Source organism: Python bivittatus, unplaced genomic scaffold (assembly GCF_059951505.1).
Source record: "Python bivittatus isolate LINGU-HERP-01145 unplaced genomic scaffold, Pbiv_v1 ctg000700_np1212, whole genome shotgun sequence".
Taxonomy (NCBI): Eukaryota; Metazoa; Chordata; class Lepidosauria; order Squamata; family Pythonidae; genus Python; species Python bivittatus.
In genome coordinates, this window is record NW_028277098.1 from 45,699,384 (window position 1) to 45,843,562 (window position 144,179).

The following is a 144,179-nucleotide window of genomic DNA, read 5'->3' on the forward strand; positions in this document are numbered from 1 at the left end:
TCTTCCTTAGAACTAGGAAAGGTGACATATGATGATGCTTTTTAAAACAGAAAAGTTTCATGGGCAAGTAACGCATCTAGATTGCAGCTACTGATGATGTAGAATTCAGTTTTTTTCTGTTTTGCATTCATAGTATAATAAATAAGACTTTAGCTGCCACCAAAGAGCTGTGCCAGCTACTACAGAAATTCAATTTATAGTTGCATATTTTTAAACAGGGGGCTTTTGAATTCATTTGATTAAATTCTGCTTTCTCATGGACTTAATGAGAATTTTAATTCTCAAGGGATTTTCAGTAGGCCCAATGGTAAAATGAGACTATTAACTCTCATCAGTGCAAGAAGCCAACTCCTTTGGACTTAAATAAAGCCCGTAAGTGTAGCTGCATATATTTAATATTGTTGTAATACATATTGGCAGAACAATAAATTGCACTAGGATTTACAATCTATCCAATCCTGCTTTCCACTATAAAACAACTTTATTTTCTAGAGAGACAACATGGTCACCACCCCCTATCCATTATTAACTAACGAGATTAGATAATTTAGGATACTGTATTAACCAAAGACAAACTTAAAAGAATAACTAAAATAAAACTAAAGCAAATAAATAATAAATGATGGTTTATCAAACTAGCTACGTTAGGCTGCAATCCTCTACCAATTTAATGCAGTTCGAGATAATTTAATTGGGATTAGAAAAATACAATTTAAATATTTTACTCACCCCTTGGGAACAGAATCTTAGCAATTAATATATGCCACTTCAATCATTTTCAATTTTTTAAATAACTGGCAGTCATGGACATTTATCAATATGGTCCTGAATTTGGAATTCAGTAATTGATTGAGGTACATATTCTGGCTCATTCCAAAGCCCCTCATTCAAAGGATCTGCATAGTCCTAATTTGTATCAATGGAAATAATGATCTACAGCAGCCTTATTTATTTATTTTTATTTATATCCTGCCTTTCTACTGAAACATAAAATATAGAATTGAAATTAATAATAACATACAGAATAAAAAAAATATAAATGAAAATCAGTGCTAAAGTTTATTAACAATCGAAAGCCCTACTTTCTGAGTGTAAAGAGAACAGTTGGCAAAGAGGGAAGAAGAGCCTCTTCCACATTGAGCATGATAAAATTGCTTTTTTGAAGATGGGTGGTAAGGAGCAGTCAAGTTCAGTGTTATTAAGCATTGTGATGGCACTTTACTCTAAAGTTCTGAACAAACTCCCTCAGTGATTTCATATAAATGCTGAACAGCATGGAGGACAAAAGGAACCCCTTGGAACGCTATAGGTTAATGGCCTCTGGATTGATGGGCAGTTCTCTAAGGCTACTGTGGCCCAGCAGGCAGGATGGAACTACTATAAAACCCCCAAGGGCTAAATCCCACTGGACACTCCAGAAGGACACCAAGGACTATGACATCAAAAGCTAATGAGAAATCTCAGAGAACTAGCAACTCAGCACTGAACCATCCAGGTTCTAGCATAGGTCATCCATCAAGGAAGCCTGATTAAAATGGATCTAGGAATCATTATCTTCCAGGAGGGTTTAGAATTGCAAGGCTATCAGTTATTTGGTCACCTTTCTCAGTAATGGCATGTTTGAGAGTAGGCCTATAACTGCATAGACCTCTAGGTCAAGGAAGAGCTTCAGTGGAGGTCTTATCAATGCCTCTTTAAGGTAGGGAGAAACAAATCTCCACCCTACCCCCCTCATCTCCAGGAGATATTGATCACTTTTTAACCATGAGGCCAGGAGAAGTCAAATCTGAATAAATAGGTAGTACATCTTATCTTTCTGCATACCCCATCTTTTTCTGGCTTAATGCTTCCCATATGAGTTCTGCCTGTTATTTCTGGAATTCCCAGCTATCCTGTCTACTGGAAGGGCTGAGTTATAGGGTAACGGAGGGCTTTCTAGGATTGCCCAATCATCAAGCAACTCAAGGTGGTATACAGAGGGGATTAAAAACACACCATCACAATAAACAAAAGAACCACAATAAAACATGGTACCAAGGAAGACAGAAGCTTAGATAACACTCCAGTGGAGTTCACTGGCCCAGAGCCTACTGGAAGACCCAGATTTTTAAGGCCTTCCTAAAGGATAGTAGGGGTGGAGCTATACAGGCTTTAAGAAGAATGATGTTCTAAAACTGTTTTTCAAACTTGGCAACGTTAGGATGTGTGGGCTTCAACTCTCAGAACTCCCCATCCGGCATCCTGGGTGTTGAAGTCCACACATCTTAAAGTTGCCCGGTTCAAAACAAAACAAAACAAAACAAAACAAAACAAAACAAAACAAAACAAAACAAAACAAAACAAAACAAAACAAAACAAAACACTGTTCTAAATGACAGCCATGGCTTCTGAGGAACACTGACATAGTTGAATATTTTGCCCTATTTTGTGTTTTTGACAGCCTTAGAGTGTGTTTGTTGTGTGAACATGGCCAACGACTGCTGTTTCTGACTTAGAGCTTCATTTTTGCTTGGAAACATATCAGAAACGTGTGGCCTTATTTTAAGCACTGGATTAGCATGCTTATTACTTCTCCTTCTGAACTGTAACTGTGTGTGTGTGTGTGTGTGTGTGTGTGTGTGTGTTTGAACTTGTCACTCTGTCTCAGTTTTAGACTGGGAAGTTGAAAACCATCTATCTACCAAATAGCACCAGACCAGCATGGTGGATCATGGTACATAACATTAAATGAAGAGGCCTTCATCTTGGAGTGGATTGGTCTCTCTCTCTCTCTCTCACACACACACATGAATTATAGGGCCAATAGCTTGCTGGAAGTGCAAAAACATGATACTGTCTTACACGTGAACTTGTGATTCAATGAATTAGTAATCCTCGTATGGAGAACTCAAGTGATGTTTTTTATAGGCTGGTTGTTATAGGCTGGATGTGGCTATTGTTGTTGATCTGGGATGCTTATCTAACTTTTGGCCCTTTCCAAATCTAAGATTCTATGAAAACATTGCTGTATTTAGTGTCTAATTCTTCCTGTGAAAGAACTTCTATGGCTTATGATGAAGCAATTTCAGCATAATCAATCTTAATGGGCCTGAGCTATGTTCAGAAATATATTATAATTGGGAAGTATCATTTCTTTTTATAAGTTATAAAACTTGCTTGTGGAATTTCAATTACTCAAGATCCTGCTCTGCTCATACTTAGTTAAAAGTGACACTAATAATAGCACTATAAATTAATCCAGTTGGGAAATCTGAATTTTAATTACAGCAGCATTAAATATAGCAGATATTTCTCTCTCTCTTGCCATTGTATTCAAAGTTCTGTGCAATTGGGTGAAAGGTTGAGGTTTGGGACACAGCTGCAGACACCGTCTTCCAGGTAACTGTAGGTACTTTCGTATGATTTGAAAATACTTATCATGACTATCTAAGGAAAGATAGACAAAACATGACTCTTCAAATTCTAATTCAGCCCCATGTATGGGATGCTACGTACTGGGACAGTAAAACAATTGCTCTGTCAAACACCTAGAACATCAGACTAAGTGGCTAATCTGCGTTAACTGTTACAAGGTGTGCAGCTTCAGCTGGGGAATCTGCATTAGAAACAAAATAGCATTATTATTCATTTTTTCCATAATTGAAAATCTTTTTATTTAATACATTATCATACAGTATCTCAGGAAGCTGCACAAGTTCATGATAACTCTGGGACAGTTTGCCAAGAGATGACTGGGTTCAACACCACACTGACACTCTGGATACCTGCGATGCCATAAAAGGTGCAGAATGGCAATTTGTTAAATCCTGTAGAATTTAAATGCATTAATATATTAAATTCCACCCCACCTCCCTCCAGTGCAGGACAACGTATAGGAATAAATTGAAGGGAAGTGATGTTCTTTGCATAAGTGGCCATTCCATCACTTATATAAATATGAAAATCATGAGTATCTACTTTCTGTTATATTAATACCCTACCTATCAGGGTCAATGTGTAATGGTATGTGGGAATGACCCTGGGAGACAGCGGGAAGAGCCACAGCCAGGGGAATGGTTGGATAAGAGGCAGCTTAGCCTGCACAGGGAAAGTGGGCATGACAAACATCTCAGAAGGGACCTTCCCTAGTTTCTTGGGCTGTAAAGGCAACAGGTGAGAAATGTACTTTCAGACTTGCAAGATTCTGTTAATATAACCTTAAAATAATGTAGAATTAGTTCATCTGAGTGTGCTTCCTGTCTGGACTATCTCACAAGGCTGACACAATGAAAGCCAGAGCATCTTACATTCTAATAGGAATCAAGAGGTTGATGCCTTTAAGCTTTTAATCTATAGGGACATGGGACAATGGCATGAGATCTTAATATTTTGTCATTCCCCTAAGAGCCAGTTTTGAAGGAAACAGGATCTCCAGTGGCATTATTACATCCAGAGCAGATGGCCCTCTTGCTCTGCCTCCTAAGACATTGGTCCTGAGGCCTCAATGAAGAGAGAGGAAGGATCTAGTCCAGCTGGAAACAGCAATGGTGAGAGGAAATGCCAGATCCTTATTGCCTGCTATGTTCTCAAAGGACACTTGAGGATGATGCAGCAGTAGGAAATAGGGAGGATTGCAAACGAGAGTCTGGTTTCTCAAACTGTGTAGAACCAACCAGTCCCTTACAAAACACACACCATTAAATGGGGATTCAGTAATAGTAGCTTTCGATTGAAGCATCTTATTCTGAGACCGCAGCCAGGGTTCAGCAAATTGTACAACTAGGTCCGAAAGTGCTTTGGACTGAGATCTTGGGATATGGAATCATATGGTACAGGTTATTGCTGAAAGTGAGATTTTTCATAAGAAATGAATTATACTGTGTGCATGCATGTGCGCTTTCATGTGTATTTGCAATCCAAGGAAACAAATTAGAAATTCAAGTGTGAATCTGAAATGCCAACAGCTAAAATGTCTGAAAATGTGAAAAAAAAAATTAGAAACAGGTTTATAGAAGCCCCATTCTACATGCATTTTAAGAACAAAGAGTTCCCTGAAAATATATGTATTCGATAAATGAGACATCTGAAGGACGTAGTTTGTGCTCACTTGCTCCCACTCTAGAGTGCTTGGCATTTTCAGAAAACGCTGGCTCAGTCTTTGCCTTTGAATAATGAAACAAAAAACCGATGGTCAGCAAAGTGAAGTCATTAAGAATAAATCAGCTCTGTTTCCATCCAGAAACAGCTTAATGTTACACTTTGCAGTACACCATTGTAGCTGTACTTGGCTCTCATATTGATTTTTCCTCCTCTCCACAGCAGCAAACATACAGAATCAGCAGGTTCCCTCTTGCACTCAGTCACATTAAAACAAAATAATAAAAAAAGAGACAGTAACTTCAGAAGCCTGGTATGTGGAAGCACAACTGTGACACCTGGTCCTGACCAATGCATAAATATGCATAAGCAAGAGATGAGCTTGCTGATTCTGCATGTTCATGGTGGGGGATGTACAATCAGCGGGGAGCAATGACCTGCATTCTTTTTGCAATGCAGAGTTGAATAGAATCCCAGTAGAGATTAAATCCTGATATATGCCAAATACAGGGAAGTCTGAATCTGTCTCTGAAATTCAAAACCACCACTTCACATTCTAAAATTAGCTGAAGTAAGAGAAAAGCATCTGTTTCCATGCAAAATCCTGTTTTAGCTTTTTAGACTTGATATATTTTGTGGTTTCTCTGAGAAAATGTCTATGTAAATTCTCTGTTGCTTAATTTTCATTCAGTCTGATTTTATTGGCTGTGAATGAAGACTGGTAGTAATTCCATTTACATTTGAGATTTCTGATAGACAGAATCCATTACAGTTTCAAAGGTATGAAAGGAACTTTTACTTTGCACCTTTCAACTAGCAATGCTTTAACAGCGAACAGCAATTCCTCGATCACTCTTTTAATTAGACACTCCAAAAAGTGAGAAACAGAGTAATGCATGTGAAAGTCCCACTATAAATAACTCAGCAACTTGCTATATATTTAGACACTTTGAAATCCTATTCAGTTCAAGATCTGTAACAAGTAGTTTTTATGGCCATAGGTTTATTCAAATTTAAATGATTGTACTCCAAGTTTCAAAATATTCACAATCCTATAATTATAGTGTAATAGATGCAATATACACGGGTTTTGAATATTTTGAATATAATATATATTATAATATATGCTAGAAATCTAAAGTGCAATACTTTGGTGGAAACTGTTATTCAAAGAAACATAAAAAGCAGGAACAGCCATGTTGGCTAGGAGAACAATGATATCCATAACCTACAGAAATAATCAATGTATTAGCCCATCTAATTTTTATAAAATAGTTACAAGCTTTGGTTTTCCAAGAACTCTTTATTAGGCAAGATGGCTAGAAGAGATGGACCACCGTGCAAATTGTGTCTTCTTGGGTACAGAGTGGTGTTAGTTTGTAGTAGGAGTCTTCCAAAGCTTGCTGAGAAGATAACCACATTTCATATTTCTGGAAATTTAAATTCGAAGTGTTAATCAAAATTGTTTGAAACTTACATAAAATACATAGTTCTTTGGCCAATGGAAAACAGAAGAGAAATCAGACAGCTTTTATATTAACTTAGCTGAAGCTTATTTAAGACTTGGATAACTCTCAGTATCTGCTAGTCTCTTGTCTCCTCTAATTTTGAAAAATAAAATTTGAAATATTTTAAAATAAAAACTGAAGGCATACTGGACAGTTATTTTAATTTATCTGTGGTCAAACTGAATGACTAAAATGTGTTCTGCTTCCCCTGTTGCTTGATACTACCTGCTCTTTGGATTCAGGTCCAGAGAACTATCTGAATCCTGCAAGCTATGTGAAATCTCTTCTATTCCAGATAGATGGTGAACATTTAAAAGCAGACTGTTGGAATTTAAGAAAAGCATTGGACATGTGCTTGCTGATGCTTATTTCTAAGCATGTCATATGAACATGGCTTTTACGCTGAAGTTTCAGAATTAATTAAGGAATTAATTAAGAGGAGGTAAGTTAATTGTCTTATTTATGGCTGGTGTATAGGAAGTAGGCCTGGATGGAGGGCACATCCTTCCCTATATATGTGTTCCATTTTAGTACTTGAGGTTGGGCAAATCCACTTCAACGGAGGGTCCAACTTTGAGAAAAGGTGACTTACATCAGGTTTTGTTCCTTTTTTTCAGAGATTTTGTTTTACAAGGATCTTAGAACATAAAGGAACTTTGTATAAGGAACACATTTTGGCTTAATGCCAGAATCTATGCTTTTTATTTTGAAGGCAGATAGGTTTCCCAGCCTTGTCCATTCTGCATGCTGGAATATAGCACCCACAATTTCTTGTAGTCGAATACATCAAGGATGCCAGCCTGAGAAAGGTAGCCTTCTTTCAAATTAAGGCATGTTCCAGGAGGTGTTTAAATATACAGACATCTTATATACTATTGCCTCCTTTCTTCAAAAATTTCAGCAGCCAAAATATGCATATCATCTAAATAACCTGAGGAAGGTACTTTTGTATGCCAGTCAGTCTTATAATACTTCACTTCCAAAGGCAAACTTCTACATGCAGTTTCTGTTATCACAAAGTACTCTTTTCCAATATCCACTCCTAAAATTGTATGCATTGCAGGTGGAAGTAAAATTTGCATTATTTTTATCCATTTCAGATTTCAGAGAATATTATCCTCTTGCATTGATTCTCCAGACTGAATACGTTTTTTAATGATCTACACCTCATTCCTGAAAAGTCTTTTATTCTATTTTTAAATTCTCTCCAGTTTGCAAATTTGTAACTTTTAGAGCCTTTAGGGAAAAAAAGGTAGCAGAAGCAGAAACTATGTTAGGAAGGATTCCTCCCCCACATAACAACAAGAACCCCCCTTAACAACTATGGGACTGCCTGCCTGCCATGTAGGACAACTAGAGAGGATGTATTGAAAGTCCCATCCTAACAGAAGGAAAGAGGGATACGGATCAGAATTCCATCTCGGTTATTGTCCCCACATTGTGGAATACGCTGCCACCAGAGGCATACGTGGCCCCCTCACTTCAGGCATTCAAGAATGCCTCTTTGATATGGACAACATGGAATCTTTAGATTGGGTGGTAAGAAAATTATTGAAATAAAGGAACGAACCCAAAAAAGGCAGGATAAGTGAAAAAACTGTAGTAGTAATTAAAAAATGTAACAGGGACACTATTCCAAGAGCTGGCAGTGTTCCCTAACCAGTAGTCCAGTGGGTCTTTCCTGGCACTCAGTAACCCAGATCTTATAACACATTATAATACAATGTGTTCTAGAATGACATAGCATTAGTATTTGTTACCAGGAAAATCTAAAATGTATAAAAGTACTTCGAATGTATGCTGGAAATGTGAACAACATGAAGGGATATTTTATCATCTTTGGCGGACTTGTAAAAATGCAAAAAAAAGAAGAAGAAGAGAGGAATGAGATACATATTTGTATACAGAAGATTTTTAAGATTAACATACAATCAAAATCAGAGACTTTTCTTTTAGGTTTGATGGACAAACAGTTGGAAAAAAACCTATGGAACTTTGTTTTTACATAAGATAACAGCAGCACGATTTTTATATCACAAAGGCGGAAGGACAAGACATTACCTACATGGTGAAAGAATGGATGATGATGGAGTTAGCTTAGGTGGCAAAACTGACAGCTTTGACTTAAGATAAGATATTGTGTAATTTTAATACTACTTGGAAACCTTTTTTGGACTTTTTGCGAGATATGGGAAAAAATGAAATTTAGTTGTATGTATTTGATGATTAGAAATAATATGGATTAATAGAAATAATGGAAGTTACGTTTTAACCTTAGAGTAAGAGTTGGATGTATATTGTTACTTATATCTGTTGTGAGGAAGGTCAGAGGTCAATTTTTTTCCTTTGATTTTCCTCTTCTTTTTCTTGTTTTTCACACTTTTAAATTTTGTATATCTTTCGTTTCTAATCTTTCTTTCTTTCTATAGCCTTTCTCAATATTAGCGTTTGTTAGTTTTTTATAGTTCTTTTTTAAGAACTAAAGTTACTATATAAAAAAAGATAAGCCAGACCTCTTCCACCAGTCTTAATACTAATGTACAAAGAGATAGACTACATATTCACAGATCAGTAATTCTCTTAATGCATTTCATGTTTTTTTAGTGGTTACATGCTTCTTTTAAGGGAAAGAGAATTTGAAAGAACCGTGGTCAATACATAGTATCAAATGCTTATTCATTAATACTTCAGAACATGGCTATACAACATGAGGCCTGCCAAACAGCCTTGTGCGACATCAGTATTTTAAAAAGAGTAATAGATTCACTGCTGCCCTGGAAGACATGCTGCTGAGCACCTCCAAGCCTCACTGCTATGGCTAGCACCAGGGCTGCCTCTGCTCTGCAAGCCATCAAACAACTGACTGGCACACCAGGTACTCCTTTGCGGCCCATGAGGATTTTTAATTTATCAAAGTGGCCCTTTCCCCTTTACAAATTTTGCAGGCCTACTTTAGATCTTTATTCAAATGTTTAAAGTTTAAAATATAACAACCTGTGCCCCTGTGCTTTCTGTTGCTATGACTATACATTCATAATGTAGGGAAGGGCCAAAGGAACTTATGCAAGAGGGCTGTGGAGACAATTCAATGCACTCATCAGATAAAATTGCTTGGATTGACTCTGAGTTGGACTTCAGCTGTGCAGGTCCTTTGAAGTTGAGTTAGGCATGGTCTGTCATGGTTGGTCCTGAAGAAGTAGACAGGGTCCTTGGGGCTGTTAAATGAAGCCACCTGTGTATTAGATCCATGTCTTTCCTGGTGGGTCAGGGCTTTCTGAGAGACAAGGTGTGGTTTGATTTAGCTGGTGATGAATGTGATGAGGTGGTCCTGTTGACTTTTAAAGAGGTGGTGTTCTATTACCTCCCCAAGAAACCATACCTGGATCCAGTAGTGGTGGACAATTTTTATCTTATCTCCTTCCATTCTTAAGGAAGGCTGCTGAGAAGGTGGTTAGTTTGCAGCTTCAGAAGGTCCTGGAGGAAATGGATTATCTGGACCTTTTCACTTGTGTTTTGGGATATATATTGTAATAAGCAGTAAGTATATCCTTGAGGACCAGGAGGAAGAGCTGCAACGAAGGCAATGATCAGATAAAAGAAATCTGACTCTGGGACAGAAATGTAATTGGAGAAAGCATCTCAGAAATGACCCTCCCTAGTTCTCACATATATAAAGGAAGGGAGGGGGGAAGCACGTTCAAATTTGCAAGATTCTGTTACTGTAACCTTATAATAAAAGTAGTACTAGTATTCATAACTCTGATTTCCTAGTGTGGTCTACTTTGAAGGGCTGGCACTGATAGCACTTGATGATGACCTCTGGCAAGACCCAGATGGAAGTGATGCATCCATGCTGGCCCTCCTCAATCTCACAGTGGCTCTGGACCAGCCTAGGGAGTTTGGAATGGGAGACAGCATTGTAGTGACTCTTCTCCTCCCTCTGGGTTTGGTTTCAGTCAGAGTTGGTGGGAGGAAGAGTTCTAGCCCTAGACCCTTGCTTTGTGGGTTCCTCAGGGCTCTCCACTCGCTCCACTCCTTTTTAACATCTATGTGAAACTGCTGGGTTTTGTAATGGTTGTGATTATGGCAGTGATCAGCCTTGGTTGTATTATGTTTTCTGTTGTTTTTTATTTTTTGTTGCTTACTTTTTTATTTTTCTATTTTACTCCTATGTAAGCTGCGCAGAGTCACAATTGGTGAGTTAGGCAGTCATAGATATTGATTGATTGATTAGTCATGTCTCTCTATATATACATTGCAAGTCTGTAACCTACAGACCAAAGACACTCTCCGTTCAGACCAGAACCAGCCAGGAGAAGGAAGATATTAGGTTTTGATGCTTACATTAAGTATAGTTACTGTTAGTAAACTTATTCAAGTACATGCATTCTTATATATCTGTTGAGGTAAGCAACATTCTGCAAAATGCAGAAAGGGAGAAAGAAATATTAAGTCAAAGAAATTGATGGCATGAAATAAGGAGTTTAATGTATTTTATACCAATACAATTTACTATATATATCTCCATACCTTTCTCTCCTCACAAACCATCCTTGCTTCCATGACATCTATACACCGTTTCATACATTGCTTTTTCTTCTCACCTTATCTTCCTCTTGCTCAGTGTGAAATCATTTATCTCATTGCATTTATTCTCATGTATGCCTTCCTTCCATCATTTACTGCTCTTATTGAATAAAGTATCCAACCTTCAATGCCATATTCATATAAAACATGCCAAAGTTCTAAAAAATTCACTTTACCATGTTTTTCTCATTTCTCAATAACTTACTGATGAGCAAAATACTGGTCTGCACAACCTTTGCCTGGCATAAAGCTGCACTGTACTTCCCAAATGTTGCTCATTGTCATCTTCTATACAGTAATTTGATAGAATTTCAATTCAATTTCAGTCAAAATTCTCCACTTTCCCAGGCACTTGGACCATCTCACATCTACCTATAATTTCTCATAGGTTGCTTCTGCAGCTATTGGCCTCACTTGTGGTCTGCATGGCAAGAGTGTACAGTGTGTGTGTGTGAGAGAGAGATCCTTGTTTCTGTATGCAAAGGCTGCTCATCTTACCTGTGAAGAGATGAGGGAAACATTGTAGCAGTGATGCATAATGGATAGTGCCAGTGGACCTCATTTGAGTCTTTTAAAACTGTCCCTAATGGCTTAATTTGTTTTACTCATGCTGACTTTGGTTTTTTTACCTGATGCTTACTTTCATATTATTTCCTGTGCTGTTTTACACTATTTTACCTATGATGGTCCCAAAAGGTGAGCTAAAAAGGTGAATAAAAAGGCAAACAAACAAAACACCATGGTCATTATATCACTTTTTGAAAGGGTGATAATTATGGCAGAGACTTTGTGTAAATTCCTTAAAATGTTTGCAAAAGTCTAAGGTTCCCATTTCAGATTAAGGCAGAGCAAAAATACAGTTTTTCCAAGGAAATAGAAGAAACACCTAGAATAGTTTAAATGAACGGAGTGATCATCCTATAATATTTAGGCACTGGAATGCATTCAATATTATTTATGGTGGTTTATGCTCACACAGTGCTATACTGAGACACAGAGCAATCATAGTGGAAAATGCTTTTGTAAACATATGAATTCCTTTGGAACAGTGGTACTGTTGCAACTTCCACTGCAGATTGGATGTCTCAGAAGAACAGCTGGTTTTGAAAGTTGGCTCTATATCTGGAAATGCTTTAAGCTCTCATATTAAGACAAAAGTACCACATGCCTCAGAGAAGATGAAGATTAAATTTTCTGAAGATGTACTTAGCTGAAAAATGCCCTCTTTACCAACAGTAGTACTCTGGAATAGGCCTGCAGAATTTTTAGATGACCTGGATTGGTCACAACTAGGACTTACCTACACCTTAAGAGCTCTGTTTCCCCAATTTTCCAACAAACAGTACCAACACTAGGTTTAAACTAGCTCCTAGCCAACATAGCTGCTACCCTACATCCCTGATGTTTGATATCTAGTCTTTTTGTGGAATTTGCTTTGACTTTGTGCTGCTTTGTCTTATCTATATTTGCACTTTTGTTACTCAGCTGGTGTCACCATTTGTTCCTGCATTCTCATGTTAGCAATTTCTCTAGCAAGTTTGCTGGCCATGGTAATGAAGAGAGTAGCAGTGGGGTTGTAGGGGCGGACAGCAGAGATAAGAGGAGGTAAATGATGAAATGATCATTATGATGTCACAATCCAAGCTCTGCCACTTTAGCATCTACATCATGATGTATGTTGAAAAAATAAGAGTCTGCAGATGCCTCTGGAAGCAGCCAATGACAAAGGGATTAAAGTGGCAGTACCAGTGAAAAGGAAGTTCCACTGTGTCTTGCAGAAGAGTTCCCCAACCTAAAGAATGAACACAATACCTGAAATCAAAATGTTGGATGAGTTTTTTTAGTGAGATGGCATTTGGTTTCAAAGTCCTAATATGTTCACAGGATTCTCAAAATAGAGGAACAGAAATACTGTATTTTTCCATCAATAAGGCGCCCCCATGTACAAGACGACCCCCACTTTTCCAACCCAAAATTAAGAAATCAATATTTTAAGGTAGTGCAGAACACATTTTTATTTAGTAATTAGGTAACATTTATCTGATACACTCGGTGGGAGGATGTCCAAACCGTCTCTCTGCAGCTCTTTTTCCATGCTCTTTTGCATAACTGATTACATTCTATCACTAGTGAAACTGCCGATAGCTTGTCTCTGCAAACAGACTTCCTCCAATTGGTTTGTTCAGCATCAGCTGACGTCAGTTACATAAGGCTCGTGATTGGAGGATGTCTGTTTGCAGAGACAGTATGGGCAGTTTCACTCATGATTGGAGGCTCGTGATTGGAGGAAGTCTGTTTGCAGAGTCAAGCTATTTCACTCGTGATTGGAGGCTAGCAATAGGAGGAAGCCTGTTTGCAGAGACAAAGTATGGGCAGTTTTGCAACCGCGCGGTTCTCTCCTCGGCTTACTTCCTTGCATAAGACGCCCTTCAATTTTTAGTGTAAGGATTTTAGAAAAAAGTATCATCTTATAGTCGGAAAAATACGGTAGATTATAAAAGGGGATGTTTCCCCTTCCACATGTAGGTTGAATCCAAATGGCTTCTCACATTAGAGCAGATGGGTGTGTGTTTTCTGTCAATTTTCTCCATCCATGGTTTTTCCTCCCGTATTTTCTCCCCAGGAAAACCCTATTCCATGAAAATATCTGTCAAATCGTTCACAGGAACAAAGCTAGTATCCATGCCTAAATTCTTCCCACAGATTTCTAATGATCTGGGAGTAGCTAGAACTTCCAGGATTTTTTCCCTTATATTTATTCTTTTTTAAACATTTATGATAGAATTTGAAAAATTTCAGTAAATTCTTTTTAAGAAATGAAAAAAAAAAAAAGCCCACACCCATTTGCAAATAGAAATTCATTAATTCCAGCTATTTCTTTGGAGGGAAAGATCCACATTTTATCTGCCTGCCGTCTCATATCTGAAAAATGCAGGAACACAGCTATAGTGGAATACACAGAAATTCAAACCTAGAGCTTGTAGAGCTACAGCATAGGGTCTGTTTATATTATCTGCATTCCTGTTCTTCCATTCAGGTAAATTCTCCAAGTTCTCCAGCCACTAACTGAACCTTGGCTGCCTCCATGCTATCAGTTGAATGTCAAGCTTCTAATAGAGATGTTTCATGGCTTTGTACTGTGATACCTAAGGGAGTGCTTCTCCCAATATGTATCTGCTCTAATGTTAAGATCTGCAATGGGGACTTCAACGTCACATAGCTGAGAGAAGTGCTTTATGTGAGAATATTGGAGAAAGCTTTCTCTGTTGTGAGAGTTCTTAAACTTGATGTGGCAAAACCTACTGCCAAATGACTGCTTTTTGGCACTAGATTTTCATTTTGCGTTTGGACTTAGCGATCACAGTTGAAGTGTGCCTCTTGTCCCTGAAGTGTCACTCTGTTAGTGCTACTTGTTTATTGTTTAGTGATTTATTATTTATTTTATTTGGTTTTATTGCTCTGCCTTGTTCTTATGGGTTGTAACTGGTTACAAAATCATCTGAATAATGGGTTGGCTATAAATATTGTTAACAAATAAATACAAATCTTATGAAATATTGTATGTACACATTACAAACCTATTAATATCTCAGACATATATTATTTGATATCCTGGCCCAGAGGGTTGAAACAGGCTCTAAGTCCCTGTCAAGTGTATACTCAGTAACAGGTATTGACTTTCACTGTGTAATATATATAGCTGGGCATGCCTAGTTTCTAAAATAGTGATTTTAGCACAGAAGAACTGGGCAATTGCTTCACTATATCAAATCAAAGGCCTGCGCAGCATTTGGTTTCTAACAGTTCTTATCCAAATGCCTTTGGAAAACTTTCACTTAGAGTAATGCTATGTGGAAATGACCTGGGGTAAAGGAATTGAGAGCAAGAAAAAGGAGGTACAATCATTACCATCGTACCATAATTTGGTGGAAATTTGAGAGGCCTGTGGATGGTAATGTCCCCCCTCCCTGCTTTTCGATAGGATTCAGCAACAACAATAGTATTGCTTGCTAAGAACACGGAAAATATGTACAACAATAATATCAGCATATATGTAGGTTCTATTTGAAGTTGAAGAAAGTTAAAAAACGAAAAGCTTAAATGATATGGCAGCTTTTTCCATAAAATTATAGAGTGAAAAGGGACCATTAGGCCAGCAAATGGAACTTCTGCTTAGTGCAGAAATACAAATTAAAGCATCTCTGACAGATGGCAGTCTAGGCTCTGCTTGAACATATCCAATCAAGGAGAGTCCATCACTTCTCTGGGTAATTAGTTCCCCTGTCAAATTCTTTTTTCTATATTATATTGTTTATATCATGATCTATAAAATGATTATTGGCATATTCAACAAACTTTAATAGCCTTCTTCGCTTAAGCAGCACAGCATATAATGGGAGATAATATGAAGTGACATTATTATTATTTTCATACAATTAGAATCTCAGATAGACTCTCATCTTGATTAGATTAAAACTAACCTTAATGTCTATTTAACCTTCATTTTATAGGAATAACACAGCTAAGCAAAATCAAGTTATTTGTTGTGAATTACAGGAAAGTTTGAAGAATAGTCAATTAAAAGAAGTGCTTTTCACCTCTTGCAAGATAATACTAGTTGGCTTTAGTTAGATTGTATTCCCAAGTTAAATCCCAATTGTCATATATGTTTTTCCCTCTCGCTGAAATAATTGTATGTGCCTCTTCCATTCCACACAGCTTTGTCTGATCTCATTGGAGGGATGGGCAGCACTAATATCCAACTGCATGATCAAGAGGCCCTTCCACCAAGGTTGTGGAAGAACCACCAGTATCGAGCCAGCTGCTGCAAGGAAAACACATCCGGTATCCCAATTAGACTGACTCAGCAAGATCTACCACAACTGGATGAGGAAGAGCAAATACTGACACATCGTGCAGATGCTTAACCCTTAAAAAAAACATAATTTAGCCCGTTTGCTCCTGCACATTCATAAAGTAACAAAAATAAGGGCATTAACCTTTATGTATATGTCAAGATCTATATTCTATTTATCAATTGCTGATATGTGAAACTATAGATAAAGAGTACCACCTGTATTTGAGGAATACCCCAAGTAAGTGAGAATTTTCATTATTTTAATGCTAAAATCACAAGTTTTAGATTACCTTCTTAATCTTAATACTTTTTAACAGCTTAAAGCTTTGGGAAAAATTGTATTTATATACTGTTACAAGTCTGTTGCACATCAAAAATCAGTATCAAATAGAAGTGCTGCAGCAGATCTGGTACAGAAAAAAAATCATTGTTAGAATGACCCACAGATGAATACATTTGTTGTTGTTTTTATGATATTTTGCAATGTGTTTGCTGATTTCCACAACCTTGTTTAAATTCAAACAAAGAATTTAAACATTTTTTACATCAACGCTGTAGGACTTCATTTGTTAGTTTAATTTAATTCTCCACAGCAGATGGTGATGAGTGGGTGAAACACTGTATATTTGTGATAGAACCCTTATCCTACAAAATTAAAAAGTCTCATACTGAGACTTAAAACTCAAACACACACACACATGTATATATCCTGATTTTAAATGCAAAATTTGGTCTTTTAGTATTTATTTTAATGAGTAAATAAATTTAGTCATGCCTTCAGGACTCAAAGCTACTGTTGTAAATCTGAAATTCACTTGTAAATAAGTGTCATATTTTCAGCTTGAGCATTAACTTTTTCAGATGTTGCTATGAAGAAGGTTGCTAAGAAAATTAATTACTCTTTAATAATGCATAGTATAATGGAAGTCTAAAACTCTTCATGTTTTCCACAAATTTTCATTTCCAAGAGATCTTTCAAAACCTAAATAAAAAGATAGATTGTTTGCTTTCTGTAAACAATATAAAAAAAAAAAATTCCCCTCTCACCCCTATGGGTGGTACGTGTCTTCCTCAATCTCGGGTCCTCTACCAGTGGCCTGGGAGTTTGAGGGTTCTGCGCAGTATCTTAACTGTTCCTAGCACTGCACTCTTCTGGACAGAGAGCTCTGATGTTGTTCCTGGCATCTGTTGGAGCCATTCTCCCAGCTTAGGAGTCACGGCCCCGAGTGCTCCTACCACCACTGGGACCATTTTGGCCTTTACTTTCCACATCCTCTCTAGTTCCTCCTTCAGGCCCTGGTACTTCTCCAGCTTCTCATGCTCCTTCTTCCTGATGTTGCTGTCACTTGGCACTGCTACATCTATTGCTACCGTTGTCTTCTGGTCTTTGTCTACTACCATAATGTCTGGTTGATTGGCCAGTACCTGCCTGTCTGTCTGGATCTGGAAGTCCCACAGGATCTTAGCCCTGTTATTCTCCATGACCTTCTGTGGAATCTCCCATCTGGACTTGGGGGGCATCTAGCCCATACACTGTGCAGATGTTCCTGTACACAATGCCAGCTATTTGGTTGTGCCGTTCAGTACATGCTGTTCCTGCCTGCATCTTACACCCTGCCACTATGTATTGGACTGTCTCTGAGGCCTCTTTGCACAAGCTGCACTTTGTGTCCTGTCTAGTGCGGTAGACCCTTGCTTTTATGGATCTGGTGCTTAGTGCCTATTCTTGTGCTGCTATGATCAGTGCCTTAGTGCTGTCTTTTAGTCCAGCCCTTTCCAGCCACTGATAGGATTTCCCAAAGTCAGCCACCTCAGCTATCTGTCAATGGTGCATCCCATGCAGGGGCTTATCTTGCCATGGTACTTCCTCCACTTGAACTTCCTCCCCTGTCTGCTGCTGCCTGAGGCATTCTCTCAGCAGCTCATCTTTGGGTGCCATCTTACTGATGGACTCCTGGATGCTCTGGGTTTCATCCAGGACAGTGGCTTTGACACTCATCAGACCCTGCCTGCCTTCTTTGCAGGTGGTGTACAATCTCTGGGTGTTGGACTTGGGGTGGAAACCACCGTACATTGTGAGGAGCCTCCATGTCTTCCTTTGGCCAGCTCACTATACTGGCAGGATATCTGATGACTGGCAGGGTATACATATTGATGGCATGAATCTTGTTCTTCCCATTGAGCTGACTCTTCAGGACCTGTCTTATTCTTTGGTGGTACTTGGATGTTGCTGTCTTCCTTGCCGCCTCATCATGGTTCCCATGTGACTGTGGGATACAAAGGTATTTATAGCTGGTCTCTATGTCTGCTATGTGGCCCACTGGTAGTTCTACTCCATCGGTCTTTACTACGTTCCCTCTCTTTACTATCATCCTGCCAACTTCTCCAGTCCAAATGATATCCCAGTGTCCTCACTGTAGATCCATGTCAGGTGGATCAGTGAGTTGATGTCTCGTTCACTCTTAGCATACAGCTTGATATCATCCATGTAGAGGAGGTGACTGATGGTGATTCCACTCTTGAACTTGTACCCGTATCCAGTCCTTGTGATTATCTGGATGAGGGGGTTTAAGCCTTGCAGAACAGTAGCAGGGACAGTGCATCACCTTGGTATATGCCGCACTTGATGGCCACTTGTGCGAGCTGTCTTGAGTTGACTTCCAGAGTTGTCTTCCACATTCCCATTGAGTTCTTGAGGAAGGTCCTTAGTGTCCTGTTGACTTTGTATAGTGCCAGGCATTCACAGATCCATGCGTGTGGCATTGAATCGTAGGCTTGGTCTGCCTAGACCTTGAGTCTAGGATGAATGCTCTATCTATGAGCAACTGGTGTTTTGAGCCTCTGGTGTTGTTCTCAATGCCCTTCTGAGCTGTGCTCATGTACTGGCCCATATGGTCTTGTAGCTTGGCGGCTAGGATGCCTGATAGAGCTTTCCATGTTGTGAGGAGGCAGGTTATTGCCCAGAAGTAGTGAGGGACCTTCATGATCAGCACTGTCCTTCCTTGTGTTAGCCAATCTGGGTGGGAACCTGCTGCTAGCAGCTGGTTCATCTGTGCTGATAGGCGTTCATGCACTGCTGTTAGTTTCTTTAGCCAGTAGGTGTGGATCATGTCCGGGCCAGGTGCTGTCCAGCTTTTCATGTTCTTGACCTGCTGTTGGATGTCTGCTACTGTGATGGTGACTGGTTCCTGTTCTGTGAGATTGCTGTGGTCTGCTTTCAGGTCCTGCAGCTACTTTGCACTGGCCTTATGTATCTTTTCTTTCTCCCATATGTTCTTCCAGTACTGTTCAGTTTCCACTGCTAGTGACTCTGCTGTTACTGTGTGGTTGCACTGTGGTTGGGAGTACACCTTGGATGGTTCTTTGGAGAGCAGGGCATTTATCTTCTTCTTGGCCTCTGCTTCTCTAGTGTATCTCCTTAGCCTGGCAGCCAGTGTTGTGAGGCTTTGTTTAGCAGTCTCTAGGGCTTCAGATGGAGTCAGGCCTGTGTATTTTTTCAGTAGCTGAGTCTTATCCTTAATCTCCACACCCTTCTGTAGTTCCACCAGCTGTCCGGCTTCTCTCCAAGTTCCCTTGATTTTAGCCTCCAATCTCATTTTCCGGGGGGTATGTACTGCTGTTCTTCTTGATCGTGTAGTCAAGCATTTCCAGGATTACAGCAGCTGTAGTGTATACCAGTTCATTGGTTTGAGTTATGGTGGTAGTAGGGATTGTCTGGAGGGCTCTATTGGCATCTTCTAGCATACTATCCGATGGTACTTCTCCACTGAGCCTTGGTAATCGGTCTCAAGGGTTGACTGTAGCTAGTTTATCCTTGATCTTCTGCCTCATATCAGCTGCTGTGTTATGTAATGGAGGGGATGACAATGATATTCCAGCTTCAGATGTTGGCTGCACATCCAGCTGTTCTTCCGGGTCTGCTTGAGTCTGGGTTGTAATGTGGAGTTTGTCTATCTCAAGTTGTGAGAGCAGCTTCCTCTTCACTATGTTGAAGTGCTGGGTAACTAGTTGTTTCTCAGTTAGTGTGGATGTAGGTCTTCTGTCTATCCATAGTTCCCTCATATGTTTCATATATCCCCTCTCATTAGGTCTGCTGTTGTAGTAGCATTCCATCAACTCCAAGTTCTCTTGTCTCGTCCATGTATGGTTTATTCCAGTAGCTCACTTATTGTCAGATTGTCCTGGTTCCCCAACATCTGACATGGACCTTGTTAATCCGGGCGATGTCTGAGCTGGCATGACTCTTTTAGTATGTGTCACTCTCATATTTGAGGTAGGCAGGTGAAGCATTAGGGGGTCTTTGCCCAAGGACTCCTACTGGTAAGGTAGGTAGCAGCTGGGATTTGAACCGCGGTCTCCTGCATCAAAGGCGGTGTTCTGACCACTATGCTATCCAGCTGCTCATATATATATATTCTTTCAAACTTTTTGAAGCCATTCTGCCACACTATCATGCCAAAAGCTTGTAATGGCTTTGTCTCTAGCAACAGCCTATACTGAATATATTATAGAAGGTTTAACAGTAAATTGCAGCTTTCATCTCAAATAATGTTACAAACACATCTTCAGGTTCAGAATATATTACTACATCATTCTACCTAATGGTAGTTTGCAAACTATTTTGTCATTTTAAAATATGCTATCCTATAGTAGATTTGCATATATTTTACACAATGCAATGTAGACAGATTGTAGTAACCCATGTTACCACACTGTTAATAATAGTTCAACACATTTAAGTAATTGAAAAATGATTAGAGAATAATACCTAAATATCTAATATATTATTAGATATAATAATATCTAAAAATATTAGATGAAAACAGTATGGAGGAAAAACCAAATGAAGGTAGGAAATTCCAGTGCAGAAGTGGGTCTTGACAATTAACTGTGAAAATGTCCACACTTGAAGAAAATCAAATACAGGTGAAAAGGTTGTACTTGCTGCTGTTTTAAAAATATCAGTAACCTGGTAGCATTCAACTAAGACATTTAAACATAAAATAACTGAATTATTAACATAATTATGTATCATTGCTAAAATCAGCCTTCTTACCCAAGAAAGATTTCAGCTGAAGACAGTATCAGGAACAAGATCAGTAGATATCTAGCAAAAATGAAAAACAGAGATAGACTTGTAGCAGCTTGTCAGTCAATTTGAACTGATAATTAATAGCTAGAACTGTTCAGGTGGAACAACTGGGAAGAAAGGAAATAGAGGAGCTGGTTGGATGACAATGCTGGAGATAAGAAAGAACAGTACAGATACCTTTTGCTTAGCAATCTTCTAAGACTAATTTAAAATTTAGTTGGAACTTTTAAAAATTTGTTTAAACATAGTGAACTGTGATGTCTCCTTAACCAGCAGTCTTCTCATAAAAATATACATTTTATATATGCATTTTAAGGCTGGTTGGTAGGCATTATAACACATCTTTTTAAAATACTCTACTTATAATTTATCATAGCTATAGGCTATAGTTGTTTAACATATAAAATAAATCCTGCTTACAAAGAATCAGCACTTTTGCAAAATGAAATTTTGCTTTACTGGCTTTACCTAAATGTTTGAAAAGATAAACTGGTTGAAGTAGAGATGAATATCACCACATATTTTTGAATGTTAACACCTTGGCAAACTGTTGGATGCAAAGTAGGGGTTGGCTATCCATGATCCACCCCCAAAATGTTTTGTGTCCTCCAAAATGGTACTTAAAGTACCATTTAAAATTCCACCTAACTTCTCTAGGGCTGAAACTTTGAGGAAATAATTTCATCACCAGCTATACCCTGTAGTCTCAGAGGTTGAAATGTAAAGGGCTCAGCTGCAAAACATTGCCACATCCCAGTGTAAAGATTTCCTTCCTCCACCAGAAGAAGTGAACTTTGGGATCTAACCTGAGATCTTCACTAAAAAGTTTATTTATTTATTTATCTATCATATTTATATAGCTGCCCATCTCACACAAGGTGACTCTGGGTTAGGGTTAGGGTTAGGGTTAGTGTAAATACCAAAATAGTGTAAAATTTTTTGGATTCTCCTGTAGTCTTAATGAGGTAAGATGATAAAGAAAGCAAGCAGAAGTGGTTAAAGGAAAAAGTGTTTGATTTGAAAATTTGAGCTGAAATGAGGAATATAGTATATAGTGTGTAACTGACCTGCTGATCTTTCTCCTCAGTGAGTGTGAGGTCCTGACCTGGACTGGAGCGCTGTGCATGTATTTCAAAATTAAAAAAAAACAAAACCAAAAAACTAGTATGCAGTTTGACCACAAGGATTGAAATCTGCAGACAGAGGATGGAAGAAATTCAGTTTTCAGTGACATCTATGGAATAAGGAAATCAAGTTAGCCGGGAACTACTGTTTAGAGTAAAACACTGACTATTATTAGGAGCATTTAGTCCAATCCTATTTTTATTTTATTTTTCTGTGTAAAAGAACATTAGCTACATTTATGGATTTAAACACAGCCTACCACTTTTGATGGTCTTATCACTACTGACAGGCACTCTATAAATGACATGTTTCTATTTTATAAAAAGGTTTAATTAGTTACATACAACATACAGGTAGTCCTCAACTTATGACCATTCGTTTAATTACTGTTCAAAGTTATGACAGTGCTGAAAAGAGTGACTTATGACCAATCCTCACACTTCTGACCATCACAGAGTCCTCATGGTCACGTGATCAAAATTTGGGCAGTTGGCAACCAGCATGTATTTATGACAGTTGCAGCGTCCCAGGGCCATGTAATTGCCATTTGTGACCTTCCCAGGGGGCTTCTGACAAGCAAAATAAATGGGGGAAGCTGGATTTGCTTAATGACTGTGGCAAATAAGGTCGTAAAATCAGGCGTGACTCACTTAACGACTGTATCGCTTAGCAATGGAAGTTCCCGTCCTGTTTGTGGTCATAAGGTAGAAGACTACCTGTATTTCTATTTTTTGTCTCTCTGTTTTTGCAATGCAACAAATATTATTTAATAAGTCTGTAAACTGTGGAAAGAAAAGTTTATTTCCCAACATCAAATTAATTATTCTCACAGTTATGGTAGGTATCTTGCAAAAAGATGCATATCATCTTTACCAAAAGTTCTGAATAACAATATACCATCATCTAACATACTGTTCCATTTTTTGAAGTTTGCCCATGAGGTAGTTTTATGAGGTGCATATATTCAATTAGAAAAAGACCTGAGAAAAACATGAACAGAACAATTTTTTAAATTTACCTTTTTATCAGAAGGAAAGGTTATCCTGGTTATAAACAAAGGGAGAAAAAATAAATTTATATAGCGAATACATTTCAAGATAGGGTTCTGCTTTTTGGAGATAGAAATGGCAAATGCAAAGAAAGTTAAAAAATAACATTGAACTATTAAATCACTGGTTTCTGAAAAAAAACCCCCAGCTTGCAGTACAGTTGAGTATCCTATGTTCTTCTTCATGGACTCTGTCAATCACACATATGGATTTGAACACTTCTACCAAGCCTTTAAAAAAAAAAAAAGTTCTAGGGCTAAAACCTTTAGGAGGGAAAAGCCAACCAATCCTTCCATGCTTAAGGCAGCAGATCTCTCTTGCTATGTTTTTTTCTAACCTTCATAAGTATCATTTAGAGTATTCTCTGGCAGTCTCATGGTGCAAGCTGAGAGTTGTTAAATCTACTTTCTTTTTTCTTTGTTAGCTAAGTGGTTGACTCTAGGAATGGCACCAAGTCTAATTTGCGGGCCTCCCAACATGGCTGCTTCCCCTCAGGGCACTCACATATTTTTCTTAATAGTCACCTATGCCTACCTGTTCTAGATTTCCTGAATTTCCGTGTCTAGGAAGTCCAACGTTGTTTCTATAGATTCCTTGTATTTTTGTTATTAAATGTTTATTTTATAACAACCTTTGCATGCCCCTCCCTCCCCATCTTTCCAAGTTCTAAAAAAGTCTTTTATGCATCACCAGTGTTACCAATTGGCTCGTAGGCTTACCAAACCCATGTTTAAAATCCTGTGAACTTTTGGTTATGTATTTTCCTAGGTTCTAGATTAGCAACATGATTTGACTCGTGGCTATCACTTCTGCCTATCATGCCTATATGTTACAATTGGATCATGTTTATCTAAATGTTACATTGAGATAAATCTATATTGACTTTAGTGATGTCATGCTTATATCTGAATAAGTATCTTATTTTGCAATTTTCTTATCTTTATGTCTGGGAATGTCACATATTAAGTATTTTACATTCAATGCACAGCTGTCTTCTGGAAAATTAACTAGTTTGCTGGTTTCTAGTTCTGTTTCAGTAACTGGAACTTTGTATTTATGATACAAAATACCTACATACCAGTTAACAAACTTACTTCACACTTCTGTGGTGAGAAGTCACACAACTAGGACTAAGGCGTTTTTTTCTCACAAACTACTTGGTGCAATCTTTAATATTCATATGTGGGCCAATTCTGATGCAGGCAATCTTGCCCCTGTTTTCAGAATGTATCTTCCTTTGGTGTGGCAAAATAGATTTTGATTCATCCATCTCAGTGATGCACAGAAACTCTGAAAAAAAGGAAGCTACTTACTTGATTCTTCGAGTTGTTTTTAGTGCATTCGCACAAATTACTCTTTTCCCTTCCCATGTTATATAGTTTGAGTAGCTGGAATACAAACACAGCCACAGTCAGGGAAGAGATAGTGTTGCCCTGTACAAGCACAATAAACTCTTTCCTGCACAAGTACAGTATCTCAGCTCTAGAACATTCCAAATTTGGTTATATGCAGGTACAGTCTCTAGTATTATGTGAATGCGCTGATGAATACTTGAAGAGCTACAGTCATGGACCAAGAATCTGCTACTGATTTCAGCAGGACTCTGAGGCAAAAAGGAAAATAACAGATTTTATACTGCTTGTATGATAGATTTCTACCCTGCAGAAGTAAACAGCTGATGTTGCAGAGGTGCTTAATAGAGGATGCCAGGGATTGCTTTCTCATGGGGTTCAGACTTTTTCAAAATATACAGTCAACAATTCAAAATCTGTTCACACGTTACTTAGCTTTATTTTGATTACAGGTAGTCTCCAGTTTAAGAACAAGTTCCATTCCCAAGGTCTGTCCTTAAGTCGAATTTGTATGTAAGCTGCTACAGTATTATTGTGTAATACTGTATGTATTGTGTAATTAACTCAGACCATTGTGTATTTAACTTGAATCATTGTGTACTTAACTCAAATTTTGCTATAGTAGGCTGCGTTCCTAACTATGGGATGTCCATAAACCAGGCGTTCTTAACCCAGGGACTACCTGTGTTACATTTATTAAGAATTATTATGAAGAATGTTAGGTCCTCAATGAATTATAACATTAAAGTTACCGCTTTCTCTTCCAAGAATTCCAAATGTATTCATTTGCTAACTCCTTTGGATTATTTTTCTAGAACACGCCTGCTTCTTTATGACAAATAATGCATCTAAATGCATTAGTTAAAAATATTTAGGTATCAGACCAATCCTTTAAATAAGTTTTAAACTTGGTTGAGCAATGTGACAAAAACCTGTTTTGTAGTCCATTACATATGCCCACTATTTTTTCCTTTATCATTAGCTTCAGTTACTCTGTTGTCATTAAAACGTGGCTTTTGACAGTAGCTGTCAAAGTCACTCTATTAAATGACTTAGTGGTTGGTTATAGTATCCTTGCACAAATCCTGCTGAAGTGGCTTGTAAACTGCTACTCCAGCCTTCAAGATGGTCCAAGAAGTTTTTATTATTAATTGTATCATGCTTTCAGATCAAATTCCAGTTCAGCTATCTTAATATATACAGTACATTTTAAAAATCAATGGAGCAGAAAAGTGGGTGAGAGAAGGAGGCAGATTCATGGTGAAAGATGGTGGTAGGGAGAGAATGCTGTTTTCTTGATGCTACCAGCACTGGGAAAAAGAAGTCTTGATTGAGGATTAATTTAATCCTATGCCAGCTGATCATAACAAAAGTTACCCATCCTACTTGAGAGATGCTTTATATTTTAGAATTTTAAATTCAGACTCTAAGGCCATTTAAATATTGTGATTCTAAAATGATTTATCATATTGAATTCTGCATTTATATCAATATTCAATAGTTATTAAACAATGCCACAGTCTCTTTGTAAGGAAGAGCCCTAAGGAATTTAAAAAACAAACCAAACCAAACCACTATATCTAGAAAGAGTTAAGTCAGGGAGGTCAGCTAGTTGAGAAATAAAACCTCATAACTGACCATAACAGCACATAATATTCTCCAAATCTAAGCATGTTTTATAGTTAAGATGCTTCACTTTTATATTTCCTTTTTTCTGTTTTGTTGACCATAGGATTTGACAAACCTGAAAGACTGTTTCCAATCTTAATGTCTATTTGTTTCCATTCAGTAGATTATACAACAGCAATGTCTATGAAGTAATTTCTTCCTGTTCCAAGGTCAGGTGTACTTCACCACAATATTTGAAGTGTGGTCAGGAAATAGATTTAGTTAAGAGTTATTTGTAAGTTCATTGTGTACATGGCAAAGGAGGGCTGATTTCGAACACTGCAACCAAACAAAATCTAACTGCAAAAAGCAGGTGCATGAAGATGCCTCTACAATGATAGGGAAGGATCTCAGGATGTTCAGGCCCCTTCTTAAGGTACACCAAAAACTTTTTTTTCAATTTAGTGAGTTTTGGCTTAGACCTCCCTTCCAGGACCATCTTTCCACCCTAATCTGAAATACATAAAAGTCATGAAATGAAGTTTTATGAAGGTTCTGAAAAGAAGCTCTCTTTCCCCTGTCAGTCAGCAGAGAGGAGCTGGGAAATTTAGAGGACAGGAGAATGCAAGAACCAACTGACAGAAGAGGATATGGAAGGGAGGGAATAAGGGAAATGATATAAGCGCCACACGTAGCTCTATTCTGCCCGTTCTCCTCTGTTATAATACAAACAATTGCAGATATGATGCAACATACTGAGAGCCCTGCTTAAATGCCTAGAAATTACTGGGCTAGGAACTAATATGATGCAGATATTGTTATTAAGATACCTGGTACACATTTAAAAATTTGGCAAGCCCATAGCCATTCTACACACTTTCATTTATTGTCTGGATAATTTAAATACAAATAATTCAAACACAACAAGATTATGAAAAAAACATTTACAATACTTTCCTCAAGAAATGATCTAACTGGAAAGTTAAACATGAAGTCTTACATTATAACTAAAAAATACAACTGCCTGGTCCTAGGAAAGATTTCTTTTTCTTTCAGATACTAAAAGATATTGTAGAGAAAAGATCTGGACATGCCTTCCCCACTAATGCTTAGAAATTGCATCAAAAGTTTCCCCGCAAACTGTGTTCATTCACAGCAGATGATGTAGAAAGGTTTTTCCCCACGTACTGAATCTTTTTGTTTGCTTGCGTGTTTAAAATTAAAATCATTTCAAATGTAAATGAACAATGAAACTTAGGGTGCAGCCTCTGCTTTGAAGTTGGTCTATCAAATATTTGACCCTTCTCTGTGGAACAAAACCAACATTGCTTAGTTTACATGCAGTTAGTGGGTATAAGCATGGGAAAAAAATACACAAAATAAGCACAGGTTATAAAGAACTGTAACATTTTATTACCATTAAGACTAAACTGGTATTGAAAAGTTTTTATATAACAAGACAAGAAAAGCAATAGCAAATTTAACTATCAACTAGATTATGCATAGCGAGTAACTGTTTCTAGTACTCAGGGAAGAGCATGACTCCTTTTGTTTTAAATATATTAACCATACAAAGCACAAACATACGAAAAGGATCAGTGCACTGGACATGGGAGAGCTCTCCCTCAGTCATTTTGTTCCCTTAGCTCTGTTTTCCCCAATCTGAATTACATTAAAATAAAGACTCAGGTTTTTTTTTTTCTATTGTGCAGTAAGAAAAAAAAAATATTCACAACAAACATGACAATATATCAAACAATATTTCTACACAAGTTACCTTGATACCTCTTGCCACTTAAGTATCATAAGAAAACATTTTAAGACATATACAAACAAAACTAGCAAAGTGTTACAACTTAGAATAAGTTAACAAAAGAAAAAAATAACTTTATATATATATATATTTATATTATATATACACATACACACACAACAAAATGACACAATAATATGCTTCTTCCCATAGTTTAAGTAAACAAATAAGTAGACTAGCCAAACTAGCAATATTTGATTTTGGCATATGCGTCACATCAGCAATTAAATAAATAAGTGTTTCAAGCAACATAAAGAGTGTTTCGAATGTGCCAACATAGCCCAATTTATATCAGCATGGGCTGGAAAGTGAATCTGAAAATTCTTAACAAATGTAAAGCAAATGTACTTTTTCCCTCTAAACACATTACATTTAACTATGATACTAAGATATGTAAATAATTTGTAGCACCTACTGCTTGAACAAAGGAAGTTTTTGATTAAAATTAATTTTTTTTCCAAAACTTTGTTCTGCTGATCTCCCATACTGATGACTTAAAGAAAAACCATCCTGCAACTCATCTCCTTGCTTTTGGGTTTTGACTGTGGGTAACTGTGTGCCTGGGAAGAACACTCTCCTGTTCTGTATTTAATATTTTATTACATGCTATGAAAAGATACGAAGATCATCTGTTTGTAGCCCATCCTTCAAAAAACAATCTACTTAATCCAGTTTAAAACACACATCTTGATCTCTAAAAAGTTACCAGTGCAGTATGAACATGACAAAGTTGTCAATTTCCCCTAAATTAGCCAGTCAAAATATTTTTTTTTCTCAAATCCAGGTTCTCTTGTAAAAATTCTTTATATTTTATAAAAATAGATTTTTCTTGAAACCCATTTTCAGCAAAGAGACCACCTCTTTGGCAACATTGTTAATGTTATTTAAACTGTTATGTCATCAGGTATCCCCCCTTTTACCCTATCCCTAACAGAAGACTGTTTATTTCACATGATATAAAAGAAAAAAGGAAAAATAAAAAGAGTTGCAAAATTATGCTTTGTTTTGTTTTGCAATTTTTATTATTCCTCTTTAATTTATGCTGGGGGTTTACCAATCTGATTGAATCAAACATTTTGGAAAAAAGAGCAAAATCTGCTAATTCCAGTGGTTTGTAAAAATGATTTTAGGTTTTTCATTTTTTATTTTCAAATGAGTGAATGGTCATCTTAAAAAGATCCACCTTCAAGGAAGGTAGTAAAACTAGCTGGCCGGGTAAAAATCCCTGCACATTGTTATTTATGTATATTATATTCAACAACAACAGCTATGAAAGAACATTCAATGCATCAAAGATTTTTGTTTTTTTTCTAAGCATTATAAAATCCTTTTCCTGTTCACAAGATATCCAATGTTTAATACTTAGGCAACACTGGCTTATAAAAGTCCATGGTTGAGTATAAGCCTTGAAGAGTTTTTTTGTTTGTATATATATTTATATATTTATATATATTTATAATAATTATTATTAAGGATATGAAATTCAGGATTTATGGGTTTTGTTGGTTTTAAAGGAAACTTGCAATACTCTGTCTCCTAAGCGGTATCCATTAAGGCTGGCAATTGCCATAGCAGCTTCATCGTAGTTGGTCATGGTGACAAAGCCAAAACCTTTGCATTTGTTGGTATTGAAGTCGCGGATCACCTTGACATTATTGACTGCTCCAAAGGGGCCAAACAGCTGCCACAGCACACTTTCATCTGAGTCGGGTGATAAATTGTAGACAAAAATACACCATCCAGTCCCAGTATGGCCAGGAATATTCATTCCCACAAGGCTTGTCATCCCATCAATTGTGATTGGAGAAAACCTACCAGATTAATGTTGAAGAAAGAAAAAAGAAGACAAAAAGGAATACTAACCTAAAGATCAATTTTCAAGTATGAATTTTCATGAAACTAAATTCCAGAACTTTCCCCAAAGCCTGTGAATAATACATATAATATATCACAACCAGATATCCAAGTATTATTAAATATACCCCATGGAGAATATGGTGAAACTAAGGACCTCTACTTAAAAGGATACAGTGTGTTAACAAATAATAATAATAAAAATTCACTAAATGTTTTTGTATTTGTGAAAATGGCACATTGAATGTGTATATGCATATCCGTGTGCACATAAATTTACCCAATAAATGTACTGAAAACAATGAATAGCCTAGAAAGAACTATGGCATTTTTCAATTGGTCTCCCACCAAATGTGGTGCAAATTTGTGTAACAGAAATTTTCCCACTCAGAATAGTACATGTGTGCATGTGTGTGTTCATACACTAAAACTGATACTTGCTTGTTTTCTACCGTATACTAGATGTATTATTTACTACACCATCAACATAATAAAATTTAGTATTTCAAGTATCTAGAATAGTTCTTAGATTAAGATGATGAAGAGCTGTTCATGGATACCTACATCATATATAATCTTTAGATAATTTTTTTTCCGGTCCAGGAGCTCTGTATTATCTACTTCAAAACTTACCACATAAGGATAAGGTAGCCTGTAGTATCTAATCATGCAAAAAAACATCTCCAGAGCTACCCAGAAATCAAGGAGTAAAAAAAATATCTAATTATAAAGCTTGACAATGTTCAGGATATTTAAACACAATTGTTGCCCACATAAATTCAAGCACCATGTGGTAAGCTTTGAATTGGTCATCATATAGTTTAGTCATCTGAATTTAGTTTTAAACATACACAGTCAATTCTGAAGTTCAACACAGTTATCTGTGGAAAATCTGCTGCATAATAATGGTGTGATTTTTCTTGAAAATGTTCCCAGTTATATTCAGAATTCATGTTACTTTATTTTGTGTATTTATATCCTGTCTTTCCTCCAGGAACTCATCTCTCCCATTTTAAGCTCACAATTATTGGTGAAATGCAGTAGGCTAAAAGACAGCAATTGGTCCAAAGACACTAACTTCAAAGTTGGATAAGATTCCATATGTAGGTTTCCTGAGGGCTAGGAAGAGTCATTCATAGTAACTACAGCGTTGTACAATAAACTGGCAATATCTTCCTAATTTGTGACTGAACAACAATAATTCATGATTCAAATTAACTATAAATTGTGCTATATAACCTTGTTTCACTTCAGATCAATAAGAACAGTTGCTGTGATGCTAAGGATAAAGAACTAGAAAACCCATTGGAATTTTTAAAAAAGTAGCACTTCAATAATGGCATGAATAACATTTAACTAGAAAAATAATTCCACAAATATGGCCCCCAGAGGAATTCTTTTTTTCTTGTGGCGTAACCATAAACATAAGCACTGAGACAGAGAACTGAGATTATTTTTCCTTAAATAGTTTACCATTAGTAGAGTTTACTATTTTAATGCAAAACCAGCTTCTTTTAGATATCTTTTAATACGTATGTATTTTAACAACAATTATATGTTGACCTAAGTGAAACATGTTGTGTTGGGGGAATAAAATGCTATAGATAACTGTGGGCCAGAAAATCTCTCAAGAGTAACTACACAGTGACAACAAAATTAAGTTTTTAGTTGAACTGTAAATCCTAATGTCAATGAATAAGATATAAATTAGCATTCAAAATCATATTTACACTGCAACCAATATATGGCTGAGTAAAGCCAAATAACATGGATACATGACACAAATAAAAAAATAAGAGTGCATGAAAAAGTGATGAGAATTGTTCCCATTGAAACCTACCTATACCTAGTGGTAGTATTAGCTGGTGCACAAGGAGACAAAAAATTCAGGTATGATTGTTATATGGCTGGGTTGTTGCAGTCTGGGAACTGGAGAAAATATATTAGTTCAGCAATCATCAGCTTGGATATTAAGGCACTTAAGCCTGAAATCTGAGAGACTCAACTCAACTTCATTCCGTGGATCAGCTGCAAGGCATCAGAAAGCCCATAGTAGATATTCTGATTTTGATTTTGCCTTTAAATAAAGACTGTGACTGTGGCGGTTAGTGATGGAGTTGCTGGTCCCAATTGTGGTCGCTAAGTGAGGACTGCCTGTATATTTAACAGGTGTCTGAGGTTATTAACCACCTTGTTAACTGGTCCTACAATCAAACTGCTTTTACTTTTAGAAAACTTTCCTTGACATTCAGTCAGAAACTTTTTGTAAACCAATGTCTAAGATGTATACTCTAGCACAACAGAAAACAGATTTTGTCTTTCTGTGACTTAATCTCTTTAGTTATTTAAAAAGTGCTATCAGATTATTCCACAGTCATCCATTCTCAAAGCTCAAAACTTCAATTCTCAGCTTTTCGGCTAGGAATATAGCCAAATATAGTATCTAATATTCCTCAGCTTTTCTTCATAAGGTTTAGTTCTCAGGAACCTGACTATCCTTGTCTCTGATCTGCTCCTTGTGATGCCAATATATGAATACACTATTTGATGTGGAGTCTGACCAATGCAGAATATAGCAGAAATATTATTTATTATTCACTGGGCTTATATCCTGCCTTTCCTCAAAAGAATGTACATTCAGTCAAACATTTTTTTCCTTACAGCAACAACCCTTGTTCCTTTGAAGTGCTTTGTGATTAAGCAGCCTATGAATGGAATAAATAAAAATAAGTAAACCCAAATAAGAAGGCTATATTGAGAGATATGGCTAGCCCAAAGTCATCCATGGCTGAATTTGGATATCCCCTCTTCTAAATTAACATCTTAATAATATACTACTTCATGTGATTATTAGATCATCTGATTTGGCTATTTCTATTGATGAAGCATAAAATTGCTTTCACCTTTTAGCTGCTATGTCATTACAACTATGTGATTTTTATTTTCTGATCTTCAATCTAAGATCCTTTTAATGTTCCTATCAAGTCAAATGTTCCCAGTGCACGTCTTTTTTTTTTTTTGTAAATTACATGTCTTGACTCAATTTCTCATTGTTATTTCTACTTCTCTAACTTACCAATTTTGAATTTTGTTTCTGTCTTCAAGTATATTAGCCATCCTACCCAGTTTTGTGTCAGAGGCAAATTTCACAAGCTTTCTTTCAATGAAAATGTTGAAGAGTGGTGCCCAAAAATGGAACCCTGTAGTACGTCCTCAGTTTCATGAGGAATAATCAATGAGCACTTTCTGAGCACAATTTTCTAAACATGTCAGTGTGTTCACACTGAGTAAACACGCTACTTCAAATGTAATTGAGAAGTTTGTCCAGTGCTTTGCTGACATACATATTTACCATGCTATTCCTTTTTGGGAAAAGTAATATTATGCAAAGCACAGAGAAAGAATAAAATAGAAGAGAATATATGTGGCTCAGGATTGAACTGTAGAATCCTTGCAGTTCTCTGAGCTTGGTTGTTTTCTTGTAGATGTTTCATTACCCAACTAGGTAACATCTTCAGTGCTAGAGGGACTGAAGTGTTACCTTCTAGCACCGAAGATGTTACATAGTTGGGTAATGAAACATCTGCAAGAAAGCAACCAAGCTCAGCGAACCCAAAGGACTCTAAAGAATAAAAAGGAAGAAGGATATAAGATAAATAAAATTTACACCAACAGCATTCACTGTACCTCTCCATACATTTCTGTCCTTGCAAACCATGCTTGCTTCCAATAAAAACACACACTAATTCATACGTTGCCATTTGTTCTTTAAACTTATTATCTCTCTTTTGAAGATCTCATCAACTCTTGGTCTTGCCTTCCTTTCAGCCTGTTGCATTGCTTCAACCATTCTCTTTCTCTGACCAAATAACATCAATATATTTCTCTGGTACTGATAACTCACTTTTGTATTCAATCCATATTCATTAATCACCCCTTCATTCTTAATCCCATCTCTTGTTTTACGACACACACTTTTAAAATGTGCACACCACCTAATATAACATTGTAGTATACTTTCCAATTTTTGCTCAATGTCACCTCTTGTACTGTTTCAGTCAGAATCTGCCAAAAAATTCCCTAGACACACTTAACTAACAAATGACTTGTAGCTTTTACATTCAATCTTGTTACTCTTCTGAAAGAATTATGCAGTTGTTCTTTGTGCAATCATGATTCAGACTTCACATATGTTAAACAAGTTGTGCAGCCACTCCATAAACAATACACCTCAGATTTTAACATTTGTCCAGTTACCCCATCTATGCCTGCAGCTCTGTAATTTTTCAACATTTTCAAGCATTTATGACAGGGATACTTGTCAGTGGGCTTATTTAATTTTGGCACATGTTTTGCTTTATCCCTAATCTTTGCTTCTGTGAGACAGTATATCTCTCAAACCAGAAGATCCAGCCACTACATTTTCTCTTCCAGCTTTTCTTGTTTTGCAGACAAGAAAACCTCTCTTTTGCTGTGGCTCCTCCTATGGGCTTTCAACTAGTTTCCCCCATGAAAGATTGATAGCAATTTCTGAGTTCCAATGGTGCCCAGTATCTTCTATGTCTTTTTTTAAGTGGGGCTAGGCGGGGGGGGGGAGGTTACTATCTTGGGTTTGTATAACCCAAGATTTGTATAACAAGACAGGGCAGGATGATGGAGTACAGATATGGCTCACTTACTCATAGTAGCCCATTTTGGAGTTTTATCAGCCCTGTAGGACATTCAGACCCAATGTCCATAGAATGGTACCTACACAGGCCATTCCAGATCCCTAGCAGTTCTTAGCACAATATGAAGAACTTCATTAAGGACCGTTAAGATACAGGACAAAAAAGAAAAAAAATCCAAATCCAAATAAGTAATCTTTTAAAGCATTAAACTAAAAACAAAATATGGCTTAAGATGCTGCCTGAACCAGATTAATATATTATTTATTGGTGGGAGCTGAATTGCATGCAATTAGCAACAAGGTATGAATCTAACCTAGTTTATTTATTTGTTTTTTGTGCTTGTATGTCACCCATTCCTGAATGATCTGGGCAGATAATAATGTCAACATAAAATAATGTCCTGAAATTGCAAATATACATTAAAAGATGTCAGAAAAGATAAGAACCTCTGAGTGCTCTTTTTTGGAGAATTGAACAAAATTTCATCTATAAAATGTATGCTTACATTTACAAATGTTAATTATTCATATATTACTGGGATACACACAAGCAAATAAAATAAATAAATAAATAAATAAATAAATAAATATTCAATGAAAGTATGTTGTTTATTATTGATTTCTGGTAGGACTCACTTCTATTGGAAATCAGCCATGATCCAAAGAGTAGTATGATTTAATTCATATTTGAGGTCTGAAGGCCACCTTGTCAAAAGATTAGTTCATAAGCTCCATGGAGATCAGCAAAACAACTTCTGCTCCTTCTCCTTCTCCAAATGGGGCCACAATAATGACCACAAACCCTGGAGTTTCGGGAAAAGCTTCAAGCACTACATTGTAACACATTTTTAAATACCTCCCCTCTGCCCTCCCCATGTTATTTTAGGCAAAAATAGGAGTGAGGAAAGGACAGCATAGGGACTTCCAAACTGTTCACCTGAGCCCATATAGAGAAATTGTGCTGAATAAATGAAGATAATGCCTACTCTAACTTCAAAGTTGGTTTCAAAAACTGCTGAAAAAGGTCTTACAAAAGATCAAAGAGTCCATCACCTTCCATCCACATGCTTTTCTGGGCTGGCAGGCTTGTTGGCATAGTTCCCTGGCATTCCACTCTTCTGGAATGACACATTAAATCCTCCTTGAGCAACCATTTTTTAGAGGCTGAGAAGTGTATCAGTTACCGCTACTGTGTACATAATACATGTCTACACACTGTGTGTTATATGCAGTAGTCTCATGCCAGTCACAACATCTCATATCCACTCACGCAATGAAGAAAACTTACTCATCAGGACAAGACAAGGAAAAAAGGGATGGAAGAAAGAAAATACATGATTTTTAAAAAATGGAATTGGGTAATAAACAGAAATAAAGGGTGACTAAAAGAGCTAAAAACCTGCAGACAGATGGGGCACAGACTGAAAGGAAGTATGCTATAAACCTATGATAGAAAGATAAGGAAAAAAGGGTATGGATGTAAGGAAAGGAAAGGCATGGGCTGTAGATGGCAGCACCATGCCAACCAACCCAAAAAGCAGGGTAGGACCTGGTTAGTACTTAGTTAGGAGACCATCAGGAAATACCAGGGCTATAGATTATACTGAGAAGTAAAAACAAAACAAAAATTCCAGAAGGAGCAATGGTGAACAACTGTCATCCTGCTGCCAAGAAAAAACGAGTTGAGCTTGATTCAGGGGAATCTTAAAGCTATCCTGATTTTAAAAAGGAGAAGAATAAGCTTCTCTTTCTCTGGATCATTGACCCTCTACAGAATCTGTCTAACCTAATTCTAGCACCAAAATGAAACCCAAACAACAAATCCCATGGTTTGGAAGTATGATTAAATTCACTGGCTGCTCCCTCAGCTTTATCCATATACAGAAGAAAAGTTGCAGCAACATTTGGAGATTTTACAAAGTGAGAAAGACAGTGAATTTTTGAACTGATACACCTGATACAACACATCAAAGCTCCTTTGAATCAAATCACCCCTCTGAAGATTAACCCAGCCCCTTCCCCTTCCAATGCCAGTTGGAAGCCCCTTTTGGACTTTTTGCAGGAAACAGAAAAAAATGAAATTATGATATATGGATTAATAGATTATACAAAATATGTATGTCAAGAAATAGTTTTAGAGTAAGAGGTTATTATATGATTCATTTATATCTGCTGTATAAGAAGCTGAAAGTTTGTCTTTTTGTATTTCTTTTCTTCTTTTCTTTTTATCTATTTTCCATTCCATTCTATTTTGTATTCTTTCTCTATTTCTAACTTTCTTGCTCTCTACTTTTCTTCCCAATTATTAGTTCTTGTATGCTTTTATCCTTATGCTTTTTATAACTCAATAAAGTTCTTATTAGAAAAAAAGATTAACACAGTGCTATTTTCTAGGCCATTGCCTATTTCCATTAAGTGCTATTTATAAAGATATTGTCATTCATTTTTTGGCACTTAGGAAACAACTGTTCTTACCAATCCAGCGAATATACATACATATCACACTATCTCTTTTAGGATAAGCAACATTATGTAAGGTGCAGAACTCAGTTCAAACCGAGACAGGTTATATATTATATAATTACAATTAATTTGAACTATGAAACCTTGTATAATCACCAATGAGAAAGATATTACTAATTTTCTGAATAAATTGTGCTCATCTGGGAGCATGGCTGTGGTAGCTAAAAATTGTACTTACCGGTTTTTGTTGTTCCCCAAACAACTTGGAATAATCTATCTGTGAGGATGTACATACAGTGTAACATGCAAGAAGACATCATACATATATTGTTTGTGTGCAATATTTCACATTTATGTAATACTTACACTTGTTTTTCAAGAGAGATAAAATGAACTGGCATTTTTGCACATAACCTTTGTACATACAATTTCATGCTATTGTAAGAAGTTTGGTAAGGCCCATTGTCACTAGATATATAGCATTTCTGAGCTGTAAATATGTGAAGTAATCCTTCTGTGATTTGTGTTCCTTTAACTTCTGTGCTGATATATATGGATTATTAACAAAAAGGTCATACTAATATCACCTTAAAAATTTGAATTAAAAGTAAAATCAAAATCAGAACAAGCAAACCATTAACCAAAAGTAGAAAAATCACAAGCTCCAAATTACTGGAAACACTGTTAAACCTGTAACAAAGAAAACTTGGATCTGATTAAGGTGCATACAGTTACAGTTTAAGAAAAATAAGTAGAAAAGTTATGGGCTCCCTGAAATATTTAGCCAATATTAATTTTAATCATATTTTCTATTATAAATGTATGCTGTTATACTAAATGCTTATTAATAAACTCCGATTCAGTGAAACATGACCTCCCCTCCGAAACATTAAACGGAACACTTTTGGAATCAGAATACTTGTATCTGTTGCACCTAAACCATCTCAAAAAACCTGTAACAACAGAAAACATGAAATAAAAGATTTACACATACTTTTTGTACGTGCTTGTGCATGTTGTTAAAGAAAACCAACTGAAGTCCAAATGAAAAGACAGAAAACATTTGGCATGCTGGTGGAAAAAAAGAAGGAATTAAAAACAAAATAAAGTTAGTGATTAAAAAAAAATTATAGCACCAATCTGTGCCAACATGGACATCTGGCAATCTGGAATTCTAATTACCTCTTTACGCCATAGGCCATATTAAGCAAATTGTCCAGCCTGAAAAGAGAAGGAGGGTCCCTGGGTTAATGTCTCACAGATGGCAAGATTGCTCAATGGAACTTTTATTAATAATGCTCCATTTTCAAAGAAGGAATTTCAACATCATCTAGTGGGTCTAATCAATCAGTAGCTATAAACTACAATCAATTAATGCCATTTTTAGATGTGCTTGTAGTGAAGAAAAGTAACATTCCACAATCTCAGAATCTGATCTTGCAAAGAAGAATTTTGTTGTGATTTTGTTTTCCCACACTGTATTAATACAAAATTTAACAATTATCATTTGTTCAACTATTTATATGTTATTGCTATTCAACAACTGAATACAATTATGCCAGAAAAACAAGAAAACATTCTATCTTTATCTGTTTAAGATTCCAGATTGTATCTGCACATTATGCAGACATATTTTTTTTTGGTTGGGAAGAAGTTTATTTTAAAAGCCTGTCAGATGTAAAAGAAAACTAAAAACATATTATCTTGATCAGTAAATAACGCTAATAAAGATTTTCCCTATTTCTGTATTAATTAGGTTAAGTATATATATATTTTTCTCAGTGAGTGATCTTTTAAGAAATAATATAAATATATTAAATGGTCCAAAATAAACTTTAAAACAAGTATTAACTATATCAAATAATTCTATAATTTTGCTGTAAATGTTTAAAATACTATGCAATATTTTAAATCTTCTAAAAAGAATGTTGCATAATGCAAATATTATTTTCAAACTATAGATATCTAAACACTGCCACCGATAGAATATATACCATGAAATTGTTCCACAGCCTACTTTTGAAAAATATTACAAATATATCTAAGATGCAATCCAATGGTCTTTTGGAAGGGCTCTCATCCTCAGGGTAAAACCACTTCTAATCTTGGAACCTGTTCTAATTGCTCCATAAACAACTGTGGTTGCAACATAAGAGAGGACGCAAAGAAAGGATAATGGATTTTATGACTAAACAGTGTATGAAATGCTCAGTCCCAGGATCTGTCCTCAGTTTGGCTAGAATATAATTCAGATATAATTCAGCTAGAAGTGTCATAATCAGTTCCAGCTCACTTAAAATATGTTCAGCTAGTCTTGGTACCAGTGGAATTTATACTGATGCTCATTGTTACAATTATCTGGAAAAGCAAGTCCAATTGTAGAAACAAGTATATACAAAAGGCAGCCAAGGAATAAAGAACATTTAAGAATTCATTACTTCTGTCCAACTCTAAGAACCCTAACAAAGATTTTCCCTTTTCTTTGTAAGACAAAAATATTTACATATTAATTAGGTAAAGTATATATTTTTATACCAAAATTATCTGTTAAATGGGGGGGGGAGGATTTAGTGCATGCTTACCAATCTCTGATAATCACATCCTTGTGGGAAGGTTTTTTTTTTTTTAAAATTTTAAATGAAGGATCTCACATAAAAGAATCTCACATCTGCACACTTTGCAACATTTGGTTGAATGTTATAGTCTGGCTACTGTTGAGAAATCATGCATTTCCATAGGAGTCTTTTTTAAAAAGTAAATTGTTTAACCTTAACCATAATAAATAGAATAGGATAATAATGCAAAGAGACAATTACCTGAATCTCTGAGCCTGATGGTGGAGTGGTCCAGGATAGCGTCTGTTGGGGGACTGGTACAGCTGAGAAAGGAGGGCTTGGCTTGTTTTTTGACTGGGGTTATTAGCAAACTTCACAGTAATCGGTTCTGTAGCACCACTTGGCTTCTGGCCATTAAGTCCCTTTATGGCTTCTTCTGCCTCTATTCTCTTATCAAAACGGATAAATCCCACACCACGAGAAACACCTGGAATAAGAAAATGGGATTTAAATAAGTGAAGGAGGGTAAAAGGAAAGTTCCAGGTACTCATCTACTATAAATAATACTACCGACTATGCAAATTGATTCTCAGAGAAATACAGTATAACATTTATTTAGTCATATAAGCTGAAATGTATGCAAAGTTTAAAAATAGAGGTGGTTATCTGGCTGCTTTCACTATCTAGAATATCAAATATTTCCATATCTTTTAGAAGTGTAATTCACATATTCATTCCAGCCTTTCCCTGAAAGCCAAACCTCCTTGTATTAATAAAACTGAAATATGTGATGACTTTTATATAGCTTGAGCAATAAAAATATGCACTTGATCGTTAACTTGCACTTCAGTATAAATAGTCCCTTCCAGAAGTTCAATAAAAGAATCAAAGAAATAAATGCAAATTTAGACATTTGTAAACCAAAAATCTTTTTCAACCTGTTACTTGATCAACCAGAATTCGTGAGGTGATGATGCGCCCATATTGCGAGAAAAGCTGCTCTAGCTCTTTTTGGGTCATCGTTTTTGGAAGGCCGCTGACATACAAATTAGCATCTCTGATTGATGCTGAACTTGGACGGGCATAGGAAACCTAGGAGTTAAGCAAGACACAGTTAAATAAAGTATTATATTTTGGAGAAAAACTTTAAACGACACACAGTTAAAGTCTATTTTCAAACTGCATTTTGACCATTTGTTTGAACAACCTCACATGATTCTACAGGCTCCTTCTACAATAACTTGAGAAGAAAAAAATCCTGAGAACAAAAGGAAAGTTGGAAATAATTTAAAAACATACATAGAGGCCTCTAAGGACCAAAATAAAGTACTGCAACTGTAGATTAGATTAAGATATACTTTCCTACAATGATGGAAATGTATAGTTTTGTAAATTTACCTTTATGTGCTAGGGATGTTTAAAAGATTTAACATATACAGCATAATCTGAATATACCTAGCATATGTTAGTTCAGAATTACCATTTTTCATAGTTGATTCTTTGCAGATAAATGTTTTCCCATATATTTGTATTAAGCTGGCATGCTCTATCTGGCAACTTTATATAATAACTAGCAAAGTAATACACTCAAGAAACTATACCCTCACTACTGCACTATTTATAATTTTGTTTAATCAGCCTCTTACATAAATCAGAAAAAGTTTAAATCCAGGCAATTGTTATGTATATGTGAGTGGATATGCCTGTGAATGGGCTGGGCAAATCATTCAAAGGGGTTCTCTAAAGAATAAGCTAAGTACCATTCTGAACCCACTGCTCAGAACACTGACGTGACTACGTTTAAGGCCCTTTCTTGATCTTCTGAACAGACAGGTGGTCCCTGTTTAACAACCACTCATTTAGCAACTGTTCAAACTTGCAACAGTGCTGAATGAGTGGTACTGATGACCAGTCTTCAGAGTTCTGACCATCACAGCATCCCTGGGGTCATGTGATTGTGATTTGGTGCTCAGTGACCGGCTTGCGATTATGACATCACAGTGTCCTGTGGTTGCAATCTGTGACCTTCTTTGCCAGCTTCTGACAAGCAAGGTCAATTGGGAAGTCAGCAGGAGGTTGCAAATGGCAACCATGTGACACCCTTCCTTAATGACCCATGGTGATTCACTTAACAACAGGAACTAGGAGTGCCAGAATTGCTGTTGCTAAGCAATGCAGTCACGTAATGTTGTGCTTTATGACCGCGTCGGTTAGCGAAGGCAATTCCAATCTCAATTGCCATTGTTAACCGATGACTACCTGTAGACAGAAGCCACTTTTAGCTGGAATTGTAACTGAAGGCAAGTGCCTGCCCCTCTGAATAGTCTGCACAATCCTAATGTATCTATACTTATGTATGTATCTATCTATGTACTGTGTCTCTCATATTTTTACTGACACACAGAAATAGAAATAAATTTTAGTGAAAGAGTTATTTCATTTTCATAATTGAAAAATTTAAAATATATGGTTGTTTACAGTGAAAAAGGCCTAGTATGCAATTTCTGAATATTACATAATATAAATCTTCAGCCAACTTAAAAAAGCTTTGTTCCAAAATACTTTCCCTACATTCCTAGCAATCATAGCATACTATAATACTGAGATATACAACCCAAGCAACTTTCTGAAGTGTTCATTTAATAATAAGTATCTCAATACAAGCTTATATATAAATTATTGTGTTACACTTATACAACAGTATGGGAGGAGAGGTTTTAGTCACACATATAACCAGCAACACCCTTCTCTCCAAAACAGAATTGATAGATTTATATATTTTCTTCACTTCTAAAAACAGATACTGAGTCAACCCAGAAAATGATAGAAAATGACTCATTTATCTCCACAGTCTTTATTAAAAAGATAAGCAATTTTCGGATTTACACTGCAAATAATTTGATACCATGTTTTCATATCTTTGAGGCAGAAGTAGTTCTTTTTAAAAAAAATAAAATTCCACACTGCATTATGAACAAGGAGAACAATGACAGGGATTTGCTATAGTCTATGACAAGTGATTTTCACTTTCTAGGATGTTCACACTCAAGGAGTAAGGATACAAACTGTTCAGAGATATAGAACAGTGAGGCTCATGAAAACATTATTTCAACCCTGACCCTGATAGACAGAAAATTCTTACTTGCTGATCCACATTGATCCAAACCTCATTAATGTGGATTACTATATATTTGCAATTTACTTATCCTAATATGATTTGAAAAGAAAGGATTTCAGACAGAGCTCTGGTTCTTTTCTTATGTTTCTCTACAAATGGCTTTATGTGATGGAATGCTTAACAGACCTTGGGAACACAGCAAGCAGCAAGACAGTTAAGAGATTCTTGACTTCAGGGGAGGGGGAAAGAGTGAGAAAGGACTTAGAGTAACTCTACCTTAATTACACTAGGTATAAGTTGCGCAGAACAATAACTCTGATAGGTTTTCAAGGTCTAACTAGCAATCAAGATTTTTCCAGAAATCTAATGGTTCTTGTTTCTTGAGATTGCCTGTCTTGCAGGACTTGATACTTTTAGACAAAAATAAACAATATATTCAGGGAAGGGAAATTTAGATACGAGGTCTTAAATTTGAATGTGCCATGCACGGTCTGATCCAAATTGCTTTCCTGTATGTTGCATTAGTTGAGAAAAAAATCAGTTGCATGCTGTGTAAATTAGTATAATATGTAGTTCAGGGATAAGCAATATATGACTTGCGGATATTTTTGATTTCCACTTCCATCAGGTACTCAGGCAAGTTACACAGAAAGTGTCGTATAAAATATTTGGAGAGCCGAAGATTTCTTAATAGATAAATTGATATAGTTTGACTTTTAGAATGTCACTTCATACATGGTTCTATACATGAAAACTTACTTGTATCATAATTAATCCATGGTGTCAAAAGGAAACACGCTTAAGTGCTGTAACTTAAGTGAATTCAGCCCTTCTGAAGTGACCTCAAATGCCCTCTGAATTATTTGGTAGCACAATTAAGATAGTGTTAACAATCTATTTAGACCACTGCTGTGAAGAAACTGACAGCCTTTCGAACTTTTTCACAGCAAACGAAGAGGGCATTTGAGAGGTAGAAGGCGAGCATCCCACCCATGTCCAGGGAGTGTAGAATCTGTTCCAGAGGCTTAGAAGGTTAAGAAAGGACACTGTAAAAATAATCTTATATAATAATCTATAATTATTATACAGTTAGATTAAAATAACTATAATCTAATTATAAGAATAATCTCCTGTGAGTCCAAAACGTTTGAATGAGAAAGAGGCGTCAGATATGATTTTTTAAAATGGATGTGTATATATGTATGTGCATGCTTGCCTATTTATATAGATTTAATTTAGTGTGCATATCTTTTAATTTTTAGTTTTGTTTAGCTGTTTTTAAAAAGGTGTTCCCCCAGGAGTATGGGGGAGACTGACTGACTGACTGACTGACTGACTGACTGACTGACTGACTGACTGACTGACTGTCTGTCTGTCTGTCTATCTATCTATCTATCTATCTATCTATCTATCTATCTATCTATCTATCCATCCATCCATCCATCCATCCATCCATCCATCCATCCATCCATGTACACACACACACACACACTTTTATATAAAGAAAAAAAATGGGCTAGACCCTCCCAGCTCCATATGGGAGATTCCACAGAAGGTTGTGGAGAATAACAGGGCTAAGAACCTGTGGGACTTCCAGATCCAGACAGACAGGCAGGTATTGGCCAATCAACCAGATGTTGTGGTAGTAGACAAGGACCAGAAGACAGCGGTGATGATAGATGTAGCAGTGCCAAATGACAGCAACATCAGGAAGAAGGAGCATGAGAAGCTGGAGAAGTACCAGGGCCTGAAGGAGGAACTAGAGAGGATGTGGAAAGTAAAGGCCAAAATGGTCCCAGTGGTGGTAGGAACACTCGGGGCCGTGACTCCTAAGCTGGGAGAGTGGCTCCAACAAATCCCAGGAACAACATCAGAGCTCTCTATCCAGAAGAGTGCAGTGCTGGGAGTAGCTAAGATACCGCACAGAATCCTCAAAGTCCCAGACCTCTGGTAGAGGACCCGAGATTGAGGAAGACACACACCACCCATAGGGGTGAGAGGGGATATTTAAACATCTTTTATATGATAGTAGTAGTAGTAGTTATTTAGCTATTTAATTTATGTGGACTATTACAGACTGATAAGTAAGGTTTTTAAATAAATATTAATTGCAATGTTTTGAAAGCTTAATAAAATTATATTCAAAATAAAAACAGTTTGGCTGTAAACAAATAGGGCCAACTGTCAATGATTCAAAGGGTTTTTTTTGGCAAGTATAGACAACACCAAAATAAGATTCCAAGCAGCAGCATTAGGTATCAAACATGTAACAAGTGTGGAATAAACTTTTAATTAAATGCTTAACTGTAGAATAAGACAATGTTGAAGAACTTTCCTTTGGTTCATGAAAGGCTGATAATGCTGCCAATGTCAGTTAAGGGAAGTTAAGGGAAAACCATAGTTTTAACCACAGTTTAACCATAGTTTTAACCACAGTTAAGGGAAAACCATAGCCATTGAAAGATATGAGGAAGGCAGAGACAGTTGATATTCTACTTGAGAAGTTATAAGTTTCAAAAGCCTCTTAGTACACGACTTGTGTGACCCAAGGAAAAAATCAGTAATGTAATGTAATGTAATGTAATGGCATCTTTACAACTGGATTTATCATGCTATGATAATAAGTGCAGAAAGATCAGGATGGTGAAACTGGGAAGTACTGGTGCCAGTGGTACTGGTAAAATAGGAGGAGGACAAACCTGGTTCACAAAAGTCACATGATATGTTGAGTATGCTATTGGTTCCTTCCCTAATAATCTGCACTACAGCCTGAAGCAGTAGCAGTATCAGAGGAAAAAGTAGAATAGTGTGTTCTTCCAAATAAAAAGAACTGAGTGTTACAAGGAGTTTTTGCCATAACCTCCTCTACTGCAGTACTGGTGATTTGACTAGGATGCAGACAGGCACACTGTGGGGTGTGTTCATTTAACTTATTTGTTTAAACAATTATATGGCCATCCAACTCATCAAAGTGACTCTGGATGGTGGATATGGGGATGCGGTGGTGTAGGGGCTTAATGACATTGAAGCTTGCTGGCAGAAATGGTCGGCACTCCAGTGGTTCGAGCCCAACTCCGTGTGATGGTGTGAGCTCCCATCATTCGTCCTGCCCACCTAGCAGTTCAAAAGCAGACCATCTGCGAGTAGATAAATAGGTACTCCCATTTCGGTGGGAGGAAACGCTGGTGGCACTTTGCACAGGAGAGCAGAAATTGGTGCTAGACCCGACTGGATGCTGGATGCAACTGAAGCGTTTGGCAGAAAAAGATCAATGGAGAAAGAAAGCCCGGAAGTGCTGACTCCCTTGCGACCGCTGCTGGCCATATAGAATAGGTTGTAAAATGTTAGATAAAGATAAATGTAAAATGTTAGAATGTTATACTATGTGAACTGCCCAGAGTCCCCCAGTAGGGGAGATGGGTAGAGATAAATCTAATGTAGTAGTGGTAGTAGTAGTAGCAATAATGATAATGATAATGATAATGATAATGATAATGATAATAATAATAATAATAATAATAGCCAACAACTTAACAAACCAACCATGATGCCTGAGGTCACAAACAGCAATCCCAACTCATAAAAAGACAGCAATATTTAATGGAAGGGACCTGGCTAGATCATGAAGGGTCAGCAGTTACATGGGAGAGAAGTGGTCCCACAATTAGCCTTGCCCTATGTCATATAGGGCTTTATAGGAGACAATGAGCACCTTGAATTGCACTTGGAAGCCCACTGGGAGCCACTACAGCTTGCAGAGCTGTAGTATTATATGAATACAATGAGAAATGCCCCAAACTGCCCACACTGCTGTATTCTGGATCAGCCGAAGCTTCCAAATGCTCTTCAAGAGCATCTCTATGTAGAGCACATTACAGTAATCCAGATGGGAGGTGACTAAGGCATTGTGAGCAGGTATGTAAAGCTAAGGGCTATCTTTTTTCTAGAAAATGTTAGTACTTGGTAAGACATGCTTAATTATTAGTGAGGACTAATTAGGGCGAGCACTCCTGAAAAAGTAAAACTCTCTGCCTATTATATAACTTGTGTCCCCTTCTTTATTAACCAGTGCAGAGCATGACTTTCCTTGGTACCAGGATTTGGATGAATCCACTATTTCAGAGTTTGGTGGAAGGTGACAAGGAATGCTTTTTTATATGTTTTACAAAAGGAAAACACATAGAAACTCACAACTTTTACCTTAACAAATTGTCATGTTTTAAACCACTAACAATTTTGCAAGTGGACTTCTGTTCTGATTTTACAACTGAAGTTCAAGACTAAAGGCTAACTAAATATTCATAAATGAGAACAATGTATCTATCATTAATTTATTTTGGAAAATGTACTATTTCAGAAGCAAAATGAAATTTTATTATGTTTATATGATATCATAATATGAACCCTAACACAGAGCATAATTAGAGGGGAAAATTAATGTACATATTTTCTAAATAACAGCAAAACACAGTGAAGTTTAAATAGCAAAATAACTTAAAATCAAAATGTTACCATCAAGCAAGAAGATATATAGGCTTGACTGAGCCAAAAGCATGAAAAAAAAGCTTCCTCTTTTTCATACATCTATCCAACCTATGTAGAAATTACTGAAATTATGAAATTACCTCAATAATTAAGACTAGTACTATTTTTTAAGGGGAGACCTTCATGAGGTCATGATTCATGTTACAAATCTATATATGGGCTTTCAACAGATTTATCATGTATCATTATTCAAAGGTAGGACTGTAACCTAAATTTCTGATACAGAAAATGTGTATCTGAATAGACACATTCAGCTGCCTATCTTCTACTACACAGGTATTTTTCAAGGTCTTCTTTTATTCTCCGAAAGAATATTCCTCTCCCCGTTATACTTAAGGTACATCAACTTTCTGTATCAAGTGACTGAAATTTCAGTTTGAACCTTTTCAGGTTCTCTTGTCTACTAATGATTTTAATAGGTCATGGAATAAAAAAGGACTAGAAGCACAGAAGCAGTTGTAGATTTCCAATTTAATATATCTATAATTTTAAAACATAACTGACAAAGGCTATCTTTTGTTTATAGTTTGGAGATTCCTGGAATAATAGTTGAAAGAGATACGCAGAGAAGTTAAAATGACAGCATACCAAATTGAATACCAGTAACATGAAATAAAATACTATTTGAATGACAATATCATGGTACACCACCTTTTTATTATTCATTTCTTTACACTATAACTTATAGGAATTTAAGTTGAGCAGTTGTGGATGGATTCAATATTATAGTTTTCATGCTTCTATTTAAAATGCCATTCACAACAAATGTTACACTTTGAATAGCCTTTCCAAAAGACACCAGCATTTCAGATGGTTACTGAAATGTTGGCATTTTGTTAATGATCATATTCTGTTCTATACTTGCAAATCTTTAAAATATCTGTTAGAAATAATAGAAAATCTTTAAGCTATCGGTGAGATATTGAGATATATGTTAAGCTCATTAGTTATCTGTTCTTGTTGCATTCCCAAAGGCCTAGCTCTGATGCACTGGATGGGACAGACTTTTGAAAATGGGGACAACAGGTTCCCTACTCTTGAAGCTTCAGATATGAAAGTAGTTGTGTCATATGCATGATGGGGGGAGAGGATTGCTAAGGGCATCTTAGTTTTCTTCATCACATAATGAAGAATGAATGCCTGAATACACCTAAAGTAGACTTCTCCAACGTGAACGTTCTTCTAGATGTTTGGACTTCCCCAGAATTTTCTGTCATGATCATGTTGACTGGGGAATTTCTGCAGGACATCTGAGTTGGGAAAGGCTGATATACAGAGTTCTAGACAATTAGATTTGTGAGGAAAACTCTTCTGAATATTAAATTAAGTGATTTATGTTCTGTGTCATGGACATCTATGGGGTGGGGTGGGGCAAATAATGAAGTGTGTTTGATGATGTCATCAAGCAAATACCATACTAGTGTCAAACATACTTGCATGAGAAATCAAATTACCAAGTATGTAAGGGATGCATTTGCATAGTAACATCACCATGTGTGTGCAATCACTTTAGCAGCATTGTTTTTTGCTGTGTATGTTGTTGTTCTGAACAAAGAAAAATTTAGATTTTTAACTCCATAAAACTACTTGTTCCTAGATATTGTAGCTGCTACTGGTACAAGGGAAAAAAAGGGTGTGTGGATCTTTTTTTGTGGGGGTATTCCCAGGACAGCTAAATGGCAATCACAATATATACTATGAAGGGGACAGACCTTCCCACCAGTAATTCTTTAATTATTAAATTAATTTTACTCAGTCATTCTTAAGTGGCATGATCTGGCAGTGATGGCTCTCCTTTCTCCAGGTTTGGTTCCAGTCCGTGTTGGTGGCTGGGAAGAGAGATTAGGATTCCTCAGGATTCAAAGTTATCAGCATTGCTATTCAATATCTACATAAAGCCACGGAGTGAAGTCACCTGACTGTACAGGATCAGGTAATATCAATACTCAATTGTTATATCTTAACCCCAGGCTGACCAAATAATGTTGCCATGGTTTTATCTGAGTGCCTAGAGGCTGTTGGGATCTGGATGGGCAGGAACATGCTAAGCTAAACTGTAGCAAGGCAGAATGGCTTTGAGTTTGTGAACCATTTCCAAGGATCTTCTCACTTCTGGATGGAACTGGTATGCAATTTCAGGGTCCTTCTGGACTCACAGCTCCTGCTTAAACAGCAGGTAGTAGCTGTGGCCAGGAGAGCCTTTGCACAGATTCATCTTGAGTGCCAGCTGTGCCCATTCCAGGATCAGAAGGCTCTTTTCATGATCATCCCAAGTCTTAATCATTTTAGGTCTTGATTAATGCAATGCACTCTACATGAGGCTATCCTGAACACCACTTGGAAGCAACAGTTGGTCCAGAGTGGAGTGGCATGAGTGGGTATGGGCAAATCTTACCATGTTTAAGTAACATCTCTACTTTATGAGCTCTCCTGGTTATGGGTGCAACTGAAAGTGCTGATGGCTATCTGTGAAGCCCTTCATGGCATAGGGTCTGTGTATTTGCAGGGCTGCCTTTCTTCAATTGTTTTTGCCCATCCTATAAGACTGAACAGAGTTTGCATGCTTTGAATCCATTAAAGCAATGTCATATTATGAGATCCAGGAGGCATGCCTTCTCTGTAGTTGTACCTGTTTTTTTGTACAGCATCCCCTAAAGTTTGTGTGGTCTCAACCCTGCTGAGTGAACCCACTAATTGTAGCATAGTGGAATTTCCCACTACTATCCCAACTCCCTTTTTGCAGTCCCTTTTTTCTCTCTGCATAGTACCATTTCAGAGGTGTAACTGTCAGAAATTAGTGTTAACCTCCTGCCATTTTGAAGTGGGAAATGTAACAAAACGTGTTAAGAAAAAAAATGTCCCTCCCCAAATGAGAAAAGGAAACATTTTAGCCCTGCACAGTATAACTCTCATCCCCTCAAAAAAATTCAGTTCAATCTCTGGCCACTACCTACTTACCTTTTATAACTAAGTTATGCAAGACCAATAGCAGAAATCTTAAAAAAAAAGTTTAAAAAGAGTAAAATTATGCAATTCAGATAAATGGAAGCCAAAGTATGCTATAAAAGAAATGGATAATTTTATTATCACTTCTTGCACTCATGTGTTTTTTTATTCATATAAGTATTTCTGAATAGCACTTCAGTCCAGAATGGTTCCCTCCTCTTACAAATTAAGACTTTAAAATAATTTTAAAACTTGGAACAAAAAAAGCATGGTGAATACATTTAAAAGTCCTTTAAAGACACAAGAAACAAAATTTAACAGCCTGTTGAAAACTGAGTTAAGAAGTGTCTGTTTCACTTTTTAAGAAACACTTCATACTCAGGATGCCTTCAGAGAGTAGGTCCTATCCACAATGTAACCTCTCCAGCTGATGGGATTTTAAGCTAGAACCTAGAGACTCTAAAGAAGATCTTAAATTATGTAATATTTGTATGGGAAGAAGTTTTCCAGATACATAAGAGCTGTATTTTCCAAACACTTGTTCATTCAGTATCTATAGTTTTTCCTTAAGCTACTGTGCAAATGGGTTTTGTGAAAGTCAGTTTTCACATTGATAAAAAGTCTAGTAGCAGTTATCAAAACAACAAACAGGTGTAGAGAGCCCCACCTTCAACAAAAGTAAAAGGCTTCCAGCCCCCTCCACCATAATAGTACATACACACAATCAAGAAAATAAATTTATATATTTGTGCCTTATTTGAAAAGAAAATGCAGGTAGTCCTCACTTACCAACCACAACTGGGACTGGGTTGTAAAGTGAAATGTCATGTGACTGTGCCTGACTTATGATGTCAGTTTGTCTGTTCTGGCTGCTGTCATTAAGAGAATCATTGTGCATCATTAAATGTGACATCACATGGCCCTGATTGCAACTTCCTGCTGGCTTCCCCATTGATTTTGTTTGTTGGAAGCCAGCTGAGAAGGTCGCAAATGACTATCACATGACTATGGGATGCTGCAACTATTGTAAATGTGCACGGGTTGCCAAGTGCCTGAATCATGATCATGCAACCATGGGGACACTGCAGTGGCTGCAACTTCAAGGACCGGTTGTAAGTCTCCTTATTCAGTGCTGTTGTAACTTCGAATGGTCACTGAACAAGTGGTTGCTAAGCGAGGACTACCTGTATTTACTTGAATTCTTGTACTATAACTTTTACCTTTTTTCTAATAAATATTACTAGTTAGAGCTCTGAAAGACTTGTTTTTTGGATTTATTATTTCTTGTCCAGATTACTAGGAGAAAGTCTGACAGGGTAGCCCGTCACCGTTGTGCCCTGCATAGCAACCCACTCAGAAATAGTAAGTGATCCAAAAGCATACAGGTGAGTTCTATACTGACTTGCACATTTTTTTCCAGTCCCAGTCCAACACCTTCATTGCTATACTATAATGGTTCTTTGAAAGGCAGTCTATATAGAGTGCATTACAGAAATTTAAATGGGAGAAAGATTATTAAGAAAAGAAACACTGACTAGAGTTTTCTTCTCCAGGAAAAGGTGCAAACTAGTACATCAGTTGAAGCTGAGCAAAGATGTTCCTAGCAACAGCAGCCCTTGATACTCCAAGAGGATGTTGGATTCTGCATTCTCACTCCTGTACTGTTCCATGAATCTGATACACAGAAAGAGCATAAACCCATCTAGAATAGATTGTACTCAATCTCAGATTTATTTACTGGTCAAAGTATGTCACATTTTTCTAGGAACTTGTTAACTTGCATATAGTCCATCACTTATCTCCAGAGAAGAATTCAGGATTTTCTGAGCACCAGATCTGACAAGGAGAAACAGACCACAATATCTTAGGCACAGCTTCAAGCCTTAATCCTAAAACTATTTTTCTTATCTGATATACAAACAGGGTCCACTGCTAGAGCTGGAATCTGGGCCCTCAGATAGGACATCTAATTTTACCTTTGTATGGAGGTTATTAAAAAAACAGAGGCCAAGAAAACATAATGTTAAAAAGGGTGTTAATTATTATAAAATAGTGTGTGCCAGAGGCATTATGTTATTATATACAGATGTGGTATAGTCATTTTTCAGGTAAATTGCATGTTAAGTAGTTCAGTAAGATGAAAGCGAAGGGAGATATCATGAAGGAGCAACAAAAAAGGAAAGGGAAAAAAGCATTACATAACTCAATAAGTAAAGTATGAGGCAAATCATGAAAGGATATGTTAGAGAAAAACCTATTAAGGAATTACTTTCTTATGTTATGCAACATGTTGGGATTAAAAATGCCTACATTTCAAATGCCTGAAAACTGTGCTATCAGTTTTGCCAATTTTATTTCTTGTACGTGATCTTCTCAGTCATCATTAATTCATAAACATTGAAAAAATAAAGAGCAACTCGAGCACTTTTAATTTGCACTTGCTTTTTGGTGACAATGTGATAGGACTAATGATGATAATTCAAATGAAAAGTACAGTAAGAACTTCTATCCTGGCTATTCCCTTTCTTTCTGCAGTTTTCTGAAAAGCTGCTGTGGAGGTCTTTGGGACTCTCTGAAGCAGCATGATGCAAAACACTGGAGGAAAAATCACAAAGATTTACTTCTCTGCCTTCAGCAGCAAGCCTTCTTGATTACAGTCCCTTCAAAGAATGGAATAAGCCCTTCTGCTCACCAAAATAGAGATATGGATCCAAGCCAAAACTATTAATTATTGAAGAACAACTCAATATCACCTGATATTTATAGTTATGATGAGCATTAACCATGAAATATCCACAATGATTAATATGATTAACCTTTATGTCATCTAGCAATAAATTTAAATGAAGATGTTATAGTTGGATACTGACTTTATGAACAAATCAGTCACTATCCTTTTAAAACAATAGTTGAACTGAGTGTAGTATCATATAAAATAAACTAAGCAGGTGTTAAGTCCTTATCCATTGCAGTGTTTAAATTGTTAATCTACAAAGAACTTTACCAGTTAAAGCAGTGTTGTCCAAACTTGGCCACTTTAAGATGAGTGGACTTCAACTCCCAGAATTCCCCAGCCAGCATGGCTGGCTCTGGAATTCTGGGAGTTGAAGTCCACTCATCTTAAAGTGGCCAAGTTTGGACAACACTGAGTTAAAGGAATCATGTTTCACTATAAAAACAAAACACTAGTGGCAGTATTAACTTTTATCAATATATAATAAAAACATCAAGAATAACTACTGAGTACATAATTTATTTACAAAATAATCAAATCCACAGTAATCTCCTGTTGGACAAACAATTAGCATTTTAAGAAGTTATAGCCTAGGTTCCTTCTACCTAATAATGTATTTTTCTGTGAGGAGAGCCTGTTTCTTTTTTAAACACCCAAAGACTGTGTATTTGATGCATTGTTAGGGGAGTATCTTAATGTATGAGTAAGTGTAAAGCAAAGTAGCAGTAATAACAAGTATAACACAAAATTAGCAAGTTCAAGTCACACCTGGAATTATTTTTAAATGGTTATATTTCAAGGTGATGGTAGCCCACTTAAGACTGAATATTAAGATAGACAGCCTGTTATTTCACAAACCAGATACTAAGATACTTAAATAGATGTGAGAACTGCAGATTAATTTAAGGCTAGAAATCAGAATACAAATTCAGAATATCTCATTGTGATTTAATTTCAAACCTGACCACAAACAAATCATTAGTATTTATCTTTGTTTCTGGTTAAAAAGAAGTTTCAAGAAAAGTCTTATAAATTTGAGAAAAAAGACAAGACCATAAATCCTAATAGATTTACACAGATCAGGCTTTACAGAAATATATAAGAACATAACACTGATATGTATGACCAAGCTGGGTGAAATGTTAAAACAGTGAATCTTTAATATACTACTTATCAGAGCAAATCAAACCAACCCAATATATCTGTCAATGCTACTTTCAAATTCATTTCAATCCTCGGACTTAAAGAGTACTATTAATTTTCTTGGATCTACATATACATGACCCAAAATTTCCAGTTTATAATTCATTTAAAATATGTATAGTCACAAAATGGAAGTATGCAAATACCTGAAACTAAATACAATTAGGATTTAAGAAAGAGTTGCTTCTTGCATACAAGGTTATGTATTACATTTTAAAACATGAAAAATAGAGCATGTCATAATTACACAATTTTGATCTCAGTGATCATTATCAGGACTAAAATTCATTCTATGGGCATCTATGAATTTCAATAAGAGTATTAGTATCCACTCCATTTCTTTGTCAATATATTCTAAAATTCTTGGATTCTGCCAACAATAACTTTCTGAAAATAAAAACAAAAAGTGTTTCAAATTCAGGAAAAGAATAACCAAGCATTCAAGAAAAACAATTCTGCACAAAATGAATGCAGCTCTAAAACCACTATCCTGATCTTCAAATTAAATATTAAGATGCATGCTAAAATATTGGTTTTATTTTCCATCTGTCCTTTTGTGGTTATCATTTATTCTTGTTGGTAGGCTTTCAAGCTAGGTGAATTCTGCAATTTCTACCTTTAATTTGGAAGCAGACAAGGAAGATTTCAGCTCATTGTTACATTTTGGTGCTCAGTTGATAAGAATATTTTGAGTTTTTTAATATATTAATTCATTCATGTAAAACTTATTGTAAATGCAGGGCACTGCATAGAAAGCAATTTCAAAAAATATAAAAGACACTGAGGTTAGTACACTATTACACTGAAACTGTACAGTAGAAATACTGTGTGTCTGCACACATAAAATTGATTACATTGTACTTAACAGCATAGATATACAAGTTTCTAATGAATCAGCTTGCATAAAGGATAAGTCTCTTAAATCAGGAGGACATTACAGTAAGTGACTGCTGTTTCTCCCACACAGATCCACAGTACAGAGAAGCTAATGGCATGCAGATAATGCTAACAACAAGAAAGATCTCCCTTTCTTTCTTTTTTGCTTTCTGGAAAAGAAATCCCATTCTGAAGAATATTTGGGCATAATCAGTGAACTATATGACTTATAGTTTTAAATTATAAAATTATAGTAGCTTACTGCCAATTCTCAGGTAGAGATAGATAAATAGATAGATAGACAGACAGACAGACAACAGGGTGCCTATTATTAATCAACACTAATTGGCATAGGCAACAAAACTCCATATAATGGCCATCTTATCAACATCCTTTCTATGTTTTATCTCCTGAGATTAATTTATAGATTGCTCTCTAATGCTTTGACAACCTACACTGAATCCTTTGGTAGTCATTTAAAGAGGTTTTGTTTTTCCTTTCCTTTTTTAAAGGAGAAAACAGCTGTGTTTTGAAAAGAATGAAAAAAAATCTGCTGTACGCTTTTTCTTTGTTTTAAAGTAAGAGATGTTTGCATCCTTTGAATGGTGAAGAATGCATCTTTGATGAGATAGCCAGGCGCTGTCTTAACTACACTCTTCCGTAATTTAGCAAAGCACTCTTGGTATTCTCTTACCTTTATGGTTTTGGTCTGGAGTCTGAGTCCATTTAAAGTGTTAATGGCTTTCTCTGCATCCTTTGGATCAATATAGTTAACAAATCCATACCCTAAACTCTGCCCTGTTGAAACATAAGAAACAAAAAAAAAGGACTCAGTATTCTTTGTAGAACATGTGTACGATTTCCAAATGGGGGATTAAAATTCTTTCCTCTGGTAACCATTCTTAACCTAAAAATTTCATCCCAATCCAGAAAGCATACCTGTACAATCTGAACTCCTAAAAAATAACATTTTTTAAAAAATTATGGGAGCTTTTGTTTTTGATAATGCTGATTCTTCTAGATTCCACAGGGCAGTTAAAACTGTGAAAACTGCATAAATTAAAAAAAAAAAATACTCAAGTGATCACTCTTACTAAATCTTTTTTCTATGAGAATCACATTAAAAGAACAGATGACAAGAAACAGGTAGCAACAGGATTACATGCATAAATTCATTAGCTGTGTGATATTTTAATTAGCAGACAGAATTAAAGAAATGGTTGTACAGCAATGCAAATTCAACTGAAAATGAAAAAAATGTTACGCTTAAGCCAAACAATCTTTAAAAGCCAAATCTTACTAATGAAAACCCATAAGAGATATGTTTTTTCTTAACCTCTACTAGCTTTTTAAAATTTAGAACATTCATATACTGCCCTTAACAAGAAAGCAGTTTACATAAACAAAGCAGAACATAATTTCCAAAAGTCAGAATGAAGATGAAAAACTAAAATGTAAAAGCCAACAAATTAACTGCTGCTTTGACAAGGACAACACAAATATTTAGATCAGAAACATCAGAATATTACGTGCCAGCGTAGCTTATTAGCTTGTACTCTCTGCACTGTGTTCAGGGGGTGAAGTAGAAATGAGCAAAACAGTAAAATTGTTTTTGTATTTGGATGGTAGAAACCGATTTTAGCAGCCAACACAATTTCAACAGCTTTTGTTTTATTGGTAGTGTCTGTGTTTACATTTTACCGGTCATTTTTTTCTAGAATCAACAGCTTAGTTTGGTAACATGATCTAATTATGGGATTCACACAAATATGGATTCACCTTGGCCCTGTAGTATAGTGAGAAAAATTATCTAAGAAAAACTGATCTCATTCACCATGATTTTCTTTTTGCTTGTTCTCTCACATGTGCTTACAAACACACATATTTCTTTTAGAGTATATACTGTATGTGCACACGCATAATTACACATTAATTTTTCCTTCTGTTATCTCAGTATACTGAGTTTTGAAAAACAACAATAGGTCTACATCCACATGTATTCCATCCTCCCTAAGAGAGACCCAATGTCCTTTTTATTCTATTTTTGTGTGTTACAATGTGGTTTGGTTCAGCAGTTTTTAATTATATTAATTATAAAATATGGGTGCATTGTCAAATCTGGCCAAGTCATGACTGAGCATTTTTTAATCTGAAAAGGCAGTACATTGCATAGAGATAGATTATATATTGTCTCCTTTTGTGCAATGTCATCTTTAAGATTGTCATTTTATTCCTTTATGAGTCTGTATGAGTCTTCTGAATGACATTCAGAATGAGATGCCAATACTATACTCTGTGTTTTCTGTCTGATTTTACAAAATGCCTGACTGCCATTGGGGATTAAATGTGGACAAGGCAATAGAAATTGCATCCAGACAAGATGAAAGGGTAAGTTTTCATGTTCAAACTGACAGCATAATTCATCATAAGAGAGCCAATGTAACACAGTGGCTGAAAGACAAAGCTACAGATAAAGAAGCTTGGCTTGAAACTTGTTGCTGAAGATTCTTTCTGAAGAAGTTCTGTACATATAGAAAATGTTGGATTTCAGTATGAAGCATAGATTCTAAGAAGTTATTTCCCTTATTGGACTCTGAAATACAATCAAAGGGTGAAAAAGTCACTTTGAGTCCTAGAAATCAGTTCCTATATGTGATAAACATACTTCCATGGAGAGACCTGGCTGCTTAGCTGTATTTGATCAGCCTCATTAATATTTCTAATCATGTGCTATCCAGTTATGAATGAGTTTCTCAGCTAGCGGGTTTATCAAGCTAAACTCAAGTATTTTTAGAATTATAAACTTCTTCTACTTCACCCATAATGTAATATAGGTATTCTAGGATCTCCCTTTTCTAAAGCCAATCAAGATGTGCTCCAGCCTTTGTTTCTAGTTCTTTAACTGCATTCTCCCAAAGCTAGCAATTTGTTATTCTTTCCTTATTCTGTTTTAGCAATCCCACATTCTTAGCTAAATAGAAGTAAATTTCCCAGAATCCCAAAATTCTGCCCTTCCCTCCCATAATCCCAGAGAAATGCACACAGACTGTAAGCATACAGAGAAACCCCAGCCCATTGCTTTTGAGGAATTATTTGTGGCTCCCTAGCAAGGTAAGGTTTGTGTAGACCTCACATAAATGTCTGTTTTCTCAGAGCCATAGCTGCCTTGTGCTTCAAAGGCCAAATTTTTATGTCACCTGCCTGAAGCAGGGCCACTGTCATGGAATTTCTCGGGGATAACAGTGTGAAATGCTGTTACAGCAGTGAGAGTCGAAATAAGGAAGGACACCAGAACTTTTAAATGTCCATTCTGATGCCTTTAATTTATTTCATGGCCAGGTTCTTTCAGCTTTCTAGACTAGTATAACAGGACCCTAGGAAAGCTAATCTTTTGAACCTGCAGGCATGTCTTCACAGAGACTTTCTGTGTGCAAGTTGGTGTTTCTCCACACTTTTACTCCAATTCCCCTAGTTTGGTGCCTGACTTCTTCTATTTTTGACTTCACATTTTACTCTTTATCTTATATTTCAAATCAATTTACTAGTTTTTTTCCAGATAATTAGAATTTGTTTAATAACACATACATATACCCCCACACTTAATACTTTGATTGTGTGCTTATATGTATTGATAAAGACTGTTCCAATTAAAAGAGATTGTTGCGTGTGTATGACAGTTGAGTTCAATTCACCAAATGCAATTCTGGCCACTGTTTGAAGTTATCTTGATGTATATGTAATCAGAAATTAAATGTTAGGAAATGTTATCTCAGCCTCTTCCTTAAATATGGGGATAATAATACTAATTTAACAACCACACAAAATAATTTCAATTATAAACTGAAAACTATGATCACCTTATGAAGAATACAAGGTACAAATTATGCTCCTAACGCCTCCTTAGGTCACAATGGCAAGGTAGGCCTGTCTACAGAATTTCTAAATGAAGTGAAATCACTTTGTACTTGTCTGTTTTTATGCAGCTATTACCTAACAAATGACTGTGTAAACAAGACAGAAGGTTTGAAAGATCAACTATATCAGAAATAGTCAGATGTGTACTTTACTTGCATATGTTTGTGACTCATCTGCTGAAATACTCTGAAATACTCAGAGAATGAACTGGCCCAAAACCAAAAAATTACTAATAATCTAACTGAAAGTAATGAGATATATTATTTAACTTTTAAAATCGACCTTAGGAAAATTTTCTTAAACTTTACTCTAAAAAAACCCAGAAAGCTGATATAGTCCCTTGGGCCTGACAATTTGCCATCCTGTCCAAAAAAAGCTTCAGAAGTTTAATATTATTTCTGAAAGTGTTTACAGCTATAGCCTCATTTTGGAACATGTAATTCAATTACATTTGCATAAATTATTTGTACATTTGCCTGAATTATTTGGTGATTGATGAAAAGCATACTCAATATTTTCTTATTATGTTGTTTTATTCCTTATCTAATAACTGAAGGGAAAAGGTCAGATCGAGATCTGCTTAATTCTTGATCATTTGTCACCGTTGTTCCCGAGCAACTGCTTCACATACTCATATATATTTATGTGTGTGTTTCTATAGCTCTGAGAGCAACATAAACACTGTTATATACTAACTGCAGTATATATCATATTCCAACTTAGTGATATATCAGCAATCTCATGCTTCGCATAAAACTGCTTCACTTTTGTGTCTTTGAGCTGGAAAACAAAAAATGTCTCAATTACTGCTTTACACTGCATGGCTTAAAATTGCCAGATTAAGATATAATGAAACTATATGGCAGTTACGAGAATGGAGAAGAAAGAGGTGTATTTAATTCTATCCTTTTTGGTCAATCTATAGTTCAGAAACTTTCCCACCTGCTTTTATTTTTTTTAACTTGGCAGCAGAATGACCCTTAGACCAGGATTTCCCCTTGCTGGCTAGGGAATTCTGGGAGTTGAAGTCCACCCGTCTTAAAGTTGCCAAGGTTGAGGAACCCTGCCTTAGACCATAACTCTTTCACTCTCTTTTTGTCTCCAGTTCACTCAAGTATCCAAACAAACAGTTTGGGAAAGATGATTAAGTAGGCTTGTATGGTACTCATCTTGCACCCTAGTCAAACTGATTTTGTTGCAGAGGAAGTAACTCTGAGAATTCAGAATCCATGTTTTTAACCTCTTGTCTAAGTATCATAAGCTACAAAGTCTCTTCTCCAGGTGAGTAAGAAAGTTTTCAGAAGATTGAGTGCTATTCACTTCCTCCAGCAGTCTGCAGAGTTTCTTTCCTGAGTGAGGAAATAAGAAATATCCTCCTGCATAGAAATTAAATGGGTTGTAATCAGATGCATTGTGTGCTTCATCTTGGAAGTTCCCTGGTAGTGTAAAAACAAAGAAGGCCAGCAGCAGAATGCGGAACTAAGGAAGAGTTGAGTCTCAAGGAGTTATCATTGGAAGCTAACAGTTTGGATGATACCTCAGTTGAATTAAGGATTATATGGGAGATAAATTTAGGCCCTAAGGTTTCTAAGTCACAGGCAATACTTAAATTTTAAGAAACATTAAAGAGAACCCAATGAAAGCTTTGTTTAGGTAGAATTTCTCTTCTTCTAAATTACTAAAAATCAAATCCACTCACCCTTCTAAAGATCTAGGGTTATTGACTCACAGCAAGCACAGGGCTATTTAGTTATGAAATTATGATCCTGGGATTTTACAAGTTATTTCATAAATTACAGGACAGAGGATTTGTGGAGATTTCCTTTACTCTCCATTTTTAAAGGGGAAAGCAAATGGTTACAGAATAAGAAAGTTACCATTCTGTTTATGAGGGTAACGAGACTACATGTAGCAAAGCACCGTACGTCAATATGCTTTCTTTTGAAACCTGGATGAACTGAGTGTGGACTATAGCTTTGACAGGAAAACTGATGTGCTGAGACTAAGAATTTGTCTAAATAAGGTACCTGAACAAATTCCCAGGACTCTTATTTTGTATGTGTAACTGTATATGACTCAAGCAGCATGTAAGCCCCCTTCCCCTCAAATTATAATTTGAAAAGTCTAATTTATTCAGGAACCATTCTGTTCCTTTGGACTGAAGGATATTTTTGTACAAATTATGTGATCAGTTATTTTAAAAAAATTTTTTAAAGAGAGGTGAAAGAGTATTCCATTTCTTGCACTGACAGCCTGATGTTACTCTGTGCTCGACATAAAGCAGGCAACCCTTCTGTATATACAACACAGAAATACTGTAGGCTAAAGATGAAAGTGTACAATGATATATACCTTTGCTGGCAGGCTGCCTGATTTTTATGATGCAGAGGAAAAGACCTTCATTCCCTATGTGCCAACCACAGCCTGCTTTTCAATTATAAGAAGACCTAAATAAAGTAAGGGGATCCTCCACCAGCCCTTGCTTTGAGTAAAGGCTATGTTAGTTTCTTATACTCTGTGTGCACAACTATTAGGCAAGTGAGTATTTTGACCATATCATCATTTTTATGCATATTTTCCACCTCCAAGCTGTATAAACGTAAATGCTTATTGGATATAAGCATATCAGGTGATGTGTATTTGTGTAATGAGGGAGGGTGTGGCCTAAGGAGATCAACATCCTATATCAAGGTGTGCATAATTATTAGGCAGCTTCTTTTCCGCAGGCAAAATGGGCCAAAATAGAGATTTAACTGACTCTGAAAAGTCAAAAATTGTAAAAAGTCTTTCAGAGGGATGCAGCACGCTTGAAATTGCTAAGATATTGGGGCGTGACCACAGAACCATCAAACGTTTTGTTGCAAATAGTCAACAGGGTCGCAAGAAACATGTTGAGAAAAAAAGATGCAAATTAACTGCCAAAGATTTGAGACGAATCAAACATGAAGCTACCAGGAACCCATTATCCTCCAGTGCTGTCGTATTCCAGAACTGCAACCTACCTGGAGTGCCCAGAAGCACAAGGTGTTCAGTGCTCAGAGACATGGCCAAGGTAAGGAAGGCTGAAACTCAACCACCACTGAACAAGACATATAAGTTGAAACGGCAAGACTGGGCCAAGAAATATCTGAAGACAGATTTTTCAAAGGTTTTATGGACTGATGAGATGAGAGTGACTCTTGACAGACCAGATGGATGGGCCCGTGGCTGGATCAGTAACGGGCACAGAGCTCCACTTCGACTCAGACACCAGCAAGGTGGACGTGGGGTACTGGTATGGGCTGGTATTATTATAGATGAGCTAGTTGGACCTTTTCGGGTTGAAGTTGGACTCAAAATCGACTCCCAAACCTACTGCCAGTTTTTAGAAGACACTTTCTTCAAGCAGTGGTACAGGAAAAAGTCTGCATCTTTCAAGAAGACCATGCTGTTTATGCAGGACAATGCTCCATCGCATGCATCAAAGTACTCCACTGCGTGGCTAGCCAGTAAAGGCCTCAAAGATGAAAGAATAATGACATGGCTCCCTTCCTCACCTGACCTAAACCCTATTGAGAACTTGTGGGCTCTTCTCAAATGGGAGATTTACGGTGAAGGAAAACAGTACACCTCTCTGAACAGTGTCTGGGAGGCTGTGGTTGCTGCTGCACAAAAAGTTGATCGTCAACAGATCAAGAAACTGACAGACTCCATGAATGGAAGGCTTATGACTGTTATTGCAAAGAAGGGTGGCTATATTAGTCACTGATTTTTTGTTTGAAATGTCAGAAATGTTTATTTGTAAATGTTGATTTGTTTGTTTATTATTCTCACTTTAACAGATGAAAATAAACAAGTGAGATGGGGAAATTTTAGTTTTTCATTTAGTTGCATAATAATTCTGCACACTAATAGTTGCCCAATAATTGTGCACACATAGATATGCTCCTAAGAAAGCCAAAACCTCACTTTTACTTTCTTAAATATTCAGGTTTGAGGTTTATTAACATTTTGGACTGACCAAGAGCACTGTAGTTGTTCAATAATGAAATTCATCCTCAAAAATACAACTTGCCTAATAATTGTGCACGCAGTATAATCTCTCATGAGTGGCTGCCTTTGTTTTACCAGATGTACAGGTAATCAGACATACTCTTAGACAACAAATAATTTAAATATGAGGTTGAAAAGATCCCAGACACTGTAGGCCACATACAGTATAATGGCAGATACATTTTTAAAAAGTTAAATAAACTTTGCGGGAGTGTATCCTCCACATTGACATTCAACTCAGTGGAGGTGGGGAAAAAGAACAATTGACCCTTTCTTAAGAAAGAAAAACACTTACTAAATATAAATATGGCTCTTTGAATTTAAGTTTGGTTCCCAAACCACAAGGCTTTAAGTAGAAAATATCAAGTTTTATATTCAGGTATGTCTGTCAATCAAAGGAAATATTTTGTCTATCAACTTTTGTTCTTTACTTTTTCCTTTCTTTCTTGTTATGTTATGTACTCACTAAATTCACCCATTCAGTCAGGATTATTTGTGTACAGGTAGTCCTTGCTTACTGACTGCCTTGTTCAGCATCTGTTCTAAGTTATGACAGTGCTGAAAAAATAACTTTACAACCAGTGCCCGCATTTAAGACCTTTACAGCGTTCCTCATTCACATGATTGCTATTACAGTCAGTACACGTCCTGTGCCTGACCTATTGTTTCCCGCCCCCCCCACTTGCAAAGCGGAGAGATTGAAGAGGAGGGGATTATAAGGGAGTAAGCAGGCACACAATGGGGAACATACATTGAAAGAACTGCAGTGGTGCTGGCAGCCCCAAGTGTGCTATGCAAACAGCCTGGTGTATTTCTCATTGTGTGCCTGCTTACTCTCTTGTAATCCCTTCCTCTCCAATGAATGTAAATAAAAACATTAATTCCCTTCTTGCTAATTATCCCAGAACCCCTGGAAGCATTCCAAAGGGCAGGGGAATGGTTAGGAGGAAAACAAAAGCCAAAGGGGTGAAACTGATTTGTCTTGTCAGTTTCAAGAAGCTATCCCAGTACCAAAAGGGCAGGGAGTGGGGAAAAGGGAAGCACAGTTGTGGTCACATGGTTTCCCACTTAATGACTACTTTGCTTAACAACAGAGCTGCCAACCCCAACTGTGGTCAATAAATGAGGACTACCTGTAATCTATGTTTCTTTTTGTTTCTTAGTCAACATTTCTACAAACTCTCATGACAGTTATGGCAATTATTTATTTATTTAATTTATACCCACTGTAATTGCTTGACTCTCAGCAGCTTACAGTAATTAAGAGCAAAACAAGCATTTAAAACTGTACATATTCACATGTCCTGGAATATGCAAATGAAAAAGCATCAATGTCTGGTAGTATTTACAGCATGCTCCCTGAGAATGCTGAAACCAATAAATTCAAATACTGAAAGATGAAATCTCAAAAGCAATAGGAATGTCCCAACCAGCCCCAGATTTCAGTTACAGTATGAAAGTGTAAAGGCATGTACTATGTGTAAGGTATCTAAGGATGTTGGAGTATCACACTATGGTTATGCTGACCATGAGAATAAAATAGGCAAAAGACACCTGAATGATATACAATATCTGAAGAAAGAATAGTGGTATTTCTAAGATCAAGTCATTTTCATTCAAGAGCAGTGTCTCTAAAATCAGACATTGCTTACCCTACAGAAGCAGTTTGACCATCATTATCATCATAACTGCTATCCCCAAAGATAATCTACTACAATTTAAGAGTTAAATCTAGTTGACTCCCTTCTTCAGGAGGCTGCCTTTAATTTTATCCCTTCATGAATGTTTGCAGTATAGTTTTTTAAGGGTAGAAAGAAGGAACTGAGATCAGGGTGATATACCTGCCTCTGATGGATGGAAAAATAAATTGGGATGGTTTGGAAGGTGGAGACAGTTCTAGTAAGTGAGATATAACAGAAGGACAAAAACAGCTGCTGATGCCATCATGCTTCATCCACCAGTATGCAGTTGGCTGAATCTGTGGGGACTTTACAAGACTCTGATCAGCAGCAGAACTGGTAGAAAGATATACAGATCTGTTCCATGAGAATTGGAGGTCTTCTCATGGTATCTATTGTGCCCCTATTGTCAAAGCTTAGGCAATGACAGTTATCTCAAGATGCAAAGAGATCAATGTCAAAGTTATCTTAGTGAGAGCTGATGGGAACTATTACTATGGGATGCAGTTTCTATTCATGGGTGTTCAACTGGGCAGAGCTGAGCTAATCAATCAGGACACCAGTGTTTTCCACTTACTGACTGGCAGGATAGATATGAAACATACAATTCACCAGTGGCTATTTGCAATATGAGATGTATAAGTGGAGAGGATTTTGTGCCACCTTGTTGATTATATACTAGACAACTGTGGCATAGTTTGATCTGATACATCGTTGTTTGATGTATCTTTGGCAGCTAGTACATGATCCTGGAAGTAGACCCATTTGGTTTAAAGTGCTCCCAGAAAGTACACACTCACATGCAAACCAAATCACATTTTCTTTTATAGTATATCTAATATACTATATTATAGTATATTATATACTATAATATAGTATATTATAGCACAACCCTATCTGATACAATTGGAGTACAATTTGGAGAGTTTGATCTTGGAGGAAGCCCTACATAGCATGGAATATCTTCCAAATCACTAACACTTCCAGCTTATTGATATGTTATGATGCCCCTGGAATAGATCAATACTTTGTATGAGGAAGGATAAAGGTACATTTCCCACCCAGAGAGGATACATACATATGTTTGAGATACAAAGGCTACGCTCTTCATGAGATTATTTGTAACTAACCAGCAGTGAAAGGAATTTTAATAAAAGCGAGATGGAAAGATAGAGTTCTCTGACATCTTTATTTAAGACTATGTTGTATAAGTACCATACCTGTAAGTGGGTGCATTAAAAGCCAGGAAAATGAACAAAGTTGCAGCTCCCATGTGGCCCAATAAAGGAGGACAATAGCAGCCCTCACTCCTTCGCAAAGACCTTGCATAAGAAAAACTGCCTCGTACAGAGCCATGACAGTGGGAGAAAGGCGACTCCCTTGATTGCATCAACTGTTGCCCCCGTGAACTAAATAACTCAACATAACATGGAAGGGTTTGTTACAGTTGACCTTATGTCCCAATCAGGTAGCAGAAAAAGCCACTGAGACTTGGGACAAGAGAACTCAGTGCTGGGCCAACTAAAAGTCTTTCATCCAGATAAGAAGAATAATATGATGCCTTGAAGGGAAAGGTATGCTGTAACTGGTGCCCAGCATTTACAAAAATTATATGGACTGCAGAGAAACCAAATAGTAAAATATGAAACTAGTACATGAGCTATCAAGTATAAAGTGAAGGAAAGGGCAAGGCTAGGACACTACAGATATATGAAAGTTAGGAATCCTACAATCAAATCTTTATTATGGTCATAGACCAGCATAAGGAGGGTCAGGTACAGTCAATTAAAAAGCATAAAAGATACATGTGAGTTTATAAAAAAAGTTTTGAAAGTTAAAAGATATAAAACAGAAAGTATATATAAAAAACAAGGATCTAAAAGGATCTAAAAGCGGGGGGTAGGAGCATTAGATGGGTGTGGGGAGCATAAAGGTTAGTATGTGGCAGATTATATGGCAGACTATAAATTACAGAGCACTCTACTATGACTAACTATATGCTCATTAAGTCTAGTTTATGGCACAGGGCATCATATGTCAAATTTTTGGCCTTTTGGCTAAGATCAAGTGTAGTATCTTATAAATCAATCAATAAAATGACATTCCTTGCTACAGAAGGAGAAGAGTATCAACCCTGAATTAAGATGGTGGAAAACCAGTATAGCTCTGAGTCCATTGTATTTCTTGGAAATGGTGAATATCTTGAACAGAGAGCAGGAGTGCAGATCTCCATAGTGACATGTGAGAAGAGGCAGATCTCTTGGCATAGTTTCAGAACCAAGTGGGTGATTTAGCATGGTGTCAGCCCAGAATTCAGTGTGATACATTTTGGAAATAACAGAAAACCTACAGGGCCCATGAACCTTAAAAGCAAGCCAAGCAGTCCTGAATGGGGGGTATAAATGAACACTGTAATCAAAAACATCACATTGAATCTTGTGCTTTGGCTATCGCTGCATTGCACCAAATGGAGAGGCAATACTGAGATCAATCAAGAACAGCATAGATACAGTACTGTATGAATGTTCCATTGGAAAAGCTGGTGGTCTTAGGTAAAGATGGGAGCAAGACCACAAATGAGTGTGGGAGGAGATAAAGTAAAACTGTTACAGGTTCCATTTGTGTATCATCATGCTCAAGTTTTGTTACTGAACAAGTCAACTTGTTCAATAACAAAGTCCTCTGTCATAGTCCAGACCTCTAATGTATGCCACATGGAACAGAACAAGTCATGGCAACAAGGAGAAATAGAGGAGATAACAAATACCCTTGTTTAAGGCCCAATCCCTCTTCAGTTATACATTCTGCTGCCAGCCTTCTTAGTTTTATATAAGCGCCTATTTAGCAAATTGTGCTGCCTCTGCCTGAAAAACATGGACAATTTGCTATCTGAGAAACGGGATAAGGATGGAAATATCTTCTCTCACAAAACATGACAGTGTATAGTACATGACTGATAGTTGGCTATGTGAAGAGAGAATGATCCAAAAGAATATATCTTGAGACTGAAAACTTTACAACTTCTTGCTCTCCTTGTCCATGGATGCAGAATGTTGTTGACTGAGGGAACCTAATTTAAACATTTCCACTATAATGTTGAAAAAAGAACTGGCAGCCTTCTTTCATGCTAAAGAGATTCACCATATAGTAAGATGTTGATAGCATTGTGACTAGTTTAGCCAAGGATTCTCTCCAAGAGATAGTACCATTCAACAAATCTGCTCACAAGAGGGACAGTGCCATTCAAAAGGAGAGCTGGAAGCCTAGTTCTCAACCTGAGCACTAGGTGAGGAAACAAATGGTTAAGCTGACTGAAAATGAGTCAGAGAAATAATTGTCCCATTCTGAGAGATCAACCTGACCCTTGTGAATGGTGAATGGGGTACATCTCAGAGTTGATGAAATTTGTAATGTTCTGGGGATAACAAGTATCAGAAGACAAAGTTATAATTTCTGACAGTGGATAATGCAGCAGGGCTGGAGTAGACTTCTGTACCAAAGGGCATCCTGAAGATCATAAGAGTCCCAGGGATGTGAGAGCAATGCTGTAGGAAGTTGCCAGCTATGGGATCATTCTCCTACCCCCCTCCCCACCAAACATGATTGGGATTAGGCAGAAAGCCATAATGCTTAGATGAAGGAAGATGAGAAGCAAATGTAGTAGAATGGCAACATGCACAGTGATCTGACTTAGATACTGGGAAATGTTCCAATAATTATGACAGCAGACTGAGACCCTGCTGAAGTTGATGCCATGAGGCTAATGGTCAATCCTAGGAGAGAGGGAAGGCTGGTGGAAAACATGGAACCAATAGAAATTGGGGAGAGGCATTTGACAAAGGCAGTGGGTCATAAGGCGATGGCTTTTATTTGGAGATGGAGACAGGGAAAGAGGTATGCTCTGGATCCCATCTGCTAAGGAGCTCCATCTGGCGGGACCTAGGAGATGCGCCTTTTCTGCTGTAGCCCCTCCCATCTGGAACATCATTCCCCCTGAGTTGAGGTTAGCCCCATCTCTGCTAGACTTCTGGAAAGTGGTTTTTCCATCAATCCTGGGGATCCCATGGTGAGCCTGCAAAGTGGTTGAATGAGGCTAAATGAGGGTTGTTCTTCCGCTATCTTGGGATTCTTTCATGTTTTTATTTTTCATTTTTGCTGTTCTTTATGTTTGATGTTTTTTACATTGTGATATGGTTTTAATTGTTATTATGCTTGTAAGCCACTCACAGTCACTTTTTGTGAGATGGGTGGCTATATAAATTTACTAAACAAATAAACAAACAAGATCCTTGTGCAGGCTGGGGAGAAATGGAGACTGAGGTCTTAGAGGGGGACAACCAGAAGTTTCTACCTCTTGGGTCTGAGGGAGACTCAAAGTCAATCCAACAACTGCAATATTGCTGTGGAAAGGTATCCATAGCTGGTATCAGGGAGACAACAAGAGCTTAATTTTCTTCTTTCTGCTCTGACTACGTATTTTTGGAGGTTTAGGCTGTCTACTGAGTAATTTAGCTAGAGCTAAATGAATATGTAGCAGAGACCTGAGGGTTTCTTATCTGAGATGGGGAACTCGAGAAGAGGTAAGAAAGTCACCAGGTGACTTCTATGACATTTTAGAGAAAACTGAAGGAGCTACTGAAGTTTTGGAGTGTACTATTCTAAGAACTTGCTTCCAAATGCTGGCTCACAAATGAGACAAGAACTGCAATGAATCTGTTTACTAGAAACATGGCTGTGACTATAGAAGAATACTGTGTGACCTTTTCCAAGGCAGGCAGGCAGGCAGGCAGGCAGGCAGGCAGGCAGGCAGGCAGGCAGGCAGGCAGGCAGGCAGGCAAATAAACAAACATGTGTAAATAAGACCATATAAGTTCTTTAAGTGACTATCTGAGGGGAAGTTTGCTTCTGCAATGATGGCGCTTGCAGAATGGCACCTTCAGTGCCATAAGACCAAGTCCAGAAGGCTAGCAGGGGTGAAACAAGCACAAAGAACAATATACAGTAAGAGCCAGTCTAATGTAGTGGCTAAACTGCTGGCCTAGAAACCAGGAGACTGAGTTTTAGGCCTCCCTTTGGCATGAAAGCTGGCTGGGTGATTTTGGACCAATCACTCCCTCTCAACCAAGCCACCTCACTGGGTTATTGTTGTGGGGAAAATAGGAGGCAAGAGTATTAGGTATGTTAGCAGCCTTAAGTTACACACACACACACACACACACACACACACACAAAGACAGGATAAGATGATGATGATGATGATGATGATGATGATGATGATGATGATGATGATGATGATGCAGAAAAATGTTATTTGTCTGAACTTAAAATGGAAAGAGATTAATCTTCCAGAGTAGTTTTTGTAACAGTTAGAAACTATTCTAGTGCTTATCATACTACAGCATAAAGAACTTGATCAGAGCAATTGTCCCTAATGTATTCAAGTGCCCCCTTCTTTCAGCAGAGTCAATTAGTTCACTGGTATACCCTGGAGTTTCAGTCAGGACAACAGCTAGTACAGCAGTGAAGATTTGTGCTGAATCCCATTAAACACACACATACACACAATTAGGGGTAATGGCTGGAAACAAACAATTTTACTAAAGACAATAAAATAAAACACACAAAATAACTTATTCTGTGGTACTGAGGGTAAAGAGAAGTTCTTCCCCTTCTCCACTGTGTCTTCAAAGTATGTTTCTGGTCATGCCTATGCAAATTTTTGGGGGTGGGGAGGGAGAGGGAGACAAAGAAATTCCCCTATCCCCAGGCATTTAAGGTTTTAACCATTCAGTTTTGAAATTTTAAATATTAACACTACATTGGGATAAATTATATATTTGATTTGTTTCTTCCCCTTGCCCCCAGTGTTGTTTATTGTTGTACTGACATGCATAGAGGAGAAAGAGAAAATGACTGAGAGAGCTTTGTAATCTCCCCAGAGAATGTTTCTGGATAGTTAAAACATATCATAAAGTTCATAAATAAATGAATGGTGTAAAAGGCCATCAGCTAATTAAGATTAAAACAAAAAACAAAACCTAATGTTCATAGTACTAATGTCTCTTCAGTTATACTTTGTATAGATGGCTGGTCACAATGCTTACTGGTGTATGGCAACACACTTATAATAGTATATGCTACCACACTGTGTAGGACTAATGACAGAAGTGGTCTTAAAGGTATTTTATTTGAACACAAGGAGATTGCAATGCTGCTGTAGATGGGAGGACTACTACTTTATTAAAAATCTAAGCAAAACTTGAAAGTGCAACAAACAGACAAACCTGATATTTAGATTTTGTTTCCAGAACATCATAAATGATGTGAGTACCCATCAAAATTGACCTAGCTTTACTGATACAGTAAGAAATGGTCTGTAAGTTTAAGAAAGTGCTAAGAACTCAGGTTGAATCAATTATGCACTCATATGCTTACTCATTTGTTGTTGTTCAGTTGTTAAGTTGTGTCTGACTCTTCGTGACCTCATGAACCATATCGTGCCAGGCCTTCCTGTCCTTCACTGCCTCCCTGAGTTTGCTCAGTTTCATGCTCATTGCTTCAGTGATGCTATCTAACCATCTCATCCTCTGCTGTCCTCTTCTCCTTTTGCCTTCAATCTTTCCCAGCATCAGGGTCTTTTCCAAAGAGTCCTCTCTTCACATTAGGTGACCAAAGTATCTGAGCTTGAGCTTCATTATCAATCCTTCCAATGAGCAGCCAGGGTTGATTTCCTTTAAGATTGACTGGTTTGACCTCCTAGCAGTCCAGGGGACTCTTAAGAGTCTTCTCCAGCACCACAGTTCAAAGGCATCAATTCTTTGGTGCTCAGCCTTCTTTATGGTCCAGCTCTCACAGCCATACATTACTACTGGGAAAACCATAGCTTTGATTATGCAGATCTTTGTTGGCAAGGTGATGTCTCTGCTTTTTAATATGCTATCTAGGTTTGCCATAGCTTTCCTCCCAAGGAGCAAGCATCTTTTAATTTCACGGCTGCAGTCTCCATCTGCGGTGATCTTGGAGCCCAAATAAATGAAGTCTGTTACTGCTTCCATTTCTACCCCTTCTATGTGCCAGGAATTGATGGGTCCAGATGCCATGATCTTAGTTTTTTTAATGTTGAGTTTCAAGCCAGCTTTTGCACTCTCCTCTTTCACCCTCATCAAGAGGCTCTTTAGTTCTTCTTCACTTTCTGCCATTAGGGTGGTACCATCTGCATATCTGAGGTTGTTGATGTTTCTCCCTGCAATCTTAATTCCGGCTTGTGATTCTTCCAGCCTGGCATTTCTCATGATGTACTCTGCATATAAGTTAAATAAGCAGGGTGACAGTATACAGTCTTGTCATACTCCTTTCCCTATTTTGAACCAATTGGTTGTTCCATGACCGGTTCTAACTGTTGCTTCTTGGCCCACATACAGATTTCTCAGGAGACAGGTAAGGTGGTCTGGTACCCCCATCTCTTTAAGAATTTGCCAGAGTTTGCTGTGATCCACACAATCGAAGGCTTTTGTATAGTCAATGAAGCAGAAATAGATGTTTTTCTGGAACTCTCGTGCTTTCTCCATGATCCAGCGAATGTTGGCAATTTGATCTCTAGTTCCTCTGCCTCTTCGAAACCCAGCTTGTACATTCGGTAGTTCTCGGTTCATGTACTGTTGAAGCCTAACTTGTAGGATTTTGAGCATAACCTTGCTAGCATGTGAAATGAGCGCAATTGTGTGATAGTATGAGCATTCTTTGGCATTGCCCTTCTTTGGAGTTGGAATGTAAACTGACCTTTTCCAATCCTGTGGCCACTGTTGCGTTTTCCAAACTTCCTGGCATATTGAGTGCAGCACTTTAACAGCATCATCTTTTAGTATTTTAAATAATTCAGCTGGAATACTGTCATCTCCGTTAGCTTTGTTGTTAGTAATGCTTCCTAAGGCCCACTTGACTTCACTCTCTAGGATGTCTGGCTCAAGGTCAGTGATCACACCAGCATGGACATCAGGGACATTAAGATCTTTCTTGTAGAGTTCTTCTGTGTATTCTTGCCACCTCTTCTTAATCTCTTCTGCTTCTGTTAGTCCCTGCCTTTTTTGTCCTTTATCATGCCCATCTTTGCATTAAATGTTCCTTTGATATCTCCAACTTTCTTGAAGAGATCTCTAGTCTTCCCCATTCTATTGTTTTCCTCGATTTCTTTGCATTGTTCATTTAAAAAGGACTTCTTATCTCTCCTAGCTATTCTCTGGAAATCTGCATTCAGTTGCTTATATCTTTCCCTTTCACCCTTGCTTTTCGCATTCCTTCTTTCCACAGCTATTTGTAAAGCCTCATCAGACAGCCATTTTGCTTTCTTGCATTTCTTTTCCTTTGGGATGGTTTTAGTTGCTGCCTCCTGTACAATGTTACAGACCTCTGTCCATAGTTCTTCAGGCAGTCTGTCTACCAAATCTAATCCCCTAAATCTATTCATCACCTTCACTGTGTACTCAGAAGGAATATGATCTAAGTCATACCTGAGTGGTCTAGTGGTTTTCCCTACGTTCTTCAATGTAAGCCTAAATTTTGCAATAAAAAGCTCATGATCTGAGCCACAGTCAGCTCCTGGTCTTGTTTTTGCTGTCTGTATAGAGCTTCTCCATCTTTGGCTGCAAAGTATATAATCAATCTGGTTTCAGTATTGACCATCTGTTGATGTCCATGTGTAGGGTCATCTCTTGTGTTGTTGGAAAAGAGTGTTTGCTATGACCAGCTTGTTCTCTTGACAGAACTCTATTAGCCTTTGCCCTGCTTCATTTTGTGCTCCAAGGCCAAACTTGCTTGTTATTCTGATTATTCCTTGACTTCCTACTTTAGCATTCCAATCCCCCATGATGAAAAGGACATCTTTTTTTGGTGCTAGTTCTAGAAGGTGTTGTAGGTCTTCATAGAACCAGTCAACTTCAGCTTCTTCAGCATCAGTGGTTGGGGCATAGACTTGGATTACTGTGATGTTGAATGGTTTGCCTTGGATTTGCACTGAGATCATTCTGTCGTTTTTGAGGTTGTACCCCATTACTGCCTTTCCCACTCTCTTATTGACTATGAGTGCAACTCCATTTCTTCTAAGGGTTTCTTGCCCACAGTAGTAGATATAATGGTCACCTGAATTAAATTCACCCATTCCCATCCATTTTAATTTGCTGATTCCCAAGATGTTGAAGTTCAATCTTGTCATCTCATGTTTGACCACATCCAGCTTGCCTTGGTTCATAGATCTTACATTCCAGGTACCTATACAATATTGTTCTTTACAGCATTGGATCTTCTTTTCGCTTCCAGATACATCCACAGCTGAACGTCCTTTTGGCTTTGGCCCAGCCACTTCACTCTTTCTGGAGCTACTTGGAATTGCCCTCCGCTCTTCCCCAGTAGCATATTGGACACCTTCCAACCTGAGGGGCTCATCTTCCGGTGTCATATCTTTTAGCCTTTTGACATTGTCCATGGGGTTTTCTTGGCAAGGATACTGGAGTGGGTTGCCATTTCCTTCTCCAGTGGACCACATTTTTCAGAACATTATTAGATATGTGCCTTTTGCTGTATCTCTCTTGTAATACCTTTAAGAATTGAATTTTCTTTACTGTATCAATTTGTGACTAATTGATTATAGACTTAATGCCTTGAGAAGAGTTAGTAGGTAAAAGGCACTTCTTTATTTCTCTTCCTTCTGTACAACAGTACAGTACAGCTTGTTAGAATAACATGTAGAGGATTGGCACCTCCTGTATACCAAAGTTTTTATGTTGCATTTCAAAGAGTGGGTCTGTAATGTTTACACATCATGAAGATACCCACATATCTGTTTGTGGTTATTTTATTTATTTATCAGTTGTAAAACAATTATTTTTGTATTTGGGATCTTTTGCTTGTATACAGTATATGCATGCTTGAACCATCTTTTATTAACATAAGATCTGTGTAGCCTTAAGGCTCTTGCTCTTGCCCTCTAGGTGCAAGAGACCAATGATTCATTTAATCTGCTAGCTTTGAACTAGTAAAGCAATCATTTGAACCCTCTTCAGTTGTTGGTGCTTTAGGGCTGAATTTTTCATCACAATATGATCAATAATTATTTAAGAGAAAAACACACAGAATGTACAATTCCAAACATACCTATTACAATGTGTGTATTTCCCTTTCCTGTTATAATAATAATAATAATAATAATAATAATAATAATAATAATAATATAAACAGAAAGAAACAACTAGCACAAGTATTAAAAGATGCCAATACTGTAATATCAAATATAAGCACCAGCTCATTGTAAGATACAAACCAACTAATGTGCAGCATGGCTGCAGTTATAACAGAATACCTTGGATGCAAAATCAACAAACAAACAAACAAACAAACTGCCAAACAGTGCACCACCAAACTGGAATATCAGGTTGGAAAATAAGGTCAGCATGCTAAGATCAGATGCAAGCAAGCTAGAACAGATGAAAGAAAAGAAGCTGAAGAACAAGGCAGCCAAAAAATACCTGATCAAGAAATATCACCTAGAAACAAGGAAGATCAAAGAAGCACTAGAAATAATAAAGCAGCAAATAACAGCCATTGCCAAGAAGGTCAGCAGATATGAAGCTCAAATTGCACACTATAGGCAGAAATTCCAATTTCAGTCGAATCAGAAACATTTCTACCAATCCATCAATGGAGAGACTACAATGAACCACTCAATACGTGACAAAGAAAAAACAGTGCAGTTCTGGGTGAAGCTATGGGACTACCCAAAGAAATACAAGAATGCAGCTTGGCTAAAGGAGGTGGATAAGAATAAAAAGAAGCCGAAATGAAAGAACTTGTAACAACAGCAGAAATGGTGGAGAAAAGGGCAAGGAAGATCAAGAATTGGTCAGCACCAGGTGAAGATGAACTGCATGGTTTTTGGTTGAAACATCTGACTGGTCTGCACCCACTCATTGCCAAGCAGTTTAACAACATACTGCAAGGAGGTGAAATTGAAGATCAATTAACATCTGGCAAAACCTACCTGATAATGAAAGATCCAACAAAAAGGCAGCACAAGGCAACTACAGGCCAATTACCTGCTTGCCAACAAGTTTGCTAACTGATGTTGTAGCTGATGCAGTCCAAGGCATTTGACTCCCTGCCACATAATTGGATAATCAAATGCCTAGAAATAACAGGAGTCAGTAGAAACATCTTTGTGCAAAGATCAGTGGCACAATGGAAAACACAGTTGCTGGTCAATGGTGATAGAGAGGAATCTTTCAAGGAGACTCACTATCACCACTACTGTTTGTCATTGCACTGATTCCTCTGTCACAAATACTGAACAAATCAGATCATGGCTATCAAACATCCAAAACATCTGCTAGGCTATCCCACCTCCTTTACATGGATGATCTGAAGCTGTATGGAAAAACACCACCTGAAATGAAATCACTGCTCAATACTGTCCGAATATACAGCCAAGGTATTGCAATGGAGTTTGGACTGGACAAATGTGCCACCCTTACCATCAACAGGGGAAAAATAGTGAAAACTGATGGAATCAAGATGCCCTATGGAAATAACATCAAGAGTCTCGATGAAGAAGATCACTACAAATACCTGGGCATCCTTCAGGCTGACAACAACAAGCACACTGAAGTCAAGAAGAAGGTTAGTAGTGAATACATCATGAGAGTGAAGAAGATCTTAAAGTTCAAACTCAGTGGAGAAAATATCATCAAGGCAATTAACACCTAGGCAATTCCAGTCATTAGATACACAGCTGGACTAGTGGACTGGACTCAAGCAGAAATAGAAGCCCTGGATAGGAAGACCAGAAAAATAATGACAATGAATCTGCCCTTCACCCATGCAGCGATATTGACAGACTTTACTTACCAAGAAGCATTGGTGGGCATGGAATATTGCAAGTACACCAGACAGTTGAAGAAGAAAAAAGGGTATTGGAAGAGTATCTGAAGGACAGTGAAGAAGGTGCACTGAAGTTAGTACACCATGAAGGCTTACTGAATATCAAAAAAACCAGACTGGCCTACAAGGAAGACCAAATGAAGAATAGAAAAGAGACATGGTAAGGCAAAGTATTACATGGCCAGTACACAAAAAAACTACCAGGCAAAGCAGATAAGAAGAAGACCTGGCAATGGCTAAGAGCAGGAAAGTTGAAGAAAGACAGAAGGGCTGATTCTGGCTGCACAAGACCAAGCTTTAAGAACAAATGCATACAAAGCCAGAATTGAGAAGTTAGTAACAGACAGCAAATGCCGCCTCTGCAAAGAAGCTTAAGAAACAGTGGACCACCTCGTTAGCTGCTGCAAGAAGATCGCACAGACTGACTACAAACAACAGCATGACAAAGTAGCAACAATGGTGCATGGAATATCTGCAAGAAATACCATTTGCCTGCAAGCAAGAACTGGTGGGACCACAAAATAGACAAAGTAATAGAAAATGAAGCAGCTAAAGTGCTCTCAGACTTTAGAATTCAAACAGACAAGCACCTGCCACATAACACCCCAGACTTAACAATTGTTGATACGAAAGACAAAAAAGTCTGGATAGTAGACATTGCAATACTTGGAGACAGAAGAACAGAAGAGATAGAACTGGAGAAAATCACAAAATACAAAGACCTGCAAATAGAAATAGGACGACTGTGGCAAAAGAAAGCAAAGATAGTACCAATAGTAATAGGTGCCTTGAGTGCAATCCCAAAACATCTGGAGTACCACTTGAACACAATCGGCATTGACAAAATGCCATCAGTCAATTGCAAAAGGCAAGTTTATTTGAAACAGCTTACATCCTGCGATGATACCTTTAACACCATCAATCAACAACATGTGCCTATCCCAGGTCCTTGGGAAGGACTCGATAGGTGGAGAAAAATGCCAAATCCAGTCTAAACAACCGGCTGACTGTGCGACCAACAATAATATAATATCTTCTAGTGTGCAAACTCAGGAAGCTCCCACAATTCTTTACTACATACATTTGTTTCTATACACATTACATTTTACCCATACAACTACAGCAAAGTAGTAAGAGCTACTCCATTCAGAGGTACAGATCCTCTAGGACTGTTCTTGGAAATAAATAACTATAGCTGCAATCCAAGGCATTGTGATTTGGGAGTAGTTTCCAGTGAAATTAGGAGGTATTACTATTGAGTAAGATGCACTGAAAATTAATTTATGGTCATTAATTCTCTTTTTAAAAAACACTTTAATATTTTCACAGGGTAATTATAAAACAACAATGCTGAAGAGAAAAAAAGAAAAATGGAACAGGCCTAAGAAAAATTGGTATGATTATAACAATGAATAAACATTCAAGCATGACATCATGTGGAAATGAATAATAGAATTGTAGAGTTGGAAGGGACCACAAGGATCATCTAGTCCAACCCTCTGCAACATGCAAGAAAACCATTTATTATCTGGGCAGCTGAAAGCAATTAAAAACAATACAAAAAACAAAACTAAAATTAAAAAAGTACGAAAAACAATATAAGACAATAAAAACCCATATATAGATAATTAAACCATCTCTGAGAGGTAGCTGTCCAGCCTCTTCTTAGAAACCTCCAGAGATGGAGAACTCAGACCTCCCTAGGTGAATTGTACCAAGAATTGCACAGATCTTACCAACAGGATGTTTTCCCTTATATTTACATGAACTCTTGGCAGCCACAGTGCACAGCCATGATTTCTGGTCCTTTTTTCTGATCATCTTCCCTCTACTTTCCTTTTATGTACCTGAATGTGGCTATCAAGTCTCCCCTCAGTCTTTCCTCAGACTGAACATCCTAAATTCCTTCAGCCTATCCTTACAGGGAAACGTTTCCCTTTCCCTAAAATTTAGGTTAATAAGATTCAAGGCTAAATTATGAAAAAAAAAGAATTATCTTTCTTGTGACAGACTTACAATAGATTAAACTGGTATCAATTTTTCATGACAGCCTAGATCAACTCTCTAAACTGGCTTTATTTAATTAATGGTAAAGCTGGTCCCGCTGATCATATTCGGACACATCATATTTAAAAGAGAATATAATACAAACAAATGAAGACACAGAGAAAAACTATATAAGCATGCACTGTGGCTACAAATGCTTGCCAATATACCTAAAAAAGAAAATAAAAAAGAAAGAACACCCCCCCCCTCCAGTAATGGCACCAATTGTGAGATTCTAGACTAAAAAACAGATCGGCAAATGTAAATTTCAGTATATGCAGCAGATAAGATCTCTTTCCCTCTTTATAAAAATACTTACAGAGTTAGGTAGCACTAAAGTATGAACGAGTTCATAAAATATGTAATAAAGCCAACAAAAACTAAAAAGCATAGCAACCAATCTCTACATGGAATATGTGACAACTAATTAATAAAAAAAGGAGCAAGAATTATTCTTTGCTATACAAGGAGGGAATTGCACACCACAGAATTAGAAAGCAAAGTGCTGGCAGGATTCCTAGGTGGAGCCTTTCTTCCCGCCAGTACTGCTTTTGCTAACATCCTAAATCCTCTCAATTCATCTCAACCACCTTTGTTTATCCATAGATGAATCAACAAAACTAAACCAGTTACAAATACAGGCAACTTCAAGATAAAAGATTTAAAGGTGAGTTTTCCCTCCATCACATCCTATTGGTGATTAAGACAATGACAGAAAGAATATTGAGACCAGTTATGTTGCAATGGACAACCAGGCTTCATGAGGTCTCTGGTACTCATTCCTCATCTCAATGTACTTCAGGAGTGGGCAGATTTAGATCTCTGTATCGGGGTGGGGGAATGGGGGGGGGGGTTCTTTACCTATTAACATCTCCAAACCCCTAAAGGGTCAACCTTTGCCACTAGAAAATTAAGAGGTGACACATTTTGATACTTAAAGCTTCCTAGAATTACTGTCCATTCCATTCACATCATGAATCAGTATCCATGCCCTATTGAACCCCCCCTTTTTTTTTTAAAAAGGCAGTCCCCAGGTACAAATAATACCCTTAGTGTTATCCTGGAATGTTATTGATCTACTTCTACTGAAAGAAAAACAACTTTCAGACAAGAAAAATTATGGGAGGAAAAATGAATAAAAACGATGTAGATACCTAAGTAGTAATGAATTAAAAATCTTCAAAGAATTATTTTATTGCTGATAATGTAAATAGAAATGACACTGCTCTGGAACTGTCTAAAAGAGCTGATGAAAAACACCAAGCTGTGGGATTCCTAAAAAATTCTGTTTTAAATAGCATTAAATAGTATTAAACATCCCATTTTACTTAGCAAAAACCATAAGGCAAGTAGGTAGTACAGCTATAAAATTTCCAGAATTTTTTAACTGATATATATACGTAAGGTTAAATTCTTAACATAATTTACAGATTTTTGTTAGTTTATAAAATGGATAACAAACAGAATAGTTGGTTTATAAAAGTATGTTTTCTTGTATACCTCCAAAAAGTATAGTTAATCACAGAATGTTGTGTTTGTAATATATTGAGTTTACTGTTAATGTGTTTCAATCTTTGTTACAAATGCTACAAGTTGCTTAACTCTTAGGGCTGCATCTCTTATGCTTTGCTAGTTTAATATGCAGTTTCAAAATAGAAGAAAGCATTAGCAATGTAGTGAGCAAACAGAGTTATATACTGTGGACATCTTCCACTATAACAAACATTTACAGAAAATACTATTTTACAGAAAAAAGACTGTATTGTGTTAGTAAAGAAAGAAAGTCCACAGCTCATTAATTTCATTATCTGAAGTATTATCACTCAGAAGTTTAAGGGTTTTTTTTTTTGTCCTTTATTTCTTTTCATGGACAGAAAACTGAAGATTTGCCATTTTGGCTAAAATGTCCTTTATCCTTTCTATGTGTTGTGTTATTTCTTGATCTGGTGTATATCCAACTGTGAAAGAGGATTTTTTCACTTCTTAACTGTTTTACAAACAATTGTAAAATAAAAACAATGGGAAATATGTAGTGATCCCCCTTAAAAAAATAAAGCCTTGTGGGAAAACTTGTCTTTTTGTGAAATTTCCTGTTTTCTTTTTCTTCAATTCTAATCCAGTTGGTATCTGCAAAAGCATTCAGGTATTTTGGATATTTGTTTTATTGCATCACTGTTTGAAAATGTTCACTAATTCCTAAAATAAAAGCATACAAAAATGTTCAGCAGGACATTATATTATAATTAAAATGGTTTTGCAATTTCAGCTTTACAGATTCAATTCAGAAACATTTTCCTGACAGCTTTTACTTATATCTAATAAGTTACATATTTAAAATTTATACTAAAGACAAACTGTTAAACTCCTTCAACAGTCAATTCACACAATTGATTAAAAAGTCAGTACAAATCCTTTCCCAATGACTAAATGCAATGGAGAGATTATTCACCAACCAATCTCAGCATTTTCAACATACATATGTACATCCTTATCATGCAATTTGATTCTCATACATCCTCGTACATATTTATCATGCAATTTAATCCTCATACATTCTCTCTATATTACCAAACCCCTTTTGGTCATTCAGTCTTGTATTCAGTACACTTTGTCACTCATTCATTCTTGATTCTCTCTTGTTTCTGTTTTAGCGTGCGCGCGCACACACACACACACACACACATTTCTTAAACAACCTACTTCCACTGCATCCAACTTGCTTTTATGTTTCTCCTGGTGTACCCAACTGCTATTTTCATATAAGGTGGGGAGAGCTCAGTCTTATACCCAGCAATTTTTAATTCTTTTGTCCAACATTCATTTCTTACAACAAATCATCTGTACAAAACCACCGGGTTTGGGTAATTTGTGCTTGAACTGGAGCGTATATGTTTCAGATGTTTTGGTCTGCATATGGAATGCAACAGTTTTGTTCCAGAAACAGCCCAAAGCATTGTTTTGGACATAAATGATTTCTGGGACTAAGAGGAGAAAAAAAACCAAGATAGAGATATTTCATTGGCACTGGCCTGCATGGACAACAGTAGTGGCACCAGGAGCTGAGAAACGGCAGAGGAGGAGAGAAGAGAAGGAACTGGGAAGATTGGGTAGCAGATGTGTCAACACATAGGCCATCTGGAGCGGTAGGGACGATGGGCACGACAAGCATTAGTCTGTTCTACTTGCCCTGTAATATCACTCTGAGACTCTTCTAAATGTTACTTTGGCTGAAATGGTGCCACTAAATCATGCCAGGTTTTGATTCTAATGAAACGTTACTGATTCATATGGGTTGGATTGCGATCTGGCTCTCGATGTATGCTCTATAATGGTTTCTTAATTCAATTTTTCCTGATGTGTTTTATAATTCTATTGTCACTTGTTATTGCTTTTTTTTTCTTTTTTGATTGCTATTTTAATCCTATTTGTTACTTTACAAGCTGTCTAGAGTTGCAACTGCATTTGAGGTGGCCTTATGAACCCTAATCACATACAACTCACTACTTTTCTACTAGCATTTGCACATCTTATTTTTTTCCATTCATTTTCCCATCTTTAGCAAACATTCTACCAGGTACACATTCATCTACCTGCTATTTATGTATAACTTGCCATCATTCATTCTATTTTTCCTGTCAAACAAAACAGTCTTGGTTTTGATACATTAATTTTCAGATGCGTACCCCTCATGACATTATATAATGTAACATTTGCTGAAAATCATTCAGATTCTCATCTAACAATACCGGCATTGACTATATACAGAAGTACACACACATTCACGTTTCCAGCCAACATACCCCTGTCTCCAACAGAAAAATTCCTGATATATTTCCCCATAAATACATTAAACATTCAAAGGGACATCACACATCCTTGTCTTTGTGTTTAATGTTGAACTGTTTGCAAAGCAAACCATTTATTTTCATGCAAGCTCCATTATATATCACAATTATCACATTCAGCAATCAGCCTTTAAACTTCACACTGATGTAGATCCCTTTCATAATTCAATCCAAGTCATTTGACAATATTTTCTCTAAATCAACAAATGTACAACAAACCTTCTTTCTCATATCCATACATTTTTCAGTGACCCTTTGAAGAACAAAAATCTGATCTACCTACTCCACCCAGCATAAATTCTCAACTCAGATTTTGCTATTGTTACCTCCACTTCAATCTGAATTCTGTCAACCCCCTTTCCAGGCATACTTAATAGGCTATTCCCACTGTAATTTTAACATTTATACATGTTACTCTTCTCTTTGTATCAGACAATAAATAGCATTCTTCCAACTGCGAGGCACAGATACAGATACAAGTCATGCAGCTACTCCATAAGCAGACACATTTAAAAATTCTTCTGTGACACCATCTATATCTGCAGCCTTACCATTTCAACATTTCCACATTTCCACATTTGTCACTTCCTTTTCATTTTTTTCTTGTTTACTAATATCTCACCATAATTCCCATATAAATCTTTAAAATGCCTCTTCTAGCATTCTCTCACTTCATTTTCATCCCAAATAATGTCACCGCTTTTATTTTACTTCCATTTACTCTGCTTAGAGAATTTATTTAGCCCTTTTCACCCACTTCCAAAACATTTTTTAATTTTTATCTAAAAGCTTTATGTTTTCTTTGCTTTTTAAAATCTTAACTGCTCCTTTCTCTCTTTGACTATATTCCTTGCAAATACTTTTTTCTCTATATGCATACTATACACTATATTTTCCCTTGTACACACTTTTTTGCAGCAATTGTATTTTCTTACATGCATCTGTATATTTCAGATATTTCAGTTAGAAAGACATTTTCTAACTGGAACACTTGTTCAAAATGTTTTTAAAAATATAGGATTGGGGTGCCAGATAATAGATGAATTAATTTTTTCAACTGTCAGATCTTCAGTATAGTCAGGAATGCCATTTGGGTTGTATCCCTTCTTTCTTATTTTATAATGGTGACTTCTGATAACAAAAACAGTCCAATGCTGCAAGACTTAAGGGCTGTTTTAGAGAACTTGTGACATACATACAACTATTGTCATATTCCTGGTGTCTCTTACTGACAGTCAGAGGCATCTTTGATTAGTTTTACATTGCACATGTCTTAGTGTAAATGTAGTTCTAAACAGCAATTGCCACCAGCCATAGGGGATGAACATCAATAAAGTAGCATGTGCAGGGATCTTTCCTCCCCACTGCTATGGTTTTTATAAAGATCCCCCTACCTTGTGGTTGCAATTTGACTCAGGTGGGAAGGTTCCATGGCACCAATGGGAACTTCCTTCCCAACGTAAATTGGAGCTGTGGGGGCAGAAGGAGGAAGGGTTAAACCCCTATGCGTTGCAGTTGAGATCCACATCCACACACTCCAACAGTAAATTCTGTTTAGAAACTACCTTTACATTAAAAGCTTAAAATACATTTAGCATAATATCCAGGTTTGCCCTAACAAGGAAGAACTCTGTAGATGTTCAAGCTTGCCAGAATATTAGTGACCAACAGGTGTCACGGTTCATAATTCTCCATGAGTCAGGACTTAGCTAATCCAGTACTACTGCACTGAACATTTACAAACATTTTCACCGAAAGATGTAGAAGTGTGTTTGTAGAAACTTCTTATTGTTTTTTTTTAATGCACCAGATACGTAATGAAGGCTATATTTAATTACTTCCAAGAGAAGGTGAATGCCTGTAATTTTGGAATATATTTATTGTGCAAGTCTTGTTTACAAAACTGGGCAACAGAGCACACATCTGATGTGTGACTGATCTGTAAGTAATTTAAATTTCCATGTTCTACCTATCCCTGAGAAGAGATTGTTAAGAATAACCATCTGTTCAACAAAAAGAAGCTTTTAATCACTTTCCCCCTCATTCACATCAATTCACAATACGTTCTAAAAGAAAAAAGAAAAGAAAAATAAAGAATGAGTAACAGTTCAATGACTATATGGTAGCTGCCAGGGAAACAAGGTCAGTTAGTGATCACTGAGTGATCACTTCTTCCACTTACTCCTTAAAATTCTCCATAGCGTGCATTGTTATACTGCAGAGAAAAACAACACCAGACTCTCAAAAAGACAAATGAAACCATCAGCAATGTTCTGAGTGGGATGGATACTTCAATTTAAGTATAGAAAGAGCCAAAAGGAAATAAACCAAGAGATGGAAGATGTAAGTTAATGAGAGTAATAATCCAAACTGAGTGAAAAATATAAAGAACAGAAAATATATATTAGAAAAAGATGAAGTAACAAGCAATTATTGCAGCTTGCAATTAGTTTGAACGAAAAAGATGTGTAACAGATCTACATTCTGCTGAAGGAGAAGAACAAATATTTGTAGGACAAAAAGAGTTCTGATCAGTGAAACATGCCCCAAATCTGTCAAAGTTCTTAAAATATATCAATAGCCTAGTATTATAGGTTGGCAGTTCAAACAGCTAAGCATTAAGAGGAACATGACCAAAAATAAACACTGCTGCTTCCCTCAAATTGCTGCTATTAAATGAAATCTTATCTGCTTATTAATACTTTTGATTCACCTATCTCTTTGGGGCAGAGAGAAGTTCCCCAAAACTGAGGAAGTTTGAAAAGGAACAGGTTAACAAAGCCAGACAACTCCGTGCTTCTTTCAGCAGAAAGATAGAGAATAATCTCTGAAGCGCTACCAGAAATAATGTATGAATTTAATGAGAATTCTTTTTGATGACATTAATGACAGCTGCAATGATTCTTTTTAAGTGAAAGTGAGATATATAGTCCTATTTACTCAAAACTCAGGACAAATGTAAAAGTAAAGCTAGCAGTAATACTGAAAGAGCACTTAGACAAAATTTCCGAATGAGCTGCATTTGAAATAATAGGAATTCTAAAATTCTGCATGACCCCACTCTTGCCTATCTTCTCTAGGGGAATGTACCCTAGTGTTTTATTCCTGTATTGTGAGGACTGGTTCAGTGGTACAGTACATGATGCATTCTTCCAAAGCATTCACATGCATTATTTCACACTTGATATTGCTTTTCCCAACCTACTTTTATGGTAGCTTTTTCAGTGACAGAAATTTCCTTGCACTTTCAAATTAGATTTGCCTGAATTTAGCTACATTGAACACTGTAATAAAATTACAATGCTGGGAATGGATTTACAGCTAAATCTTGTTTTGCATCATTTTCTTTAACATGGGGAGGGGGAAGGGAGACAGAGAATCTGCAGGAAAGAAATCCACAGTTTCTAAGGTTATATTTTATCCTGTACCTAAACAAATGAGTAGTAGTAAATAATTACAAAATCCTACAAACTTTCACTCCAGTAGAGTTGTATATCTATATGCGGAAACTCTTAAAAAAAACAACAGCCATAATAATTTGAAAAGTAAAGTGACTAGAGTACTTCAGTAATATTACTAAACCTACAGGTTTTACTGCTTGCATAAAGCAACATGCATTTCTGCTTACTGCAGAGTTGTGTATTTATTTAATTCATTAGATTCATTGATCTGAAGAGACACCAGAGTATTAATTAGATTTATATCCTGCCCATTTTTTGGTACAACTCATGGTGGCATAGTAGTGCTTCCTTCTCATATTTACCCACAACAGCAGCCTTGTGTGGTGGGTTGAGCTGAGAGAAAGTGACTGGCCCAAAGTTACTGGTTTCCATGCCTAAGGGAGGACTAGAACTCAGTTTCCTGGTTTCTAGATCAGCACTTTAATCATTACACCAAACTGGCTCTTAAGTAGTTATCTTAAAAAAAATCTATTTGAAAAAAAAAAGACAACTTTCTGGCTCTACTGCAAGTGCAGTGTTATGGTGGGACATATCATGCTGCAACACCAAAAAAACACAAGATCTTTCCAACTGCGCTGACTTTTCCTATAACTGGAGCACAATGCATTGGTGAGAGGCACTAGATAATATTGTAAACATAAAGAATAATTGCTGCATTTGAAAATGTGTAGCCACAGAGTGGCAGTTGTGTTTGGGAAAAAAAGTACTATGGTGTCTCAGAAATGGAAGAGAGTTTGATGTGGATTACATTCTACAGTGGGGTTATATGGATCAATGACTTTTGCATATCTTTGTAACTACCAGAACCATAGTGCTAGTTGACTGAGATGGCTTAAAAATATATTAATTAAATAAATAAGGCCTTTTCCCTCCAGCATTTTGAATTGGTATTGACTCCTGGCGACTACATTAATGAGTCCATGCAATTTTCTTGGCAGCAATTTGCCATTCTTCATAGAGCTAAGAGAGAGTGACTGTCCCAAAGTCACCCAGCTGGTTTCATGCCTAAGACAGGACTCAAATTCATGGTCTCCTGGTTTCTTGCCTTTAACACCAAACTGGCTCTCAAGTAAGGTTGTAGGCCCATCTAATCCAAGTTTTGGTTTACTTATTTATTTAAACAAGTTCATATAGCCACCCATCTTATACAGGATAACCCTGAGTGGCTCACAAGGAGACAATAAAGCACAAAAGAACCATAAAACCAGCATCAAAACAACTCCCAGCACCCCATTCTGTTTCACCAAATGGTGATTCATTTGGGAAGCTCACAAGCCCAGTCTAGAAAATGGTTGTCCCTTTCCAATGTTGTTTCCCAGGAATGGGTATTTAAGGTGTGCTGCTTATGATTCAGGAGGTAGTAAACGGCATTAGTAGCCACTGATAGCCTGATTCTCCATGATCCTGTCCAGCCTCCTGTAAAAACCAACTAAATTGGCTACTATCACCACCAATGCTGCCAGAGAATTCTAGAGTTTAACTAAGTGAACTTGTCGGACCTGAATTTTGCTTTAATGGATGACCTTAAGTTCTAACATCATAGAGAAGGATTTGATATATCTCCATCATGCTTCCTCTTATCCGAGCTAAAGAACTTTGTCTTTCTTTGCAGAGGTGCTGCTCTAGCCTTCTCACTGCCTTTTCTGTTCCTTTTCTAGTCCCACAATATACTTAAGGTGCAGTGAACAGAACTATACATAATAAAGCAAGGAAAAATTCCTGGACTTGTTAGGGAAACAAGTGCAATATATTATAATGTCCCTGAACAAATATAAGGTGAAACTACAAGAATGGTCTTACCACAGATTTGTTCAAGGGTCTTGTATTATACAGCATTGTACTCCCCGGCAACAATTCCAAGAAAGGTTCCTTTTTACAGGAGCTCCACATTGGCTCAACACTTTAATCAAATTATCTATGTAATGCCAAGATCCCATTCCCAGTCATCACTGTCTATTCAGATCCTATTCAATTGAAGTTTAGATTTTTTGTGCCAGCATGCAGCACGTTATGTATTTTTGCATTTGGCATTTTGAAACCCATTCAGCCAGTTTAGCATTAAGCCTTTTGGAGTACTTCACAATCCCTTTTTGATTTTACCACCCTGAACACTTTGGTACCATTGGCAAGCTGAATACTGCACTGCTCAATCCTAACTACAGATAATTTATATTCAATTTAAAAAGCACCAGTCCCAACACTACTCCCTGGAAGAACACAGTATGCACATCTCCCCAGTGTGAGAACTGATTGTTAATTGCTGTTTTTTTAACCAGCTGCAATTTTCATGAAAAGACCTGTCCTATTATCCAATGCAGGTGAGTTTGTTCAGGAGCCTTTGGTGATAAACTTTCACAGGCTTTTTCAAAGTTCAAATATATAGTGTCTGTTCGTCATCCTTGTCCACCTTGTCAATAGGACAAGAGTAAACTTTGCAGAAGTTTTTTCAGCAAAGCTCATTCTACTATGTGTTTGCTTAATTTCTCTTTAGTAATACTTTCTACCACTTTGCCAATAATAGATGTTAAAGTAAAGGAACTGTTTCTTTTATCACCCCTTGATCCTTCTTAAAATATTGGGATATTATCTATTTTCCAGGCTTCAGATATCAGGTGTGAAGAAGTTGCATATTTTTGTGAAAAAACTGGGATTTTTCCAATTCAACTCTTATTTAATTTTTAATTATTTTTTTCCTTTTTGCATTATTAATACTTAATTATCTCCACTTTTATTTATATTTCTAACCAGCTATTCTGACAAACACTGCCATCAAAGCTCACACAAAGCAGCAGCAGCAGCAGAGGCCCTAACCATAAGTTACAGATTATGTAAGACAAGAAGTAATATAAATTTACAGGATTGAGGACAAAGCTAGGGGTAATGCTAGAACTAAAGGGAAAGCTATAAATATCCAGTTATCATGTTTTTATTTTATGTAAAACAAGTTTTATGTATGGTGATTTTAATGCTTATCCTAAGTAAAAAATATGGGACATAAACCTTTATGATCAAATATAAAGCAATCAGAACTGTACATAACATTCCAATTATGATTGCAACTTACATTAGTTCAAGGACTAACTATATGCAGCTATTCAGATCCCAAGCAGAAAAGGTGCTTCTGAAAGGCATGTTTGCTGCGTGCATCAGCAATTTGTTAAAGAAGCTGCATATTATTCTGAACTTGTTTGGCAGCTATGTGGTCCCAGGAAAATAAGTGTCTGAATTGCATCTTGATCTTGCTTTGTTAATTCAGATATGTATGAGCCCAGGAAAATGCATGGCTTCTTTTGGAAGGTGACACCAGGAGCCAAAAGCCTCCCCATAAGCTCTCCAAAGCACCTTTTCTGCTTGGGATCTCAATAGTGGCACCTATTCTTGTACGGGTGATATAAATTGTTATTTTCAATCTCTTAATAACATTAAACATGGAATTTGTTCTTTTTCACCTTTTTATACAGCATATGTGAATAAATACTTTCACTGATCTAACCACTATGATCCCAAGATCTTTACGATAGCCAAAGCTGTTCTGAGTCCAGCATTATTTGTACTGGAATTAACTTTTTCATTTTATCTTTTGGCAGATTCACCCAGTTTGGAGTGATTACTTTAGTATTCTTTATAGTGTATTTTAAAATATTCCTGAATAATATATTGTCATTACAATATAGGCTATCTAAATCATTATTAATATATTAAATAGAACAATCTCAAAAGTTTCCTTTACTTGCCTAGAACAGTTGTTCCTTACCTGATGCTCCCTAGATACTTTGAATCTGCAATCCTCAGAATTCCTATGGGCAACTGAGAGAAAATATTAGAGATGGGATGGCTCATCCTTCTATTGTCCTTAATTCCCATTTCTGAAAAGGTTCTCGTGCTCCTGGGGCCAGCTGGAGAGAAAGTTTCTACACCTGAGAAGTATATTTAAGGACCAAAAGGACTGGTCTTTACTTCCAGCCTTGGCAGCTTCAGACCTTTCACATAGAAGCATTATGAAACACTGATTTGAACAAGCAATGTATTTCTTATAAGAAATGTATGTAGTTCATTTTCATTTAACGTATGGTACTATAACGTAACTTTCATGTGGAAAAATTTTGGCTCCCTAGGTATTGCAGAACTATAGTTCCCACTACCTTCAATAGTTCACCATTGGCCGGAGAGCCACACATACATTCCTCCATGGCTGCTCTAATAGTAAGCAAATTCAGATCCTGTTAGATTCCTTGACTATGAAATAGATTCATATTAATATAGAAAAATATATTTAAAAATAATTTACTTTTAAAGTCATTGGTTCCAGACTCTAGAATTACGATGCCTTCTTCAAACATTGCTACTTCTCTGTTCTAGAAAATTCCTCAGCTAGAATTTTATTTTTTTCTGTTTTTGTTTTGAAGGAACAGCTGATTAAATCCACAATTATATTATTGGACAAAATACGCTGTAGCTATGAAATGATGCAGCCGGGACCAGTTTCACTGTTAATTTGAAATGCTAGTATTAATTAGGTAGTGCAAATGAAGAATTTAATAAAACACTTTACAACTAGAAGTTCTAGTTTTAAGCATCCCTGCAAAATGAAGCAAAATATCTTTCTATTGTCTTATCTTTTTTTCTTTATCCTATATTCTGGAATTACGACATTTTGTATGTCACAGATCCTCTACAATAGCTACAATTTGTCTGATGTACAGCATCAGCATTTTCTATCTGCTTTTCAAAGTTTCTAAATAAAATAAAAATTTATAAGTTCAGTTCTGAAATCTAAATTAAAGGTGTCTCATAACCTGCCATTTCCAGTCAAAATGGTGTGATATTATCACATTTGCATTTTTTCCATGAAATAATACATTTTCTTAAACCTCTATTATTTCAAAGCAAAAACACCATTATGAATCAACTTCTTAAAAGACTGTATATTGACAGCATTTCAGTTCTGGTATTTCAGATTTATTTATTTAGCTCCGCAAATATTTGAAATAGCAGACTGAATATGGACTATTCAAAGACATATAAATCAAACAGCTTTATCTCTCAGTTTCTCATCAGATTATTTTAGAGGTTAGTTGTTAAAACTGAAGTACTTTCTTTGCAGCATTAGCAATACTGACATTTTTATTATGTCAGTCAATGCTTGATCTGAGCAACAAATACAAACAATTGTATCAGTAACAATTTCATATATAACCTCATGGTGAACAAACATGACCATTCTAATATAACAAAGTCAGTCCAAGTTTTTTGTTTTGATGAAAAAAAAAATGGAATAACTCCAAGAAAACTCTTTAGCAACATACCTGTTCAGCACCTTTAAATAAATAAATAAATTAAAAAACCAAGCCATGTCATGTTGTATGGATTAAGGACCTTTCTCCACTTGTACCTAATCACAGCATGAACATGCACTGGGAACCTATCTCTTCTGTCATGTTCTCATGATGTTGCCTTCATCTCATCCCAACCCATACCTGAAGCAGCTTAAAGTTGTTTGGTGTTAAGATAGTACTTTTCCCTTTAAGCAAGCAACAAGTTGCAGCAGTTTTGTTGTGAATGCAATCTGATGCATTTCACTGATTATTTGGTAGGTGTTACTATCAGGATGCCCCTAGTAAGTGGGATTTCCTAATACATTCATAGAAGACCAGAAAGCAAGATGTATCTGGGGGCAGCTAGAAGGTAGTTTCCACGCAACTATACTTATTCAGTTCCTGAGAAGTGTGGAAGAGCAAGCTGCTTAGCAAAAATGCAGGCACCTGTGTGTCACTGGCAGCACAGCAGAACTGCCAGTAAAGCTGCAACTTTGAAACAGGTGTGGTAGGAGAATGAAGGAGATGTGTGTTTTGAAGTTTTGCAGCCACCAGCAAACAGAGTAAAGCAGCCAAATAAAACAAGTCATTTCTCCTTCCAAGGGAGTGAATGGTCCAGAGGAAAAGAAGAATAGAGGCACAGTAAGGAAAAGTGCAAGTGTAAAAGGACAATGTGGAAAGTTGCATGTACCCTACATGCTGTCAGTAATATAGAAGAAAAAAGCAGAAGAAATTCCAGAGAGAGGAATTAAGGCAGAACAGTGTTTGTAAAAAGAAAACATTGTTATATAATGGTTATATAATAGAGTATTGTATAGAGGAAATATTGTATTAATAATTAAATAGCAATAGAGTATAGTAATTGTTATAGTAATAGTAATTAGCATAGCAATATAGGAAAAACAGCAATAGGATAAATAGAGGCATTGCAAAACACTCACATATAGACTTGTAAATTTAAATTTCACTTTTATATCTTGGTTTTTTCAAAATAAAACATCTCCCCAACCCTTATAGGGTGATATAAAAAACCACCTGTCTAGGGTCCAGTACTTTTGTGTATCTTTTGTGTTTGGGTAAATCTAACTGGGTATGGTTTAAAAAAACCAAAACCTGTGACAGTAAGTACTGAAGGAGAGGGATTAGAAATACAACAGTCCTATTTAGGTTTGGTGTGAATTTTCCTATTTTCCCTCTCCCATTTCATAGGAACTTTGTGGCATTTAAAAAAAACTTTCATGAAAGGCTTATAAAAAGCAGTTTTTTCACTGAGATGTGTTGTCACTAAGTGGCCAAATGTACATTTTATACTGTATGTTAGTATGATGTATGGAGGTATAATTAGCAGCTTCATACTTTAAAAACTGGAGTGTCACATTCCCATGAAAATGACAGTAAGTGATCATATATCATTGTTTTTGGGACATCTCATGTTCTAATTTTAAAGCATGCTGTAGTAAAGTTGCACTGTACTTTATAATAAGCAAAAAGGGAGAAAATATAAAAAGGAACAGTGTTTGGCTACCCTCATCTGACAATATACTTGATTGCTGGAAGAACTTCTGTCCTTTTCCCTCACAGAAATTTCCAATATTTGGCTGAATCAACAGTTCATGACGAACTCAAATCTCTGCCAGTGAAACGGTTGCAAATTTTCCCAGAGCCTGACTTTTTCAGACTGTATAGAATTGGTAGTCCATTGCCTGCTGATGTATCCATCAACTGCAACTTTACCTTGGTTTTTCAGAAGCTCTTGATTACCTAGATGCATTAGCACAATAACCAAAATGCTTTGGATAGCTCATTGTCAAGAAAAGCAATGTTCTTTTTTTGTTTTTAGTGTACTGTGTCATTATCCTATTCATCCCCCAGAGCTCCTTCTGGTAGATGGGCAGCTATATAGGTTTATTAAATAAATATTTAAGTTACATAAGTAAACAGCTTCGATATGCCATGTTTCATTTTTATCATGGCTCACACAAATACTGCATGGAAATGTACAATGTATAATCACTGGCATCTCTAGATATACTTAAGAAAGCTCTACTGTATGCAGCTCCAGAAGCTGCTGTTAGCCAATGCAAGCAGCAATGAGTTTGATGGACCTGTAGTCCGACAATAAAAGGCAGCTTCTTCCTATGAAGAACCAATTACAATCTTGACATTTCAGATATCCTTTTAAAGTGGATATCTGAAATGTGCCGAGCCATAGAACTAGGCACAGCAGGGGCATGCAACTTCCATTACGCTAAAAGCCACTCCAAAAGTGGGTAAATTGTATCCCAAGTGTGGACAGATCTAGGCCCCAAAGGTAGACATGGCCGCAAGCAACTTCTTAAAAAAATATCAAACTGGAAAATATAAACATTTAAATCACTCTTTATAAACTCCTTGCAATAAGATTAATAAATGAATAGGATTAGCTATGTAACTCCTTGTATAAAACTGATTTTTAAAATATAATTTCCATCCCCCCTCTCAGAGAGTACACCTCCTCTTTAAAAGAAGATATCCGACTGCTACCTGTCATTCCCTCCCTCTCCCTTTTACACAAACTCCTCCTTCCAGATGCAGAACATACATTCTCATTCTCTCTCACACATGGATGCTATTTATACCTCACCTTCTCAAAAATGGGAAGTGAAAGGGGGTACTGAAATCAGAAGAGGGAACAAATCCCAAGATTTTACATACGGAATAAAAATACAGGAGATTCCTGATTTACTTCCTGGTTATGTTTTTAAAGGTTTATTTTACTTCCATGAAATAGAAAAGAATAAGGAGAGAGGGCATTCCTTTGACTACCCATTTTCATCCCACTCTATTCTTATTCCCTCAGAGTGGGATGAAAAATATGTAGTCAAAGAAATTTGTTTTTATTCATTTTATTTATCAAATTTATACACCACCTATCTCACTGTATAAATGCCTTCTCTCCTTCCTCCCACCTTCAATAAAAAAAATCCCTTATTTTCCCTATACCTAGCACACTTGGAAAAGAAATGCTTATTCTTTTCTATTTTATGGAGGTAGAATAAAAAGCTTTAAAAACATAACCAGGAAGTAAATCAGAAATATTCATTCATTCATTCATTCATTCATTCATTCATTCATTCATTCATTCATTCATTCATTCATTCCCTCTTCTGGTTGATCAGGCAAGTAAGAAACCCATAGCAGCACACCAAATTTACAATCTACACTCCTTGTTATCTCGCTCTCTCTCTCTCAGAAGAAAAACTCCAAACAATGAAATGTGAAAGAAAACAACAACAAACACCTCATGAGGTGCTGTGGAAATCAGTTGTGTGGGAAGGCAGATGCTTTCTACTCGCTGCTCCACTTTGACGGTGGCCAAAGTGTGTCTGGAGATTTTGTGGGGATAAAAAAACCAGGACAGGATTGATGAAGAGAGGTAGAAAAAGCAAAAAAAATGGATGGTCTGCATGGGGAGACATGTTGGAAGGATGTTGGATTATTGGATGAGGAAATCAGAGAGAGAAAGAAAGGGCGCTGAGGGAGAGACAAATAGACAGGAGACATAGAAAAATGAAGCGGAAAGTATACCACAGACCCAGAAAGAGGAAGACAAGACTATTAGCTGAGAAGTCTAGAGAAAGGTGCTGAGGGATAGTAGCAGTGGCAAGAAATGTAGTGGAGAATGGATGTGAAATGTAGTTTCCAGAAACTTGTTATCCACACCTTAATTGGTTGGCTATTATCAGATTTAGAAGCTCCCTGATTCCAGAATAACTCTAGCAGGATTACATTTAAAATAGAAAACCAATAAAAAAGAATGTAAGCATCCAGACAAATCCTACAACCCAGGGCTCCACAAATAGGCCTCCCCAAAGGCCTAAGAAATTAAAGATTTCTGGAATATGGTCAGAGTAGGAGCTACATGGGTCTTGGGGATGCCTTTCTAGAGTGCAGGTGATACAATAGAGAAAGCATTGATTAGCCAAGGGGACCCGAAGGTTACATCTCATCTTGGCTGCAATGTATTCTGCGTGAGGCTACCTTTGAAAAGTATTCAGATTTTGCTAACACTTTAAAATGCTGCAGTTGGGCTACTGATAAGGCAGCAAGGTACAGGGATCTGAACAGAAACCTCTGCAATTGCTACTGACTACTTTCTAGGTAAACTTTTGGGTGCTGGTATTGACCTTTAAAGCCCTAAATGGCTTTGGACATGACTATTTGAAGAACCTGACCAGCTGTTAGGGCCTACAAGAGAGCTCTTTTGGAAGACTTCCATGCTGTTCGAGATTCTGCTACCTGGCATCCAGGAAGTCTTTTTCTACTTGCACTGCTTTACTTACAAGTTACACTTGGCTCTCACTATCTGTAAAGATTTATCTCCTTCATCAGGCTTCTAACTGTTAATTGTTTTTAAGATTTTTTTTGTTCTGTTTTTTGTCTTTTGCTTTTTTTAGCTTTCTTGAGTGAGTGTTAGTAAGGTTTGGTATAAGTATACAGTGACCATATTTTCCTGGAAAAAATAAAGGGCAAACCTGAAAAGTGGGCAAATCTGAAAGAAGTTCATAAGGATGAAAAATTTTAATTGTTTATGTTTATCATTTTGCTTTACAAATGAAAATACAAGAGCAAAATCAAGAAAATAAATGTTAAATAAGCCTAAAGGACAGCTTTCTGAAATAAAGGACTGTCCTTTATAAGGACATATGGTCCCTGTAGGTATAAGACAAAATAATAGGAATAAATAGTACTTTTTTAAAGGAAATTCAGTGGATTTAATCTGACAACCTGCAATCCATTCTCTATTCATTCTTCGTTTCCTATTCTCCCCTTTACTGTTCTTTTATCATCCTCAATTTTAATTGGCTTAGTCTCCTTTCTCTTCATTTGCCCCTTATAATCTAGTAACACTAATATAATGGCAACTTTCTTTACCATTGTTTTTCCTACCAACTCTGAAGTGATTTATAAAAACATGGATATTGTTTTGTCGGGTTCATCCTCAGTGATGATTGTTGTTTTTATGTTTTTTTGTTAATAATAGTTTTTATTGTTTTAATATGTTGGTGACATAAATCAATTAAATACATACGTACATGCATACATACATACATACATAAAATTATATGCCCTTTTTCAGCACTGGTGATGCTGGAGTCCCTCCTTCACTTGAGCAATCTTTAAAACTCCTTATTCCCCAGAAATATTTAATTACTTTTTATAACTGGGAATTAAGAAATTGCTGTGGACAGTTTGGACCATTTTTATGATTTTTTTTCTTTGTATACTGAATGAATGGCATAACTTTGGAAGTCCATTTTGGGGTAAAGTGCGAGTTTGCAAAATGAGTCTGCACAAGAGAGATTTAAGCCTCAGTGTATATGGAAATTCTGTACATGGAGCCCCTTGGTCCACAGTTTATATTTAATGATATTTTTCACCCCTATACTGATCACCTCTTATCTACGCAATCACATTCCCCTTAATTAGTCTTTCCTTTGGCATATCTTCATCTTTCCTTCTTATACAGGCTGTATCATATTTCAGAAACACTTCACATTTCTAGCTTTTATTTTTAAAGTTTCCATCCTAAATTGTACTCCCCACCCTTCTCTTCATTTATTTGCTTTTTCCCTTTTGGCATTCATCAGAGTAACCTTTGTCAATCTCAGTTCCAACATTGTGCCCTCAAATATTATTTCTGCCTCCAATAGTCTTTGCTTTCATAGTCAGAAAGCCAGACCTATACACAATTTAACTTTCTTTATAGCCCCTTCTTTTCACAAAACCCTTTTTTGAACTATCCTAGTTTACCAGCATTTTGACTGATACCTGACATTCTCCTGACTCTTCCACCAAATCATTAATTCTATAATTGTTCACTTAGGGAAGCTCTTATGCTTTCTAGATGCAAAGATGTCACAGGCTCAGTATACATGTTACTACTGTCAATTAAAATTACTGTAAAATAAATGATAGTAATAAAAAAGAGCAAAAGTAAGGTTTGCTTTTTTATGAAGTCTATAGAATTTTGGGGTAGATTCCTCCTGTAGGTAATTTGGCAACATGAACATATTAACATAACAATCCAAACCTAGGTGACACTAAACAGAATAACTTTTGATATTGTGAAGCCTAAGAAAAGTGAAATGACTATTTTAGATCTTTATCCAATAATCCATAATTATGACAATCCACAAAGGATCCACATTTTCAGTTATACAAATATCTGAAACAAAAAGATTAAGTAGAATGAAGTCAAACAACTTAAAAGAGAATGCAAATCCTATTCTATTAAAAGAAATATTAAAATGGTGGTAATGTTTAAAAAATGAGATGAAATCATTACTTCACTGGGTCACATTGGATAAGTCAGTTGCTGTTTGCAACTTCATAGCTGTTTCTTCGAATCAAGGCCATATAGTTTTGGTTTTGTGGGGTACAAATTCACCACCTAGCCTACACAATATAATGCTCACAGTATCTAGCAAAGGTATACTTTTCCATCATATATCCATAACTTTACTACCTGTCTGCTTGCCTGGATAATATAGTTTCATTCAACTCTAGAATTTCACAAAGAGCCAAGCTTCAGATCACACTTCCACCTTTTCACATATTTATTCATATATGATATTCAACCTATCACATCACTGAGGTTTGTACAAATGAGAGAATAATAAGGAATGGTAGGCACAAAATCTCTACATTCTAAAATATGATTTGTTAGCATTTGCATGTACTTTTAACCATCTTACAAGAAAATATAGTAACAGAAGCAAGCAAGCAAACAAATAAATTTACCTGTAATTTTATCTCTTACAAGCTTGCAGGATTCTATTTCACCAATGCTCCCAAAAAGGCTCCTGAACTCTTCTTGGGTCATGTTCTGGGGTAAGTAGTTGACTATGAGGTTGGTTTTGCTGTCATCTGTAGCTGCCCCTGTCTGCATAGGGGAAGGGCAATTTCGGCTGTTGCTGGCAGGACCATTGGTTGTATTGGATGTAGGGCCATTTGACACCTGAGGCTCCATGGTGCTAATTATCTATGGAGAAAGAAAAGGTGGAAAATATCCCTTCAATCCTCAGAGATACAGGTGCTATTTTAAAAACATACTTACAAATGAACAAGTAGGCAGCATTCATGGCCAATTTGAGAGAGTTAACCAAAAAAAAAAAAAAATCAGCTTGGTTCTTCTGCTGTTGTTATAAAGTAGGTCATGCAGAGAGCACATACTAAGATGCAGAGACAAATACAACCTCTCCTCTTTTTTCCCCATTATTTTTGTTAATGCAAAGCTAATTTCTCTTTTCATGATGCATTTGTAATGTACAAATTTAATTATGATCTAAGGTATAATAACTGTGATTAAAATTACAGTTCTATTTAAGTGGAAGAGTCCCATAAAGAGATAAAAACCGAAAAAGTAAAAAAAAATTAGCTGTTGAATTACTGTGACACCTAGTACTGTGACAGGTTTATTTGGGCCATTCAAGCTAAGAAAGCTATTATTGTGATACTGTGAGCTTGAAGCAACAGCCTTTTAGTTCAAGCACACTTACTTGCATCAACACCTGTATTCTTCAGCTACTTTGGCCACCAAGGATTTCTTTCGATTCTTTATTAAATAAAACTGAAATTGCAAATCATAGAATCAAAGTATTAGAGTTGGAAGGCAACATTTGGCCCATCAAGTCCAACCCCCATTTGGTGCAGAAAACCAAATCAAAGCATCCCCAATAGTTAGCTGTTTTGGCTCTGCTTTAATCTCACTAGTGAGGGATATCTTAACATCTCTTTGGGTAATTGATCCCACTTTTGAATTGCTGTTACTGTTAGGAGCATCCCCCCCCCCCAACATTCAATGGTAATCTGTCTTCCTGTAACTTAGATCTATTACACTGTGTTCTGCACTCTGAAATGATACTTTCTATATGACAGCTTTTCAGGTAGTTGAAGAGTGCTGTTATCTCTCCATTCAATCTTATCAAGACTAAAAGTTCTCATGTCCTTCAATCTCTCTTCATAGAACTTTGTTTCTAGTTCCCTGATCATCCCTGTTCATTTCTGAACCTATCAAATTTTATTTCTGTCTTCTAGAGTATTAGTTATCCAACCCAATTTGTTTCATCTACAAATATGATAACCATTCCTTCCATGTCTTATCTAAGTCATTTATAACAATGTTGAAGACTATGGGATCCAAGACTAAACCTTGGGACAACCTACTAAATATCTTCCTCCAGTCTGATGAGGAAACTGTTGATGATCACTGTTTGAATAAGATTTTCAGTTCAACTATATATCCATTTAATTGTCAATGCCATGACAATTAAAATAATTGGCAAACTTAACTAATTTGGTAATCAAAAAGTCATGGGGTACAATATTTTGTTGAAGTCAAGACACAGTACCTCTAGAGTATTCCCACAATTTATCAGAGTAATTATCAGTTAAAAAAAAAGTCATAAAATTGGTCCAGCATTTATATATGAGCCAATATTGCACAATCAAACTTCATCTCTATTGAATAAAAAAAGAATGTAATTTTTTACAAGATTCAGAAACAATAAGTAACAAGACTTAATAAACAAACTCTTGGTTTTTAAAGAATATGTATGTTTTAAAACCATACAGTATTCTTTATACAACTCAAAAGGGTAAAGTTTTTAAACAGTGTAATTTGTATCTATGACATGCAACACAGCATGTAAAGTTAAAGATTGCTCAGGACTATTGTTATAGATTTCTACAGCTGCCTTTATTCAAATACAACCCACACTTTCATCGCATAACTTCTCCTTTCTCCTTCACCTGCTGTGCAAAAAGCTAAAATCCTTGTAAGATGGGGGGGGGGCATACCCTATTCAAGGCCAGCTGCACAATTACCAGTAGTGGTTTTGCCCTGTGCCTAAGTTGAAACCCAGATTGGAAGGGATTCAGAATGGCAAAGCAATAGCCAGAACAGTTGACATATATCTGTCAGAAGCTTGTCATGCATTTAGAATTTAAAAATTACATCAGACACACATATACACAACTCTAAAATCATTTCTATGATTTGAACATTAATTCTTTGAAGAACCTCACACTCTTCAAAAGACTAACACAATTACTTCTCTGAAAACTGGATTATATGAATCTGAACTGTTGAATTACCATAATGATTGGAAAAGCATAGCAACAAATATGCTATGGAGGATATCTAGACCATATTTGGGGATGGGGGGGCAGGGAAAAAAAACAGAGAATGCATATGGAAAGAGAAAAATAACTCCACTTTTGGTGCTGTATGTAGCAAATATTGTGCATTTCATGATACATAAAATATACTACAATATATTCATCGTATTTTGCTATGAAACAAAACTTTGCTATCCAATTCCTCTCATTAACACTTTTACATCAGAGGAAAAATAACCTGTAAATATGCTTCTGAGTTTAACTTAATAAACCAAGGAACCTATTTCATCATCACCATTCTGATCACACAATTATCAAAAATCTGGAGCTAGCAACCTTGAAAAAGTACAGGGTATGCATTTTAGGAGAGCCAGTTTGATGCAGTGGTTAAAGCACCAGGCTAGAAAATGGGAGACTCTGAGACCTTGGGCCAGTCATTCTCTCTCAGGCCTAGGAAGAAGGCAATGGCAAACCATTTCCAAAATCTTGCCAAGAAAACTGCAAAGAGTCAACATTGAATCAAAGGAACATGCGTACACACATACACAAAGCATTTTAGAAAAAAGAAAAATATGCATAATAGAAATTAGTTAATGTTTAATACAATGTGCTGTGCAAATATCACATTCATATCAGGGAAATTCTACTTCCTCTGATGAAATGAATGACCTAATGAAATATTGTTTAATCTGTTGGCACAGATGCACAAAATGGCCATGAACTCATCATGATGCCTTATTTACTCTACAAATGGAGAATCATGGCTGAGGTAGTTTCTGCCCTTTGGCCATTCTTCACAACAAATCTCTTAAGTGCCCTTCATTTGAGGTTGCCTTGAAGCTTTTCTAAGATAAGTCTTTGGGTGAACTCCAGAAGCAGGGCTCTGAGGGCAGGAGAGCTTTGGCAGCCCAACTTCATACTGGAGTACTCAACATCGGGTGAGCGAGGATCACAATGGAAGAGACTCCTATAGCTCACATGGCTTTTTCAGTTCCTGAGCAACAACTACTGAGTGAGGCTCACACTGCAGGAGACTCCAGGTAGGTTTGCTTAGACTTTGCACCATTGGGTTGTAGTGGAATTCATCCAACATCTTCCCATGTTCCCCACTCTCTCTCAGCTCCACTGCTATGGCCACGTACTCTGATACACAGGTTCTAAGGCCATATGCAATCATACATGCAGCATGGAGATTATGCTTTGGCCAGCAGATCACATGGCCTAGACAGAAAAAGGAGGATTATTTTTACCAACTCGTCATGCCAGTGTCTCACTGCCCAGAAAATATACTGCTGCTGTTTTTTGTAAAGGTTCTTGTGAGGAAGCTGGACTCTTTGGAAACTGTAGCTTTCAAAAGAAAAGCAGGTGGAATGTTTTGCATTTAAAAATGCAAAAGAAAGACTCTGTGCTGCTTGATCTGCTAATCTTAGGTGTGTGTGTGTTCATTCTTTACTGCGCTGTTAATGCATCAGTCCATGGTGCTTTTTCATGCAAAGGCATGTTTGAACTTTTGGTCTGACCTATTTGTCGCAATTTTTTTTTAGCGTCTCAAGTGGAAAAGGGATTGTTTTGCTGAGCAAGATATGTGCTTGACTCAAGATTATTCTTTTGTTATCTATGCTACTGAGCACTGACAATGTAAACAAATTGCTCCTGAGTGACAGAAAATCTTGTTTGTTTTTGGCAGCCAGTGAATTAAAAAAGGGTTAAACCAAGGAACCTATTTCATCATCAACCTATTTCATCATGCAGGTGAACTTTCAAAATATTAAGGTGAATGGAGACAAGGTTAGGGTTAGGCATAGCCATCAGATTTGGAACAGGCTTATTTTAAAACATTTTGAAAGTAATCCCTTGCTAGTCTGATTGGAATTAATTAAATATGAACAATTTCAGCCAGCAGGTCCTCCTGCCTTGGAGGAGGTAACAAACCAAAACGTTTTGTGTGAGAGATAAAATACAGAGTTAGTCTATCTCTTTTCACATTCCCTTTAAACAGAATACTTATACCACCACTCCTCCAAGAACATGATCATTTTAAGTTTAAGGAGGTCTAAGGTTACCCAATACCCATCTAGATCTTTGCAGCAAAAGTTTGTTCTGAATCCCACTGTTTTCCTTTGCCTGAATAACTGACACTGTTTTGGGTTTTGTTTCAGCCACACCCAGACCAAGCAAAGCATTCCAGATTTTGTTTTGTCTAACCCATAGCCAACCAGAGCCAAGTGAACAAAACTTCTGGAATACAATGTTTTGTTTGGAGCTCAAAACACATTGTTTACTGACCTTCAATTATTATACTAGCTCTCATATAAGATATATACCATATGTCTAAACTGAATATCCAATTTATAGACTGACTACATATTAGAATATACCGTATTTTTCCGACTATAAGACAATATTTTTTTCTAAAATCCTTACTCTACAAACTGAAGGGCATCTTATTCAAGGAAGTCAGCCGAGAATTGCGCGGTTCCAAACTGCCCATACTTTGTTTCTGCAGAGAGGCTTCCTCCTATTGCTAGCCTCCAATCACGAGTGAAATAGCTTGTCTCCCAAACAGACTTCCTCCAATCATGAGCCTGATGTAACTGACGTCAGCTGATGCTGAACAAACCAATTAGAGGAAGGCTGATTGCAGAGACAAGCTATCTGCAGTTTCACTCGTGCTTGAATGTAATCAGTTAAGCAAAAGAGCCTGGAAATAGAGCTGCAGAGAGACGGTTTGGACCTCCTCCCACCGAGTGTATCAGGTCAATGTTAACTAATTACTAAATAAAAATGTGTTCTGCACTATCTTTAAAATATTGATTTTTTAATTTTGAGTTGGAAAAGGGGGTCGTTTTGTCCATGGAGGCGTCTTATTGTCGGAAAAATACAGTACATCACACTTTCTAGAATTAGAGGAAAACAATTTAACAGGCTGTCCTAGGGTAATTGTAGGATCTCTTTTGGAATGATTTACAAACTTAGAATGAAAGATTATATAAAACATACCAGAAAAGAAGCAGCTACCAGTTTTGTTTATTATGGTATCTACCGCCATAGAAGCAAAATAATTCTTAAATGCCAAATATAGCTAAAATGCCAAATTTTATGGAATTATAAAACAACCCCACTTCAAGACAGGGAGGGTTGACAAATCCAAACAGTCCAAAAAGGGCTGAACGTGGTAAGTGAAATAAGAGGCTGACTGTTGCAATAAAGATAATGGAAAACTCCCCCCATCTCCTCTGGGGGAGATGGGCAGCATATAAATTTAATAAATACATAAAAATAAATAAATAAAATAAAACAGTGAAGAAGCCAGAACAGAATGGAACATTCTATACTGCATGTTTTTTACAGGCCTCACTTGTAATTAAATGCTACCTTTTATTTCAGAAATATACATAGTCTTAGAATGTTAACTTTCTGCTTATTTATATGTTTGCTTTTAATGATAAAAATATTAGAAATACCAAAATATGATTACTGTCAATTTAGGACTGACCGTTCTTTTAGAAACTCAAGATGCAATTAAAAAAAAAAAAATTAAATTTAAATACTACACAGCACAGCAAAAACTATTGTTTTTAAAAAATGTTATCTTCCTCTCCCAAAATTCCAAATGGTTTGAAATCCAAACTTTCACATTAGAATTGTTATTTTAAAGATAATAATTTACTGCCTTCTGACACAAACACCCTTTTTCATCTGCTTCGTGTCTGTACAAATGCATCAAGCACATTTCAAAGTATTATATTTTGCATCCAGCAGTAGAGTTATAAAGCAGAAGTCCACCCTTCTCAAAGAGAAACATTTTTGGTGTTCTCTGTATAGAATAGCCAAGTTTTGAGCATAGAAAATAGATATTCCTTTTTACAAAAAACAAGAAAGGAATAGAGCAAGGGAGCCCCATTTCACTTTGCAAAAATACTTTCTCTGCATAGAGCCCCCTACATGTTTCTCTCCCTCCTCAATGTTTTGTAACAGAATGGCAGTTGCAAATGCTTATTTTATTCTATAAAGCATGAGTTAATATGTGCTTTATAGAAATACCTTAGAGTATTTCTATTAGAGTATTAATGTCAAGCAGTGGAATGTTCTTATGAAAATGGGAATCCCAGACTATTTCATTGTCTTCATGAGAAACTAATGATGTTACCAAGTTGGGTAATGAAACGTCTGTAAGCAAACAACCAAGCTCAGAGAGCACCAAGGACTCCATAGTTCAACCCTGAGCTACATATATTCTTTTCTATTGAAATGTGTTGTAAACTAGCACTTGGAAAAGATATTCATATTCATATGGTGTGATGTGATGTGATGTGACCTAAAAAGATCAGAATTGTACAGGCAATGATTTTCCCTGTAACACTCTATGGAAGTGAAAGTTGGACTTTAAAGAAGCAGGATAGAAAGAATATTGATGCTTTTGAACTTTGGTGTTGAAGAAGACTCCTGAGAATACCATGGATAGATAAGGGAACAAACAAACAGATCATAGAACAAATCATCCCAGAGTTCTCACTCAAGGCACAAATGACTGGGTTCACATTAGGGTGCATTATGCAAGGACGCACTTCCCTTGAGAAGTCTGTAATTCTGGGAAAGGTTGAAGGGAAGAGAAGAAGAAAGAGCAAGACCAGCAGGAAGGTGGACAGCCTGAAAGTACGTACTGTTGGAAGACCTGAAGGGCTAGCTGACATATTCTGGAGAAGATCTATCTAAGTGGTTGCTAACAGTTGATACTCACTTGATGGTATATAATGATGATAGCTCTTTCAAATTCAGACATCCCAGAAGTGATACTCAGATAAATGAAAGTGGTTTAGGGAGGGAAAGAGCAGGAGAAAACAGACATTGACAATAATAGAAATGGCAGAGAACAGAAGAGAATGTACCAGGAAGTTTGGTGGGCAGGCATAAGGTAGGATATGCTATGCTGGGGAACTGTTCTTTATTTTTGAGAGCATGGTGGTAAAAAACAGGTGCACAGATCAGTAAATTGGGGGCAACTGTGAGGAGGGAGGCAAGGGAAAGTGGTGGGAAGATCAGAGAACAGGTGATCCACTGTGATATCCCATGCTGGGACATTAATGGCAACAGTGACTAAGGGGAAGAAAGGAAGGAAAGGCACTGGATATACTGGGGTGGGGGGCAAGCTGGTAGGATATGCTATGCTGGGAGCAGCTGAATGGGGGAGAAGATTGCTCAACTCTGTAAAACCACTCTAGGATTTCTCTGGATTTTGTTTAATCTGAAACCAAAATAGTTTAGCAGAACCTTTGGAATGTGGTAGTTTGTTCTGAATTTGAAACAACACATATTTATATTTCCTGTACCCCCATAATTATAAAAGATTAACCATCAATAATATTGTTGACGAATTCTGCATTTGATATATAGTAGTCAGCGACATGGAACATGAGGTAGAAGCACTCTCAACATGATTATCCAAGCAAAGCTTTTCCTTCTCATCTAACTAAATGGAAAGCATCACCAAATGTCTGTGTTCGGATTTTTCTAAAAAGCTTGGCATTTGTTTATTATGCAAAGAGAAATACAAAACAATACTGTTTCTCAGTTCAAGTATCAGTTGAAAAGATGATCATTTTGGTTGAAAACAGATCTATACTTTTCTAGATTCTCAGTACTACCCAACCAATACATATTTAAAGGTACATGCTAATGCTGTTACAGTAAGCAACAAACTTCAGTCAGCTGATTGGTCCATTTTCACCTACATAAGTGTGTATTTGTGTGATCTTGAGAAGTTTCAGAAAGTGCAGAAAGGTTTTGGCCTGCAAAAAATAAAACTGCTAGGGTAGCAAGTTGTTGTAAGCTGTGACTCTGCCACAGCATAGACTTGCAACAAAAGACAGATTCTAATATTGATCACTCAAAAAATTCATATAAAAGGCATGGATTTTGGAGGTATATGTACTTAATAAATGTAAATATACTTAATAAAATATTTTTGGAAAGTCACATATGAAAATGTGTGTTAGGAGTAGACACATTTTTAAGTAAATTAAGTAGCTGCATTTAAAGTAACTGCATTTGAAATGATGCCTGCTATGTATGAAAGTCCATATACTGTATTAGAGAAAATTATATATAAAACTCTACATATTTGAGAAAGTTAAGAGCAGTTATACAGATTTTTTTGTGGTCTTTTAAAAAAATGGCAAAAAATTAATGGAATGGAATATATAAACTCTCACAACTTCATAACTGAATTTAGATTGATTGGCATGGTCTATATTAATTATATTGACTAGTTTGAGGAATTGTGACAATATGTTAAAGAAAATCTACTCATTTTCATTTCTATTATGTTACTAATAGTCTCATTGTGTTAAGTTGTCTGTCTCCCTTGTTTTGCCTTCAGAACATTTAAGCACACAAGAATCCATTCCAACTTGTGTCCTTAAGATAAACTAGTAACTTTCAAGTAATCAGACTGGATAGTTAAACTGGACAGATCCACTTTCATGAGGTAAAAAACTAAAACGAATGCCCACATTTAATTGGCTGGTAGCATAATATTCTGAGACTGTAAGAATAGGTTTTGAGTTTGTGGTTTGAGTTATATGATTTTTTTCTTAAATGCCAAGAAATGTAATATTTTATTCCTCTACATTTAAGATCAAAACTCCAATGAAACTAAAAATCTAATTTACTCACTGAAAAAAGCACCAAATACTTATTTAACCTTAGGGGAAAGGGCCTCAAGAAATCTATGGGGAACTCCCCCTGTTAGCACAGCTGCAATTATGATATTCAGTTTTCACTGGTGACTCAGAAATGTACTGTGCTTTGTTAAGACTGGGCAAATAGTTAACATTTTGAAAAGTACCACTCAAATAATAAAATATTAAAATACAACATACTATCATTTGAGCTCTTGTTCCAAAATGTCATAAATCAGAAATACAACTTTTTAAAAGGATATAATATTCTAATCTATGAAAATTACACTGAGATGTTTACTTTAAATCCTTCAACTACCTGAAAGTAATTCAGTTTTCCGAGAAATATTCATTTTAACCAAACAAAAGGTTTATGCATGTAAAAACAACTTTAACTGTAAACTTCTACTTATCTGTTACTAGTTAATATCTTATTCTGTTAATACATTGCATGTATCTTATATTACAAGGAAAAGTATTATGAAAACCTTAAAACCACACATATAAGACAATAATCAATATTCATGCACTGAAAATAAATATAGTTCCTAAGTTATTAAAGCAAGTCTGAACAATGTAATCGAGATTTTGGGGTTTTTTTGGTACCTTCGAGTCAGTGTTGACTCCTGGTGACTCTCTGGACAAGTCCCTGCAGTTTTCTTGGCAAGATTTCAGAAGGGCTGAGAGAGAGTGACTGACCCAAGGTCATCCAGCTGGTTTTGTGCCTACGGGAGGACTAGAACTCACAGTCTCCTGGTTTCTACCCTCATTTCTTAACTATTGCATCAAACTGGCTCTCTCATAATCAACAATATAGTTTTAAATACAGTTGAAAAATATGGGCCTGGCTTGTTTGGTGCAGCTTAAGATTCACAGCAACCATGACTATGAGTCTATCCTGATTGAATTGAGAGCCAATGCATGTTGAGTTGAGTTGGCCACATACTCATTTTGTCTTTTACTGTAGATGGAATGGCATTCTACAGGAGAATTTGCTTGTGGGTCCCCATTGTCGTGGAAGTACCGTACTTAAAGCCACTCTTCATCTCCACAGTGGCGGAAAACCAATTGTTGGATCAAATGATTTCCAGACAGTTTTAGAAGATGCTAATGCTGAATCTACAGGCAATTCTGTCAATGCACTAGATGAATCCTGAAATAAGGAATAATTAGGACAACAGACACAGTTGGCCCAAATGCTCTGAGACTCTGGGAACTCCCTTAGTAAATATTATTAATGACTAAAGGATGGGAGGTTTACTTTATGGCAATTCCAGACCAGCTGCTAATGTTCCATGCCTGGGCAAAATGCCCCAAGATGGTGGTGGCTCCCCAAGTTTCAGATAGTCCAAGGTAAAATGGACAAGTTTCAAATTGGCTTTAAGATGAGCTATTAGAACAAGACTGCCCTGGTCAGCCTGAGGATGATTTATGGAGAGAAATAGAAGCAGCAGACTATATTGGCTCCCCTAGATTCCCAACGGCTTTCAGTATCATCACCATGGTATCCTTAAGGATTGGTCAGGAAGGTTTCAGATGATATAACTACTACTACTGACCAAATACTATTGGTCAGGAAGGTTTCAGATGATATAACTCAGGGGTTTGCATCTTGGAAAACAGGAGCTAGTATGTGGAGTATCTCAAAGCCGTTTTTGTCCCGAGTGCTTTTTTACATATACATGAATCTCATGGGATAGATCATCAGGAGATTTGGAGTTAACCAGTGTTAACACAGCAATGACACTCAAATCTATCAGTATGATTCCACATGCTGATTTTTATAGACAGTAATGATAAGTAAAACTAAATGGAAACTGAATCCAGGTAAGATGGAAGTGCTCATTCTTAGGACAAGGTCATAATTCTAGGATTGTGATGGTCACACTCTCCCTGAAGAACCAGGTATGAAGTTGGAGTAATTCTGAATTTGGACTACTCAACTCAGGTGGAGTCCATATCCAGAAGCAATTTTACCAGCCTTGGCTGATACGCCAGTTGTACTCTTTCCTCATACTGGTACATTTACTTGTTACCTCCAAGCTTAATTTACATTTTATGTAAAGTTGCCCTTATGTGTCAATCAAAAACTTCTGATACAAAATGCTACAGCCATGTTGATCTCTGGAGTTTTCCTTAAATATCATATTTCATGAAAATTTTACAATGACTGCCAATTCATAGATCTTTTGAAGCCACGTATCAGGATGAGGCTCATGGGGTTCTCGATGCTGTACATTTTATACATTACAGTTATTTCAATTTTTTGATTAACTGAATCCTAATTATATTCCAAGTCCAATTTGCAGACTTGGCTGACAGATAACCCACTTTCACTTATGTATTTTGAACATTCACTAAGTAACTCAATTTATACTTTCAACTTAATCCCTGTAGTAGTTTCAACTATCATGGCTTAGGCAAACATACAATTGGAAAGCAGCTGTTCTTTGTGTATTCACAGAAATTTTTCTTCTGTTTAGTTGCAGAATATGTGCTATCACAAGAAGCTCTTTAGGACTACAGTTTTTAAAAACCCAAATAACTTTTTCCCCCTTGAAAATTTGATACCAGGAACTATTTTATTCCAGGAACAGAGTCTGAGAAAATACATGGTTAAAAATGCCAGCATTCTATGTTCCTCCTTGCACATTTTGACTATAGGTAGTCCTTGTTTAGTGACCACAATTGGGACCAGCAACTCAGTCATTAAGCAAAGCAGTGGCTAAGTGAAACATCACAATTTTACAATTTACTTCAGCTTTTCTTTGCTTTAAAGATCTGTGAAGATCATAAATATGGGTATTGGTCACAAAGTTACTTTTTCATCACTGTTGTAACTGTGAACAGCCACTGTCTGAGGCAGTTGCTAAAAGAGGACTACCTGTATTTCTTCATTTTACTTTATCAGTGCTAGATCCAGGGGCAAGATTAAAAGAACAGATCTTATGATTTTTATCTTGTGCCAAAACATTTGTAACAAGAACACTGGAAGGCAAAGTGGAAGGCATATTACAAAGAAGTGCAATTAAATCATGGGAAACGGTATGTGTGCTGTTCTTTACTTCCATCTTTATCTTCACACCTAACTAGCATGAAGAATGAAATCTATTACAAGATAAATTCAAAAGTTTAATGATATAGTCAAGTTTAAACACTATGAGATCTCATTAATTCCTACATCCTTTTGAGCACACATATATAAAGTTCTGTAGTTATAATCTCTGCTGTTGAAAACACTGGAGAAAGTATTTTTTACTAAATGCAACATTTTCTTTGTATGCTGTATTAGTTATTGATCTGTATTTTAATAAGGTATCAAAAGCCAGACTAATATTGTGCATCAATGATAGGGAATAAATGAATGAATACATAACATTTAAAAAGCCTATTTCTGAAATAGGCCAGTATCTGTAAAATTTTCTGGAAGCCATCAAGAAACTAAGCACACATATTTTAAAGAATAGAACTGTCAGGTTACAATGTCAACTACAATTGTTATTATACCATATCTAAATGGCACAATTACATTTGCTATTATTTATTTAATCATAAACACAAAATGAAAGGGTAAAACTAAGTTTCAGAGCAGTTTTGCCCACAGGTAAAACCAATATCCCCAAAATATTACATTTTATATAATAAACTGGTTTGTAAAGCTGCATCTTTTTCATTCCTCACCTCAAGTTCAAGACAAGAATTCGTTATTTGCTAAAGCACCTTTTGGGGAAAAAGAAAAACAATCCTATAGTAATATAAATTGTTTTCATGTTTTGATTTTTGAGTAACAAAATGTTAGTGTTTTAGTTACAGCACATAATGTAAGGATTTTAAAAATTGGCCTCACACAGTTTTATATTACTGTGTACAATTAACAGTCAATCCAATGAATTGAAGTATAAAGCAGGAATTTATTTATCGTATTTAGATACTCGCCCATCTCACTCGAAGTGATAGTGATAGTTTATTTCTACCCATACCATTTATATATCACTATCCAATTCTAAAAAGTCATTTGGTGATTAGGCAGCCCAATCAAACAATCAACAATAACATTAAAAAACTGAACATCAGAAATTATTCTGGTGACAGCAGCATTTTATTCAAGTTAAAGCTTCCATACACTTTTTAAAAGGAAAGCCTCACATACACATGTGCTGTAATAGTTTTAGTTTGCTATGAAAAAGACATATTTTTTGTTGTTGTTGTGCAGTCGTTAAGTCGTGTCCGACTCTTCGTGACCCCATGAACCATATTGCGCCAGGCCTTCCTGTCCTTCACTGCCTCCCTGAGTTTGCTCAGTTTCATGCTCATTGCTTCAGTGATGCTATCTAACCATCTCATCCTCTGCTGTCCTCTTCTCCTTTTGCCTTCAATCTTTCCCAGCATCAGGGTCTTTTCCAAAGAGTCCTCTCTTCGCATTAGGTGACCAAAGTATCTGAGCTTGAGCTTCATTATCAATCCTTCCAATGAGCAATCAGGGTTGATTTCCTTTAAGATTGACTGGTTTGACCTCCTAGCAGTCCAGGGGACTCTTAAGAGTCTTCTCCAGCACCACAGTTCAAAGGCATCAATTCTTCAACGCTCAGCCTTCTTTATGGTCCAGCTCTCACAGCCATACATTACTACTGGGAAAACCATAGCTTTGATTATGTGGATATATGTATGTATGTATGTATGTATGTATGTATGTATGTATTTATGTATGAATGACATATAACAATGGCCAAATTTGCTTTCTCCAGGAAGGCCTTTTGTTCCTGAACATAGCAAGTGTTTAAATATTCAAGGATAATGGTTGAACCAGGAGCATACCAGCATGCAAATCATGCTGGTCAGAATAAACACAGAATACCTCAGCTAGCACAGGTTCAGCGTAAGTGCAAGTTCGAATTTTCCACTGAGCAGTTATAGTCATTATCTGCATTAAGCTCAATACCTGCATTAAGCATAAGATAATGCAGCCTCAAAAGAGATAACACAAAATGCAACCTAACCCTATTCTAAATGCAAACTAGAGTTTATTTATTTATATTTATATTTCAAATTGGTCACCACCCATCTCACTGCAGAGAGAGTTGGCAGAAAGATCACTCATAGGCCCTACTGTTATTTTACCATTTCAAAAGAAACTATGGGAATGGGAACGCCTGTTCAGAAGAAGGTAACATCTGATCAATGGTTAAGATGCTTTGCATATATATGGTACCAGGTTCATTAGTTCTCCAACATCTTTAGACAGCACTGGGAAGTTCTGCAGAGCTGCTTATAATCAATATGGAAAATAATGAGTGTGACTGGTTAATGGACTGATTTGGTACAAAGCAATCTCATTTTTAAGCAGGTATGCTTATAAAATACCATATCTGATAAAATATGTTTTTATGTCTACGTGCACAAGCACAGATTATCTATCTATCTATCTATCTATCATGTGCAAATTCTTTGAAAGAGATGCTTTGGAACAAATAGGAGCAAGTACAAAGCCCACTTTCCAAATTGCAAAGTAACCTTTTTTTTTTAAAGCTCACACCACGGCTTTGAAAACTACTACTGGGTGTCTCCATGTTCACGTGCTTGCACAGCCACTTTACTGTGCTTGGGAACAAAGGAAAATGAATGTGGAAATACCTTCATACTTATACTAACAGGAACAGTATCTGAAGCAGCCGCATGGGAAAGGTATGGCTGCTTTATTAAAAAAGAGGTGTTTTGCATTGATTCCTATGGGTTCTGAAGCACATTTTTGAAAGGATTTGCACAGCCCTAGTAGATGTGTCTGTATGTGTGTGTATATATTTATATATACACCTTGCTCCCCATTTTTTCTGTTAGACGTTTCTCTACAAAAGGAGAATACAGAACAATTTTTTCCACTGGAGCTGTTTCAAGTACCTTCTGTTGGTACTTGATGGGGAAAACAGCCAGTCATAGAATTAATCAAAACTGGAAAATTTGCCCAGCCCTTAAGATTTTAACAGAAATATTCATTTGTATAATATTTTTACATCTTTAAAAGGGATAACCTTGCAACTATTACTGAAGTCTGAAAAATCTAAGCTTGAACTTGATAGAACCATTGAGCATGTGGGAATAGGAATCCAAAGATTCTAAGCCTTCTGATTATTTGTGCCTGTGCTTATACACTTAACACAGATATAAGCTTCAATTGATTACTATTCATAATTATTAAAAAAACATATGGAAAACTTTTTCCAGCAAGATGGCATTCAAAGGAAATATTAAGAAATGGTTAGCCACAGTTGTATATGTCAAATTTACAGTAGACACAGTGCTCCTACATACATTATATTGTTGGGTTTCATCCACCCTCTATGTAGTATTTGCATTTAAGAGGTGCTGTTTTTATGTTTGTAAAAGAAAAATAATGCCAATTATGAGATGTTCACTGAAATTTTACTGATAGCTGTCTTAGGCTTTGTCATAAACTAGATGGGACATAATCATCAGAAACACCTTTGAGGTACATAGTTAGTTTTCACAGATATCATTGTGACTTTTACTCGTTATTATGTCTGGTTCCACTAAGTACTTCAGTACTCAAACTGAACACCATTACGTTTTTAAAACATCCACTAGCTGCATTATATTCTAGGTTATGTTTGTGCATGTTTCTGTTAACTGCTTCCACCTCATGAAATAAATATTCTCCAAACTCATTTTCCTCAATTACAAGTAAATAATCTTAACTAAACCACTGCTTTTAAATTCATAATTTCAGATATACTCTTAAAAATTATGCAAAAAACAGAATGAATTTAACTAAACTGTTCAGCTGAGAGCTAAGAAACATATGCCTATGGAATCTCTTATGCAATATGCCATGAAGGACATAAGGACACGTTTCATTTAAGTAACCAGAAAGATTATTTTCAAAAGCAAAAATGGCATTCAAATGTGGTAGCAAACATGGTATGTATCATGGCAGCAGATAATATTTTGTGTAAGGCAACCCAGTTCTCAAATATTTCAGGATGGAAAATATACAAGATTTTGCACTGTGTTCTCCAATAGATTCTGCCTGGCCTCTTTGTACTGCCCAAACTGAGGGAGCTGAAGAGGCCATGAGTTTGGGAGCTGAGAGGACTAGGACTTCAGAAGTGGAGCTTCTTGCGGGCTGGCTCAGCCCCCTTGAATAATCTCCCACTGAGATCCAAATGGCTTCACACATATAAACTTTATTATTTAATTTATTCATTTTATTTATTTAAAACATTTACATAGCCACCCATCTTGTACCAGACTCTGGGTGGCTCACTACCAAAAGATAAAACAACATCTATCTACAATTAAAAAAAAAATTAAAAACACAAATATTAAAACCCAAACACTTGGCACCATAGCTAGACTCTCACATGCCGCCCACAACAAGTTAATCTCATCAATCTCATTCTATACCAGTGTTTGGGGGGAAAACCAGATCTTGTGTGCTTTTCAGAAGGTTAAAAGGGTGGGGGCCTGCTGAACTTCAGAGGAAGGAGTGTTCCATAGGGCAGGGGATGCCATGGAAAGGCACACTTCCTAGGTCCCATAAGATGGCAGCATTTAAGGGAGGAGACTAGAAGTGTGCCCACTCTATCCAATCTGGCAGGACAGGCAGATGTCCTTAGGGAGAGGTGGTCGCACAGATAACCTGGTCCCATGCCACATAGGGCTTTAAAGGTAATAACCAGCACCTTGAATTGCACCCGGAAGGAAACTGGGACCCAGTGCAGCTTGTGCAACAGGGGTGTATTGCGGGTAAACCTAGGGGCACCCATCACTGGGCACAGGTGGTCTTCAAGGGCAGCCCCATTGCAATAATCCAAACGGAAAGTTTAGGAAAGCTGCAAGATTTGGCTACACACCTTGTACTTTGTATGGCCATTTTAATACTGTTTTAGTTTAAATTTAAATTTTAATATTAATTTTAACATGGAGACTTTGAGAATTTGAATTGTGTTTGAATGTGCCGTGTTTGTGAACTCCCCAGAGTTTTGATTATTTGGCAGTAAGTAAATACAGGACATAATTAAATAAAATAAACAGTTAACCTTAAGCTTTGAATGCAGTTTCTTGACTTAAACTGTGATGGCCTAAACTACGACATCTGGTTTTATCAAGTTCAGTTGGACTGCAGCTTTTCTAAATTTAACGTTCTTTGTTCAATACTGATTTGAGAAGATACAATAAGATTAGCATTACTGTAAATCTTTTGCAAACAATGAGCAAACAATATCTGTGTATTCCCATGCTGTACATGTTTGTAATTAGATTAAAAAAATGGAAGCTGCTTATCTTCTCATGTGTCACTTTGAACACATGTATGTTTATTGGGAAGCTTTCAAGAGAATATACAAAATACAGACAAAACAAAAGCTACTCTTCTGGGCTACAACAACCTAACATAATTATCTCCTTGCAACAGATAAAGCCTCACAAAACAAGTCCTTCTCTTCTGACCTTATTCCATATATATTGTAAAACAGATTGGGGGTCTTCAAATCTGATAAGTTAATAAATCTGTCCGTCTATGACAACCTAGAAAACTTTTCCCCCCAATACAAATTATTATTGTGATGTTCTTTGTAACTGCATAGGACTTTCCTATTGGTACAGATTTTTGAAGTACAAATAGCCATACAGCTTGTCTAACAAAAACCCACTAACTCTTCAAAATAATTTTAAATTAAGAAAAATGGGGAAAAAAAGAGAAACCCTTCAAAGTAAGGGAAAAACACTGGACTGCCTCAGTTCTCCTCCCTCCCTCCGTCCCTCTTTCCCCCACTTGTGTACTTTTTACACTACAATGAGGTCCAGATCTGGAAAAGGCTATTCTTACTTAACATCTACAACAATGGTTCTCATCTGTGATTTGGGGATCACTGATGATTTATTAGAGTACTGCAGGTGATCTTCAGTATATGAATCTGTATCTTTATATCTATACAAAATCTTGAGAAATTAACATTCTACATTCCAAAACAAAATAAAAAATTGGGTGAGAACCCTGAATCTCAAGAGAATTGGCAAACTCTTCCAATTTTCACTATTTAATTTTTTAAAATTAATTTTAATTTGGGGGACCTGAATGAGTACACAAGCACCATGGTTCTCACATAAATATTGTTGCTGACATCTTGTTTACGTGGTGAGAATGTAATGTAGTGGTCAAGGTGTTGAACTTGGAGCAGGCAGATCCAGATTCTAGGCCACCCTTAGCCATAGAAGCTCAGTGAGTGACCTTGGGCAAGTCAGTCTCTTTCAGCCCAATCTACTTCACAGGGGAGATGACAGGAAGGAGCACTTATATACACTGCCTTAAGTTCCCATATGAAAGGCAAAATATAAATGTGGTACTTTTCATAACCTGATAATTAAGCAGTGGCTTGGATAAAGGAAAAGGTTGGAAACTACTGAAATAAGGAGTCTTATTGCATCAACTGAAGACTATGAACATTTATCGGACTGAGTCAGAGAAAAAGTAAAACTCAATGCTTGGTGACTCCGTGGACATGGACTAATTGTTAATAACAATACAGATATATTTTGCTATTGCCTAATTCATATTTATTTATTTTTAAACTTTCCAGGCTAGCCTATAGTTCTGGTATTTCCAGGTGGTTCTCCTATTCAGTTATTAAAATTGCATCTGCTCCTGCTTAGCTCTTCAAGATCAGCCAAAGCTGGGTAGGAGCTTCCTCCTGCTGTGAATAAGACATGGAATACATGTTAATGATAGACACCAGAGAAAAGTTCTAATGTAAATGCATAGATTATATTGCGATTTTTGCAAGATATAACACTAAAGCTGCCTCTTCAATAATAAAAAAAAATATGTTCAGAGCAAGACAAAATAGGGCATACATGGACTTTAAACACAATGGCAAACATATGATTCATACTTGGGTTTCAAATTCAATTCCTTCATAATTCTATAGTTGTAGTAAAAAAAAAAAAATCTACAGATGTTATTCTCAGAAGATACTGTATCAACCACTAGGATAAGTAACTGAAAAGGTTCCAGGAAGTCATTCTCACTTCAGAACACTACTGTACTTGAATACAAGGTTAAAATAGGTGTGATTTCATTTTTAAAAAATCCTTAGGAAGCAGAAATATGGCAGCAGTAAAAGATTGTTAAAAAAAGTTAACATTTCACTGATATACAGCTAGCCTTTGTTATCAGCAGGGGTTCTATTCCAGCTTAGCTATTGCAGATACTGTAATGAAACTGCAGATAATAAAAACGTGAAAAAACATGCTTTATGCAAGCGCAAAAGCCCAGTGGTCAATTTTTATATGCACAAAGTGACAGATTTTTTAAAAAGAATCCAGGATGAGGGTCACAGAGACACTTCTGCCTTATATTATCTGGAGGAAATTTTAAAAGGTCATTCTGTTGGCAGATGTTTCTCTCAATAAACTATATATGAGAGATTCTATCCCCCTCATAGTCCAATGTGGCTTCAAATTCTGCTCTTGAGATTAACCAGGATACAAACATTATGAAGACAGTTTTTTTTAATCAAAGGTAGAAACTGCCATAAAATCATAAAAATAATATTATTTATGAAATCAAAGCTGCAAAAGAAGTAGGTACCATTTTATTTATTGATGCAAACAAGGCTTTTGGTGGGCTAGAGTAATTCTGACCTTTAAAATTTTAGTTAAGTTTAAAATAGCTGAAAATCCACTATGCATTCAAATCTTCTGATTATAATACAGGGTATTAGCAACTAATTTAACTTGTCAACCCCTATCAGAGGAGTTATGAATGAGTAAAGCAGGTTTTGCAGTGCAGCTCCATGTAAGGATAAATTTGAAAGATCCAGAAGAACAATACCTAATATAATTAGTTTACTGGATGATTTTATAGTTGTTCCAGGTATAAATGAAATGTTACTAAATCTAGGTTGATATGCTAAATGCGGACAGAAAAATAATGATAAATGAACCAATACTGTACTACTTCCAATGGAAATCTCATATTAAACCTCTGAGGATATGCAGATATATAAAAAGGGTGTGCAAACATAAAACATTACAAAATACTACAATATTTAATTTGTGCATGTATGATCAAATTAATATAATGCAAACATTGTCTTATAATAATAACAATAATATCACCATCCCTAAAGCAATCACAGGATATATATGGCAATTAACAACAACAACAACAATAATAATTTTTAAGGATAGCTAGAATTGCTGTGGCAACTATGACCTCCTTTTGGAAGAAAGGCAATATAACTCTATTTACTGAGTAAGACAATGGACATACAGATAGGCAGATAACTGGACTTGGATTAATGATATTAGAATGTTATGAATTAGATGAAGGGCATATTATAATAAATAAAATTATATATAATACAGAAACAACTAAGTGTAGCACTGAGTGTTCCAAAAAGCCCCATACTGGTCTATCTGTAGTATCAGGAAATGAAGATGAAACAATTATTATAACTCTGTTTATTTCCTACTATTTTGTTTTGAAAAGGTCTACACAGGTTTGGGGCAATAGGATTATTGAAATCTAAGGCCCTCCTGCACAACCATACCCCTCTGAAGTGCTAAGGGTTGGGCTGTCCCAATTTCTTCTTCATAAATAATTGGGCTTTCAATATCAGAATCCTTCTCCCAAGGTTAGAGCCATACCTATCAGCTAGATCCTCAGATACTTCATGAAAGTGATACCATTTTATTGCTTCATAAAAACTAGATTTTTATTTTTGTAGCCATGAAATAAAGAGACATATCCTACTTGGGGAAAAGGATATGACCAATAGAGACAAAATACTGAAGTACAGAGGCATCACAAAGACAATAAGGGCACACAGTGTCAAAGCGATGATTTTTCTCAAATGTAACATACTGGGTATGAATACTGGACATCAGAAAATCTGAAGGAAGAAAAATGAATGCCTTTCAAGAAAATTGTTAAGAATACACTGGATTGCAAGGAGAACAAAACATTCAATACCAGATGAAGTAAAAACAGATTACTCACTAGAAACACTAAAAATTTTAATAGCAAATAGCAAAGGCAAGAGTCATTGGAGAAGACCCTGATGCTTGGAAAAATTGAACTTAATTAAAAGAGAGGTTGACAGAAGACCAAATTTCCAGACACTGTCTTGATGGCACAAGAACAAGTGTATAAGAACTCAAAGAAACAGTTACTGACAGGCTATCTTGGCAAACTGATGTTTATTGGGTCACAAAGAGTTGGCACTGAATGAACAACAATAACAAATCCTACCTACTCACACATTGACATGGGAATAGGGTTCCATTCATGAGTTAATTCAACTATACAACACTTAACAAAAGCCAAAATAAAGGGTTTGCAGAAGAAATAGAGGAAAAATCTATAGTTAAGTATAACAGACAAACTGGAACTGGACAGTAAAGATGGCAAAAGAATACAACAATGGTATTAAATATTTAATGATTAAAAAAACCCTACCTTCATGTAAGATTAAAATAATTTACTTAAAACAGGAAATTATTGTTGGTTATATAAACAATTAAGTGCTGATTATTTTAGTAAAATACAAAGGTAAAAGAAAAACTCTCTAGTAGTGACCAGTAGACCATTTTATTATATTATTTAAAATTCACTGAAACTGAAGACCATGAAATCACAGTTAAAATAGTGACTGTTCAGATGTCTGCTGCATCTTACTAGCAAAACAAAACAAAACAAAACAAAAAAACCCACCAAAATTTATTAACTTTTTTTTAAAGAATCTGAAATATGTGAAAAGATGGGAGGATTTTTGTTTTGCTTTTTTGGAATAAGTCCAGTTACTACTTACATCCATACTATTTATTTACTATAATTAATTAACTGTACAAATATATGAAAGATTGTATATGATTAACTAAATAACATATTTTATATATTTGTACAATATATTTACTGTGGTTAGTAAATTAGATTTTAAGAAAAAATATGAATTGCTGGAAGCTTTAGAAATCTCCTTTAAAAGGAAAAGTAGACAAAATCTTAAAATTAAGAAAGTACTTAAGAAGATGCCTACATATGACATCAAATGTTTTTTGAGATCAAAGATTCCTATTATTGTATTTTTGTTGTCTATAGAAACACTTGGAGGATATCTTTTATTGTCAACAACTGAACCCTACTGTATGAAGTTACCATATATACTCATGTATAAGGCCATCCGTGGGTAAGCTGACCCTTAACTTTATTTAACCCTTAACCTAAATCCTTAAATTTAACCAAAATACTATGAAAAATGCACCATTTGTGGACAAGCTGCCCCTCGAAATTTTCTTGTTTTAATTTTCAAAATTGGCTTATCCACCGATGGCGCATTTTTCATGGTATTTTGGTTAAAAAGTTGAGGGTCGGTTTATCTGCGGATGGCTTATCCGTGAGTATATATGGGATATATGGGTACTTTTAAAAAGAATTACCATAAATACTTGCAGATAAGCCCATCCACGAATAAGTCAAGCCCAATTTTGGGGGTGTATTTTGGCACCTAAAATTCTTAGCTTATCCACAACTATGTACAGTACAAGTTATACCCCACAAATATTAAAAATATGCAAACTCAAAGGTGCATTGGCTAGAAGACTAGAAATCACTTTCTGCTCACTGTTCCTAGAGATCTCCCAACAGAAAAATCTGCTAGCAAAACAGCCAGCTAACCAAGAGATGTTAAATGGTATATGGTGACAGAAGAGTTAAAAAAGGGACAGTCAAAGCGAGGAAGCTACCCAAACATTCAACTCTACCCATACTTTCTGTAGAATAAGGATAGTTGGACAATACTAGCTAGGAATCAATGCAGTCTGTCATTTATACCAAAACTAGAAACCCATTCAGGTATTGCAAATCGTGAGTCATGCTTTTCGGGACAAACACCAGAAATTTATTTCTCATGTTTGGTGCTAACTGAAGTTTTTGCAGATTCCTAAAGTTATCTCTAGGTGACTGAAGTGGGCCATAGGGCTGTCTCAAACACAAGTCTGTCAGCTCCCTCCACTTTCTCATCCACTTTATATGAGTTCCAGGGATCTGGATGTAGCTTCTTCTGCAGATGAAAGAAGTGAAGTACTTATGTTGTCACCTCCAGTTCTTGAATTGAGAGATACTCTCCTCACTTGGAATCTGGGTGGGACAGAGCAGGAGATTTTGTGCCCAAAAACTAAAACCCCCAGTTTTCCTTTTTTACCAAGGTTATCATATCCAAGTGGTTTTGAAGTGTAAAGTGCTATTACAAACCTAACACCGAAATAACAAAGAAAAAAGGATTTATGTTTTAATAAAGGCAACAAAGTAAGGACTTGAGAAAATAGGTTAGCTATATGAAACTTAAATTTGCACACCAAATTTAGCAATCATGATCAAACTAACAGAGAATTAGAAGTACATGTAAAAGATTCCAAAAAACAATGCGGAAAAGACTCCTTATGCATCTGCCATACTTTCCCTCCCAGCTTTACAGTTATGGTTCCAATTCTCCTACAACTTTTGGATTGGATCTGACTGCCCGGCTCAGTCAGAAAACTTGATCTTAATATCCTTGCTTCTCTGAAACCCCCCACCAATGAATGCCTGGGGACAAAAAAACAAAAACAAAAAACAAAAACCTTCTAGTTTGTTCTTCCCTGAATTCCACCCCACATCTCACTAGAAGTTGCCACCTAGTCAGCTGGTGGATTATTTCACTATAAAATAGTATCTAGGCTACTATCTAGGCTAGCAATTGCAGAGTCATATCAGCATGGATAGATGTGAACTTTTTAGGAATAGGTACAATTAGTGCATCAGTGTACAAAACCCTCTTCACTCTATAAGTAAAACAACAGTGACCTATGGAATAGGTATGGTTTAAAGTTAATCAATTTAGCAAACTTCTAAATCCAAGGCCAAAGAATAGAAATGATTTACAGGAACGCTGAAAGCTCAGTAATTGCTACTAACTGTATTATTTTTTTTTCATTTGTGAATGACAAAATAGGTTGCATTTTGCTAAACTGGCAGATGTTATCTATATGAACTTATGTTTGCATATGAATAAAAGTTTTCATTGTTGTAAAATACATTTTTGTAGCATTTAAAGCAGTACACACACACACACACACACACACACAAACCCAAATATAAAAACATTACAAATGATTACTGAATTATACTGAGGCAGATATTTATATTAGAAATAAAGACTTCTAAAATATCTTTTGACAGAAGAAAACAGGAACACTTACTGCAAAATAAAGATTAGTAGAAAACTGCATATTTTCACACTTAAGAGGTTCTAAATCTATATATGAACTGACATATAAAACCTAATCTTAACAATACTGAAACTCAAAAAATCAAGTTCACATAATCAAAGCAAATATTGAATTCTGAGGGAATTGAACTGCTGTAACAGTTGAAAAGATTAACTTCAGATAAGTTGCATGTATGAATTACAGATCTGGAGTATATTGCACTGATAGCTATATTAAATTTCTTCCATATGTGTAACTTATCCTATAAGAATTTCAAACTGAGTTAATAAGATACAGAACAGCTTCTGTTTAGATAACTGCTGCATCAATGTGAGTGTTCTAAAAAGTTATGGTGCTGCACACCATAAAATAATAGATAAAAATGTAAAACAACAAAACTAAATTTTGGCTAGAGACAATCAGAAATAACTTACAAATATCATTCATTTATTGTCTGTGTATTCTCAATTTCTCTTAAGTTGTTTGCACATTTTATTTAAATGAGAGAGAGACGGAACGTAGCGAGAAAAATGCAGGGAGATTACAATGCCATTATTTGCCACTTTCATCTGCTAAGAAGTAACTCCAGCCTGGTCTACACATGCAGAATGTGACAGTAATAGATAGTCATTTTTATTATTTCAGAATATGGGTTAGATGAGGTCACCTCCTGTAATGGTATGTGAGAATGACCTTGAGAGATAGGGGAGGAGATGCTGCCTAGGGAACGATCAGATAAAAGGGGGAGGAGCCCATAGCTGCTGAATGGGAAAAGAAAGAAACTTAAAAAGGACCCGCCCTAACCTATCAGGCTGTTAAAAGTGATGGCGGGAGATTTGTATTTTCAGACTTGCAAGATTCTGTTAATGTAGACTTAGAATAAAGTCAGATTAGCTCATCTGGTCATGTTTCATCTCTGGTTTACCTGGGAGGGCTGATATCAATCTTGCAAGTCAGAAATCAAACTGAAACTGTAAAACTATAGTTGAAAAAAGACTGTTTTCTTTTTCATTAAATCTATTCATCATGCTGCTAATTCACAATTCATCTTCCACATCTAACTAAATTTGAATAAGAACAAACGTAGTGATAATTCAAGTTTTCTTTTCCACTTCATGAAATATTAAACTTACAAATCATATCTAGGATTAGAAGAAAGGGATATTAAAATATGTTCATTTTCCAGGATTCTTAGTTTGCTATTTAGAATGTTCAGACATGATGTCCAATCATTAACTATACTTAAAATTCTTTCAGTATAAGGAGACATTGTACTGACTTTTTAAAAAAGTATTTTATAACCATATGATATTGTGCAGAACTTGAATTATTTTCTTCAACGGTCATGGCTGTTTCAATTAGTACTATATGTTTTTAATTGTATCGATCTGTCCATTAATTAATTACATGGAATAGCTGCTCTTAGAAGAAGAAAAAGGAAAAAAAAATTAAGGCAAGAATCCTACATTCATTTTCACTTAATAATAAGCCTCCTTGATTTCAATACAACATATTTCTAAACATGCACTCCTTAGCATAGAAATCTGACATGTATTAGTGAAAAGTCTCTATATCTGTGCAAACATCAGATACAAATCTGTGTGTATGCATTTATGCAGAAGTGTAGGCCAAACAGGAGACCACTGCAATATCACAAATATATGTAACCTTAAAAGTGGCTTTAGTTTAAGAGATATAGCAGTTGAAAACAACTGCTCACACAACTCTAAAATCAACATGGAAACAAGTACAAATAATTTTTAATACAGATAAGCATAAAGAATCTCAAAACCCCGTAGATAAATTAGAAGTGAAATTTTAACAATTGCTTTTAATTATTTTGGTATTAAATGATGTTTATAGGTGGAGTATACGTTCCAGTCTGCACCCAAAAACATAATTCATAAATCCCATTTTCAGTACCACAATGGGAACGGAAAATGTAGTATCTGAAGCTTCTTTAAATACGTAGATTGGCAGTTAATCTAAAGCAGTATTGATAGTGACTTAATTCTTTGTATGTGCATCTAATACTTTCAGGTTCTTTCACAATTATTGGTGAAAGTGATTCAGTAATTTCATTTTATATAGTTCAACCTTCTTTCTTGGCATTTTACTTTTATATTTCACCTTAGCTTAACATTTGGTAGTTGATGATTTTAAAATAACCTGAAGATTAAAACAGATTTTGGAAGGGATTTCTGAAGGTGTCAGTGGGAATTTTTATATATTTTTAGATAAAATTAAATATTCCTAATATTTAATAGGAATTAAAATTCATATTACAGGTTTATGGGTGAATACAACATTGAAACGTATTTGTTTTTACATTCAGTCTTGACTAGAATATGCCTTAAATTTTCAAGGTCAGTGAGATTTAAATAATATTTGTTATGCTTGTGTTATATACCATCCTTAATTATCACAATGCTTTAGCATGTATGAAAGAACATTAATATTTCCCAGGAACACTAGAAGTGCTGTCATTTATCCTGAAAAAGCTGTTTTTAGAATAATTTATTTTATAACTTATATGACCTAAAATTGTTGGACAAGTCACACTTTGGAAGCTCATCCTTCTTATAATTTTCTATAAACAAATACATTTGGGTTTTAGCCATAGGCAATAAGACCTAGAACAAATTGGGGGTGGAGCGGGGGGTGGGAAAATTATAATTTTTACACTTTGCCTCTAAAGAAAGCCAAAAATAATTTAAAAGATTGGACAGAAGATGTGGGAAAGATTTTATCACTTATTCATCTTTAACAGCTTTTAAAGAAGACTGTTACAGCTGAGGTTTTTTTTACAGCTGTTAATATACACTAAGCTTGATAATAAAGGATATTTCAATGAAACTAGTTTAAAATTTTTCGGATACTACTCATAAGATAAGCATGCTCTGAAGCTTCAGAGAAAAAAAAATCTACAGGGCTGAATTTCTAAATCCCTAAGCAGAGTGAAGTATTCTGATTGCTAAAGTACAACTGAAGTATCTATTTCATCTGAAGATTTTCTAATTTCCCAACACTGGAATATTTTGGACAATATCAGATCACAAAGGAGTAATGTAAGAGAAGAGTGTCTAAATACTATGTCAGTCATAAACAATTATACCTAAGGCACTGCAATTTAAACTCTCTGGCAACAGGAAAGGTTCCATTGGTATCACAGTCCAGCGTTAGCACTTAGACATAAGCGCACACAAGAAAGGCTTTGCATACATTTTCCTTGAAACCTAACAAATGATTATACAACTTCCATATTTATTTGCACTAACATCAAAGCACAACAGAACTTCCTCTTTATTATCAAAATTTAGGTTGACAGAAATATCATCTGAAACACTGTAGTAAATACCAAAGTTAATGCTCCTAATTATGTAGATCTGCATATGCCGACTGCATTATTTTAAATTGTTTTAGTTATACAAGATGATTACAAATTAAAGTACCTCTTAAGAAGCCTGGCCATGGACATCTCATTTGTACATCATAGTAGGGTACTAGACCTTGTATTCACCTTACCAACAAAGGAGCACTTCAGGATTTTATATATTTCCTGATCCCAAATACAGGCAAAGCCAGCTTTGCACAGTGTTTCTAAAACAAACAAAAACAAACAAAACACAAAACCTTTAGTTGACCTTATTTCATCAACATTCTCACTGCCTTTTTATCCAATTTGAGTTTATTTCTGCTTTTCAATATTTAGCAGCTCTGAGATTACTACTTTATATTAAAAAGTTCAGTTAATGGGTAGGTATTACTCTCAGCTCCCCCTTTACTTCTACAGGATCCCACAGGCACAAATCTGTGCACTAGTTAAAGCAATCTACTGTAATTATTAAAGAAAATGAATTGCCTTAGTCTTAATGAATATACAAGTGGCAGAATCATTAGTTCAAACTGTAATTAATATTAAATATATCCTTTCCATATATTTAAATGGTTTTCTTTTTCATAAAAAAACCAATGCATTTACACCATGTTGCCAAAATGCTTCACAAATCATTGTTTTTGTTTCCTCAAGGTATCATTTAAAGGAAGGGGGTAAATAATGATCAGTCTTTTAATGTAAGAAAAGCAAAAGCTTCACACACATTTCTAACCCAAGTCAAAATTCATTCTTCTCTATTTCATGGGCTAAACAATTATAATTTTTCATTTTTATCTTTTATTTTTCCCTAATAGCTATGTTAACCCAATTTGTGCCGTAATATATAAATGTACTATCCCTGATTTCTTTACAGCTAGTGACCTATAAAAATCTTTAGCTCCCAAAAGTGTTTTGCAAATTAAATAAAATGAAGTAAATGTAAACATGAGATACATTTGAATATTACTGACATGCCCAGGGTACAGTAAATACATGTTTGTTTGTTTTTGAAAAAACTCCCCCCCCCATGATAATGTAAATTGTATTAATTTTAGGACTGGTACCTTCTATAAAGTGGTAAAATATGTTGACTAATTTTTTTTAAATTACAGAATTATATTTTATGCAGCTTCATTTTAAAAGACAATCCACTGTATTGAGCTTTATTCAGTTAAATGATAGAAACACAAACGTGCACATGTTCACATACATATACACAGAGGCACACACACCCCACTCAGTCTTCGCATATCTTTGAGTGAAGAGCAGAAGCAGAAGCAGAAGATGGATAATTCCCTTCCCAAAACATACTGGCCAATTTTACAGAAATTGATCCTGTCAACGATTCAGCCCAGCATATTATTTCTAGCAACACTTTTCTCACCCCAAACCCCAATGACATTGAAAAAAATACTGCATTGCAGTATTTGCCAGTGTATCAGAGGGTATTCTGTCAGATGCCCCAAAGTCAAAGGCATATAATCACATAGTAAATGCCATAGTAAATGCCAAGGAAACTGAGAGGTTCCACACTATACATGTATATGTTAATAATTCCAACTGTATTCAATGTAGCTCATCCATTGTGTTGTTCAAGACCTTTATGAAATGCAAGATATTAACTACTAGTGCCTATATATCAAGTTACTTTATGAGTCATCATGATAGCCTAGAACCATAACCTCTCCACAAGCCAGCCAAGATAGGACACAGTGTAACATACGGGGTAACGCCTCACAACAATGATTCTACACTAAGTATTTCTAAGTTTAAAAAGCATAATTCATGGAGGCCACAAGTATGGAAAAAGAAATGAAAATTGCCCAGGAGCTGTATATTAAGGTATCCAAAGAGTAAAACTATCTAGTGAAGTTCAAGTTTGATTTTCAGAACTATTGTATGCCTATGAGGAACAGAATATAACCATGCCACTCCTCTGAAGCAATTTATTTTTGAATACATTTTAAAAAATAATTTTATAATATAGGTTTATTTGGTCCTTCTTTGACTTAACAGAGCTAAAATAATAGTAACATGCTTATAAAAAAAGGGGGGTGGCTGAGACAAGGAGAAATAAACCAAAGAAATGATGCCCACCCAGCAGGAAGAGCATCTCTCTACATACACCTGCCAACTTCATTAGTTAAATATAGAGCAATAGAAAGAATTTTACCCATTTACACACCGACACCATACATTACTATTATGGTTCACCCATTTCAGTTTTTCAATAAATGTCTTAATGCAATAATAATAGTAAATAATTTGTTGATTTTATAGAAATGTTCTTGCATCAACAGATGCTTCACAGGGTTTTATGTACTGAAGAAACTCTTTTTGCATACTATCCAGAACCTATAGTATTATGTTAATTTCTGGACCCCCAGAATATGACAGCTTGGGACTAGGAGGGTAAAAGATGAAAAGCCAAACTCTGAAAACTTTTGCCAAATAGATTTAAGAGAGAAAAAGAGAGGGAGCTAAAGCAATACGGAGAGTAAGAAAACGATAGAACTGCTTGCTGCAAGTATTCAGAGATGAAGGTAGTGAGGGAGGTACTGGATAATTTAAATGCAGGATGAAAATTAAACAAATTAGAATGTTTTTAGGTATTTCTGTAAAAAAAATTTCAGATATCACATCATAACTTCCTTCGTTAAAGAAGGCCAATCTCTTCTTCCATGAAAACTGATGAAGCATTATTCTACACAACAGATTTAAAACAATGTGAATTTTGCCTATTTTACAAATTTTAGCATTTCTACTGAAGCCCATCTTGCAAGTTTAGGATATACCAAATGGAAGGTGGAATTTGCCAAGCATAACTGGTATGATATTATTTAGTGATACTGTACAAATTAAATGAGATAGAAACAGTTTAAGCATTTTTTTTAAAAAAAATGCTGTTCTGTGCATAAATATATGAGAAAGCATACTTTTCCTTACCTGATAATTCTGCCACAAGTCATGGCATTTCATCCCACATATAAAGCACAACACTTTCATATATTTTCTACACTTATGAGTAAGTTTCTGTACAGTTCCTGAACTGACATTTGATGAATACTATGAAAATGAATTTGCAGATCAACTAGTTCCATTCAGCGCCTCTCTTTATAGTGCAGTTTCCTGTTTTCAATGTATTTTCTTGCATACAGAATTTTATAACAGTATTAAAATGGTTAAACAGCCCCCACCCTCAGAAAAAGAAAGAATGCAGAAAAAGAGCAGATACTATATTACAATATGTGTTTGTGTGTGTATATATGTATGTGTGAGTATATACCTATATATCTGTATATATCAATATAAAAAGAGAAAAAGAAATCAAATGTTTATTTATAGAGAATAATTAAAGTTGTGACTGCCACAAAGAACAGCAAAGATAATTGAGGTAGACCCAGAATTTGTTTTTTTCACTGTTTGCAGTATTCCCCCATGACTGCCACCTGCTCCCCCACTCAGCTTCCCCTATCCTCGTTTCCCGGGCAACCTTTCACTGGCTTTTCCTCCAGCTATCGCTTTCAGTTCGGCTGCTTAGTCTAATCTTATTTGTTTTACACCCATCAAAACAAGCAGCTAGACAAAGAAAATCCTATAAGAATAGGCAAAAGACCATAGCTTTGTTTCTGAGTTTATAATAAATATCGGGGGTGGGGGGAAGGGGGGACGCCTGCAAAATATTTAATGTGAACAAAAGTAGGAGGGATGAGGTGAATGTTAATGCCTTCTTTCTCCTACTCTTTCCTCCATCCTCATGATTTGCTTAATTCTGTAAGACTTAAAAGTCTACATTTGATCTAGCCATTTTGCACAATCTATAAGAACAGCAGTAACAGCAAGAAAGGGTGTGGGAGCAGGGAACAAATCACATAGTTTTGGATTTATTTATTTTTTTGCCAGAAGAATATGCTAAAAATAGAAATACTACTATCACATCAACGGATTTAACTTCCTTCTACAGAAAAGAAAGCACTCTTGTTTCACGGTAGCCTAAGCATTCTAAGGAAACAGTACATGTAGTCATTAGATTTCTGTTCAACTTATCACTTGCCTAGCAAAATGAAGATTAAAGGGCATCATATGCTGGGCATTTAGTACAAAGACACCGTGGCTGTCAGCAGAGATCATCCAAATGCATGCTTACCGGATGAAGCACTCAGTGCCATGACGCTCGTCTGTATTTATACAATAGTTGCACATACACATTATATGCCCAGGTGCCCTCCTTAAAAACCAAAATAGCCTATAATTTTATTTATCCTTCCCAATCTGCTATCCTAAGCAAGCACAGTTCACAAGCCAAACGAAGAAGCCCCAAGGCAATGTGTTCCTAGCGTTCACTTACCATTTTCAAGCCATTCCACTCCATCTGTGATCACAAAGATGGACCCTTACAGCCCCTCACAGTGTCAAAAGCAAAAAGAATGTTATGTAAAAGCTGACATTCCTTCTTACAGAACTCCTGCCCAACGATGCAACACATCGGCATATACTAGGCGCTGGTACACATACAAGCCGCCTCCTCTTTTTATGAGGTCATGACAGGAAACTCTTTGAAATACAATATGCAGCATTTATTGAAGCTCCTATAAATCATTCTCTTAAAAAAAAAAATTACCACGTCTACTGCGCAGTACACCAAACCAAAACAGTATCTGTTTCAAGGCACTGCCTCCCTATTTAATTTCTTTTTGAAGGATTCCATTTTGCATATGTGTTACCCGCATGTGGATGTGGGAAATTTAACCACCCCAGCCCCCTCCTTCAGCATTTCTGTTGGCCCCATGCAATCTTGGGTATATTCAAAATAAAAAACATAACCCACATTAAATGGTAAAATACACCATTACTACCCTTTATTAAAAGCTAAGCAAGTAGTTACATATGTTAAAAATAAAAAAAAAAAGGAAAGCTGTGAAATGACAGGAGAAAGACATTTAACAAGCAAACCAAGGGGAGCAAACTAAACTAATGTGATAACACAGACTGATCAAGACGCAGACTTGGGGAAAGGGATATGTTCTATACACAAATTATGAAAGACTGCTGTAACAAATAAATTTTAAAAACTACTAATACCTACCATAACCATTCTTAATGGCAAATAATGGGTCTTGCAAGGCTTCAATTCCTCTAAAGATCTGATATGGTTTCAGGGGATTAAATGCTTTATTGTATCTTTTTAAAAAATCCACAAAATATACAGGGCAGATGTATGATGCAGCAAAAGGAAGAAAACCAAAACCAAAACCCGAGAACTGTGCTTAAGCCCCTGAATTTAGAATGTAGATAGCAACTGAATAGAGCCTTGATGAAATTGGCTAGCAGCTTCTTCTTTTTACATCCATTTATGGGACCATCTGTCAGCTGAAAGCGAGATGCGATTGGCTAGGGAAACTAAAGGAGGCGTTGCAACATCAGGTGCTATTGAAATTAGCTACTGCCAGATTGACAATGTTAATGATTTGGTGACCTCTACAACAACAGAGACCAGATTTCTGAACTGCAGCTTGTGTCTAGTAATTAAGGGACAGTTGAAGAACATTACAAATGCATGGATTTTACCCCCACCTCCCCACACATGCAACATACACAGAGGGGAAATTCAGGCCACACCTAGAGTGTGAACACACTGACCTATAGATGTTACACCTCAATCATATTTCATACTCAATATACGTCTTAAATCTAGACTGTTTTAGCCACTTTATAATTCCAGAGAAATGCATATTTATTTGTCTCTAGACTTAAAACATGAAAAAAAAACCTTATTGTCTATTGTAACTATCTTAATTCTTAATTGTTACAGTTTACTAAATTCCTGACTTACATTGACTATATAAAGTATGTTTAGATATAGAAATAGCAGTTCATACATTTAATAAATGACATTTACAATAAATGTCGCTAGGTATTTCATAAGGCCAGTGTGCTCATATAGAAAATGAAAATGTTTTTAATGAAAGGTATAACTGTTCTTATCTGATGTAAGGCTAAGAGTAAAAATGATTTGCCACATAATCTTTAGTCTATTTTAAAGTCCAGTTATGACTACAATTGCAAGTTGTTTCACCAATTCTACCCATATAATGACAAATTATAATCATGATACAAATTCTACTTATTAAAAATTACTCTCAACAAATCCATCTACATTTTATTGATAATAAAAAGATGATTTTCTCCTATGAGCATATAGCTTAGGTTATTAGTTATAATGCACTTTAGTAACTGGGATCAACAATTCTATATAAAAAGTATGCTCTATATGTTTGTGTATTAAAAATATAATTTAAACGCTGTCTGAAGTAGCATTTAATGTGAAAGCAAAATTTCCATATATTAAAGCAAAACATTAGCATGGGCCACAATATGAGTTTATATTCAATTGAAATCACAGTATTATTGTGCAATAGTAATAATAAAAATAACAAAATATAGAGAGCTGAGTTTTAGAAGAATCGAGTCAACCCCTGAAAAATGTAGAAGTTAATGTAATACTTGTGAATAGTTTAAAAAACTGCTAGCTTGTATTACCTTCCCTCACAGATTAAAACTTCATTGCTTTCTTTAAAATAAAAGATAGTTAACTAAACATTTTCAAAACTGAAAATATCAATAAATACAAATGAAGAATAAATTCAAGGTCATAATGAGATGCACCCCAATTGCAAGACTATGTGTTCACTGAGAAAGTTTCATTTGTAATGCTAATCTTAAATTAATGCCTCCTTGAGGGGTTAAGAAAAATTAATCAGGGAATTAAGAAATCTCTTTTTCACCCTTTCCTCCACATTAACACACTTCTTTAGGCACCGAATAATGATTTAGGACATTAAGAACATTCAGCTTTTTGTCTGAAAAAAGTCAGCAATAGTAGAAACTATAAAAATTAGCTGTCCGGCCAATATAAAAAAGCCATATGTTCCATATATTGTGCACTATCATCCAAAACTAGACAAAGAAAATGGTAAAATAAAAATAAAGCTAAAGAAAACAAGAAGAAATGTGCAAGTGTCTATAGAGGCCTCTTACTAAAGACATAGGCATAATTCTATTGTGGGGGGAGGAATCAGTCTTATTATCAGATTTCCAATAGGACTATTCATCTTTCGGGATGGGGGGCTGCACACTGCATCACCAACAGTGACAGAATTTGTAAACATCCAAATTTTCTCTAAAATATTTTAGACATCAACAAGAAAAGCTATTATTTCATGCAAGCCCTCCCCCCACACAACTGGACTCAAAATGCTGCTAATCCATTTTCAAAATAAAATGAAACAGGACTGCTTTTCCCCTCTCTCTTCTTTCTTACCATAAATGAGCAGTTTCTGGACTCATTAATGACAGTTTCCCTTAAAAGAAGTGATCTCATAGCACTGTGTCCCTCTCCACCATGCATACATCCCAAAGATTGCGGGTATCTTAACATCAGGAACCGCCAGCAAGCTTTCTCATACACAGCCCAGATGGACTACACTTGAAGCCAATTCAGCGTTAATAACTACCTACTCTGTGCCTTACGTGGTATAATGTCCTAGGCAACAGCAGCTGATTAAAACCACAAATAAAAGACAATCCTGTTATCCAAAATGATTGAAGGGAGTGTACTTAAAAATAAAGCGAAGGATATCTATTTTTTTTTTGTTCTTTTCTTTTAAATCTCAGTTTGAGGATGGAATCCTTTCTAAGCAAATGGAGAAGGAAGAAAAAAAAAAAGCAAAGCAAAGCAAAGCAAAATACTGCCCAGAAGATGTGACAAAATATTACCTCATTATTTAACAAAGCAGCACTAAGCGTCCTGGTGATTTCAAACATCTTGCCACAGATTTTGGTTTTAGAGAAACAGAAAGAGAATCCTTTGCAAGTCCGGTCCTCTATCTGCACAGGGGATGTCAATTTTCCTGCATACAACAATGTTTTCTCCCTGGAGTTAACACATTAAAACATCTAGTCAGTGAGCTGCATTTTCCCTCTTAGCATACGGAATAGACTCACTCCTGTAACATGTACTGCTCTCTTTGCTAGAATAGCCTGCTGCCCCAAACATGGTTGTTACTTAAACTATTCTTTAAAGTAACAGTTCACTCTCTAACCGCCAGGTGGGCAGCGTGGAATGATTCAAAATGAACATCTTGAGATTTCTGTTGAATAGGATAAAGCTGTGATTCTTCAGACACGTAAAAGACAAAGTGTTGTTAGAAATGAAGAAGTAGCATGCAATCGTTTACCTCTTATATTGTTAAAATATAATCATGACCTCCTCAGAAAATACATGGCATTTAAAAATTATTTAGAATACAATCATATCCATTATTGCCTCGGGGTAAGCCCTATAGAATTCAAGAAGGTTTACTACTGAGTAGGCATGCATAACATTGTACTCTTCCACTGGGCGTCCAATCTTTTTTAATGCTACTTCCAAATTCTTACTTGGCATTTACAGTCATGGGTTAAACTGATAGCAGAAGGCTAAATGATATTAATTTAAGACTCAGATAAAAACAATTTAGTTATCATTTTTTCTATGTACTTTGTGATCCCAAATGAAACAACAACAACAAATCCTTTCAGGTTGCAGCAGCTGGCAGAAAATAATACCACTGTGTGGAACAGCAAGGCCATATTACAGTATGCGAATTCAAGGAGACTGTAAACGTAATGCAAAAGACTAGAGAAATGGTATATTACTATCATTACTAATAAATGCTGTATTACAGCACTGTCACATTGTTACTAAGCGTAGCACTTCACAAAATATAAGGTCCCTGCCTCAAGGAGCTTGAAACTTAACGTTTGACAGAGTGGCAACAACAAAGGGAACAAAGGGGGTGGTAAAAGAATGTACACTTAGCTTCAGTTTCAGTAGGGAATAGGAGAGAACCCAGGTTTATGACAAAAGCTTCAAGATAGGGGTGTGCAAAACTTAACAAGCTTGAAAAGGCCATTTTAAGTGTTCCAAGCTTAGAAGAAAAACACTCTGCTTATCCTGAGCTCAGAACAAAACAGTGGCATTTTGTTCTTTTGTTGTGTGTTTCCGCATCCAATCAACTTGTTTTCTTTCAAATTCCTCCAAGCCACAGAGACTTGAAGAAACGGTAACGAATAAAACTGGAGGCATAAGTTCTTTCCCAGCTGCCTGGAGCTAGTTGAGAGGGAGAGCCAGTTAAACACATGTTTAGAGTTTGAGAAGCCTTTTGAACATAAGAGTGCTACCTGCCAAGTAGGCAAGCTTACTGATGTCTTTACATTCTTTGCTCCTGGTAAGTAATGCTATTCTGCACTTTTTTTTGTCAGGTTGGCTACAAAAGTGTGCACTGTGCAATGCATGCATATTACAGATATATTGTTGAGCTTTCAGGCTGCAAATGCAGAAACTATGCTGGCTTGTTATTGAGCTTTGCAGGCACAATAGTATATTTTTGGAACTATTATGCCGTTCATAGGTTATGCGGAAGTGAATCCACTGCTGAGCAAGCAAAGCAAATCAGTTCTGTCACTCTTTGCTGTAGCAATTAGGCTGCAAAAACCATGTTCTTAACAGTTGATTCCATTATAAGTTATGAGAACTTTAGGTTTTTTTTAAAATTAAAAATACTTTCCTTCCTCTGTAGATTGGATAGTAGGAGGTTATCAGCATACTGACTTTTGTGGCACTAATATAAAAAATGAAGTATCTTTGGCACCCACTGTTCTCATGGGGAACTATTCTTTCCTGGTACAATATTTTTCTTCTGTTTTGTGCACAGAAATTCATTCTTATGTCAAATAATGAATTTGAAAGATGTCAGAGGCTTAATAGGGCTCCTGTATACTGGAAAATAGTTATATATTTACCAGTGCACAATCTATAGTACGAGTTTTTATTCCACTGAATGATTTCTCAATCAAAGGCAAGGGTGGGTAACTTCTACGAGGACACGTACTACAATTTTTTCAGCTTGATTTTCCAAATTTTTAGTGTGGGGGTTAAAAAGAAGCATAGGTTTTATTCTAGTTTGTCAAAAAAAAAAAAAAGGGGGGGGAGGGAGGGAACTACACATATCAAAATTTGCATTTTTTCAAGCTATATTTTGGTTATGTGATCTATGGGTTTTCAGTGTCAACAAAAAAGGTGGTGATGGTAGCTACATATGGTCTGAAAGCATTACAAGTAGGGTCATCTGGCAAAGCAGGCCTCTAACTGGAATCTGAGATACTGATTTGATTAAGGGCCATCAAGTTGGAGTTAACTGTTATACGTTAACTTCAAAACATTTTTCCTTAGGCAGCTAGTAACACATTAAAAGAATCAAGCAAATACAAATTTTAATCAGAAGCAGGTATATGGTCTGCTAAGTATAAACTCCCAGTTATGATAAGACACACTGATATACAGTACCTGCATCTCTCCTTCTCTGCAATGGTAACAGTTTCTAGTCCAATTCAGTAGATGTCTACCTCAATGTAGCACTGAAGTATGCCAAATCATTATGTAAATGCTGCACATTAATCAAATGCAAATTAATTAGTGAGATTTTAAAAATAGTTTGAAATTATACTACATGCATTTAAGTATGATTACTGAAAACAAGGACAAACTTACAAAAGGAACCTTAGAAGTTCAAGTAATTAAGTCATTGTAAGTTTGTTTTTGTTTTTCAGTTTTTAATCATAAGCAATCAATGTCACTTAAATATCTGATCATGTACTGGGCTCAAATGGTTATTTAAGCATGATTTATGTTACAACTGATTGGGTTTGCACCACAAGCTAAGCCATAAATCATAGTTTACAAATCACAATGATTGGGTTCACAGAACATGGTAAGCCAAAACAAAGCAAGTCACACAGTTATTATATGTCATATGTGAATACAGTTCAATGGTCTTAAAAAATTCGAAGACAGTAACACCTCTTTCATGTTCATGCATCAAAGTCTCTCACACTACATGCTGTCAAAGGCAGACATTCTTCCACAAAGCTAATTCAACTTAGAACTACTGTACATATTAATTTAAATGAATCTGCTAAATTATAGCTGTACTTCTCTTTTTCTTATTAGATATTTTGGGCTTAATTTCTGTTTGGTTTCTTCTCTACCTGTTTTTACCTTTCCTTCCCTCTGCTATTTCTCCTTCAAACACACTGTATTGCTTATTAAGATTTGGTTCAATGTCACTGTAGCAAACTGAACCAATTGTCTGAGTGCTTCATTGCTACTATTTTAATAATCATATGCAAAGAATCTGTCACATGTACCTAACATTGATGCATACTGTACTCAATCAGTAACTAGATTCAGAAGATTTCTGTTATGATTTCAAGAAGGATTACTTATAAACAATAAGCAAAGCTCTGTTATAGTATTTTGTTTCCAACTCTGGCTAGCAAGTTTCTTCTGGGAATCTCAAGGAAAGTTCTGCCAATAGCACATCCCATGTTGCCGAGCTCTCCAGCAAATATTCTTGTGGAATTCAAAGGAATATCACCTTTGAAAGTGGAGCTTACCATTCAGCTAGTACAGCTAATATTATCAGACCACTCCTCCAATTTAATTTTAAAGTCATATTACTATGATACCATCTCAAGGCAGCCAGACTTATAAATGAGTTATCAATCTCTCCCATTAAGTCTTAAACATCCTTATTCTGTTATTTTAATGGACAAAGGGAAAAAAAAATCTATTGTTGAAAACTAGAGGAGTAGATGGTTCAATAGGATTTGAAGGCTGCAGAAATGGGTCTGAGGAGATGTCTACTTCTGGTTTTTATTGAGTGACTCTGGGAAAGGTTCACCTAGGAGTCCTCATTATCTGTGTTAGTTTCATTCCCCTGAGTCATTTGGTGACATATGCAAACTTGACCATGATATTTCTTACCACTGGTCCTACATAATATATTCAGGAATTAAATAGTGCTAATCCTAATATAGGTCTGAGGCTGGTGCAGTATTTCTTTTTCCTTCCTTTTAAAACTGTCCATTTATTTCTGCTGGCTGGTTTCTGTTCCTATGAAATTTATCTAGTTTTAATCTATGTCTTCTCTTCCCTTACCTATATACTGCTTAATGTTACTCAGCAGCATTTGAAGATGAATTTTATAAAAAAAAATCTCTAAATTCCAATCCCCAATATAAAAATAATGGGAGTATGATGGTGTGATATGATGATGGAAATACAGATCTACTACAGTTTCACTTGAGTCAGAATCTGATTTGAGTGAACAATGACCTGTGTTTATTGAAATAAAAGTAAGATCCCAATCATTTTCTGTTTCTTTATGTGAACTATATACTGCCTGTATTACTATGATCAGTCACATTTAAAATAAACCTGCATCAATCTTTTCATTCAGAGGAATAAACATATACCCTCTTTCTTCAATTTTGTACTTATCTTCAACAACAAACTTTGAAGTGATACATTAAAAACACAACACTGTTGCTGGAATGCAATTATGGAAAATGTCTCCATTTTCCTGCTTGTTAAGAGAACTGCTTTATAATATATCCAAAATAGTGTGGAGGTAGGCAGACTGAAATCGCATATTTAAGAAAACGAATTGAAAGGCCATCATAGCCAAACAATAACAGCCCACTGATGTGCCACCATATGGTATACTACCCAGTAGAATATGACTAGAACAGATTTCTGTCAAAAGAGCAGCATTCTCATTTTTAACATACAGAGAGAACTCATTTTATTGGACCTTGATGGACTTTTGCATAGAATTGACCACATTTCCCTTTATGTCATTCACAACAATTTAATGCATGCCATTTGCATACGGCATCATGCAAATTACATAAATTGATGTATTTTCCCTTTTTGTGTAAGGTTATACATGTGGCATAAATTTTGTAATGCCATATTCTGACAAACCTCAATAGCAAACACTCCTCTCCTAATTAGTCCATTAAAGTGAGATTCCCCTGTATTATAAACTGTCTTCTGGGGTCAGAACAAAGACTAATATTTTCTAGAATGGTTAATCAGCTGGCAATGAATAGTCTACAAGCAGAGTGCAAATGCTACAGCAGCATACTGCTTATGTTCTCCAGCTTCTGATCCTCATGTTATTCATAATTAACAATAATAGACAGCCTTATCCTACATGAATTTAAGCAATCCAAATAGGTGGTTATTATTGTATCTTCTGAGGAGAATTCAACTTTCTTTATGTCTGTCCTGAAGGAGAGCTTATTTGTACCAGCGATCAAATAAATTGTACCAAAATAGTCACCAAAATACTGCTTTGAGGTAAAATCAAATAAAACCCTGCACAACTCTTACAATTCTAAATTCTAGTTTTTTAGTATGCAATACTTGATCTCCTGCTGCTTTAAAACACATGAAATTGTATGCAGAGTAAATAACCATGCCATGAACTGATATGCTATCACCCAAATTACAGAGAAATTACCAAGGGAGAAATGTTTAAAATTATAAACTTTTTAAAATTCCTGCAAAAAATAAATGAACCAAGCAAACATACTTTTTCCAGCATGGCCTGCTTGCACAAATAATCAGAGAACTGAGCCAAAAGGAAATGATGGATACACTTCAACAACAGAGGCTACAAATGCTGTACGAACAGCAAAGATAAACCTCTCTACCCAATGGCATGAGTTTTTTTTCCTAAGGCACATGCATAGTTGCCAACAAACAACTGTTGTGTTGTTTCAGCAAACAGCTAAAACATACTTTTCCATGTAGCAAAGCGCTTGCCAAAAAAAAAAAAAAAGCCTATTCCGATAGTTCTTATGCATAGTTTTTCCATTTGTCAAATTGGTTGCAGAGCAGCTCTTAACAAACTCTGCTAAGGATGGCAATCTGCCTGAAAAAGAAAGCACCGGCTATACCACAGCGGTGCTCAACCTTTCATAAAAGTCTGGGTTTCCCCATGACAGAAGCAAAAAACAAAAACAAAAAACTTTTTTCAAGTACAATTCTATATTTGCAGGCATTCCATTCCTCTATTTACAGTAGGTTTTAAGGACTTCTTAATTATTTAACTTTACTTGGTGTCTCAGCTAGACTATTTCTGCAACCGATCAGGAATCTGCGTCCCACCAGTTGAGAAGTACTGACAAATAATACAATTTATGCAGTTTAACTTCCCTATATTGAAGTACTTAAAAATACCAGTGAAACTTAACTACTCATTGACAGAAACAAAATATTGAAATGTTCCTATTTGTCTCTTTCTGCTAAAAAACTCATATAAACAATGGGGCTCATATTATGTAACAGAGGATGTGACTAGAATGTTTTTTTTTTATTTAATAAGATGCCTGCCAAGGATGAATGTTACAGTCCTTAGAATAATACCATCTTGTCATAAGATAGCGTATTCTATAATTTTGTTTGATAAACATTTCTCAGGATCCCTTACATACTTAAAATACTAAAATATGATTTAATTGAATTTCGAAGAGTATCACATACACTTAAAAACACCCTATCAAAACCAACATTATATATAAAAGTTAATAGAAAAATTACTTGAGAAAAAAATTACTGCACAATCAAAATAGCATTAGAGACTTTTTGAAATTGGGGAAAGGCTCCCCAGAAAGGGGAATTCCAGAGCTCTTTTTCTTATTTCTATTCTGCCTCCATTACCATAAAAAGGTTACACTTTGTAAGATGTAAACTAGGAACTTAAAAGCTTATGAAACGTCGAACAGTGAATTTGCTAGCAATTTAGACAATTAGCGTCTTTACTTCCAGAAAACTAGAAACCAACTGACAATGCCACTCCAAAATTCAGCACTGTTAAATATTACTAACTTCTTTTGAGCAATCACATTACTGAAATAGATTTATGCTTTTTTCTGGCAATGTTCCTCATATTTTACAAGGTTTCTTCAAAACAAGCACTCTCTCTTAATAGTATCAAGGCATGCTTTGTTACCTTTGTCTAGAGACATTCTGTTCTACTCAGATAAAACTTAATTGTTCTTCTGACACTGAACAATAAGAGACCTTTAAACTCATCTAATAAACTAGAAGTGCTTTATTTTTAGCATTGTTTCAGAAAGTGTAACACTAGAAGACCTATTATCCCACTGTACTAGGTTAAAAAGCCATTTTTATCTTTGAAGGATCTTCAATTGGTAATGATGCCAATATTGGAGTTCTACAAAATAAAGGGATTTTTTAAAACAGAAATTAGCCAACTTTAAAGAATGTCTAATTTTGTGATTCATCAAAATTCAATTTGTTTAGCTCCTAAATACATTTCCAAAGTAAAATCCCAGCTGAAAAAGCAAGGAGGTTCAACAGAAAACTGCCAAGAGAGCTGCTGTTCAGAATTCTCTCCACACATTTCTTGCCAACATATTCTCTCCACCCCCAAATCAATCATTCAGTCAGCACTCTATTCTCATTGGGTATATTAAATCCTTGTAGGTCTTCTTTTTCTAAACAATTTTATACATCTATAATCCCTGAAGATCCCCCAATACTTCACCTTTTGTGTGTAGATGATACAGTTCTGGCTACAGGTGTACCAAGAACTAAGTTAGCTTTTATAGAATAATAATTGAGAATAAATAAATCAATACATATGAAAAATGGTACAAATGGACATACTGTAATTATCTCATGTATTTTTATATTAAAGATTGAAGGAAGTCCAGTGCTGAGAGGCATAGGTCTAAAGTGTTTCTTAAACCTTTTAAAACCACAGAACATAAAATCACTTTTATTTATATAAATGAGGAATATATATGGAAATAAAGCATGTTTTAATAATATTTTGTATTTTATACTTAATACAGTGCTTATAAGTCTTTGTAGGATATTTTGAGTTTACACATGTCAGCATAATTTATCAAAGTCTGGAGTGAGATTTGCTATAGAAAGTCTATTTCAATTGACTGTAATGAATGATATAAAGACACTTTTCACAAGGATGTGCTGAAGGAAAAGGTAGCATGACTGTCAATACCTCTGCAGCTAACTTGTGAGTAGGGGATGCAAAGCAGTCTGAGCACAGGCCATTTCATGCATGGAACCGACTGTCTCAAATAGTCTGTGCCAGGATTAAAGCCTCTGGGTTTTGACTAGGCACAATGTTCTGTGCAGTGGTATCTCAAGGTGGGAGATACCGGGTAGAAGCCAGCGAAGTGGCCGCAGTGTGCAACAGTGAAATGGAAATGAAGGGTCTGGGAAGATGGGGGAGGGTCAGCCAGACAGATATGCCAGGCTGAAATTCAAGTGTAGCAGTGGAGGCTAAGAAGAACAAAACTATTGGAAGAACAAGGAGAAGGCTGAATGAGCCAACTGAGTGTGCTGTGCTTCAACTTAAGCATGATGGGTAAGGGGAAAGAATGTACTAGAAACAATGGGATAAGGGGTGGGGCTGGTTGCATATGCCATGCTTGAATCCAAGCCTGCTTGAATTCAACTACTGCCCAGCTACAGCTCAGGCAAAGCAAGGGGATAGAAATTGCTGGGAAGATTGGCTGGCAGACTGGCAATCAAAATGTTCATGGTTTCTGGACTGTGACCTGCCCAGAATGGTCTGGTTGAACTACTGAGCCATAATACATTTGCTTTGTAAATGAAACAAAATTTATTTTCCAGTTCACATACAACTGTCTTGTGTGACCAGTGTTCCACAAAATTAGTCTCAACAACATGACAAACTACCTGTGAAGTTCTGTGGTTCACATACATGCCATTTCTCCACTCAAAAAATAAACAATTTGCATCACTGATGTAGTATAGAAAAGAGACTATTTAATCTTTTCCATGTTTTGTTTCTTGGGCCTTTATCTTTGCAGTAGCAATAGTGAGGAATGGATGTGTTAAATATCAGTCCACTTACTGTTTCCCTTTCAGTTTCCTTCTCTTAAGAACCCCTTAGAAGCTGAGGAGGATGCAGAACTGATATTAAATATACCTAAATTGTATAATTTCTATTTTTTTCTTCCAAGATCCTACATTTCCTGATCCTACATTTAAATTGGAACAGAAAGAATTACACAAGACTAATGAATAAAAATGTCAAAAAGGATAAAGCAAAGCATTAGGAAATTCATGTATATTCATTTCAGAAGATTTTCCAATGCTAGTTGGGTTCCCGCATAAATGTGGCTTGATTTTGTCTTAGCCGGGTGTATGGACCCAGGGCCTTTAAGCGGATGAATGTGAGCTACTTGGTTTGATACTCCTACATGAGATAGGAGTTTTCTCAGGAGTGGGGAAGTATTAACTTCCATCCCTGTTCTGTTGAGACCTGAATCAGGGGACAATGCCCCAGTTTTTAGATTTTGCTTTGGTCAGTTGAGGGGGGTGGTCTGCATATTGGGTATGAGATTCCTCAGAGTCTTAATCAGATTCCCTCAGATGAGATTTGGTTTCATGGTAATTAACCCCCCCCCCCCGGTATAGTGGTAGAAGACTCATTAAGTCCCCGGAGGCTTACAGAATCCAACATGTTCTTTAATGCTGTGAGGGATTTTTCAAAAACCAGAGCTGGTGATCTTGTTGAGACCCTAGCTGAACTATGGAATAGTGAGACAGAATGAGTTATTAATGTGACTGCTTCCAAGTGCTCCAGTTTTCTGAGGCTTACAGGAATAAAATAGACAGTGAGAACGTAAGTGGTACAACACCCATGGTGAGACTGAGCAGATTATTACACTTTTAGTATTAGATGATGTTCACACTATAATATTGCATTTTTGCTGTAAGCTGTAGTGTAAGCTTGTAGTAGTCTAAGTTGGAGCACTATACAAATCTCAGCAAATAAATAAGTTGCTGCAGCATGGGTGTACAAATGTTTTAAATAAGTGATTTGCATATTGCTTTTTACACATGATCCAAGTAGTCCAGTAGCATGGATGATGATGATAATGATTGATACTAGTGAGATGTTTGTAGCTGTCCAGCTTGTAACATACTCTTTCCATCCACACCATGATGGTTTATTTGATAGCAGAGGGCAGGCACTGATCTTTGCATGATGGAATGGTAGCATAATCTTTAACAAATCCCTAAAGAAAATCTCTAGATCTAGAGATTTTGACAACTACTGCCCAGTTACAAATACTCCCTTTTTAGGCAAGGTATTAAAAAGGGTAGTATCTCTACCACTGCACAAGCCAATTATATTGATGCATTTCAGATCTGGTATCGGGACTGAATCAATCTCAAGTTACTCAGAAGGCTAACCTCCTGCAGGAAAAATACTGCTGATTCTTTTAACAACTGTTAATACTTTTGACTATGGTATCTTAAATCATTTCCGCAAGACAGAAACTAGAGACACTGTTCTTTGATTGTTTCTACTTTCATTTTCAATTTTAATTTCATTTCATGGGGACGCGGTGGCGCAGCGGCTTAATGACGCTGAAAGTTGCCGGCCAGAAATGGTTGATGCTTCAGCGGTTCGAGTCCAGCCTTCGCGTTAGCAGGGTGAGCTCCTGTTTCCTCCCCAGTTCCTGTAAACCC

The 144,179-nt window shown here is 36.2% G+C and overlaps 1 protein-coding gene across 1 annotated transcript; it reads right to left on the bottom strand.

Annotated features, from left to right (window-relative positions):
- Positions 1-27,610: 27,610 nt before the first annotated feature.
- ELAVL4 (ELAV like RNA binding protein 4) lies at positions 27,611-98,268 on the bottom strand. The gene is made up of 6 exons (XM_088153105.1): positions 98,033-98,268; positions 55,726-55,829; positions 40,548-40,701; positions 39,871-40,096; positions 38,237-38,275; positions 27,611-29,879 (listed from the first exon to the last, which is right to left on the bottom strand). Exons 1-6 carry the CDS (start codon positions 98,259-98,261, stop codon positions 29,552-29,554), a joined length of 1,080 nt encoding a protein of 359 aa, XP_088009231.1. The 5' UTR covers positions 98,262-98,268; the 3' UTR covers positions 27,611-29,551.
- Between the last annotated feature and the right edge of the window lie 45,911 nt (positions 98,269-144,179).

Excerpts from the sequence above, each read along its gene's own strand:
- ELAVL4 (XM_088153105.1), bottom strand. The coding sequence starts at position 98,261 with ATGGAGCCTCAGGTGTCAAATGGCCCTACATCCAATACAACCAATGGT. Across the intron at positions 38,276-39,870 it reads CATCAGGCTCAGAGATTCAG|GCTGGACAATTTGCTTAATA; the intron begins GTAATTGTCTCT and ends TTCTCTTTTCAG. Across the intron at positions 29,880-38,236 it reads ATGGCCTATGGCGTAAAGAG|GTTTTCTCCAATCACAATTG; the intron begins GTAATTAGAATT and ends TTAATCTGGTAG.